General features: G+C 41.8%; 2 protein-coding genes across 4 annotated transcripts; both read left to right on the top strand.

Annotated features, from left to right (window-relative positions):
- Positions 1 to 39,047: 39,047 nt before the first annotated feature.
- LOC135989167 (1-aminocyclopropane-1-carboxylate synthase-like protein 1) lies at positions 39,048 to 54,603 on the top strand. Of its 2 annotated transcripts, none has more exons than XM_065635801.1 (15): positions 39,048 to 40,123; positions 41,270 to 41,883; positions 43,384 to 43,443; positions 46,123 to 46,193; positions 46,741 to 46,810; positions 47,676 to 47,742; positions 48,202 to 48,299; positions 48,881 to 48,958; positions 49,966 to 50,066; positions 50,756 to 50,845; positions 51,863 to 51,908; positions 52,058 to 52,199; positions 52,755 to 52,897; positions 53,281 to 53,434; positions 53,655 to 54,603. In XM_065635801.1, exons 1-15 carry the CDS (start codon positions 39,487 to 39,489, stop codon positions 53,951 to 53,953), a joined length of 2,670 nt encoding a protein of 889 aa, XP_065491873.1. In that variant the 5' UTR covers positions 39,048 to 39,486; the 3' UTR covers positions 53,954 to 54,603. The 2 variants fall into 2 exon arrangements, with proteins under 2 accessions (XP_065491873.1, XP_065491874.1); XM_065635802.1 differs by lacking the exon at positions 53,655 to 54,603 and adding an exon at positions 53,096 to 53,165 and having other exon boundaries at positions 53,281 to 53,361.
- Positions 54,604 to 62,745: 8,142 nt separating this feature from the next.
- Positions 62,746 to 141,880, top strand: EXT2 (exostosin glycosyltransferase 2). 2 transcript variants are annotated; one of them, XM_065636490.1, is made up of 14 exons: positions 62,746 to 62,843; positions 64,708 to 65,267; positions 65,434 to 65,523; positions 70,778 to 70,894; positions 74,730 to 74,925; positions 78,269 to 78,408; positions 79,226 to 79,319; positions 99,428 to 99,559; positions 111,092 to 111,281; positions 124,523 to 124,689; positions 133,115 to 133,258; positions 133,788 to 133,916; positions 135,102 to 135,184; positions 141,421 to 141,880. In XM_065636490.1, exons 2-14 carry the CDS (start codon positions 64,732 to 64,734, stop codon positions 141,557 to 141,559), a joined length of 2,157 nt encoding a protein of 718 aa, XP_065492562.1. In that variant the 5' UTR covers positions 62,746 to 62,843; positions 64,708 to 64,731; the 3' UTR covers positions 141,560 to 141,880. The 2 variants fall into 2 exon arrangements, with proteins under 2 accessions (XP_065492562.1, XP_065492563.1); XM_065636491.1 differs by lacking the exon at positions 62,746 to 62,843 and adding an exon at positions 63,237 to 63,322.
- Positions 141,881 to 144,179: the final 2,299 nt, after the last annotated feature.

Genomic DNA, 144,179 nt, shown 5'->3' with positions numbered 1-144,179 from the left:
AGGTGTGTCAGGCAAGACAGAAAGAGCTGACAGAAGGATGGAGGGCATCATGAAAGACCTTGGGGTCTGATACAGATTGACTTAGGAGAAATTCAGGAAAATCTTGCTATATTCATGGTGTCTTGCTGTCCTCTAGCATTTGTCACAGTGATTTTGAAGACCACTTGATCTGGTCTTGATCTGTTGATATCTCTTGTATTCAAAACCAGGCATCTGAAATGCAGATCAGAAGACGTTCATGAGCAAGTACTATTCAGAAGACCTCTTGAGCATGTGATACCTGACACAGTTTTGGATCCAGGATCCTGGCCAAACATCAGCATAATAATGATAAATTCTTTGCTGTGCTGAGGGAGATGGTTGCACATCACCAAGAATACAATGGTACCCATTCATTTTTCTCTCCTTCCTGCTACCTGAGGCCCAATTATATATTTTCTGATGCAAAATCACGTGTTTTGCCTGTCACATTAAACATTTCAGGGTGATATGGGAAATGACATAAAACCGCTGAGTTCTGTTTTCTTCATGATTTAGTAGGGTAAAGCCTGGTAGTAACAGAACTGGTCAGATATGTTAACGTGTAGATGGAAACAAGCCTTTAGGGAATATTAGCCGGTCTTATTTTCCCTATTTAATTTCACTGGCTCTGTGAGAGGAAAGGAGACTCAGCTGGAGGCAATCAGGTAGCACATGTTTCTAATTATTACAAGTTTGAAGGCTGACTAGACCATCCTTGTGGCTCTTGCTGAGCTCTGTCAGCATGCTGTCAGGGTCTTGTGACCTGTGCATTTGCTGCCTGAAAAATGCCAAGAAATGTGACTTACCGGTTGTATGATATCCACTCAACGCCAGTAAGGCAATTACACTTTTCAGTAAAATACAGCTCCTTTGACTCATTTGCACAAGGATACCAGCAAAAACTAAACAGCAGCCCTTACCTACCAGCACCTGTTAAGTCTGTTTCACTCTGTTTCCACAGGCGTTTGGCTGTTGAGTTGGGAAGTTTTTAAACTTTGCTGTGGGAAGAGTATAGGATGATTTGCTCTGTTGCAGGGAGCTGGGATGCTCGCTGCCTCTAGACTAATTCATTCATCATGAAGGTGGAAGAGTTTTAGTCTGCTGAATGTCACCACGCTTGTTTTCCCTGCTTGGGCTTCCTCCATTATTTCTAGATGGATCTTTAATGGAAAAATCTGATCTGCCCCCTGTAAATGCACCCATTTTTGTGATGATGCTGCAGTCCCAGGTGGGAAACCCCAGCAGCATCTTCCCTTGTACGCCATCATGGCAGCACACCCGGGACACCGCAGGGCCCAGGCTGCCGAGAGCAAGCGGGGTCGGTACCTGCAGTCCCATGGAGGGGGCAGCTGCCCCTGGCTCGCTGCCCCACTGCCTCGGCTGTTCGCGCCTTGGTGCCTTGCCTGTTGTGCCAGCTGGAGCCTTGGGGAAGCCGCTGCTGATTTACTAGTTTAATAAATATCCTTGGTGTGAATGGAGCTCAAAGTGTCTCCATCTCAGGTAAGGCTGGTGCCAAGACTGCAGAGAGCAGTCCAGATGGTGGCAGGAGGAGCTGGAAAAGCCATTTAATGGTCCTAGCAAAGGTTTGAATCACAGAGACGCCCTTCTACCCATGCGATCCTGTGTTCACTGCCCGAAGTGCCAACTGCCTTGTCACAGCCATTCCTCCTCACTACAGAGATGAATTTACTCTGATGCAGGTTTTGCCATGGAGGCCATTTGATATGTGTGTTATGTAGTAGAGTTTGGGCACCCTCATGACGACTAAAAGCACCTCAGTACTTTTGACTGGAGAATAAACCCACCTTGTCATCTTGGCTCAGCTGTATTCTTTCACCTGTCTTTTCAGGGATAGATTTTGCTCCTCACTTTGTGATGGAGGCATTTATGACATTGAATTTATGTACTGTATTTAACATTTGGAGTTAAAGGTGCTTTGCATCTCTGCACATCTAAAAATGACAGCTGACGAATTAAAACCAAGTACTTGTGGGAGAACTCTTCATAGGCCCAACGAGCAGAGGATGAACTTTGCCGGAGTTCACACTTGACAACATCATTTTCTGATGAAGGACACTGACTTTGTTGTTATGTTGAAGAAATGCTGAGAGCGGACTGTGAGAAGGAAGGAGGAAGCAAGCAGGGGCTTAAGAAATAAAGGGAGAGAAAACCAGAAATGCGGCTTGTAAACAGGAGACTGATGCCGAATGTCAATTAATTACATGCACAGGGTTGCAGAAACAAAGGGTTAGTCTTACCTAAGCAACCAGAGGAGTGATGTCTGTGTATCTGGGAGCTGTGTTGTGTGGTTTCTTTTGTTTGTTTTTGTTTGTTTGTAGGTTTTTGTTTGTTTGGTTGGTTTGGTTTTTTGGTTCGTTTTTGGTTTTTTGCAAATGCACTTAAGATTTGGTTTTGTCTTTGGACACTTGCACAAAACCAGAGACAGAACTTCTCTTAAAAAACTTACATTACAGTCTGGCAAGCAAAGATTCCTCATCATCATTTCCCGCAATTCCCTTGGTGGAAGTCAGTTCCCAAGGCAGAGGCAGTACACGGTGTGCGCACGTACTGCGGGTGATAGTACAGAAATGAGTAAGCAAAGGATTGCCTCTTGCCCTGAGCCCAGAGCACTTGAACATGCTGTCCTGGCAGCAGGCACAGCTCAGAGGTGGGGGGCAAACTTTGCTCTTGCCCCACAGGCCAGAGCTGCTTTTAGCATCTTCTTTCCCACCCTCTCTCCTCCGCCCTCTTGTACAGGGCACTTGGACAGAACACTGTTTTGGATGAGCTTCAAGAGACCTTTTAAGGCTGTGGGGTTTTTTTCTTTATTATAGCTGCAATTTGCTGGTAAAACTTGTCTGAATTATGCGGGCTTTTTACAGTGAAACAGGTTCAAGAACCTCTGTTTTTAGTCCAGCTCTAAACAAGTGCAAGAATTACTCTCTGCTCCTCCTGCAGCCCTCTGTGGCCCCCTCCCTCACCAGGGTTGTCAGCTTTCCATGCCAGGTAGCTGTTTGGTGGCAGGAACAGTCAGAAAAATGAGACTATTTAGTCTCAAAAAACCCCATAACCTGCTTTTCCAGAATCATAAAAAGCTAATCAATCCTCTTGATTTTTCACAACAAGATGATGTGCCATTAACTAGCAAGTCCAGGCTGCTGTTGGAACAGGATGTCTGAAAAGCATGCAGGCTTTTAGAAGTTTGTTTACCAGGAGAGAGCATGAGGTAAATGTAACCAGGAAATACACGAGTATTGAGGGGGGTGTATGTGTGTATGTCTGTACTGTTTACATAGCGATGTATTTGTGCACAATACGTTACAGATATTTAAAATGCACATTCCTTGATGTGAAGAACTGTACTTGAGAAATCACTTGCAATCATAACAAGGACTCTAGTTGACCTGTGGATATGTTAACTGCAGTAGAGTTTCTTACTCCTGTATCTGTTTATATAAAGCATGTATGTACTCTCCCTCTGTTTTATACACAAACTCACGTGGTGTCCATCCCAGGAAGCTTATGATCTAAGCTTAGCACTAAATGATGGCACGGGTACAGCACACAGGAGCCTGCCCTCATGAGAGATGGTGATTACCACAAACCTACTGTGCTAATCCCTACCCTCATGGCCTGTCCTCATTTGACCCCAGGTTCAGCAGGGATCAGACGACACTGCAGCACCCCTAAGAGCTGGCTGCCACAGGAAGAGTCCCACGAAACAAGAATGTCGGGCTACACTTCAAAAAGGAGAAGGTTACCTCCATAGCATGCACACATGTGCCCCATCCCAACCTCAACCCACCTGTGACCTCCTCCTTCTCAAGGGCTGAAGTAAACAAAGGCCCTGCTGTAACTAATTGGCCAGTGCAGCTTAGAGAGAGAATTTTGCATGCTCTTCAAAAGCCATGAAAGCAACTCCGGCCTCTGGGTCCCCTTTTTGACCCAGGAGTGGTCCTTGGACATGCAGGAAATGTGCAGCCATTTTGCAAAGCCAATTTAGTACTTGCTTCACTTTCTGCTGCTGGCTTCATGGCTGGAGCTCCCTGGGCTGCTGCTCCTCTGGGCAAACCCCCATGGCAGACGATGCTGGCTTGAGAAGCTATAAGTCCTGGGCAGGGGGTGATTTGCTTTGGCTGGCTGGACTGTGTCCAGGGCTTCTGTGTGTCACTGTCACTTGATGTAACTCAAACCCTCGTGGTTCAAAAACATTTGAAGCACAAGTGGAGAGGCTCTGCAAGCGACTATAGCAGGGCCTGTGCATAGCCGGTCTTGGGGAGTGCTCCCTCCTTTTGCTGAGAAAGGGAGGTTTTAGCACACAGAGGAAGGTGCATGTGGAGGCTGGCTGCACGTGGAGGTAGGTGATGTGTTTCCTGAGAGCCTATGGCACTCACCTGTTTTCCCTTACGTGCAAGTTGTGAAAAACTACACAAGGCTGAGTAGGTAAAACCTGTAACTGGCAGAACAGCTTTGCTTTCTGTCCCTGAGAGCCCAGCACAGGCCCTGTTCTGCCTTCTGCAAGGGGACCAGTGAAAGGCTTGCCTCCTGTTGCTGTCCCAAGCCAGATCTCTTTTTGTGCCTCACTCTGCTCTTGGGTTCACAAGCAGCTCCAAGGCTGTGAAAGGAAACGACAGCCTTTTCTTTCAGCTCCCCCAGCCCAACCATGTCCTGTGCCCCCCCAGAGGGATGCACACAGCGACTGGGAAAGAACCAGCAACAGGCATCGGCAGGGTGCAGCTCACCTGCCCCGGGCCAGCTTGACATGACTCAGCCTCCTGGGTTAGAAGTCCCAGGGGTGAGTCCAGTGTGGACGGCTGTCTCTCTGCTTCCTGCAGAGCAGTACGAAGGCGTCTGTTGCTGCTTTTCTGCTCAAAATCTATTCGTCTGCAGGCTGCAATGAGAACCAGCTGGTGGTTGTTTGGGATTTATTTTAGAAAATAACCATCTTCTGCAAAGCATTATTCTGTTTTGAGTTCCTATTTCCTTTCCCATCTGTCTGAGCAACTAAGTTTGTAAATCTCCCACTGTCCGTGTGTCCTCACTCACAGCATGGCTCCTCTGCTCTGGGTCCCAGTGTGGCTCCAGTGGGCGGGCGGGAGAGTATGTTTCTCCCCAGACTGTGTTCAGGAGGGCTTGTACAAACTGTTTGTTAGTTGGGTGTGTTTTCATCTGCTTATGGTTTCCATTCTCCTGAGATTCCTAGATCTGAGTGAACCCAGAAATCTCAAAGCAAAACACCTCTGAAATGCCATCTGGTTTCACATCAAAACAGCACGCTTCCCAGCCATTTCTCTGCCAGCCCGCTTGACTCTTCCTTGCAGGCTGCAACTGTGAGTTATCACTGGCACCAGCACAAAGTGGCTGTTTTGGTGGTATTCTGCACCCACGAAGCCTCTGCAAAGATGAAGAAAAACAAGGCAGAAGGCCAGCTCTCAAAAACCAGGCAGAGCATACCCAAAGACATTTAGCAATCTCTAGACTGTAGTTTTTACACCTTTCTTTGCTCTCTGTGTTTGATTTTATGAGATTACAAAATCTTACCATATTTGTTTAAAAGGAGAGGCCAGATGGTGCTCTCAGTTGCACCAAAATTAATCTAGATTTACTTACTTTTGGATTTATGTTCAAGTTTTGCAGACAAGGAATACTACTTTGTGTCCTCTTTTTTGTTTTCTACGAATGTTCCTTCTCTTTCCTTCAGTTGTTGGCAGTTACATGAAGGATTGTCTCACTGTATTTTTCATATTTATTAAAGAAATTGCAGCTTTTTAAAAAAAGACTTCACTTCCTTTTGTAACCTCTAATAGTAATTAAAATATCTTCTGTAACAAAGCACAATTTGGTCTGTCTTTCAGTGCTTTCAGACATCTTTACCATTCTTCCAAGTCACTTTTCATCTTTTTAAGACTAGAGGGAACTTTAGATTATCTGTTCTGACAATGAATCTTGCCTAATAATTTCTGCTTCAACATTTCTTGAGATACAGTGTATCTATGAAAACAGGCTGTTTAGCCTTCTGTTCAAGACCTCAAATTGTGGAAGCTCTACCCCTAGATAAATTTACTCTGGGTAAATTTTTCTAATGGTTAATGGATTTTGTTAAACAGTGCTCCCTACAGCTCATCTGAATTTGCTTGGCTTCTGTTTCCGGCCACCACATCAAATTATATTGCTGTTTTTTTCCTCTCTGCCTGATTAAAGAGCCCTAATACTAATCATTTCTTCTTGTGCTGGTAATTATAGACAGTGCTCTAGTCATCGTTTGACCTTTTGTTGGATAAACTTGGATTGACCTTCTTAAGTTTCTTGCCAGAAGTATGTTTTCCAGATGCTGTATCTTTCTTGAAGCTCTTTCTTGACCTCATGACAATGTCTGTGTTGTTTTTAAACTGTGAACACTGACATACAACCACACATTTCTCTTTTGATGTAGTGTAGTAGTTTCTGCTGTTGTTTCAATGGCACTGTGTACTGAGGTAATGCCACCTCTCTGCTATTACATGATACTCTCCTGCTTGTATGTCCAAGAATCACATTTGTCCTAGTGACAGTATCATGTTAAGGGATTGTGCTTAACTGACTACATCCCATGACCCTTGGGTAGAGTCAGATTTGTAATGATTTTATGGAGATGCTACTTTGCAAGCAACCGTCTTCCACTGTACACATGTAACCATCACCATCCTTTTCTACTGTAGGAATGATCCCAATATGGATGTATTAACCACCATATTGTACAAGTCAATTTTGTCGTGCTGGGCAGTCTTCTAAATGGGCTTGTACAGCTGAGCATGCTCCTTGTCTTTCTAAGCCCACCAGTCTTGTCTCAATGCTGCCTGCTTTCTATGAGCAATACTAATTTGCAGATTGCTGTTGTTATTTGAGAATGCAGAGTCAGGCTGTAAAATGCCTCCTGATGTATACATGCTGATACAGTTATCTACATTAAATAAACTAGTCATCTTGCCAAATATGGGATCAAGTATGTCTTAATAAGGCCTCTTCCCATAAAAAGATATGCACATTTCCCAAAATGGGGAACTTCGGTCTCTGCAGACACTAAAAACTGAACCAGACAAGTCTCTGAGCAACCTGACCACCTAATCACACCTGTTTTGGGCAGGAGCTTGGATGAGATGACTGCCAAAGGTCCATTCCAACCCCAATTTTTCTGTAATTATGTAATTATGTGACTAATTAGGTTACTATTTTTAATAATTGTCACTCTTCTCTACAGTCACCTTTCTGTGTTTCACCCTGCTCCAATTACAGGTTAACTGGAGTAGGCCCTGTAGATTTAAGTATCTTTTATACCAACATCTGCTTCGAAAAAAATTATGGATAAAATAGAGAGCACTTCAGGTCAAATACAAAAGAAGTGTGCTTGCAAAAGATGTCTTTCTCCACAGGCTGATGACATTACAGAGGGTGTCTGCTGTGAGATGTGTTTCTTGGGGGACATGCCTGGCGCTGGGGTGCCTGCAGAGATTTGCTGGGGACCTGTCTTGTGTGCTCTGGGCAAACAGAGGCAACCAGAGCCTGTGGCTGGGCTCCTGCTGTCCCTGGAGCAGGACTACTGGGCTGGCAGTCCCCAGGAGAGGTCACTCCTGTCTGCCAGAACTTGCCCATGGGGAGCTGCTTCCTCTCAGAGTGGGTCCTTTCCTTCACCTCTCGGATGTGTGGCAGGGTGATGGGAAGAGAGGTCATCTCTTGAAGGTGGAGGAAGATGCTGCTCCTTTTCTCCCAAGTCTGCCTTTTCCATCCTGGATGCATCCAGCAATACTAGGAATGTTAGGCATGTGACTGGCCTGTGATTTCAATAAGACCTATTTGATCATGTTTATTTTAATAATGAAATATTTCCAGGTCTTCCTGCTTTTGATTTCTTCACCCGGATCGCAGTTCCCTTCCTAAATACTGTAAATAGCCATTCCCAAGCTTCCGTTTTATTCAAATGCTTAATGATAACTTGTGATCAAACACAGTTGTAGAATCTAACTTAGGTTGGAAATGATCTCTGAAGATCACCTGGTCCTTCCATCCACTCAAAGCAGGACCAACTTCAAAGCCACATTGGGTTGCTTGGGGCCATATCTGGTTGATTACTGAATATTTCCATGAATGGCAATTTCACAGCCTCTCCAGGTGCCTGTTGCACTGCTTGACCACCCTCATCGGGATTTGGGTTTTGGCTTAACGGAAATTTCCTTTCTTTGTCCTGTGTTGATGCACTTAATCCTGTTGTTATACCCTTTATTGAGATCCTCTATTCTATTCCTGTCCAAGACTTCTCTTCCATTTCCCAGATCAGTCTTGCTGCCCTTCATGAAGTGCCTAAATTAAAATGTGCCAAGTGTGTACCCACTGGACTTGAGGGAGCCTGGGGGCACTGCATCTTTGCAAGCGTGCTTTATGTTGAGAAATGTGCTCTGGTGCTAGAGAAGAGAAGTGCGGCAGAGGCATGAGGCAGCCGGGACCCCTGGCATCTCCCAGAGGGACCTCTAGGGTGGCCCAGGGACCACTTGCCCAGGGCTGTGTCTGTGTAGCCCTTAGCCCACCTCCGTGATACAGCTGCCACTGCTGCCTGAGCCAGGCATTGTGCTCTGGCTGCCTTCTGTGCTTGGTTCAGTTGTTTTGCATCTGCAAGGTTGAGTGGGTGGTTTGTAGTTTCTGTACACTCTGTTCTTTTGGTAGGTTTAGTTTAGCCTGTGTGTTAAAATGCAGGTTGTGCTTTGCAAAAGGGATGTTACCGTCATTGAATGTCATCATCCATCTGAATATCTAGTTTAGCTTTTACACTAGAAAAATCTGATGAGATACAAGCTGACATCTTCTTTTCTTCATCTAGTTAGAGGAAGTCACGATGTTTTTTCAGGGAAATCTTTATTCAAAGATCTGAAAGTATATAAACAAGTAGACACTTCCTCTGCTTTCCTTTGTCAGGCTGTCAAAATTTTCCCAGGCCGCCCTGGTTTGTGGTTTTCACTTGTTATTCCTTCTTTCAGATGACAACAGAAAAATGAGTTGACAGGCATGGTGTCTGAGGCAGGAGTTGCTCTGGAGAGAGAAACGCTTGTCTTTAAAGAGAACTTCGCTGTGGTTTTGGCAAAACTGGATCAGTGACCCTGCCACAGAGCGATGGTGACTTACTGGCAAGAGTATTCATATTGCTAAAAGACACAAAATGCCTGAAATAGCTGCTCTCTGGGACTGTCCTTTATGGCTGGGAAGGTGTGCATGGCTTTTATCCAAGGGATATAGGCTACACTCAAACCTGTAAACATGAGCACGTGCTGACTTATTTATAAAGTCAGTCTCCTGCCAACAGTACAAATAGCATATAGCTTTCCAGACACCTAAGTATAGGTCTATACCTTTATTCTGCTCTCACTTAGCTTTTATTTCAGCACTATAAAGTGTCAAGTCAGTAGAAGGGCAGGCTCAAGCCCAAGGTTGCTCATCAGTTTGTTATATTTGGACCCAGTCAGCAGCTTGAAGGCTGGGTGCAGGGAGATGATTAGGAGACCTGAGGTCTGTATGGTCTTCAACTTTTAGGATCAGGCCTTAGCAAATCACAGCAGCTAATGAGAGGGAAGAAGGAGGGTGTGCCTGGGACTTGCGTGGTTGTATTGTGTTGGAGCTTAAAACAGCGAAGGGTGGGGAGCAGTGGCTGGTGGTGGTTGTACTGGTGTGTAACATGTCTACGCTGGCTGGAGTGGGCGCTGGAGACAGCAGTCAGTGGGGAAAGGGACTTTTCTGGGTTCATGAGAGAGGAGCAGGGAGAGCCTCAGCCACGAGATGGAAAGCGCTTGACTCAGGTGTAACTGGTCCCTACATTTCAAAACTCCATGTGGTGAGTTGGGAGAGGTACAAGCTGTGGAAAGAGAGGAGGAGAGTGGGGAGTATCAGAACACGAGGGCAGTGAAAAGGGGGTGGGAAAGCAGGATGGGAAAAGCTGGAGCGGTGTGGCCTCCCTGCAAAGGGAGAGGTCAGGTTGGTGAAAGATTACTCATGTCACTTGTTGAAAATTGTGGCAACATCCAAGTTCTTCTAAATATTCGTTGTTCATTCAGACACAAGGGGACATGGAAGGAAGCTCAGGTCTGAGAGTTATGACTTGTCTACTTATGTTGTCTCTTCTACTTTCCTTCCTTCATCTGTCAGCATCACACTATGGCTGAACAAAGCTGGAGTTTTCCAAACTGCTGCACCCAGTCCTGTGCAGAGCAGAGAGCAGGGGAAGAGCTGTGCTACTGGCAGCCACTTTGCCTGCAGCTTCCCCTCCTTGCTCCCATGAAAGAACCCAGCATTGCCATGAGGTACATGAGAACACAGGCACACTGGAGCAGCCAGGCGTCCTCTGATCCAGGCAGCGGCTGATCAGTTATGCGCATGAGAAACTGGTGACTGAGAACGGGTGGGAGAGTTGAGAGGATGGATATCAGGAGTGGAAAGAGAGAGCTGTGTGGCTTTAGTTGCTTCAGGTAGCCAGTGAAGTGCTCAGCAAAGTGCTATTGACACTGCTTTGCCAACATCTACGATAGATGCCAGTGTTGCCTGGGGATCACAGGCATGGCCATTCCTCTGACCTTCAGCATCTTTTATGGGACTATGTATGGGAGGGAATAAAAGTCAAAGGCGCATATGTTCTCCTGTGGTGGGCGTGAAGCTACAGAGAAATGTTCTGTAGCCTCATAAGTTTACCTGGCAGCTACCTGACAGCATTTGGTCCCCATAGAGGCAGGTGTTGGGTTGAAACTCCAAAGGCAGAGTAATGCTCTATTAAGCAGCTGTAGTGATGGTCCTGGATATGCCATGCCCTGCTGAGCCCAGGCTGCATGGAGTGGAGAGTCCAGTGTGTCTAATGTCCCAGTCTAACATCCCTCTGAAGTCTGTACAGAGAGCCCAGTTGTTGAACCCTGGGTGTAGCGGCAGCTGTCTGGTAGCGGGCCCTTTAAAAGGGGTACCCCAGCTCCCTTGGGCCCACCAGCAATCAGCACTGCATTCCAGTATTGCCCAGGTGAATCTTTTACGGACTTTATTCTTTCCATGCATGAAGAGACGCCTTCCTGGTGTCGACTCACAGCTGGTTGCAGTTTGCAGCGTGCCATCAGCCTGTTGTAGTTGTGACACTGCTCATGTATTTCCTTCTGTCACCCACTGCCTTTTCAAGGGGAAGCTGTGATAATGACAGGACTTCTCGTTCTTTGTCACAGAAATTTGGTATAATTGCTCCATTTCAGCAGGTTTAAGAAGTGCAACAAGGGAACAGGCTGAATTCTTTCTTAAGACATCAGTCATCTGAAGCATTTGGTAGATGGCACATCAGGGCTGGGAAATGACTCAACTGTATTTGTTAAAAGCAATCTTTGGGCTCTGGGAATAAAATTAGAGGGAGAGAGCTGAAGGAGGGTGTGGGAGGGGAAAGGAGACTGGAGCAGCAGAGACACTGTGTTCTGTGCTGCTGTCATAGCATGAGAGTTTCCTCTCACCAGAGCTGTATCTGAATCATCCCTTCAGTCAAGGAGCTATTCAGCAGCCAGCCTCCCCACAGTATAAAGGCCAAGGTGTCCCAGAGGGGAGAGGTGGCTGGTGGGTGCCCCTGGGCTCCACAGAGCCATGCTGCCGTGGTCAGCAGCACAAGGCTGCCAGGCTGCAGCTTCTCCGTGTGTGGCGGCAAATAGTGTCATTTCTGCAAGGGTGCTGGGGAGAGCCCAGACCTCTGTCCTAGACCTCTGGGATCCCTTAAAGAAGTGTGGTGAGGTGAGCACTCTGATATCTGCTAGGTCCCATATATCTCTTGCTTTCAGCTTAGTGTTGATCTCAGCAGAACCACCCAACTTCCCACCACTGCCAGAGCCCAAGATGGGTTGTTATTATAGGAAAGCCTCTTTGAGAGGTGTGAGGATTGCAATGAACTTGCATGGTCTGATTAAACTAGCTCCCTGTTCTCAACTGACATGGTGTAGAGGAACCAGAGTGGCCTTCGGGTGAGACTTCTGCCCAAGGCCAGGAACATCTCCCTGCTGGTGTGCTGGTGAGCTGCCTGGACTGACCGCAGCCTTGCTCTCCTGTCACAACACTGGGAACATCCAGCTTGACATAATACTAGCCAGGAGCCATTTCTCCTCCTGGTTGGGCTCGCAAAAACCTTGTTGAGTTGGTCTTGCCTGCTTGTGAGTCTTTGCAGGTCTTGTGTGACAAAGTGCTGATGGCAAAACAAGCTGCTTCTCAGTGGGCGTAGCAGGGACTGGCTTTGTTTGTTTTTCCTGCTGCCAAGGCCTTGCTTATCTAACCTCCATTTCAGTCCTGTTCCGTGTGGAGATATTCTTATTTATGCAGCTGGGGCAGAGGCCCTTTTTGTTTTAACTCTTCTATGATTGAAGTTGTGAAAGAAAATCTCTCCTAGTGGCTGTCTTCCTTCTGCTGGATGAAATGTGGTGCCTGATAAAAGGACTGCACAGACAAGCATGGGTCAGTAAAGTCTGCTATTCCCTGGTCGCTAATGAGCCATGGTAATATCTTCAGTGCATTTACACATCTACTTAAAGGCATCTAGTACAGCTATAATCCAGGCCTTCTTGATCCAAGAGTCACCTCGATGATGATAACACCCAGAGGCTTCAAGCCTGATACAAGCCAACAGCAAGAAACAATCCCTGCTCCGAAGAGCACTCAGAGGTATTAGTGCCACCATGTCTGGGAGACTCTTTCAAGAGTCCTCAAATGTGATCTTGGAGTGGGTCTAGAGGCCATCTCCTGGGATGTCACCTGCTTGGGCACATTTTTTAGGCTACTCTGCAATCAGGCTGGGGCTGTGTGTGAGGGGACAGGTCACCAAGCAGGCTGTGCTCACAGCTGCTCTGATACCGTGTGTGAAGATGTAACTGTGCACCTAGGAGGCCCTATCACTTTGTCCTGCTGTTTCTGCCTTTACTTTTGGTACCAGCACCCCTGATTGATTACCAGCAATGACTATTGTGACAGTGGGGGTCTTCAAGCACTGATGTGACCTCTTTGATCATAGGAACCAAGGTGACTGGTTTTTCTGTTGGGTCATTTGCAGAGCAACTTATTCCTCTTAGGATGCCTACTGTAGTGTGAGAGCTCAATGGCCCTGATACTGTGGCTGTACCAAGTACTGTGCATTCCTTGACAGTACTGTAAAAGGATACAGAAATAAGATTTCTTAAATATTGCTTCCTTTTATAGTCTCTCAATGCACTACTTTGTGTTTTTGTTTAAATACCTCAGGCTCTGGGTGTGTTTTGTTCAGCACAATCTGTTTGACACAAAGGCAAGTCAGTCATTAGGGGTTAGTTGGAATGTATTTTTCTTTCTTAGCTGTTCTGTGCTTTTATGGACTATCCAGATACCTGTTTCCAAAACAAAATTGATTTCTGCTCCTCTCCTCTGAAAAACATCTACCTATGCTATGTTACGACCCCTCAGTAGTTAATGAAGTATTGTAGATCTGGCCAATGCTGTCTATTTAGTGTGGCCCAGTGTGTTTACAAGTACCATGACAAATTGGTTAAGGGAGCACGTGTGCATGAGTTGCTGCAGCTGATGCAACTGGTGACAGAATTAGACTGTCCATCTGCATGCTCAAAGGATCTGCATTGATAAGGTCCCAATGACAGCTCTCATGAATCCTGTATGAGGAGAAATTGTAATTTTGCGGGTATGCAGAACTGGATAGAGCTTGTTAAGAATGTTTCAGCAATGATGATGCAGTTAAAAATGTGTATGTGCTGAAGCAGAAATGTTTCATGGAAACATATGTGCTTTGACAAACTTTAGTTGTCCGTCTTCAGTTGGATAACTCGCCTGCTGTATCATATGTTTGATTGTGGCACTGCACAGAAACACAGCTTCCAAGGTTTGCCCTGTAGTCACAGTCCTGGCATCGTCTGGTTGGCCAAGATGAGATTTCTCTTGTCCAGTAGAAGCTGGAAACTTGGCTATCGAGTGAAACTGAGTGATTCTTCAGTTTAATTGTTGCTTGCTCCCAAATAAATTTGCTGTCCCTATTCAGTGTTGAGCAGCAGTGATATTGGAGAAGAAAAAACAACTATGGTAATTTTATTCAACAGTTACTGAAGTCCTGGGTTACATCTACTATTTTGGAAACATCATGTATAAGTGATTCTGAAATTAAATTTTACAGGATTTCTGTTTGGTAGGAAGCTTGCAAATCTTTTATGTCTATTTGAAATTACATTTCAAGCTATTGAAAATTTCTACAGAAGAGGAATCCTATTATTCAGCTACTCTGAGATCGGACTTCTACATAATTGTTACTGAGATTTTGAGTAGATGTGGCTGGAGACATTGTGACAACCACTGTACTCCTGGATAGTAGTTACTTTTATTGCTGTGTAAAATACAGTGTATGCTGAGGCTTACTTGCACATAGGCTCTAGAGACTCATTCAGTGGAGACTAAGCACAGAATGTATTTGGCCCTTTCTAAAACTCTCGCAAGAAAGAAAATTGTTTTACAGGCTCTGGCTAGATGTTGCTGTGTTCTGTCCTCTACAGAATGAGTTTGAAGCTCAACAGCAACAACAAAAGTTAATATTTTCTACATTCAGGAGATGTTACTTTCTTGAGAGTTTGGTCACAGGTATATTTAGCGCTTAAAGGAAACCCACCCCAGAGAACCCAAACCTCTAGGGGAGTTTGACTATTGCCTAAAGACATCCTATGGCCCAATTCTATGCAGTTTTATCCTGTTACAGACTGAAATCAAAGCTGAAATATTATGACTTTAAAGCAATGGCATGCCTACTGTCTTCATTTCCAAGTGGCTTCACAGGATATTCACATTATAGTAGCTGTGGGATGCTTAGTTTCTGTGCCATGTTTTTGCTGCCCATAAGAAAATAGAGACCGAGATCTTAACGACATGAATTCCAAGAACTGCAGTCTTCCAAGATAAATGCAAAACTCATCCACATCCATCAATGTTTACCTTCTAGATCAAATCTTGGGTCAAGCTGAGAGGAAGGTGTTAAGGATTAAAGTCCTGACCTAGGGATAGGCCAGCTGAGTTTGACTTAGCTGCTCTGCTATCAGTTTTACGTGCGAATTTGGGCAAACAGTTTATATCACCTATTCTTGGCTCCTTTTTCAAAGCAGGGGTGGTAATACCTTTCTGTCTCATGGGGGTGGGAATACAGTACAGCTTGTAAGGCATTCGGTCATTACTGGTTTGGAAGTACAACAAATCCACTGGTTCTCCTGACTACACAGATGGCAAAGGCAACACAGTGAGTCGGTTTTGTCTGAAGCTGTGATTGAAATGATGGACTAGTCAGTCTAGTCTCAGAACAACATGTTCTGATGCCAGATCCCTGCTTTGGCCATCCTGTTGCTGTCTCTGCTATACTTGGCTTTGCATCTGGAGTGCAGAGGATTTCCACCTAAGGGGGTAGCTGGAGGTAGAAACCTCTAGTTTCTCTCCTTTACCAGCTGCAATTTGTTCTGGACTGGTTTCAGATTAGCTCAGACATTAGACTCTCTAATTCCTTCCAAAAAGTTTTGTTTTTGCTTTCATATACTGACAACATGCTGATGCTTGTCACTTGACTTGGCTGCATAGCACTTCCCATGACCCCAGTAAAATATTTTGGAAAGAATATTAAAACAAGCATAAACTGGCCCTGAAAGAGAGCATGTTCAGTAAGCATGTGTTGCAAGTACTTACGTCAAGGAAGCTAGAAATCTGTGCAGAACTTTTCTTTCCCAAAAAAAACCTTGTCATGAGGTAATTTTCTGAGGTGCTGACTGCTGACACAAAAGGACCTTGATGCTGCTTATGCAAGATCTGGTTGGACATTCTGCTAGTATTTACAGCACCCTCATTGATCCCACGTATCAGTGGAACAGAGGAATCTTTGCTCCCGTCTCTGGGAGCATTACACATCTGCCTGGTACTGCACAACTTCAGGTTCTGCCACACAGTTGATTTACCAGGTTCAAAGGTTACTGGCAAGGTTGCATGTGGTCAACAAGATGTGTGTCCATCTTGGTCACTGAGCAAAGGAAAGAATAATTAATGCAAAGCTATGAGGGAAAGATAAACCAGAAATATGTGCACGTTCCTGTTTTCTCCATCTTAGCAATTTTTTTTTTTTTTAAAGATTGCAGTACCCAATTGCTCAAAATGGATTACTAGTTTAGGTAAAAACAAGCACATAGTTTCAGCTATCTATGGCTGAAATGTAGACTGACCTATTTTTTTATGTTTCTGTAACAAGATGTTTCATATTGTTCAGGCTGGGATCCTAAGCAGAACTGGCTAGCAATTACTGTCAGGGTTTCCAGTCCACTCACTAGGCCAGCAGAGCCTTTGGTGTGAGAGACCCATGTCCAAGCCTCCTTCTGCAAAGACTGATGCTCAGGCAGCTCAGCCACCAGGCTCTTGTGCTATGCTGTCTCCATCAAGTGCTGTGATAGAAATGGTGGGTTGGTTTCAAAAGAGAAGCCTGAGAGACACATGTTCCAAATTTGACTCTTTGCTGACTGGGACAGTCTTATGGGAAGGGTAATGGGGGCAGAAGAAGTACAGGTTCTGGCTCACATATATAAGATTTGAACTTGGGATTCCCTCAGACACGATAAACAACCAATACTGGGGCTACTCTGCCCTGTGTAAGAGGGCCCTCTGGACATCTCCGGTGAAGCTGCCCTACTTCATTTCTAGTAAGTCCTGAGGTCAGAGTAAGTGTGGTTCCCCAGCCAGCTGCCTAATGCAGCCCATGCAGTACCACTTTGCTTCTGCAGCCCTGGGAACAGTTCCCACTCCCTTGGGAATCCTGCCATTTCATCTGATTCCTTCGGTTTTTCTAGCAAATGCCCCCCAAGGGAAATTATTACTTTTCCACCTAATAAAACATTTTACTTAATTTGAAGCCAAATGTTTCCAATTTGCCATATATTTGAAAATACGTCAGTCTCTGGGGGATCCACAATGCCGCTTTCCTTTTTTTTTTTTTTTCCTCCTGTTCCAGAACAAAATTAATTAATTACTGCCTCAGTCCACCTCCTCTCATGCTGAAGGCAAGGTGGAGGAAGTATGGCAGCACTATTTCCCCGTCTCGGTGCAGAGAGCTGTGCAAAATGCGCTCAGGCTGAGGGCACCACCGTGTCTGGGGGCCTGTTAGAGAGGGGCACCCACTAAAACCCTGAGGGCTGCCTGTTTGCTTCCCACCGAAAAAGAGTCACCCTGCAAAATGAGAGGTGAGCGGTTCACAGGTTCAGGGTTGTCCCCAGGCAAAGAGGTGAATTTCACAACACCATCTGTCCTTTGGGCACCTTCCTCTCTACCCACTGACAGCCGAACTCTTCAGATCACGCTCCCTGATGCTGCTGAGGTGCTGCTCCTTGAGAGGTATCTGTCTTGCTTGAACGATATGGATGGTCACAGTTCCTACTGTCATGACAGTGACGTTCCTTTAGGCACCAAAGAAAGTGTCCAAGGAAGGACATGGTGAGGCTGTGGCCTCAGTTACTTTCCTCCGCCTGCAGCCACTGCCTCTGGCTCTCTTGTTTCCCAGCAACTCTGCCTGCAGGCATGATGCCAGTGTGTTATGGGGATACCTTCACCTCCGCCTCCAGTGTCAAATCTCTGCTTTTACTCATTGGTCTTTTCCCTCCTCATCTGGTCCATGATAATGCCTCTACCCTCCTCATGAAGGTGAGATGGAGGGAAGGAGGAACAAGCTGTCTTCTAGAAATGCACAAACATAAAGCTGCAGCCACAATTGCCATTTCCAAGGGCATAAAAGCCGTAATTTCTTTGCCAGTGCACAGTCCCCCTCCAGAGACAAAGCCTCTGCAAAGCCCTGCTGGCAACCGCCCCAGCCAGAGACATCTGCACGGCACATCCCTACGGGGGGGTAGAGCGGAGGGGATGGTATGTCTCTACTCTGCAATTAAGGCTCTCATTTTCTCATTTTTATCCTCTTCTTGTGGAAGCTGGCAAAGCGCTTAGCTTCTTCCCATCTCCCACCCCCTCTGCAGGGCTTTACAGAGCTTGGGCACTCCCTCCCCTCTGCAGAGCAGCCGCCACTGTGTCCCCCTGTCCCCAGCTGCTCCAGCAGGGCTGGGTGACCTGCCACCCCGCCTGCTTGCAGGTGAGTGATGTTTTCCTTGCTTTCCCAACCGCTGCTGGGAGGCACTGTTCAGCACAGGACCCTGCTGCTGGGAAAGCCATGCGTGCGACCCTGCTCTGAGGCATAATGCGAAGGCTTCAGTATGTTTGTTTGCTTTGTGGTTTTGGAAGGGCTGCTTTTCCCCACTGAGCAGCTCAGCTGTTGTACACAGGCACACGTTGCTTTTGGGATGTTACTGATCTGGTGTGATTGAATGATTTCACAGAGAATGAAATCTGGACAGACCCTGGGAAGAAGTCAGATCTGCTGCACTTTGCCGTCCCATTACACCAATGTGCATTGCAGATTTTCTCTCTTCTCGTCTCAGAGATAGTGTTGTACATCCTTCATCCTTCTTCCTTCCTAGTGCATTCACGTGCAAAGATCATCTCCAAGCAGAGCTGTACTTCTCAGTGTCCTAAACAAGGAGTCACCAGCAGAATGAGTCACTAGTGCAATTTTCCATAGTTTAATCTAAACTTTTAGAGCCTGATTTCATTATTGTTCCTTACATTGAGTGGTTTCTTCCTGCATGCTGAAATCAGCAGTATTACTTGTGTCACTTGGGTGGAAGATTTTTTTTAAAAACACAGGTTGTTTTAGGTCAGGATTCAATTAGGGGAGTGAAGTACAGGAAGAAGTGCTGGACAGGTAAACAGAGCTGGTGATGGAAGATGCCTTCACGCAACCTTTCCCCTTTCGTGTGTAATTTTATGCTACTTAAGCACTTTTAAGAACTTCTGCAAGCTCCAGGCTGGAGCAGACGGGCTGGTGTGGAGTGGAGAGGTGGGATTCAGTGGGCAGCTGAGAAATGCCATGTCTCTCATGGAAACATGTAGTATTTCAGAGAGCAGTGAGTTGGATGCAGTGCTGTTCTTTATATTTTCTTTCCTAATAAATTCTTGCTCAAGAAATGGAATAACTTCCCCAGACCATCAGAGATGAGTACTCCAGGTCTTTGAACCCAAGTCCTTACCTCACATGCCCCAAAACAGAACTTTCATACTTCCCAGAATCACAGATCATTCCTTTTCTCTCCTTTCCTTTCTTCTGCTAAAACAAACCCAGTCCTTCTGCGGGATTTCTTAGTATCTTGAACAGTCTAACTCAAAAAATATTCTTATACTGAAGCTTTCAGAATTACTGTATTATATGATTTTTCTTTAGTCACGTCTTTTTCTTTCTAGTTAAGTCATTTTTACATGTGTATTTTTGCCATATTTGCAGACTTACTAGCATATCTGTTTTGTCTCTTGGCCAAATGGCAGAGACAGCTCAGTTCTGACAGTCTAACTTAGTCCTCTCCCATTTGTTTTTATTCTCTGAATTCCCACTTTGACAATGTCTTACTGGTAACAAGCTACCCATAACTGAATGAGGGTATCCCAGAGGACATCATCCACAGATCTTAACCAGAAGGATTGTCCCTTCTCTCCTTTAAGACACGATATATTTTCTTAGATTCTGTCAAAAAATCTTTTGCAGAACAGCATTTCTACCCCGACTGCTGCAGATTTGGCTTTTTCAGAATTTGCTGAGGAAGGTTTTGACCCGACCAGATCTAGGGCAAGAGACCCCAGGGACAGCAAATCAGGTCCTGGACCCCTGCTGCACTTGCACCAGAGTACTGGCAAGTCAGGTTGGCTACTGTGCTCCCCAGTGAGCTCTGTACTACTTCCTTTCCTTCCTTTATCCCTTTTTCTCTGTTCTTTTTCTCATGGCAAAAGTGGTTCAGCCCCTTTTTCTTGAGTCAGTAACTTTTTTTTCTTTTACTTCAATTCAATCTTCCCACACTGCAGAGATTTCCCTCCCCGCCCCCCCACCATGCTGGCTGTGATACCATTCTATAGAGAGACCTTTCTTTTCCTGTAACCCCTGAAGGTGTGGGTGAAAACTGTGGCATATATTGGAATATTTTTCTAAAGCATATAATAATAAAAAACTGATAAATTATTACCAGAGGCTTCAATGTTCTAGTTTTCAAAGCAATTAGATAATAGTGTAGGTCAAGAATATGCCTGTCCCACTTTTTTGTTTTCTACTTTCCTTACATCCTATTTCTGTAGCTTTTAATCCTCATAACAGATACTCCATTGGGAGTAAGGATGAATCCCTTGAAACTAGTGTACTTGGAAGACCTGAAGTAGATTTTCCCTCTGCAAGCACTAGCTTTACCAAACTGCAAAATCTGTGTGAATATTCTCTCTGGCAGCCTATGTGACCCATAGGACTTCTCAGAGTCTTATCTGCAGTAGAAACTGGGGAGTCTAAAGCCTGCATTTCAGATTGAATGAGTCCTGGTCGTTAAGTTGAGGCACAGGGGCGATACATAAGAATTGCCCTTGCACATTATCCCAGCTACTTAAAAACACAGATTGGTATTTTCTCTGAGGCATCTCACATCTAGGTGAAATCCAGAGTGAAGGGAAGGAGAGCAGAAGTCAGCCAGGGGAGAGACTGGGTCATCAAGAATAGATAAAAAAAGGGAAAACTCCCACCTGGATCAGCACAGAGCAAACGAGGGATGACGAGGGGGATGAGCTCCTCTTCCCAGGTCTGTGGGCAGAGCAGTGGTGCCTGCGGCTTGGGCAGGTCCCCTGGGGACAGCAGCTGTCACTGCTTCCTCTTAGGCTTTCTGTGGACTCACAACTGGAAAAGTCTACAGGCTATTCAGGCTCAATCTGTTCTCTGTTTATGCTGTGATACACTCCACCATACACGCAATGCACCCATTGAAACAGAGAGTCTCCGCAGAGCAGATATATGCTGTGCTACATGGGACAGGCAAAAAGCTGCCACCTCCTGCCAAGACCTTTGCTGCCTCAGAGCATCCCTGAAAATGCAAAAAGCTCAGGCCAGGGGGTTGTTGTTGTTGTGGGTTTGAAAAAATGTTTGTTCTTCAGTGTCTTGTGTCTTCAGGGATATCACACAAAGCTGTACATGGTGCAGCACCCTCTACAATATTTACTAGGCTATAGAAAGCTCAAGGGGTTATACAGAGCAAATGTTCCAGGCCAGGCAGGTCCCTGAGATGAGGCTGAGCTTGCTGAGTTCAAACTCTGATCCGAGGCTTCAGTTGGCTTCGTTATCACTCTGACACAGTTGTATCTAGAAGGGGGCTTTGGGCAGATCCTCCTTGCTTGTTCTTACAGAAATCAAGACTTTCAGGTGCCTGTCTGACCTGTGACCTGAAATTCCAGGTCAGAGCCTGCCTAACGACCCAGACCACCCATGGAACTGGGAGTGAAATTCCTAATACCTCTGGCTGTCTGAGTTGCCTGGATATTTATCAAGTTCTCCCACACAAAATCCTCTGAGAAACATATAAAAAAACGCTCCGGATCTCTCTGCTTTGCATGTTTTTTCCTGTCAAAACAGTCAGACTTGATCAAAGCATAACACAGTTTGACAAAACATTTGTCAACTTGAGCAGGCCTGGCCTTCGCTGCTGCTTGTAATGAACTCCGAAAGCAGTGGTGCCTCGGCTGGTTCCAGGCTGGGTTTTGCTCAGCTGCTGGGTTCAGAACAGCCTAGGCCACTTGGGTTTAATTGCTACAGATGCCATACTCTGTGCAGTGGGACACAAAGTGGAAATCAGGCTTTCGCTCCCTCATACTCTGAGCAGACAAACATGAGAGGAGTCCAGTGTCTCCAAAGGGCAGAGGGTTTGGATGGGAGTCTCAGGGAATTTGCAGGGGGAATTCTGGTGCAGCTGGGTTTGCACAGGGGCCAAGCGCATTCCTGGTACAACACTGTTGACGTCAGTGCACCGTGCCTCGTTCAGCCTTGGATCCTCATTAGTTTTTTCTCCTAAGATCATATCGCCTGGCATCTGGTTTGTGCTTTTGTTACTGCAGCTGCTTATTGGTCTGACTGCTTCAATAATCCCCCCCCAGTCCCTGGAAAACCCACCCGCAAGCCCGTCTCTAGAGCTGTGTGATTGCTCTGTTAAATACACGCTTCCCAGATTGGCTCCTTCTCCCCAGACTAATTCATCTGAATAATTATCCCCTTCATTGGTGCTAGTTTGTCATGAATGCAGAAATTTGGTCATTACAATTTGTTCTATTCTTGAAAATTCCATAGTCGTTGAATAACGATGAATAGAAAAAGTCTTAATTCAAATTCAGCAGTGAATAGTAGCAGCCCTTCTGATGGACCCGGCATGTGAGGCTGTCTCTCCCAAAAATGTGAGAATGCAGCAGCAGAAAATTTGGCTACTTTGGGGAAGCTGGGGGCAAGCCTGCCCCATTGTCCCCTGCTGCAGCAGGTACCACTCGCAGACACTTTCCTGAGAAAAAAATTGATGAATCCTTGGGAGATTTTCTAGTGGGAAGGATGACGGAAAACCACTGGGATCTAAAAAGGAAAAAAAACATTTCTCTTAGTAGAAGTGGTTTAGAAAATGAAATGTCTGCTAAGGTGTACTACACCTTCTCAGTGCAGTGTCAGTCCAGCAGGACTCAAAGGCAGGAACTGCCACACTGGCTTAGACCAAGACCTCATCACTGCCCCCATCCTCTTGCTTCAGAGGACAGCATGTTATTAAAATGGACACTGGGTAGCACCATGTTAATAAACACGTTTAACTATGGAGATTACTTCTGCTGCTTGCATAAGTCTCCACTGGATTTTTTGCATTCCCACAAGCACTTTGTCTCAAGTGAGTTCTCAAGACAAGGGCCGTGTCTTTCAAATTCCTGTGGAACCATCTGTGCAACTGTGCTCTGCACATCGTTACTCAAAATACTTTGCTTCAGCTCTGTTTCACTAGTGAGTGGCAAGTTCTGTGGGTGAATGGGACAGTTTTACACTTAGAGCTGCTTTAACTGGGTGCTCTCTGGGTCTTACATTTTAAAGTGAGGTCATTAGGTATGCCTAAATGATCTCTTCCACAGTTATGCATGTCTGCCCTCTCATATCCCTGCTTACCTGCTTTCTTTCTCTTCTAAAAACCCCCACTTATTTGGATCCCTCTATGTTTTTATATGGAAATTTTTCCAGTCTTCCTAGTGTCTCCTTTGTCGTTTTCTATTTTGAATTGGCTCTTTTGAAAAAGAAAACTGAACACAGTTATTTCAGAGGATGGACTACTATAATTCCTGTAATTCTATTATATTTTCAGTATTATCTTTTTGATCTTTTCAGCATGCCTTGAGATTGATTGGTTTTGACTACTGCTGAAACTTGAGCAATATTTTTACTGAATAATTTGTAAGTGGTTTAATTTTGGTTTTAAGTCACCAGTAAAGGCAGTTTGCCTATTCTCCCATTGCTTGGTCCTTTCTGCAAGTTAGGACCTTCTGAGACTCTTACAGTTGCCTTTCTTGATGTCAGGGGTAAATAATGCCAACTCTAGTTCAGATACTTCCATGCCAAAAATAATTGCTTATGCCAGATTTCCATCTGCTGCCTTTTTGATGAAATGGGTGTTTTGAATTTATCTAGATTAGCATTCTTTTCCCAATACCACTTAATTATGGGGAAACTGAAAAAAAAATAAATCAGCACCTATTTATGCATCTCTGAGAGCCACCCCTACAGCAACTCATAGACATTCCTGCTTTCTAGAAGGAATATGGCTACAGTGAGGTTTTGGTTTCATGGAAAGTTAAAGGTAGAATTCCCTAAAAGAACACAACACATTGACTCCAAGTCCGTGAAAGCATTGTTATCTTAAGACGCCTCTGGAATAAGAGCAGATCCTTTTTCTTCTGCCATCTCCTTGACTCTTTCTTGAGGCCATAGTGATCAAGTTCTCACGTGCTGCTCTTTCATAGCAGATCTTAATCATGTTCTTAGAGGGCAGTTCTGCTCCACCAGAAACCACCACCACCGCTGATGTCTCATTGACCATGTCAGAAAGAAAAGTGAAATTTGAAAGGGAGATGGGGTTAACTCCCTCTGATCTGTAGATGAAAGGTTGCTTCCTCTTCCACTTGACATAAACACACAGGATTAAGAGAGATCATCTTGCTATTAAAGCAAAGCTATTAGCTTTGGGGCTTCTCTTGGTAGGTCTCTGTTAGGTTTCTTCTCCAATAGTGTGTGAGATGCAAAGTGACTTTTGCTAAAAATATTTACCGTGGTTAGCTGTAGACAGGATCTGTGAATCTGGAGTCAGCCAATGGTGGGAAAAAAAGACCAGTGGTCATGCAGAAATGAAAAGAATTCCTATGAATGGAACATTTCCCATAAAAGGCCGCACAGTGTTACCTGCTTATTCCCATTGGTTTCCCTGGCAGGTTTGAGGCTGTGCTGGAACGTACAGCATTTTCACATTTTTTTCTGTGTACCGTTTTCTCCTGTTCCTCTGCCCCTTCCCTCCAACTTTAATATTTGTATTTGAGTTAAAGCTGGCAACAGTGGGAGGGAAATTTGGGTTCCTCCCTGCTCTTTCCCTCTGATCTTTCATCACTTATTTATGTCTGTAAATGTTTTGTTTTATTTGATGTACATTTGCCAGAGAAATGCTGGGCCCAGCTCCAGGCAGTCTCACTTTCCCTCTTCCATCTTGAGACATTCCAGATCTGAACAGCATGAGCTTTCACAGCTAAATATTTAGGAGACAGCAATGAAGCTGTGTCACCAAAAAGCTCTGGATATCCCTCAGAATAAAATGAGATTATTCAGGATGTTCAGAAAAAGGTGTATCGCACCTTTTTTTATGAAGTCTTGGAGCAGACTGGGAAAGGCCTATACTTAAAACATCAACCATCGTGATGAACACAGTGTCTCACTTGAGCGTCCTATCAGAAGTAAGGTACCACCATGCTCAACTCATCTTGAAATGGTTTGGGAGAGGGAAGACAAACACTGCACACCTGCTTCCAGCCTCTGCCCAAGACACAAGCTCAGCAACATCAAGCATTCCTGCCATTTGTTTCTGGGTTACAAACACGTATCAAAATAGGGCTAGTAGCTATACAGACATTCAACATCTTTGCACCAGCCTAGGCCCAACATTTTACTCATTAGTTTATCGGTCTTATAGGAAACATCTGAGGCCTGGTCATACGTGAATAAATATTCCCAGTGGATGAGCGGATGAGAGGGAGGGAAAGGGAGAGAGGGAGAGCTAAGGCAACAGCTTAACTGAATGCAAATGGAAAAGTGTACCAGGTCTGCATTGCCAAAGTCTGGAATTTTATGTGAACCATGCAATTGCTTTTTCTTTTCTTAATGCCCCAACTCCATGGAAATCAGTGTTTATTCATTCATATCTAAATAATGCATTCTTAGCTCTTGCGTTTGTAGAGTGAAGCTAGAAGTAGAGTGAGTCTAAACTCGCTAACATCCTGAAAAAAACACCCACTTTATTATTATTATTTCTCAAAAACTGGAGCTTTACGGCAAGTCTCCTGGAAAAGGGGAAGTCACAATGATTGGTTTTTGAGTGTTTGCTAACTCAGAATATTGATAATACAATCTTTGGTGCAAAACAGATGCCGGTTTTAATTTCTGGTTTTATTAATTGGAAGGAGGGATATACAGACCTCAAGGAATTACATATTTTCATGTATGTTAATATACACATTTTTCCTTAAATGAGCAGCTAATGGAGAAAAATCTATGAAAGCTGTAAATAAAACTTCTTTTCTTCCTCCCTTATTGCAAATTGTTCTGTAAATAACTACAATTTGTTTTGGACCAGAGGCCAGGCCTTGACCACTTAATCAATGGATCACCTGTGCTTTTTCCTCAGCATCACTTGGGAGCATCTGGCGGGTTCTCCACGTGGGACAGGCACGTGGCTTGTACCTGAGTTTCGAAGGGAGACAGCAACGATCTCTCGCTTCCAGTGGTTTGGAGCACAAGAGAGAGCCTGGTGAGACAGCACAGTTCAGAGGTGACTCCTACTTTGGCACAGGAGGTCTTCCACACCAGCACCTTCCGCTCCTGGAGACATGTAAGTGACAGATGCTGCTGCCTCCTGGGTACCAAACAACTGCTACCATTTAGCAAAGCCCCTGCCTCAAAGGTTGGTAATGCAAATGAGATTTGGGATGGTTTAGAACTAGCTACTACTGTTAAAGCAGATTAATACTAACTTCCACATATTCTGCTGCTTTCTGAAAGAAGTATCCTTTGGTCTGCAAAGAGGTTCGTTGTATGCTAACAGGGAGACCTGGTCTGGGAATCTGTGCTGTCTCTCTGAACATAACTGTATTCTGATTTCTCTCTTTCTGTATGTTTGAGTTTGGTGAAATTTAAGGAGTTTCATAGAGACAGAGTGAATGGAATCCTATCCGTCAGACTTGAAGCAGCCTGGGCACAGGCAGAAAGCACTTCCACATATGCTGCCCCTGCTTGCCAAAATATTTCTTGCTTTCAATTGGAAAGAGGCAGGTTTCCTTGTGGGGCAAAGAGCCTGTTTCAGTCATGACCACTGAGCAGGCAACAGTCTTAATGTTTTTGGTTTTGTTCTTTTGTTGTTGTTGTTCCTGTGAGGCATTAATAATTTCTAAATAACCGGCTTGAAATTTAACTAATTTCCTTCATAAAAGTTACTGTAATTTTGGTCACTTCTGAACCAAAGTGGTTTCAGACAAACTGAAAAATGGGAAAGCAGAGGGAAGAAGATGGTGATAACACACACATTTCAAAGGGAAACTTTATGTGTGTCATCCTTGATAATTACCCTATCCAGTTGCAATGGCTCTAAAACTGCAGAGGAGAAGTGATGAAGGGACATGGAATAAATCTGGCCAGTAAGACAACTTTTTAAAAGTAGACTCAAATTTTGGTTAAATTAAAGCACAGTCTCTTAAGGGTGGGGAAGATACTCCTAGAGTGTACAGTCAGGAAATAACAGGAGAGACTGAAAGTCTGAGAAATTGGGAATGGGATGTGAAGGCTTTTTTTTGTAAGTCTTTGATAGTACTGTGGGTGAGATCATGTTTCCTCTCTCCCACCTGTCCTTGATTTACAAAGGATGGAGGCTGCCACTACAGTCTTGGTTCTAGACACCTGACTCAAGTTCAAGCCAAAAAGCTCACATCTTTAATACTGGCAATCCCCATTTCCTTTCCTGTGTCAGCTAGGCTGGTGATGAGCCTGGACACGTTCCAGTAGTCTGGATGGGAGGTTTGGGTGGAACTGGCCTCTGCTCAGTTTCTGCTGCTCAACTCCCATGGCACAAAAGCAGCTCCCTTTCTGAAGTCTTGCCAGATGCATTGAAGATTAAAATAGAGACTGAAAAAATTTCTTTCATCTCTTATAGTTACCCACCAGTTTCAAGCTGTGCAACGATGGCAGGGCGGCATGGGGAAAGTTCCCTTGGTCAACTGAGCATGACATGCTCCTTCTAGGATGTATTCAGCGCATGAGTACCCTAACTCAGTTCACTGGCACTACACTTACCAACTACTTTTAAAAGTTATTTACAAAACAAGTAGATTTTATTGCTCCCACCATGTATCATATTTGGAAAATGATGTCAGCATGTCAGCAGCAGAGATTGGCTTTCAGCAGGCTTGACAGTCCCTGCAAAGGGTGACCAGCCTCAACTTGCCAGAGAATTATTAGCATTGGAAAGAGGGGTCTCAAGTATTCCCTTGGGTTCTGGGATGGGAGTTTGCTGTGACAGGTTAGGAGGAGATCTCTGCAGAAACCCTCTAGTCTTTGCAAATCTGAAAGCAGGGGGTGGCAAAATTCCTTAGCGTTGGCGTTCTGCAGGGCACTGGCATCTGGTTGTTATTGACATCTGGACCAGTGAGTAGCTGAACAGCTTGTCACTTGAAGATCTAGAAATATTTTCATAAATGTCTTTAGAACCTTTTGTGAAGTTCCCTAGAATGAATCACTGTTTAACAACAGCTCAGTAAATATCATCGTTAAAATGACTGAACAGAATACAGTTTGAACTGAGATTGAGTTCTCAAAGAAAAGATTTGCCAAAACCTGCAAAATAAACTCTGTTCTTAATGCAGTAAAATCCCCTGTCAGCCTCTGAGGAATTAGATTTTCAGAAATTTCTAGCAATAGCTGTAATTTCTGAATATTCTCTTCCACCCCAAAAGGCTCACGCCTGATGACCAGTGGACATGCTGCTCTTTAGATACTGGAAGGAGGGCACATGACCCCAGGCAGGGGTGCAAGGACATGGCCTCTGATCAGGAAAACCTTGCAAGGGGGGGTGTGATTCTCACACGTGCTTTTCTGGGAGCTCCTTGATGCAATCCAAGTCTAATGAACACACCTGACAAAGTGTACAAACACAAAATAGAGCACTTCCTCAACCTTTTTACCAGAGTTATAACTGCAGCTGTGCCCAGGATCGTAAGGCAAAATCTGATTGGCTGTCCCCCAGCCCATTTCTATTTCTGCTCTCTAAATCCACAGGTAAGAGCAAAATATTAGTGTCTTACTCCAATTGTGTTTTGCTTCAGTGGTAAGGTATGGAGAAATATTTTTGTTTGCTTTAGACCATGGATGTATTCCATTTCTCGATTATCCTAGTTCTGGATAAACAATGCTGCTGTCATTGTGGGACACTGAACTCTGAAGATAGCCAGCATCTCTTGTTGATACTTCTCTGCACATGTTCTTTTTGACCTGTGACAAGTCACCAAATTGCTCTGTGCCTTTCTTTCCTAGATGTAAACTGGGAGCAAGCTGTAGGACTGTGTGGTAAGGTTACAGTCATAAACATGCATGAGACATTTGTCTGTTCTACAACAGAAAATAAGATTGGGATGAGCAAAAGCTACACTTTCAAGAGTAATTTTTTTCTCTCTGCCAACTTTGTTGGAACTGGACCAGTGTACGGGGATGACCGTTAGTCAACTCACCATTATTTGGCTGGTAGGTGAGAATATGCTGGATATTGGGGTGGAGAAGCTGCATGTTGGACCAAACCAGCCAGAGACTGGCAGATCTAATTAGCTTTGTGGCAGACTCCTGGATGGATCTGCACCACTGTGATGCACGGTAATGCAGGGAGTGAGAAGAAGCCGTGGGGTCTGGCAGAGATCACGAAGTCAGATCCGGCATTGCACAGACGTGATTGTTGTGCTTTGGGGACTGGGTGAGCTCAGGAGCAGTGTCAGAGGGAACAGACCTCTGATAGATTGGAGCCGGCTTTTTGTAGTACCTCTCGGCACACAGCGCAATCCTCAGACTGCTCAGGCACTGCTTAGATACGTGTCTTCATGTTCATTTGATGAAGTCCAGCATTGAGGGAACTGGTTGAGACAGCTGCAGAAGTGTTAGGAATTATTTCTGATACATCTTGGGAAACGGATGAGATCCCAAAATGTAGGAAAAGGGTGCACATAATGATGGCTTTTGAAGAAAGGAGAGAAAGAGATGAAAAGAACTCATTAGTAGTCACTCCAGTTCAAATTCCTGGAAAAAGTGGAACAAATGAGCTGTGCATAAGTATATAGAAGATAAAAAGGTGATAAGTCACAGGCACGCAGGCCTGTCAAGAATAAATCCTATCAGAGCAGCCTGCCCTCTTTTTTCTGACAAAGTGACCAACCAGAGAAGAAAAAGCAGATGTCTTATATTCCGAGTTGGGTAAGGTTTTTGCATGCTCCTTCACTTGATACTCATAAGGCAGCTATGGGTATACACCCTAGGTGAAACTCATGGAATATGGGTGCACAGCCCCATGGAAAAGCCTATTCACTGAACAGCCCTTGGAGCTTGGCACCAGATGGGAAGGGAGCAATGAGGGGACTGCAGGGTCTCTCCCCAGTCAGTCTTGTCATTAATGGCTTTGTAGGTGCAACAGAGATAATGCTTATGAAATGTGATGGCAGTGTCGTGCTAGGGGGCATGAAAGCACACAGTTGAACAGGGTCGGAATTCAAAGGGGTTTTTAGGCGCTGGATGACCAAATGGAAAATTATTTTATACAGACAGGAACAAAAGAGGAATGAATAATCCACTGCACAAATGCAAGGTAGGCGACGGTTTGCAGGACAGCAGTTAGGGAAGGTTTTAGAGGTTATAAGAAATCACAAAACAAATGTTTCAAATGTTTTGCTACTGTTGAGAGACCAACATTATACTAGGAGAAAAAGTCATGAGAATAGTCTCTGAAAGAGTCTCCTTCGTATACTTAGCACTGATGGGGTTTTGGCTCAATTGTTATGCCTAATTGTGGGTACCACATTTCCCAAAATTTTAAGAGAGTTGACAGAAGAAAAAACCAATCAGAAGTCTACAGAAGATATTCTCGACATTTTTTTTGAGTTTGTTGAAAAGAGGAGGCTGTATGCTAACCTCTCAGCTTGCTGCGAAAGAAGAGTTTTTTGTGTCAGGGTTAGATAGGACAAGAATTCTTTCTTACAACTTATATTGTAGCAGGGGAGATAAGGTTTAGGCAGTAGAAATCCCTTCTTATGTCAAATGTAGTGAAGCACTGAATAGATTGCTTAGGGAGGCTGGGAGTCTTTTATGGGAGACTTCAAAAACTTTGCATTTTCCAGGGGTTACGTTGCAGCAGTGCTGCCACAGGTAGAGATGGAAATAACAAAAGAGAACAACACCGGACCCAGATAGTATAGCTGTGAAAACCAGACAAAACTTTGGGCAAATAAGTTTCTCTTCCTGTCTCCAGCTATTGGTAATCTTGCTGTGGAACAGATCAAACAATGTCCCTGCCAGTCTGGGCCAGACAAGCGGCAGGGGCAGGAGAAATTGCCCAATAAGAAGAAAATAATTGCTTGACAGCCCTTTTAGAAACACAGGTAGCAGCAGCACCTGCACAATTTTGATGACTCTTTCTGCCTTATTTTATTCTCCAAATACTAATGATAGGGTGCAAAACTGTCAGGACAAGAGGATCCTCTCTCTAGCTTCAATTTAAGTGTCTGGGGGCCACCGGCTTTAAAGCAATTTCAGCTTCTGGTTCTGAGTCCATGTGGGAAATTGGAAGGATTTCTAGGCTTGGGAGAACTGACTTCCACCTCGACCACTTCCATGTTTCTTTCCCTGACCAATTTTTTTCACACATACAGTGCTCTGAAGAGAAGATACTCTCAGCAGCATTGACAAATATCTACTTAAAGGTATCAGATCCTTGTGCCATTCTAACCTCTGGTTATGTCTGCTTTCCAGACTACAATCAATTGAATGGGGTTGTTTGAATTCAAATGTTAGCACAAAATTTCTGCTAGCCTTACTTAAAAATTTATTTCAGGCATCTCAAAAACCTCCCTGTCATTCACTCCCTTGCACAGCCAGACAGTGATGATTTCCCCAGCCTGCTCAGGAAATTTGTATTAAAATAGTACTTAATAATTGGAATTTCTTTTCTGGGCCACATCAAGTTCAGATAAACATAGCTTAGCTGGATAAGGCACCAACGAGTTGTACAGGTCAGGCAGCTGGTGTTACGCAGTTCGGCAGGACTGATGTTGTCCCACAGAGTCTCAGGCTGTTTCCTGAGCATGCTGGTAGTTACACAAGGGCAATCAATGTTCCTAGGAGCAGTTACTGACTTTTTAAGGGCAACATCACTGAAGCTCTAGCAGAAGATGGGGAGAATGAAGGAAGGAGAACAGAAAGGTCTCCAGCTGTCCTGAACTGACTGAAAAGGAAAAAAAAAAAATAGCGGGGGCTGTTTATTAGCAGTTACTAAGAAAGGATAGATAGCACTGACAATATGTGAGGGGAATATTCCCTTTTGAGGATTATACTTGGTTCAGGAAAGCAGCAGCGGAGCACAGCTGAGCTGGATGGGTGCTTTGATGCTGCCTTTGCAGGTCTCTGTTCAAGGCAAGCAGTGACATGAATTTTGTGGCCTCAGACACAAGGCTACCAGTAAATGTTAGCATCGTTTGTTATTCTCAGGCCTGGCAGAGCAGAAAAGAAGGTCAGGATGAGGACGACGTTCTGCTGTCAGTGCAGCGAGGCTGGAGCAGAATAGCTGCGGGGCTCCAGCGTGTCAGGACTGAGTTGTGCTGGCAGAGCCCCGTGAAAACCAAGGACACCCATAGCAGTGGGTGCTGCAGGCCAGCATGACAGGTCTGTGGGAGTCTTCTTTACGTACATGGTTTCCAACTGTATAGAAGTACTTAAATTCTCCTGTAATTGTGAAAAACTATGCTGACGCACGCCCTCCCTCCCAACCCCTCTCCCAGTTAGAAGAGACTCTCTGAATGAACAAGTGTTTCTCGGGGCATGTTTGAAGTATCTTGCTTGGGTTTTAGTGATGCTAGAGGAAAGAAGATCTCATTTTCGGCTGATGTAGTTATTTCAGGCAAAAGCAGGGTAAACCGCTTACTATTATAAATGGAAATACAGAAGAATTCTCACCCGTGCTTTTATCTAGAAATTTAATCTCGACTGTTTTCTGTGTCAGACCGAATATGGAGGTCTCTGTGTCTATCTTTAGCATCAGATAAGGGCCAGTTAGCTGCTCTTTTCCTCGCCTTTGGCTTTTCTCTTGTAAGGCAAATGGTGACAGATGCTGAATATGCCTTACATAAAACTGCAGAGACAAAAACTTGTAGCAACTGAAGGGCACAGTATGGCCAGCCACAGAAAGGGAAATGGGCCGATATCCAGTTTTATGGTGTCATTACTTGGGGCATTTTTATCTTTAGTGTTAACCTTGGTTAACCTTGGTGTTAGCATGTCCTGATTTTGTAGAGCAATATAGCAACACATACATCCCTGCAGGTTTTTACTGTGTTCCCGAGCATATAAGATACTGTTTTAATGTCTCTTTCAGGATAAAGAATAATACCATCAAAATGCATAACATTCGGTAATAAAAACTGCAACTTTACCTTATCAAGCTGAGATTTTTGTGATCTGCAGATGTGAGTTCAGAGGCCACAAAAGGGCCAGAGGAGTTCTTGGATCAGTGTCTCTGGGTTCTGAAATGACCCATGTTGTTTTCTGGCAGCAGAGAAGGAGAAAACATTTGCATGTCTCTTTGCGAAGAACTTGCAGTACTGACCAGAAACAGCCCCAGAAGAAGCAATGGCCAAAAAAGAAAGAAACCAGACCCAAAAAAGTATAATTGGCTCATATAAACAGCATGTCAAGGGGGAAACAATTCTGAGTGCTCGTTTTCCAGCTAGAGCCAGTACCTTCTCTTTGCATCTACTCTGTTTAACATGGCTTTTCCCCGCAGCCCTCTTCCAGTATCAGTGACCATGAAGAAGCTGCAAGCAGAGGTCCCTTTGCCAGCTGCCACACTGTGTCCTTCATGGTGAGGCCTCCCAGGGTTTCTTTCTCTAGGGCAATTAAGAATCTCTGTGCTTTGGAGAGCAGAAAGGGAAGGCTTCAACCAGCCCTGCAAGGAAATTGAGTGTACATGTGAATCTGCAAGTGACGAGTGCCTTTACTTGCCATGGCCATCAGGTGCCTGGTAAGCCTTAGCAGAAGGATGCACAGAACATGAACAACCGTGAGAACTTTCTCAACATATAGTATGACAAGTGTCAGTGTCATGTGAAAAATTAAATTTATCTGCCCTAATGGATGTATTTGGTTTGATTTCTTGCCCAGAGCATCAACCACTGTTACTTCAGGATGAAGAAGAAATCATAAACCCCATCACCCCCTAGTTAACTGTAGGGTGTTCATCAGTTTAGCAGAAGTGCAATCCACTCCTGCTCTGAAATCTGTCGCCATCCGTAGCATAGACACTTCTTCAGTCACAACTTATAGAAGTTGTATTATGACAGCAGAATCTACAGGAATGTAGGTATCTCTGAAGAAGAGAATTGGTCCCTCTTCATTTTAGTCTGTCCAGACCTGAAATTGCAGAAGTAGGCTTGGTCACAGGAATCTGAATCCATTCCCTGTCTTGAATCCCTCCAACATATAAATTTAGACACTCAGATTAACTTTCTCTGTTTTTAATCACAGGATTAGCTGGTACTTAAAGCACACCCCCAACCCCATCACTGTTTCCTGCTCCAGAGAATACCAGTAACCAGCTGCATGGGAGGAGTAAGCTGGCCTGGCTCTTATCAAAGCAATTTGCACGGAAAGTAGGAAAAACACAATTTCTCAGTTGTTTGTGTGGACGTTACACTGACTGCGAGGGTGCAAAACACTCAGCATCCAATAGCTCCCTCTGTCTGCAATGGGACAGGTCCTGTGAGTCTGCCCAGAGTTTCACAGAAAACGTGATGGGCTTTTAAATCAGTTACAAAATTGACACACGCACACACTACCTCGAAAAAAGAAAGGCAGTCTCAGAAAATCTATGTGCTTGACAACCAAATTCTTCTGCAGTTTTCCTTGTCCAGCTCTGCTTTACAAAAGATTTTTGAAGACTGTCCTACTGCCCTCTGGGGGCTTCTCTGTAAAGTACGTTAAATAACCCTTTGGGCATGTGTTGGGAGCATGAGTCCCTCAGAAACTTTAGCTTATTTTCTCTCATCTTCATGTGCTGAAGCTGCTTATTAAAATGATATCTTAATTTAACAAGGCAAACTGTACCCCCACGCTGGCTGCCAGTGCAGTAACAAGCCTAAGAGAAGGCACCTGTTATGGTTGTTGGAGCTTGCTTCCTCTGAAAGCCAGTGAAATATAAACTCGCCTCTAAAGAAAGAGACAGAGATGGAAAAAATAGTAATGAGTTAGGCAGGAAGACCCTGGTACATAGGAGGTTTGGTGCTTTATTTCAGTGATCATTTTGTGGTTTTCAGGGGCTGGGCTGAGGGTTTTTGCAGGAGAATTGAGTGGATAATCAATATTACTAGTAAGATCTATACATCAAAAACTCTTTGCAAAGCAGAAAGGATGTTTTCCAGCACTTCTCTACAATGGTCAGTTTTTAAACAGTGTAAAAACTGCTGCTTGATGGCTTCAGCTGCTCGGTGCCCCTTGGTAACGTGGGGAATGAGATGCAGAACAGACAGGGCCCAGGGGTGGTCTTCTGCACCACCTCTGGCAGGGCACTGGCTCAGATCCAGAGAAACTAAGAGAATTGAGAGCATTTCAATTTGTCGTGGTTTGTCCAGTAACATGGCAAAATCTGATACTCATTTATACTATCTACCAAACTAGGGAGATGTAAGAATGTTTTTGTCTCAATGGTCTATTTGGACTTTAATTTCTAAGCTGCAATTATTGCAAAGAATTTTCACCAGAGTCATCTCTTAGGAACTAGACCCGAGTCTGCTCAACTCATCTGTCTCCAAGTCAGTATGAAAACAGGCATCAGGTGGTTTCAGCCACAGTGCTGCTGGCCTTCATGTAAAGCTCTGCCGGCAGCCACTACATATCCCAGGGAAGTAACTTCCCTCTGATCTGGCATTGCAAAAGCCAAACCAGCATCCTGTTCCATGTCAGACACTGTGGAAAAGAGTTGTGTTTTACTGAACTGCAGCAGAAACGTCCTTTTATAACAAACTGTGGAGAGCCATGTACTGAACTTCTGGAAAACAGGCCTGCCAGGCAACTAACTCTCCTGTTAAACCTCTTGCTGATGCATTGCTGGCCTGCCAAGGGCCCCCTGCTTGCATGTGCTCCTTCCCACCTGTGGGCTTCCACAAAGACCCGCAGAAGGTTGCAGAGTTAGCGTGGCCTGTGCCAGCTGGAGCAAGGCAGCCAGGGCAGGAGCACCCTCTGCCAGGACCTGCCTCCCCTCTGGTGCCGGCTGCCTGCCCGGGCAGGGGGCCTGCCAGAAACACCTCCACCCCACCTCCTCTGCTCACACAGGGTCCAGACAGGCGTGAGCCGAAAGGCCAGAGATGTTTTGCTTTGCAAAACTTCAGCTCAGGGTGTGTCAGCAGCGGGAACTGCTAAATGGCCTCTCTGCTGGGAGGGGATGCGAACGGCTCTTTGGGAGAGGGGTAGAGAGCAGAATGACTGTGGAGATGCTAACGCAAACTGCCGCATGAAGGCCTCTCTTATTGTAAGGATTTTTCTAATTATTAAAAGAAGCTGCTATAGTTACAACAAAAGAATTTATTGTTACCATCCGACATTTAACTGAGTTGCAAGGCCTCCATTTGCTTTCGTGAAAGTTTTCCCAACCAAAACCACCGTGATGGTTATCATATTTCCAAGCTGAAGGCCTTCTGTTCAACACACCACAGCTTGTAAATGTGCTGTAAATAAACAGAAATTTTGGCTTTCAGGTCTTTCATTTTAGTGCTGTCTGTGACCATGCCATTGGGCTAGATTCCAAATTTAATGAAAATTTATTTTGAATACCACTGCTTATGGGCACTGGCAGGAGAGCACAGTCCCCTGCTCCAATGCCCTGCAATGTGTAGGGCAAACACTGTTGCCTAAGATTTAGCTGATCATCAACTAGCTGCATCATTGACTTGGAGACCTATAATCAACGAAATGTAACAAAATAGTGAAGCTTAAAGCCATTTTTAGAGGGAGCATTTTCAGGATCGCATGTCACATCTGGTTAGAAAGGCAGTTGTGGTACGCAGTTTGTTCAGGGAAGGAATGCCCTGTAGCTGCGGCACTTGGCTGTTGTCTGCTGAGACAAAACTGAGGCATGAAATTCTCTGACAATAAGGAAGGTACTCTATGACAGCATTCCTGAGCTTGCAGCATGAAAAGGAGAGAGGGATTTTTGTCAAATGGATGTTAAAAGAATTAGTCTGTCTTAGATACCTCAAGCTAGGTGGCACCTACACTTTTATCACCAAAATAGGTGTACAAAACAGTTCAGAAAATAGCGTCTGTCATTTTAGTTTTGCAGTTCTCAGTGGCTTGCACTGTGTACATTTCAAAACCATCACTTCCCGTGCTTTGGAAACACAGCCCCTGTTAGTCCTCTTCTCTATCTGAATTGGAAAATCAGCTCAAACAACTGGCAGCTCAATTATCTCAGCAATATAAGACCCTGTGGTATGTTTGTTCTTGATGCCATACATGCCCAATTTATATGATTGCAAGGGAAGCTCTTAATTTAATTTAAAATATCAAGTTTCCACTTCATACGGCATAAAAAGGTGGAAACAACTGAACCATGAACAATAGTTCAAGATTTATTATTACTGTTTTATATCACGAATCTAGGTTCCATCCTTTTTAATGCTTACATTTTGAAATGCTGGCTCTGTCTGAAGCCAGGGCATATGTTGAGTGACTTTTGAGGGTGTTCTACTGCTGCCTGGCTAAGTTATGGCCCTCGGGTATAACAGGCTCTTAGGCTTCTTTGAAAAGCTTTTAAAAAAGACTAATCCATGCTGCCTTTAACCTATTTATATTTGCTACTATACTTCTGTCATCAGTGTCTTTATTCATTGTTGCCTTGGTCTTTGTGTACTCCAGTACTGAGTCAATGTAAATGTCCTTATATAATTAAGTCTGCATTCATAGAACATAGAGTGCCGTTCCCATAAAAAACTCTAGGAAAGTAAAAGCACATCTTTCTTATGGGGGTTTGGAAGTACAAGCTCTAGTTAAGCAGACCACTGAAAAAAATCCAAAATACTATGTGACCATAAGTTGTTAGGAAAGGTAGCATCATTTTTAAAGCTGTCTTGTCTCTTCCCTGCCTCCTCCCCCCACCCCAACGGCATTCAAAGTATTTCACAAAATATAATAAGGCCAATATTTTTATTTCCATTCCACAGACTGAGAAATGGTATCATAGAGGCTGTGAATGACTTATTAACAACCAGAGGCAAGTTTGTAAGAGTTGGATAAAAACCACACAGTGCTGTGATGAAGCTATCTTTTGATCTAAAGGGAAAATCCCCAATCTAGTATGTGCTTCACAACCTGCATGCTTGTCATGAGAACTGTGATACAGGATAGGGACACACTGTGTTTTGCTCTGATTTTCTCATCCATTACTGTTTCATGTTTATACTTGCTGTCTTAGGGCTCAGTCTTTATCCTGCCAGGCTCAGGTCCAGACTAAAATTTCCAAAACGATGGGCCATGCTGCAAAACGCTCTGTCCTGCAGCAGGGCTTGAGGCCATCTTCATGGCTGATGTGGCAGGACAGCTCTGTCAAGACTCAAGTTCTGCAATTACAGATCTCTCTAGGGAATTTGACCTGGTGAAATTGAGTGAAAGTAAGAAGACCCGCATTCGCTCCCTGCAGTCCTCCACCCCTTTCAGGGGTGTTGCTGTGGATGGGGGGGTACTTGGAAGGATTCGAACCACGCAGCTAACCAATGGGGGTGGTAAATAGAGGAGTGAACTGATGTTAATGTCTGGTCCTTCCATACCTGGTGCTTGCTAAGCTCTCTGGCTGTGGGAGGCAAGACAGCCAGCCTGGGTGCAAAAGTCCTTCGCTGGTGTCCAGGGACTGCAGGCAGCGACCTGTCCCCGTGCCTGTCCCCAAGCCCCGCCCGAGTGACCCAGGGGCTGCTGGGGACAGCCGCCACCACCGGCTGGTGCTTCATACCTCTCATGCCACGCAGCTCTACCCAAGCTGGGCCCACGCCCGCACAGACCCCCCCCCCCATCACAAACCAGCCGCCACAGACCCCCAACCGCTCCGCCAGTGAACCGGGCGCGGGGAAGCAGCTCTGCGGGGGCAGCGGGAGCGGGGTCGGCCTCTTCGCCGGCGGGGAGGTGCCCTGCCCCGCCAGCGCCGCTCCCGAGGGCTCCCGCCTCGCCCTGGGCGGCAGCCCGAGGGATGACTGCGGGCGAGGCGGTGCCGAGCCGTGCCTGGCAGCGCTGGGCGGGCACGGGCGGGCGGTGAGGGGCAGCGGGGCGCCTCCCCCGGGCGGCGCGGCTGTGGCACGGCTCAGCTCGGCGCGGCACGGGCCGGCACGGTGCTGCCTGCCGCCGCGCCGGGGGCGGGCGGAGGGGCGGGGCGGGGACCCCGCGGCGCTGCGCGGAGCCCGGCGCGGTCCCGGGAGCGCAGCCAGTGCCCGGCACGGACTAAAGTTATCCCGGAATAAGGCTGCACGCATGTGCGTCACCCCGGATGTGAACATGGGGCCCGGCTCCCCGCTAGCTCGCTCCGCCCGGCTCTAGCGGATGGGCTAAGCCGAGCCGTGCCGGGGCGAGCCGTGCCGGGCCGGCGGCCGTGCAGCCCGCTAGGGGCGGGGACGAGCAGGGCCGCCCGGGCGCCCTCGAGGGCCAAGGTGCGACAGCCCCGTCCCGGCGGGGGGCCTGGCCCCCCGGGCGGGGGTGGGCCGGGGACCGGGGCAGGGGCAGGTGCGCCGGCCGGGCGGGGCCGGGCCGGGCCGAGCGGCGGACGGAACTGCCGGCGCAGCCCGCCCCGGGCGTCCCCGCGGTGCCGCCGCCGCCTCCCCCTTCCCGGCGCCCCCGGGCCCCCTCGGCGCCCCTTCCCGCCGCTGGCCCGGCGGGGCTGGGCAGTGCGGGGGCTGAGCCCCCGGCCCGCCGGTGCCCCCCGCCTCGGCCCGCCGCCCCGCGGCCGGGGCCCGGGAGCGATGGATTTTCGGGGCAAGAAGTATGAGCGCGGCAGTAACTGGTCGGACCCCGAGGTGGTGGAGCTGCTGCAGCTCTGGGCCGACGAGTCGGTGCAGATGGAGCTGGAGAGCTGCTTGCGCAACCAACACGTCTTCAACCGCATCGCCGAGGTGCTGCGGGAGAAGGGCATCCACCGGACGGGCGACCAGTGCCGGGAGAAGATCAAGAAGATGAAGCTGGAGTACCGGCGGATCAAGGACAACAGCAAGGCCCCGCGGGGCGGGCGGACGTGGAAGTTCTACGAGGTCATGGACCGGGTGCTGACCAGCCGGCCAGCCCTGGCCTACAGCTCCCTGAGTGGCAGCATGATGGCTCAGCAGGTGCTGCAGGGCACCATGGTGGAGAGCTACCACCACCAGTTCCCTTCCTCGACCCTGCCCTTTGGACACTCGCAGCACCCTGAACTGATGGAAATCAAATGTGAGGAGGTGAACTCTGATGAACACTGCTTGACCCCAGAGCCCCCACCATCCATGTCTTACCAGCAGGGTTCCCCTGAAGAGCATGAGATGGAGAGAGCCTTTTTGGAGAGGGCCCAGAACGACTCTCCCATCTCCAGGGTGGAGATTCCCATTGAAACCAGTGTTTCACCTTCAGGTAGGGATAGCCTTTTACATTCCAGCATAAGGTTTCTGCCTGGTTTCCCAGAAAGAGAGATTATTTCTGGTGCAGAGATAGACACCTGTTTTTTCGCACTGATGTTTGGATCCTTATTTTTCAATGTCCCAAAAAGCTTTAAAGGAGAAGGCTGGTATCTGCAGGCGTAGTTTTTTGACCATTCCCAAAACATATCTTGCTGCAGATAAATAAAATCTAAAATTACTGCACTAGGCTAAATATTGTGTATGAAGTCCAAAGGGATCCTGAATTATGGCATGTCTGCCATAAGCCAGCCTAGGTATTTGTGCTACATTTCTGCAAATAATGCTGACAGTGCTTTCCTTATTGGAAAAAAAAAATGCATGCTTTTTGGTATTATTATAATGTCAACAGAGCTGTCTGAGGTCCTCATGCTGAATTGTATCAGGAGACCTTCTTCTGCCATGGCTACACTATAAACCTGCAGGTGAAACTTTCATTTCGTTCTTTTAAAATATTTTCAGGACCTAATCTTCTAGGACACTCAGCAATGAAGACTATTTGGGAATAATCATTGCCTGTTTTTCTAAGCATTCATTAGGACTTGGAAAGAAGATGGTTTTGAAAGCCACTGGCGGAAACAGCTTATTGGTTTACAGGAGATGAGACTCCTGCACTGAAAGTGCAGTTGGTGGTTGCTTGGCTGCCATGAAGGGTACAGTCTGGAAATCCTGGGGATTTCAGACTAGTCTAGTACAGGTTGATGGAAGATAATGGCATGATGGGGAAGAAACAAGACAATAGCCAGTGTGAGGTTAATGTCCGAGATCCGGAAGAAATGCTATGTCCTCTTCGCTGTGGTGGTCTCCTTGCCAGTCCAGTGGAGGGAATTGACGATCATTCAGGTTAATTCAGAGGCCGAGTACAGAGCTAGGGGTGGGGCTGGCAGTGTAATGAGGAGCCCAACATGTGAAGTTAAAAACAAGCTTCAGACAAACTTGCAAACTTCAACATGTACCTGACAGGTTTTACTTTGGTTTTCCTGTAAAACCTTACAGTAGATGGGTGTTTTCTAGGAAAGGCAGGAGAAGGCAGCAAAGCAAGTCCACGCCGTGTTACTGGCTTCATGTTTAATTTTTCTTCCTTGCTTCTGCGTATTCACAGGTTTCAGTGAGCCCAACATGGCAAACTCATCACGGATCCAGAACATTGTTCCCCGGCCTGGCTTCTCTGCCTTGCATCGGCTGAGAAAAAAACGGAAAGGCCAGCGCGTGAAGGACCCGCTCGATGATCTCTTGCTGAAGACCCTGACATCTCAGCGGGCCATGGAAGAGCGCTTTTTGCAGATGGAAGAACGCCGATTTCAGCGAGATTTGGATGTGGAGGAGCGTCGGATGCAGCTGGAGCAGCGCCGGTTTGAACTGGAGCGGGAGCATGAGTTCCGCATGTTCAATGTCTTTGCTCAGATGCTCAGCATCCTGAAGCAGAGCCATAGCGGCTCCTCCTCCTCCGCTGCGATTCCTCGAGGCTTGGACTTCAGCCAGGCACTGTCTGAAATGACTGGAATGGGAGAAGGAGGGGGCGACCTACAAGAAATGAGGGCTCGGCTGCTTCCGGAGAGGAGGGTTGACATGCACGGCCTCTGTAACCCCAGCAACTTCCACAGAAGCCCCTACCTCTCTGCTCGCGGCAACATTGCCAACATTTTTCGTGGCTCCACTGAGGAAGGGTACAAAGCTTATCATGCTGACAAGTATGATGAAGACAAGAACCCCAATGTGAGTGAGAGCCTCAAAGTGTTTTTCCTGGTTTTGTTACTAGGAAAAAACTTTCATAGAGATTTGCTGACAGATCTGCTAAAGGTATGGGGGTTTTTTGACCTCACTAGTACATGGTGGGTCAAGTTGTTTGAGGAAGAGAAATAAAAAGTAGCTTTGCAGGTCATCGATATATCAAAGATGAATGCCGCATTCAGCTCAGGTTTTCATGCTCTGATTTCCATATCAGGCACCAGTAGCAGTAGTAGACCTTGAAAGATGTAAGAAATCTGCAGGAACAGAGGTCCTGTTCCTCCTTTCACCGCATCACCTCTGTTGCCCACTGAAGACCATCTCTGATTATGATCTCATTATTGCAAGTAATGGGTGCAGGAGAACAACTAAGAAGTAGACTATTTTGGGGTTTTTTTTTGTTTTGTTTAGATTACTTTTAACTAATGTTCAGCACTTTTTCTGCCTGTTTATGCTGGGGCTGTTCAGTTATAAGTAGCTCATCAGACCCCTCTTGTGGCACAAAGGCTGAGTGTTAATACTTCATGGCATTTTATTATGGAGTAACAAGTATAGCAAATATAAATAATGATTTATATGTGGATTACTTTTAAATACATCCCACATTCAGATACTGAACTACTTGGAATTTTAAAAATGTTTTATTATTAGCCCTGACTCTAGTCACACTGTGTTGGGAGGTGAAAACTAGGTTTAAGATAGAAAAACATAGTGAAGTTTTTGAGACAAGGAGCATTACAAGAACCAAACTGCCTCTTCTACCAAATGTTGTCTATGTAGTTTTTTCACAGAAATAACCTAAAATTGGACTTGTGCTTTAGTGACATCATAAACGTACAGTTGCTTAGATTTCCTTTCTCATTAAAAAAAAAATATTTTTCCAACCTCTTCCAATAATGAAAATGTGCTAGTAGATTTGAACTCTTCAAGATCTAATGGAGTGCTAAATAAGCAGGGCCAAATCCTAAACCTGGAACTGTAGGCTCATCTTGCCAGAGGGGAAAATTTAATGTTTTAACCACTTTTCATGACTACATGTTTATGTGGTTTCTGAGCAAATCAGTGAAGTGAAATGGTAATGACTGATAAATGCTTTTACATAAAGAAATGTGTCCAAAACCTTGTTTAAAACTTCTGCAGAAGAGTAAGCCTCGGTTTTATCGGAATTGTTTTAGGGTTTCTTTTGTAGTTAGATATATACCAGTGAGTGAATTCAAGATTAAGTAAACGTATTCTGTAAAGACGTATAAACTGTTGGTACATATTCATTTACAGACAGTTTCTTGACTAAGAAGCTGAGGGCCTGGGATATATGTGTAAACACACACACATAGATACATCTTGAGTTATATACGGTGAAGTTTATGTGAGCTGTGTTTTAACTTTTCCTGGGTAAGCTTTTGGGAGGCAGCTTAGTGAGGTGATAGCTAAGGTGATGTATGCATGTGGGTTTTGTGTCTATAAACAATAAATTATTTCTTTTTCTAGGGTATAATAAACTTTGGCACCAGTGAGAATAAACTGTGCTTTGACCTAATGTCCAAGCGGGTAAGTCCTATTCCAAAAAGAAATACTGAATTTCCTGCATAGTTCCTCCTCGGTGCTTGCATTTCCCTGCAGTTATTGCTGTTGCTCAGTTTTCTCTGGTAAAGTTTTTCAGTGTGAATTTTTTTATTTGTTGGAAGTTGCTTTTTGATCTGGTTATTTGTACATTTATTGATGTTATTTTTCCAGGAGGATAGGAGCAAGGGTGTTTTTCTGTTCCTTTTCACGATGCGTTTCCCTTTGAGGGCGTACTTGGCTCAGAAAACTAAATTAAAATAAGATGCATTTTATTTTCTCCTGCTGACAGTAGTTAGTTCAATACAGATGTTTTGAAATCAGTTTTGAACTTTACTTGATTTCAAGGATTTTCACATCCGTCCATTATAAAGTCACGCGGTTGGGACACCCAGTTCCAAACTCACCCGCAATGTGAGGGTGGCAGCAGTGAACGGCGGCAACTCTTGACATCTCTCGAAACCAGACTGGGTCAGCTGCCACCTGCTCACTTGATTCAGTTGCACCGAGGTGTGAAACCTGTGGCACAACTCAAAAAGTAGAAAAAGTCAAAAAACCACAACAGAACAGTGCTGTAGAGGAATGTTTCGTGGTTTCCATTAAACCCAGCGCCCAGGTGCAGCCTGTGAGGCAGGCAGGCGGGTGTTTCTCCCACCTGGAGATGTCTGTGGGGAGGGAAGGTGGCTCAGGGTTGGACAGTCGGCCTTTGCGGTTTGAAGTTTGTGGTTGCTCCCATTCCACCAATTCCCACCCTCAAAATGTTCCTTGTTTTATTTCTGCCTGCCACTCCACTGCCTCGGGGGGATGCTACCCCACCACTCCGCCTTCCAGCTAAAAGAACAGGTAAGGCAGGGCTACTGCCTGCATGAAAAAGGCGCCTTCTAGGCCGTGTAGGTGGTACCTTCCTTCCTTCACTGTCCTTTCCCCTTAGAACTAACACCAGGCCCGCAGTAAGTAGTGCAGAGGGAGATGGTAGTCAGCTGCAGCTTAATTAGCCTTATTATGAAAATGAGATAAGACTTCCTCGGCTATAGTGAGAGGAGCCATCATGCTTGTGGCATCACGTTGAACAAAGATATTGTTGCCACCTTCTCGGTCATCACAGCCTGGAGTTACAGTGTGGACTCACTGAATGCAGCACCAGCTGGGATTGTAGGGAGATAATTTGTTGCTATTTGGGACAACAAATACTGTTTCCACTGGATAAAGTAATATATCAAATTTCTGTCTTCAACTGTTGACGCTTAAATTACAGAATATTTTGTGGTGTGAGATCTCAGATAGTCTTCGTTTCAGTTGATCCATCTGGTTTCCTTAGCCCTTAATGCATTACCTTTAAGGGTTTTCCTCTTTTTTATTGTATAGTCATTTTTGGCCGAGTCTGCTGATACGTTTTATGTTGCATTCTCTAGAAAAGTTTAGGAGACAGATCTAAGGAGGCACAGTTCTGTGCTACATAGGCTTCAAGAACATCTACAGCTGAATAAAGAAACTTTCGTTTTATAATATCAGGTTGTAATTCTGCATGGGATAAGGACAGTATCTTTAAACTCCAGAGCTTGGCACCAGTTATTAAAACGCCAATACAGAACGTTTGGGTTTTGTTATTATGTGAGAAACTCACGCTGCATGTTGAATTTTCCTCCTCCCTTGCACTATCACCTACTTGTCGTATCCTCCCACCCTCACCTTTTTTAATATTAACTCAAAGATTTGGTTGCCATTAAATAGTTGGAAGGTACATTGTGCATAATATTTGTTTATTCCGTTTCTGTTTATGTTAAATGTCCTCTTTTCTCTGCTGATATCACAGCTGTGCTTTCCCGTGCAACTTCATAGAACTGGATTATGTGAAACACTGATATTTACAACCTTGAAAATTTTGAGATAAAAGCAGTGTGCATACTTTATCTAAATATAAACATTAAAAAGGGCTCCACAGTTCAGGTGAATCTGACTTTGAGATCAGAATGAACTCCCAATAAGGAACAAAATGCGTGCCCTGGGGAAGAATTATCAAGAAGATAATTTCATTTTTCTCCTGTCTTTTGAAAGCTCCCATTATGCTTTAATACTTATCAAAACTTATCAGAGTTATAGATCTGAATGAGCTGCAGTAACCTGGAACTGATATGTAAACGAAAGCTGGAATTCATTTAAAAAGTTAGTATACTGAAAGTTTATTAAAGAAAATACGTGTCTGACTGCGATTCAAAATCCTTTCTATCTCTTTCTGACAGTCTAGACCTGAGCTTTCACAATTGGGACTTCCCGGCTGAAAGCTGTTGCCGCCAGACCTGAGGCAAAACTCTCTTTGGGACTCTTTGGGTTGCTTCATTTGCTGAGAAAGTCTTCTGCAGGCATCTTGGTTATAGGCATCGTGTATATTGCCTGTAGATCTCCATGCGGTGAAGTTTTGTCTTCAATAACTTAGCAGAAGCCTATACTTCACATAACCCGAAGTTATCACTGATCAGTTTGCTGATCTTTGCTTCTCCAAGCTGCATTCATTTAGATGGTCAGTGGCTTTCTCAATCCAGTTTTACAACTGTTGAAGTTGCATGTGTGTGTGTCTATGCAGGTGTGTGCCTGTACATGGATCCAGTCTACCTCCATGCTTCCAATGTGAGTGATTGTGCTTTTAATGGTTCTTCTTGTTGCTCACAGCTGACGCAGGCTGATATGAATCTGATGGAACCTCCACTGCTTCAGTACCCTGACTGGAAGGGACATATGTTGTAAGTCTTCTCTTTTCTGTAACGCTTCTCTTTTTGACTACTTGCCTGATGAGCAGAATGGATGAATACAAACCGCTTCTGCTACACTCACTAGTTAAAACATTTATAGGTCATTTAATCATATTTTTCTTTGCAGAACTGTAAATCAGCTGCCCTAGCAGTTCATCCAGTTAGAAATCCTGCTGTGTGAGAGAAGATGCAAATTTTCTAAAGCAAACACAGTTTAAAAAGCACTCTATACTTTACCAAATTAGATAACTCCAAACAGTTCTCCAAGCATAGTGAACACTTGGGGACTTTAATCCTTCTCTTCTGTGCCTTGATTAAAGCTCATCAGAAATGTGTGTACCATTGTAGACATTATCTGTGACACCTTTGCTGTGTGTAAAAGTCATGTCTTTGGCATGGGCCTGAGCTATCCTGTTTTCTAGCTATTTTCACTAGACTTTACTGTGTCCTGGCTTTATTTTCCTGAGATGTGCACCTGGGGAAGCCCAGCCTCTTGGAGAATAAGCTGAATCAATATTTGCTTTTGTGTCTTTCTCAGTTTACGGGAGGAGGTGGCTCGATTTTTGACCTATTACTGCAAGGCCCCTGCACCCCTTAAGGCAGAAAATGTGAGTAACCCACTTTCCATTGGTGTCTATTCTAATGTATTGCAATTTCTTGTCAAACAGTTTCATCTTTTTTTTTCTTTTTTAACAAATGATTTCTTAAGATATTATTGTGCAAATGGGATTGATTCATAGCTGTTTCAGTAGCTCTTGATGTACATTTCAGCCAAAATACTTCGGGTCTACTGTATATTTGCCTCACTTTTTGTGCCAACTCCTCGTGCCAGTGCTTTCAGTGGGGCTTTACGTTTTCATCTCTTTATTTGGCTCTGGGACCTACTGTGCCTATATCCCTCAGCCTTGACAAAGAGTGCCCATTGTTTCAGTCGAGTTTGATTTCATCCCATTCTGCTATTACATCTCAGGACAAAAAGCTGTAATTGAGGCCAGAGTAGTTTTAGCCTGTAAAAACAGACCTTTTCAAACTTTGCGGCAGTGTTGTAAGGCAGGCATTGGGACCCGAATCTCTGCAGGGCTTGTTGACATGGGAGAGATGCAGTCTGGGATGCACTAATTACAGATGCACTAAGTCAGCAGGAGGCTGGAGCTGCTGTTACCACAAAGAGACAACATATATTAGCTGATGAAAAGTAGTTTGCTTTTCTAGCAGTTCAGGACTGCTCCCCAATATTTTTCTAAAGTGCTTATTAAAATCAAGAACAGCACCCAGACAAAGTGTCTCTGAAGCAAAGAACAGGATTTAAGTTATTTCTGGCAGAAATGGCATTTCAGCAGTAAAATTCTGTGAACATCCATGCTAGAGAATTGGGGAGAAAATATATTTCAGTTATATGGTCAGAAATTATTATTTTATAGCATTGTGTTTCTATGGACAGATTTATCACTAGCCTCTCTCTTTTTTCTGTAGGTCATTGTTTTAAATGGTTGTGGCTCTTTATTTTCTGCGTTAGCTACAGTTCTTTGTGATCCAGGGGGTAAGTGGATGGTTGGAAGATACTTTTAATGTTTATTTTTGCTGGGAAATTGTGTGTTACTCTGTTTAAATATTATTTGACAGAAGTGAGGTAGCGGAATTGGCATTGGCCTACTGCAAAGTTCTTGTTTCATGCAAGACTGTGCTGTGAAATTCATCACTGACATTGTCTGCAGATGTCACGCACTCACACTTGGTGTCTTGCCCTGTTTGCCTTCACTGTTTTCATGGGGCCCTGTTTTAGTTTCCTAGGTTAAATGTGGGCTATACTGATGTTACTTGGGTTCTTGCAGAAGATTAAAGAATTAATGTAAAAATAAGGTGTAGGAAAAGGCAGTAACATTATGGTGTTCCCAAAGGGCGCAGCTGTAAAAAAAGGTTTCATGTTTAGCTGAAGTACATTAGAAGAGAGAGAAGGACTGTGACCTGTCGATAACCACGTTTGTCTTCCCGTTTCCAGAAGCTGTTCTGATTGCTACTCCCTTTTATGGTGGTATCATCCAGAGTGTCTTCCTCTATGGTAATGTCAAGCTGGTGTATGCCTATTTAGACAGTAAGGTAAGATATGAGGGAAGGGAATGCCAACCTCTGTAGTTAAAATATAATTGATACTGGAAAGTGCCAAGCTTTGGGAACCTCCAAAAGCCATCCTCAGAACAGGCATAGGCTGCAGCCCATGGACATCTTCCCTGTTTATCATTGGGAAACTGGACACACAATTTGCAAGAAAGTTGTTCAAGACCATAAATCTGGATTCCAGTCTTGTCGTTTTCTTGTATTTTAGTCTCAATAACTGCTCCTGAGAGGAAAAAAATGGCTATTTTGAACCTTGGAGACAGCAGCATGTACTGTCCTACTAAAGATGGTTCCAGAGGTGGAAGAGCAGATGGGGAGCTCGCATTGGTTTATTTATTCAAGGATAACCAGAGAATTCTGTGTGTGCGGCCAGCCTGTGATGAACATTGCTTCAACTTTATTTATTTATTTATTCTCTCTGTAGTATAAAATGGAAGGAGATGGATGTTAGGTCGTTCTTGTTGGGTTTTTATTTTCTTTTGAGGAACATTCCTCAGGGGATCGGCTCAAGGCAGATTCTATTGAAATAACTTAGCCTTTTTTATCTTTGTGATGTCTTTCAGATAACTGGAACAAGCACTCGGCCTTTTCAGCTTACAGTGGAAAAACTGGAAAAGGCCTTGCAGGATGCCAGAGCAGAGGTGAGTGTAGCTGAGCTTCATATTACCAGTTAAGTCTACAATATGTTTGAAACGGCAGGTCCCAGAAATTGCCCAAAGATCAGGACATTTTCAAAACCTAGCACCTGGCTTTCTGGTTGTCCTTGTAGACCACCTGAGATTAGTGTGCCTGCAAACTCAGGGACAATCTTAGGGGAAGACCCTTGGTGTTGCGTCCATCCAATTTTGGTCACAGCAGAAAGGATAAACTGGGAAACAGTGTACAAAGCACTGGAACTCATTCATATCACACAAAAAAAAGCACTTGGGCTTGCATTGAAAGGCAGGGACTACTCAGGGTCTCTCCTTCAGGAAGGCTAGCTGAGTTACCTGAAAAGTGACTGCTCTACACAGTAGTGCAGATGAATCCACTAAGACCACCAAGAGTTTTTGCAGGAGTGAGAGAGCTGCAAATCTAGAGGACAAATGCAGATGAGCATTGCCTTTCCGAAGAGTTAGTGTGTAAGTTTGACATTTTCCTAAGCCCTATGTATGTTTAGCTGCATCTTTAGATCATTACTGGCTCTGACTTCTCCAGCCGAGTGTACTCTCAATGAGAACAGTTTGCATCCATGTCACCTAAATTCCTGTCTTTCTTGACTCATTCATGGGCAATCTTCAGTAATTTGTTACTTCCCGATTACTGATACAGCTCAGAGAAAACTCTCTTCCATGCTGAGAATGTGTGAGAGCATCTTTCTCATTAATTGGTTGACTAGATGGCAGTGGTTGTGGCAGACTCCCTCTTTGCAAAATTGTAGATTCATTCTATAATATTTTCCTTAGTTTACTTTGCAAATTATATAATTGTTTAAAAAAATCTTAATTTGTGGTTAAAAGTTTTCCCATACAAATCTAATCTTTGACGTGAAAAGTGAAGGTGGAAGCTTAAGGGGAATCTTGTGTCACACTCACCGCTGAAGTAGAGTGGCTGATAATTTATCCCATGATGGGTACTCTCTTAATACTGCATTATTTATGTTCTGCAGGGTGTCACTGTAAGGGCCCTAATTCTTCTGAATCCCCAAAATCCCCTTGGGGACATCTACTCCTTGTCAGAGCTACGGGATTACCTGGAATTTGCCAAAAGGTATGTCAGTTTGGAAGGCTGAGGCATCCTGAGTCGGATACAGCTTTCAGAATCTGGTGGATTGCTTGCTGTCCCTGAATTTATCTGTGAATATCTGCTAATTCAGGCAGTCTGTTCTTCACACACAGTGGTGGGCTTAAGAGAGGAGAGGGAAATGGTGGGGACGAGGGAGTGTGGACCGTGCAGTCATCTGGAGTGGCAAAGCAGCTTGCATCAAGGAATGCAAGCTTTATTTGTTGGTAGTCCTAGCAAACACCATTGTGCTGTGCTTCTTTGGTAGGAAACTGAGTTCCTTTCCTTGCAATTTCTCTGTACGTGCAGAGAAAAAGAAATAGATGAATATGGGCTTCCAGCTTCATCATGGATCGTGCATGCTCTCTGAAATTTGTCAATTCTGAGCGAATGATGGTACAACTTATTCTAGATGGGTAGTACATGCAGGAGTTAACTTTCACTAGTGCATTGAGAATGACTGATTTTTTTATATTATTGTATGGTTGCAACGTGTGACAGGTGGATATATATCAATGTACGCATAATAGACCTTATGAGTTGTGAAAGAAATGCTTCTGTTGTGCAAAACTTGGTGTCCCTCTTTGTATAATGCAAGTCTTCGCAGTCCAGAATTTATCTCTGCTTCTAAACCAGAAGCAGCCTTCTTTTGTAATCTCCATTTTGTCCTTTTGCAGACATGAATTGCATGTGATAGTAGATGAGATCTACATGCTGTCAGTTTTTGATGAATCAGCCACGTTTCACAGTGTCCTAGGCATGGACAGGTAAAATCAGCTCCTACTTCCCTGGCCATCTTCCAGTGACAGTTCATCATGATGCCTTGCTGAGAACTTGTGACTGGAAGTTAAGTCATGAGCTAGCAAATTCTGAATCTGCCTTAGGCTGATTTTTTTTTTTTTTTTTTGTAATTTCTGAATGGCAAATGCATTTTGTCAAGTGCAATCTAGCAAGTAGAAAATGGTAGTTGTGGTACACTTTTCAGTGTGTGCTTCGGTATTTGCTTGTGACAGATACCAGAACTGGAAACAGATGTTTCATTTGTTCAGAGTGAGGCTTTTCTTCCTGCCTAAACATTGTTACCTTGTTCCCACGTTTCTGTTGATGCCTGTAAATACTTTCTGTTGCTGTTTACTTTTTTTTTGGTACAATAGTCATGGACTACAGCACTATTGCAGACTGGAAAATGGTTTTTATTAGGTATAAATGTAATGAGATGAAAAATCATGCAAATCTCACCTTTAAAAAATATGGCGTGGTCATTTTTTTTAAATTTTTTTTTTTTATTTCTAAATTTCTTGTTTTTACCAGCGGTACTATCTTTCTTTTTGTCCTATCTTGCAAGAAAATAAAATACACTTGGTTAAGTGTAACTCAGTGTTGCTGGGCTTGGATGTACAACATTGTGAGAGAAGAATTTTATCTCCTGCAAAATATTGGGGTTTGAAAGAAATAAAATTGTTTTAAATTCTTGGCAAATACATTGGCACAGGCCTGATTTCTAGCATTGTATGTACAAGCTTCATAAGTGCAGGAAATCTGCACATGAAATATAGCACTTGCCGGTGTCTGTATATCTGAAATATTTAAAAATCGTGTCTAAAACTACTTCCTAGCTTCTAAAGTTAGGTTGGATTTGAATTTTCCCTGCTTGACTGATGTTCCGTGCTGCACTGTCTGTCGTTGTGTAATGCTGCCTCTCTGTTTCTGCAATGCTGCACTGGTGATCCAAAAGCTTCAGCACCTATGACACTAACTGCCCATCTGCATCCTTCTACATACAGATTGCCTGATCCACAGCGGACTCATGTGATGTGGGGAATAACCAAGGTGAGCGCTGGTTGCCCTTGTGCCGCAGCTTCCTGGCTGGTATGGCTGGCCTGGTGTCCTCAGGTTCCTCATGCTGGAAAGAACGAGGCAGCAGTAACAGGATCCTGGTCTTCCTGTGCAATAAGGTCATCTCTTTGTGTCTCCTGCAGGATTTTGCTGTCTCTGGGATTCGTTTTGGTACTTTATATACAGAGAACCAAGATGTTGCTAATGCAGTGGCTTCTTTGTGTTATTTCCACGGGGTTTGTGGACCTGTCCAGCACAAAGTTGCACAGCTGCTTAGAGACAGAGGTGAGTCAGTAGCTTAATGTATGATCCTCTGCTGTTCTCAGTATTTTGGTATCTGGGGGACCTCCTCTTCTTACTTTCCTGAATGTTTGTACAGCTTAATTGACAGTCTTCCATAATCCTGAAGCTGCCCATGTAACATGTGGCTGATAATTCTACAAAAAAGGAACATTTCTGCAGAGCTCCTGATCAGCAGAATTAGAGGAACAGCTTTAAAGAAGTGTGATAGCTATTTGTATAGAAATAGACAGTGTTGCGTAGAACCAGCTGGATTTCTAGCTTTGCCCTGCATGGAGTGCTACTAGTCCACAACAACTGGGAGCTATGAATGTAGCGAAGCTTCCTCAGAAAGGTAAAAAAGATATTATTCTGCATAGACGTGAAACTGCTAAATAGTTCTTGCCCCCCTTTTTGCTTTTTGAGGAAAGAGAAAACAAAAATAGGAGGTGAAGGGTGAAATGGAAAAAGGCATTGTGAGTGTTTTGGAATCTTGAACAGATCTGAATTCTTTGTCAATTTGTGATTTGTTTTTTTTCTTTATCTTCTCCTTCTGGTCAGATTGGATCAACCAGGTGTACCTGAGGGCAAACCACGCCCGCCTAAAAGCTGCCCATACGTATGTGACAGATGAGCTGAAGACACTTGGGGTTCCTTTTCTCAACCGCAATGCAGGCTTCTTTGTCTGGATTGATTTCCGAAAGGTTGGTAGTCTTAGGGAGGGCGGCTTCTCCTGGGATGAGGGCAGGCACATGGTGCAACTGCATCTAGAGGAGAGTTTCATATTGTGATAAGCGTCTTGTTAAAGCCCAGTCTGTTTTCTGATAAGGAGAGGGAAGGGCTGCCTGGTATTTCTGTCCATTCTTTGCCTTTCGTCTGTCTGTGCATTTCCCTCCTTGCAGGAATCTTACTGCTCTCAAGCCACTTTCCTCCCCATTTCTTCCTTTATATCACAACTGCTGTACTTCAGAGGTAAAAGGTGTCTCCCCTGGCCTTTGCAGACCTCATGGGAATCACAAGTTCATGAGGATCTCAGTGAGTTAGCCTATGTGTTACTAACCTCTGACCCTTCTGCTGACTCTCCTAGTACCTTAGGACAGGCACATTTGAGGAGGAGATGCTGCTCTGGAGGCGTTTTCTGGATAACAAGGTCCTCCTGTCTTGTGGTAAAGCCTTTGAGTGCAGTGAACCTGGATGGTTCCGCATCATCTTTGCTGACAAGACCCACCGGCTACAGTTAGGTGAGTAATGTTTTCTTCTCTTTTTCCTCCCACCAGAATTTCTGCAGCACTGTTTCCTCCTCTCCTTAATTCTTAAACTTATCCCGTTATTATTATCCTTGTTTTCTCTGTTTTTCCTCCCTTTCCTTCCATGCCCCAATATTTTCTGGATCTGACAGATTTGGAGACACTTGTGGCTTAAACTAATCCACTGGCATTTCTCCTCTTTATACTACTGTAGGTATGCAACGGATCCGCAAGGTTTTGGAAGAGCGGGAGCGGGAGATACTGGCTGAGGAGAAGGAGCAGCCTTGTCAGTCAGATCAGGATGGCAAGGCAGACAGCACAGATGAAGTCATTTTTGTGTCCCGCCACCAGGAACCTACCTGTGCTGGTAGCTCCAACCTTGGTGACCTCATTGGCCTTCTGCAGCAACAAATGCGTTCATCCGACTGGCTACAGAAAAATACAGCCGAGCAGTTTGCACAGGAAAAGCCAGAGATCTACGATGTGTTCAGCAAACTGGTGGGGAAGCAGTAGGGTTCAGTGTGCCCTCAGGGGGTTTCCTGAACAGTGACTGACCCTGGGCCCCTAACAGCTCAGCAGTGACTTCCAGCAAATAATATATTTTCTGTATAGCAAGAAAATAACTTTGTAAAACCCCTCTTCTCCCCCTGGTTTGAGATCTCTAATTTGTATTATATAGGTGCATTCCTTGGACTGGGGTGAGGGTAGGGAATGGTGGGGGTCATGTTTGCCTGCTGCCCCCTGTCCTGCGGCATCACTGTATTTTGTATTTCATTTCTAATGAATATGCTCTTAACTCTCTTATAAGGTCCCATGGTGTCATTTTTATGCTTCATATTTCACTCCTTCCAGGGAGAAACTTGAGGTCGTTAAAATGTGTAAAGTCTCCCTTTTCCTGAATGATGATCAGATGTAACCACCTCTTTCAGGGCCAGAAGATGATGACAGCTTTCGCAAAGAGATGTTTGTAGGAGATAGAACCCGGTGTCAGCCCTAACTTAGCCTCAGCTACGGGTGAATAAGCATGTGTATGGGTTCACCTGCATACGTGAGGCTCTTAGGACTGTGGTCATCTAGTCTGAGTTCTGTGAAGCTTTTCATTTTGAGTCGATTTCCAAGTCTAACCTCAGATCAGACAGTATCCAACACCCTCAGTTGGTGAAATGCCCATTTTGTTTCTATCCTTTTTTTGTATTCCTATAAATAAAGAGCATCTGTTTGCCTCTTGGCACAGTGTCCTCAAAAGAACTAAGAACGGAGAGGCGATTGAAAGTAGATGTTCTTTCTGCAGCCTTCCTGTTCCTGGAAGTCCATCCCTTCTGGTTAGCAGTGAGGTGTACTAGCAGGACAATGCAGAGAATGCTGCTTCTACCACCGTGCTAGTTCTAGCTACTTCAAGCCTACTTTAAGGCTTCTAAGGTAACACCTTCCACTGTTATCAGGGTAATTAAGGTATTTTTTTGGCTATATTTGTCAATATGCAGGGTAGTTTTTTGACTAAACAGTATTCTTCAGTTTCCTCCCTCTCTTTTCCATTTTAAAACACACTGTTTCTTGTATGATGAAGTATTTAAGTTGGAAAGCTTCTTTCACAGTTACAAAGCTCTTTAATTTCTGGTACTGTAAAATTTTAGGTATATCCTAAAGGAATTTAAGCAGGTTTTTTCTGCATGTATATTAATCCAGAGTTCAAGGAAATTGCCCATGAAAGCTGATTGGAAGTCTGCCTTTCTCCTCCTGTGATTTGTTTTAATAGTAACCAAGTTTCATCCTGATGACATTATGGAATCTGTTTATATAATGAGTTAAGAGAGGTGAAATATAAAATTTAGGCTAAATTATTTGCTGTTCAAGCAGTTGGAATTTGCTGATCACAAGTGAAGAACTGTTTCTACTCTTCTGATCAACCCTCCAATATGAAATTGGAAAGGCAGGAAAAAAATCCTTGGTCCCATGAAATACATGCATCTTGCTTAGATTTCTTCTCTGTAGATCATTTAGGAGAAGTGTAGTATTGAGAGTCAACAGGAAATTCAGATTGTTTTTTGGTTCAATCTTCAAGTAAAACAGCTCTCATTGTACAGTTACTTCGTGAGGTGGGATGTCAGTGACTGGAGACTCACAATGGTACTGTTGTGACTCTGTTGGTTTTGTTCTTGGGCATTGTAGATTTGGGCAGACGGATGTACCCTAATAAGTGACAAAAGCATATGTCAGTATCATAAAGCAAATTACCAAGGCATACGTAGCAAATAATTAATGCGAGTGCACTTGGGTGAGGTGACAGTGGAGAATTGCCTGGACGGTGAGGAGGAGAGTCTGACCAGTGGCCGAGGAGAAGATGGTGCTGCAATCAGTCCCTCTCTGACCCCAGCGATGAGGCAACGCTGGGGAGATGATTGGTAAGATCAGTATAATGGGTAGTTACAAGCATCATATTTGCTTATGAGTTGGCACTTGTCCATGTACAGTATTTTTAAGTGCATTCTTTGATTATTATAATTTATTTTCCATTTGCTATTGGGTGTCCACAAAGAAAACTATAGCACAAGACAGGGCTCCTTAATGGCATGGGAGGTGAGATGTACAGCCAAAACACAAACGGATTTGCTGGCTTGCCCTTGCTTATTTACATATCCCAAGCAGAGTCTCAGCAACAAAAATTTAGGGAGAAAGCTCCTTGAAATGAAGAGCCGGGTAACACTGTGCAGGCATTGAAGTGTTTTTTCAGGGGATTCCTATAACAAACCATTAATTACTCATTTTCTTTTGGTGTTCTGGTCACTCCTGTAGTTGGAGTATGTTAATATACAATAATAACAATTAGTATAATATGTTTTTCACCCACGTATGTTTACTGCTCGGAAAGCGGGTCTATTGTACTGTCTCTGTGAAAGCAGCTACTAATGCACACCTCTCTGTAGGAAAGAGGGTGAAATACACTTTCAGAATCATCACAGCTAATATAACATGGCCCACAGACACTTCCATCTGAGCTTGCTGTGACTCAAAATAGCAGGACAAACACACACTTTGTTGCGTGGAATATTTTCCATGTTTTTTTTCAGGTTTAACACCCATCTGAGGAGCTCTCCTCTGAGGAATGTTAGCTTGGTCACAGAAACCCAAAATATAACTGGAAATGAGGCTAGAGAGAAATGTGATGTTAGGAGTCTGCTGTTGGAATAAGCAACATTTGTTTTGACTGCGCAAACCCCATAAATTTTAAAAATGGCCTTTACTGGTTGAGAAGAATTGGTAAACATTAAGAAAGTCCTGTGTGTATCTATAAAGAAGTTAGATTGACTCATTTGCTGTAAGAACACCCTGACAGAAAAAACACAGGCTCTGCGTGTACAAATTGTTCCTTCTGCTGCCTCCCTGTTAGATGTTTTCTCTGCTCACTGTTTCTCATCATTATTATTAATGGTCTTTTAATGTTTATTTGTATTTCTGTATGGCAAATCTCTACAGAAAACCAAAACAAAACAGGTAGAGTAATGATTAAGGACTCTGTTCTCTCGCCCCCCTGCCCGTCCGCCCCTATTTATTCCTTTTACCAGTTTGTCAAGTGATAGACAAACAGGGCAGTACCTGAAATGATGAAGCCAGTCAGATCTATACATTTAAAAATTGATGCACTTTGTCTAAAACAAGAAATGCCGTCAAAGATGAGTATAACACTGTCCCTTCATTGCTTGTGCTTATTGTAATTAAACAAGATGATAAAATCCACCTTGCATACAATTTGTGTGTTCAGGTTATCATTCATTTGAACAGAGAGGATCCTAGATAATTTCATGGTCATTGCCGTGTTCCGGTCTCTCTTTTTTTTTTCCTCCTTCTCTCTCGACTCCAGAGAAATGTTCAGCGTTTTCAGGTTAGAAGTGGGAATTTCCTGCACATCACAGCTCTCAGTCATAGAAACTTCCCCAACATACATTTTAGGTCTACCATTACTGTGTCCATGCTTGTGGGAGGTGAGAATCTGTGAATCTCCGAATTATCAACCTGTGTTACGCCACAGTTAAGCAAACAGCATAGGTGGGGCCCATTCTAGATAAATATTTAGGAAGGATCATGCACGCTTAAGGAGTTAATCTGTAAAGATGAGTTTTCCCTTAGAGAAATTTAATATATCCCAAGCAAAATATCTGTAAGGGAAAATATTCACTGAAAATTTAGTAGTTCTCTACCTTAACTGAAGAAGGGCAGCTGCTCAAATGTACTGTATGACAGATTTTTCTCTAGATAAATGCTAATATCTTGGTTGTTCTCTTTCTCTATTAGAATGCATCCGACAGAGCATACAGCTGGGCTGACTGCTGTGTGCTCCCCCCGCCCCCCTACCTCCCAGTTTCTTAAAACCTGCCTTGGGGTCAAATTATCATTTATATTGGCAATTTCTCTGCAGTCCTCCTCCAGTTACTTGGTTACAGAATCCCTCTGTTGCTCTTGTGCTGCTGGCAGAATGGTGATTTCATTTCATCAGAGACGTGGTGGCACACAAGAGCTAGATAAAAAAACCTTCTCATGGAGGAAGGTACATGAATCATCCCCTGAAAATTTCTGGATCTGAGGTATCAGATGTGCAAAAGGGTAAAGCTGCTTTTGCACTTTTAATTTCATATGCAGCTATTTTTGTAACATTGGCTGACCTAACAGGGGGCTGTTTTGGTTCTTTCTGAAGCAACTCAGACTATACCATGAAGAATGGGGCAAGATAACCTGCAAGGATACACATACAAAAATACATGTATTCCATCTGAGAAAAGCAGAGTGGCAAGATACACTCGTTCTTCATTCCAATTAATGCTTTATTTATTACAGACTTACATAAAACACTGGCAACTGTCCAATGACAAGATCTTAGATTATGTGCAGCTGACAAATGTACTAAAGAGTCTAAGATAGTTATAAATACTTTACTCTTTGTCCTCAGTTTGCCAGGATTGGTTATTTTTAGCAAATAGTCAGTCGACCTTATCAAAATGAAGAATCAAAAATAGTCTGGAAAAACACTGCAAGGAAAGGCTATTTTTAGCTCTCTGTCTATTCCCTGCTGCTGTCCAGCAAGATCTGATGGCACAGCTCATGCACGAGCGCTCAGTTATTCTAGGCAAACGCTTGTCGTGACCTGTTCTTTCTCTGAATACCTCACTGCAGAAAGCGTTCAATTGATTAAAGATTAATGCATCTGCAAACTGTGACAGCTGAAAGCTTTAGAGAGGGGAGAATGTGCATCGACAGAGCGTTTTTATCTGCATGTCTCTGCCACGTTATAGTTTCTTTGAAGGGAACACTTGCCTACCTGAATCTCCTCATGTCTCACATCCTTCAGTGGGAGCTGCAGCAGCAGACCTCCAAAGTATATTTACATTTCTTTTTCCTTTCAATTCAGGAAGGCAATAGGGAAAGTAGAGTTACATCAGGCAGATCACCGTATTGACCAGCGCCCCCAAGTAGCAAACCAGCAGCACTGGAGGTGTACAATGGACTGGCTCAAGAGATCAAACCTTGCAATTGGCTGCTAGATAAAGTTTATTGATCAGAGTAATTATAAACTCAGCTGATACAAATGAGGGTATCATTTGGTTATAAGACATAAATCAAAAAAGTGAACCAAGGCAATGATCTGGATGTTACAATATCCTGCTTTCTCTTATACTAGAAACTCTTTCATCTAGTCCAGTGCCTTATATATTGGTAGTAGCCACTAACAATTTTTTCAGAAGAAAACAATGAGCTATGATATTTTAGTTATGCTATGCCATAGCTTGAAAATACAGTGGAAAAGATGTCCCTGAGCCATTAGTTTCTCCCTTCATATTTGCCTTTTAAAATTTTCTCCTTTTATTATAAAGGCATTTTCAGAATATGCTGCTTCCAGCACTGACTGCATAAAGTGTAGCATAATTTCACATGCAGCTGCTTTACATGTGTGGAGACACAGTAGGAAAAGGCTCTCTGAGTGTTTCTCTCTCTTCTGTATACTGATCATCCCAGCAGAAAATACATGATGCTGTATGCGACAGCAGGCAAATGTATGATGTGATGGTAAAGCTCTTAAAAAGAAATTCCCATATGACCCCAAATGAGTCATCTAAGGCTGGATGTAAAAGGGCAAAGCAAAGAGAGGTAAAATATCTGATTTCTCTTGTGCCTTTATAGAAACTGATAGCCTGTTATCCAGTTGCTGATGAATATTTTTACAAGCTATAAATGGCAACCAGGAGTCTAAAAATAGATGCTGCACTGCAGACTTGTCTGGCTTAGCTACATCACTAGAATATAAACAGGCTCCCTGATGTAGTTTCAGGGAAATCTCTATAAAAACAGGCTACATCCTCCATTTTTCTTGCTATTTTGAAATAAAATAGCTGATGCTGCTTGCACTTGTTTAATTCTAGCTTTTAATAAAATTGCACTGCTCTCCAAATTTTCCTATAGGGATGAAACCACCATGAAGCCTCTGTGAATGCTGCAGCTGCAATTGATGTGATGCGCTTTCGTCTCCCCGCAGAGCAGGGAGGCAGAGGAAGCGCCTGCGGGCACTGCCTGGGCTGGCACAGGCTGCGCTCGGTGGCCCCCGGCCCCACGTGGACCTGCCAGTGTCCCCGTCACGCGGGGCGGCTGCAGACCCCCCTCCCCAGCCCGGTCACATCCAGGCACGGCCCGGGCTGATGAGCCCAATGGCTCCAGAGATCTGGCGCTCGTCCCAGCAGCCCCAGCATGTGAACAGTGCCCCTTCTGATTCACAAAATGGGTCATGGTCCATTCATCCTCCAGAAGAAGAGTTCCTGCCTCTGATTTATGAATGGGGCCACTCACAGCATTTTCTAGTTGATGGGTTAAGACCAGAAATATCATGTGCTCTAACAAACCCTAGTAACTTGCCCTAGGGAGGAAGAAAAAGCTAGTACCAGTGCTCAGAAAGGATGCTTTAAGATCTATGAGTCCTTTCTGTTGTTGACTTTGAATGTCATAGACAGGATGAAGAAGGTAGCAGTGAGTCTGAGGAGCATCTTGCATCACCTGCTATGCAACATGTGCGAGAAGAGGTTGGGAGAGAGAAAGCACTGCAGTGACAGCATTTCTTCTTGCTTGTGGGAGTTCTGAGCTGTCTCTGTGTGTGCATGTGGACGGCATTGCAGGCAGCAGGTTTCCCAAGGGCAGGTGAAGTGAAAGCGAGTCACTGCAGACAGCCGGGACTGCTTAAGGACACTATACTCTGTGTGTAAGACAGTGGGAGAGAGAGAGACTCGTTTTGGAGGTTTAGAGCAGTGACCGGTACAAACCCCTCACCCTTTCACAAACACACATTATACGATATACAAATACATAAAAATGGATACAAGAAAAACAGAAGAGGCGGATAATACGTTTCAGGCCAGCAAAAGCTGACACTGTGAGACACATGTGGTAAGAGTCTTTTAACAACCAAGGATTACAGGATAGGACCAGAGCTGGCCTGTCTTGTACCCCAGGCAGCAGCAGAGAGCAGGCAGCAGACTGGGGATGCTTCTGGCCCAGAAATCATGCAACTGAAGGGGCTGCAGCAGGAGAAGTTAACATGGCAGGATGTCACCGAGCTCTAGTAGCTCAATGGCTGTTGCAACATTCCCTGGAGACCTGTGGTTTTAAAAACAAAGGACTTGCTCCTCAAACAGCCCATATCTGTCCTCAGACTAGCAAGAGAGGAGAGCCAGTAAACAGGTGAGAACTGTTTACAGGTGGGAGATGTAAAGTCAGCCTTGTTCCCACCTCAGTGGCACTGCTGGTATCAGCCCAGAGGGCAGGGAGAGGTGGAGGACATGGGCGCTATGTGCAGGAACACGACACTGCTACTGCTGAAACATCTCTGCTGCGCGGTTGCCATGTGTGTGGTTCAGCTGTAGCCTCTTACTTTTTTTTTTTTTTTGCGAATGGTCAGTTTGCCTACAGACCAAGTCACCCCCAGTTCTTGAGAATGAAGCCAGTTGTCTGTGATTCCTGCATAGCTGGAGTTCTGTGCCATATGTTTGTCCTGCTCTGCCTTCTGTCAGAAGAGAGGTTGGTTCAAGTAACTCTTGAGAAGGATTTGGGGAAGGTGTGGGGTTTTTTACCTCACTGAAGTAGTGGGATCCAGCAGGTTGGGAGGTGACACGAGCCAAAAGGGTCTGTGAGAAAGCCCAAAATAGTTTTGGAGAAGATACACAGAACTGAAAGAAAGGGACCCAAGAATGCAAACACATGGAAAAACAGGGCAGTGTTGGCTCATCAGTACAAATGTTGTACTCCCAGATAAACACTGATGTTGTCCCAGTACCCTTCTGACTGAAGAAATGTCTTGTCAGCAGAGAGAGGCCTTTCCAAACCCTGCAGCCAGGCTTCAGTCACTGAGGGGGGCTAAACGCCGTGCAGCGTTGAAAGCAAAGTCACCAACAGTCAAGAAAACTCCCCAAAACATAAATCAGGCTTGGGCGGGGAGCTGGGCCGAGGAGGCTGTGCAGCGTGCGGGGCTGTACACGGGTGCTGAGGCTGCAATGCAAGTTTGGGGAGGAGGAGAGGGCACGGCCTTCATGGAATCATAGAACATCCTGAGTTGGAAGGGACCCACAAGGATCATGGAGTCCAACTCCTGTCCCTGCACAGGACAACCCCACAGTCCACACCATGTGTCTGAGGGCGTTGTCCGGTCTCTGCTTGAACACTGCCAGGCTTGGGGCCGTGACACCTCCCTGGGGAGCCTGTTCCAGGGCTCCACCACCCTCTGGGTGAAGAACCTTTTCCTAATATCCAACCTAAACCTCCCCTGGCACATCTTCCTGCCATTCCCTCGGGTTCTGTCGTTGGTCACTGAAGAGAAGAGTTCGGTGCCTGCCCCTGCTCCTGCCCTTGTGAGGAAGCTGCAGACCGCGATGGGGTCTCCCTTCAGTCTCCTCCAGGTTGAACAAACCAAGTGACTTTAGCCGCTCCCCATACGGCTTCCCCTCCAAACCCTTCGCCAACTTCGTAGCCCTCTTCTGGCACTCTCCAGTAGCTTTATATCTTTTTTTATCCTGTGGCGCCCAGAACTGCACAGAGTTTGCGGTTTGAAAATGCTGTTTTTCTTCCTCCAGAAGGGCTGAAGCCGCAGGTGAACCCAAACGGGTGTCCCGCCCCGCCCCGCCCGTCCCGGGCCGCCCCCTCCCCTTGCAGACGCGCCCTCCCGCCGCAGGGGGGCGCCCTCCGCGGTGTCGGGGCCGGACGGCGCCGCTCTCCGGCCCGGGGGTGGGGGCTGCCTGGGGCCGCGCGTGCGCACGCCGTGCCTCGGGCCGGGCGGGGCGGCGGCGGCGGCGGCGGCGGCGGGGCAGCCCCGCTCGGTGGGGCCGCCTGCGAGCTGGCGGCGCGGGCGGTGGGGCCCGAGCGACTGCGGGCGGAGGTGAGTCTGGGCGGCAGGTGCCGTGCGGGGAGGCCGGGCCGGGCTGCGGCGGGCGTTGCCGGCGGCCCCGGCCGTGCCGCCGCTCCGGCGGGCCGTGTCTCCTGCGGTCCCGGGCGCTGCGGGTGGCACGGCGAGCAGGAGGCGGGGCAGGCGGGGCGGGGGCCCGGCCGCTGCCGGTTGTGTCGCGGGCAGTGCGGAGCCGGGGCAGCCCGGGCCTCCCGCGGCGGGCGGCTGGTTCGGCCGCCGTTACCTCGCGGAGGGTTTTTGCCACCTGTTATCTGCCGCTGTGTTTGTTCCTCTTTCTTGTCATCCCCAAGTGCTAGCAGGCCTCCCCTTGTGCCTGCAGGTTGCCCAGGAGGGTTGTGTGCAGTGTGGAAGGCGTGAAGCGGTTCCGTGGATGGAGGGTTACGTCTCGTTGAGGTTCCCCCCCAGGCTCAGGTCTAGACAGCTGTGCCGAGTGACTCAAGTGCTTGCAGCAAGTGCGTGATCTTTGTCATAATGCAAGTGGCTCTGGCGCTCTGTCGGGAAGAGGAAATAACGTGGTTAACCGTCAGAAACGTATGGAAAGTTTTTATTTATGAAACGGATAGTAGCGTAGCATTCTGGCATCTGCCCTGATAACAGCATCACAGCTGAACTGTCTCGTACCGTAGGTTTTAAAAGCTGTCTCCAGAATCAATGAGAGCGACTGATAAAAGTGGAATATTTATTGGTGTCTGAGATTATTTTTGTGCTGCTGTGTGTAAGTACAGTCACTTCACGCGTTAGCCACTCCATCCTAACAGTCTTTTGTCAGTGGCTGCCATATAAACATAACCCAATTTGTTATGAAGACCATTTAATGCCTCATTGATACTTCTTTTATTCATATTTGTTGTCTGCTGTACAGTTGACTGTCAAAGCAAGAAAACATCCCGTTTGTCCAAAGGGAAAACACATAATTATACCATCCACATTCTTCTTCAGGAAAAACCTGCTTACTAGATTTAAAAAGCTCCCAGTATGGAGAGTTCGGGTTGGATTAGTTGCAAACCTAAGCAGGTTTTTGCATGCAACAAGTAACTGATTCTTCAGTCTGTAGTTAATATAAATTCTGTGTGTAAAACCTTTTAAGAAGCATCAGAGATGATGGCAGTTGTGTGATTCTGTGATACTTCATATTACGCTGTGTTTTTCACTACAAGTGTTATTCAGACTACAGTGAACTATTATTTAAATACTTTTCTTAATGTATCTGCAGTGGCAGCTCATAGAATGCTTTTTTGCCCCAAAAGACACATTGACAAAGATGACGAATTAATTCCTTTTTCTGGTCAGCAGCGGTTTAGCATCGTTCTAGTTGGATATGGTGGGGCTTCTGTAAAATTCTGCTTGAAAGCACCTTTACATTAGAAGTGGTATAATCCTAAATTCTCTGTGATGCCTCATGATAAGCCCATTGCGGGGTGGCCAGATTGTTTCTCTTTACTTGTAGATGAGCATTTTATTTTTTTATTAGTATTCACTATTAATACACCTAAATGTAGATGGAGTGGCACCTACGAGAACTCACTACGTCTGTAGTGTTTGAGATTTCTTCCTCCCTCGTTGCCCAAGCCGTGTCCTTTTGTCACTTGTTGTTAACTGGCCAACATAATTCCATTACAGCCAGGCCCATCAGATCAGGCTCATATTGTCCTTGCTAAGTGGCAGTTCCAGTTGGCATCTTATGTTCCAGCGGGACATGTGAGCATCTGAAGAAATTTTGCTGTAATCTGCCAAGGCAAAAATCCTTGAAAAGGTTAACTGGATGTTTCTCTGCCTTGTGATAACCATGTATCTCTTCCAGAGTTGATCCTAAAACCTCTCTATTTCTGTTTTTTAGAGACAAGAGATAATTGATTCCATTATGTGTGCGTCAGCCAAATATAACACACGGGGTCCAGCCCTCATCCCAAGGATGAAAACCAAGCATCGCATCTACTACATCACTCTCTTTTCCATAGTTCTGCTTGGCCTAATTGCCACAGGGATGTTCCAGTTCTGGCCTCACTCCATTGAGTCGTCCAGTGACTGGACCATTGAAAAACGCAGTGTCCATGATGTGCCTGTGGTCAAGCTTCCTGCTGATAGCCCCATTCCTGAGCGGGGAGACCTCAGCTGCAGGATGCATACCTGCTTCGATGTCTATCGATGTGGCTTCAATCCCAAAAACAAAATCAAGGTATATATCTACTCACTGAAAAATTACGTGGATGAATACGGGACATCAGTGAGCAACACCATTTCCAGGGAGTACAATGAGCTGCTAACTGCCATCTCTGACAGTGAATTCTACACTGACGATGTCAACCGGGCCTGCCTTTTTGTGCCATCCATAGATGTCCTCAATCAGAACACGCTCCGTATCAAGGAGACAGCTCAGGCTTTGGCACAGTTATCCAGGTACTTGTTGAAACTTCAGTGTGTGAATTTAAAGAACAAAAAGTGGAAAAAACGAAGGTTAATGCTGGAGGGGAAGATGCAGCGCATCAATTGACTTTGACGGAATTTACCATCTGTGTCTAGAGAACACCTTTCTAATTGTTGTCTGTTTCTTCTTTTGTCTTAGGTGGGATCGAGGCACAAATCACTTGCTCTTCAATATGCTGCCTGGAGGGCCACCAGATTATAATACTGCCCTAGATGTTCCTAGAGATAGGTATGTGTTTTGCGGTGTTTGAGCGCACAGGTCTGGTTTTAAATGCCATTGAAGAAGCAACAAGCTCAGAAGTGTAGGTGATAGCAAAGGATGTGCTCCTTAACCTTTACAAAGCTGGAATACAACTTCATTGCTTCTCAAAAAAGGGAAGTGGAGAAGTCCCTGTCTTGTATAGGACAATTGTTTGCTCCTGAAATCTGACGGTTTAGCCCCGTCCTTAATTTTATACGGGATGTGGCTGGCAGAGTTTGCTCTTAACTGTTGGGTTTGCTGTAAGGATGGAGAATCTTGAGGTTAGATTTGTATCTTGTGTGTTACCGAACCCGAACGCTTCACAGAATATCTCATTGGATGCAAATTAGAAGTTCAAAGATCGATCGTAGATGCAACGTTTTGATCGATGCTTCAAGGGCATCTTAATGCAGCTGCTATGCTTAACAAAACAATAGTGAATTTCAATAGTTTTTGTTATCTTAACAATTACACTGTATTAGTAATTGGACAACTGCTCTTAGTTACTCTCTGGCAAGTGTGTTTTGAAATTATTTGCCAGAAACTTAAAAGGTGTGAATCCTGAGCTTAATTTTCACTTGCAGAGTAGTTTACTTTTGGAAGAGGAAAGGAGGTTATAAGGCAAAGGAAATTGTCATAAGAGTAAGACAAACTTATTTAGCTTAGATACTGTTACTGAATATGCTTCTACTAGATTAGCCTGTATGTGCTTAGTTTAGCTGAGTAACGAGTGTAACCAGTCCCTCTCTTGAAGATCAAGGTTAACTTCTGCCAAATGTCAACAAAATCTTGCCTGAGGTATGGGATCTTTGCTAAAATGATTTTGCATGGAGTATATCTTGGTTTCTTTGCACCAAAGACAATTTAAAACATTCTTCAATGCCAGAACAGAACATGCTTTTTCTGGACATGTTCAAAGGGTAAGTTTACCGACTGTAATTACATCACTGACCGTGGAGTAAGCCTTTAGCTTTTTACTTAGAATCATAGAATAGTTTGGGTTGGAAGGGACCTTCAAAGGTCATCTAGTCCAATCCCCTACAATGAGCAGGAACATCTTTAACTAGATCAGGTTGCTCAGAGCCCCATCCAGCCTGGCCTTGAATGTTTCCAGGGACGGGGCATCTACCGCCTCTCTGGGCAACCTGTGCTGGTGTTTTACTACCCTCATTGTAAAAAATTTCTTCCTCATGTCTGGTCTGAATACTTCATCTCTATATGAAATATCTTATAGGCACGTGGGTTAGCCGAAAGAGGGCAGTCAAGCATCATGCTTGTGTAACTAAACCTGTTAATGTGTTAGTAAATACTTGTATTTGGTATCTTAAGATTTATGCTTCTTAAGGAGAATTTTCACTCGACAATGCTGTTTAATGGAACGGACTCCTCTGGGGCTGTGTGTTTGTGGATGCGTGTGTCTATCAAAGAAGCAGATTTATTAATTGAATGCAGTAGATTTCTTACACTGCACAACTTGTAATTTTTTTTGGTCAAATGTTTATTGATATTTGGCCGTTTGCGTCTTGGCTTAGTATGCAGGAAATACAGTATTTCGGTAGGCGTTTGTTCTAAGTGTTTGTCATGCTAACATGGAAAGCCGAGTAATTTGAATTAAAAATCAAATTTTTTTTGGCAAACAGCTGCTGCTGCTGTAGCTTGCCAAACTGACTCACCCTGCAGCTGTACAATCACCAGCTGTAAGACAGAAGAGAGGCAATAACAGTGCTTGGAACGGAGAAAAGGTAGAAACTTCTTTTTGTAGGCAGCAACAGTTAGACTGTACTCAGTGTAGTACAGAACTTGTACTACAGGTCACAGGCGTGAACACAATGAATCTGTGAAAAACAGTGTGGACCTAGTCCTGGAAGGGCCTGAGTTGTGCAGTATGAGCTTACAGGATGATTTTGGAGTCCTCTGGAGATCTTAGTTCTTGTCTAACAGAATAAGTGAGCTGGGTGTGTTTTCTCAATATGAGAATGTCCGCACATGTTACAAATGGGTGAAGGACAGCTGTAGCATCATGCAGCGAGAGGCCGCAGGCCAAGAAAAAGATGTGCTGGCAGAGTTCAACTGCTTTTGAATAACTGGTCCAAACTGTACCAGTACCCCACCAGAAGGACTGGATTTGTGGGACCGCGCGGATCGTTGCTGAACTACACAGGTAATATTTGTGAAGTTTGCACAGGGAATGTGGCCTACTTTCTCTATTTGGTACATATCAGAGATCATATATAGCTGAATGATAGTGGACCATGAGCTTTGGTAGAGTCATGTTCTGTTGATTTGCTGTAGCACATTAATCCAGGTAGAATAAGACTTTATGCTCAAGGAGGAGTTAATTTATAAGGTATTTTTACATCTGGAAAAATCTTTAGCAAAGTTACCTCACTAAAGGGTTGTTTGTTCATGAAATCTTTAAATTCAGTTTTCAAAGACAGTATAAAAGCATTTTATTCCATAATTTCAGAGGTGGAAGTCTGCCTTGTGGACATGGAGGCTATGTTGCTGGTATTAGCTGCCAAAACATATGTAATGTCCTGACATAAAACTTGAAAAAAAGCCCTTCATTACTTGTTAATTTAGTGCTATTGAATTTGGTACAATAATGAGGATGAAAAGATTTCTTTTGCAAAGCTGCTCTGTAGCTCTAGAATGAAATGTATGAACTACGTTACTTTTTCGTTCTGCTTCAGTTGGTGAATTGGGTTTCAGTGACTTGTGAAGTTTGGCAGAAAGCTGCTGCTGATGACAGCTGGGCAGAAACATTTGGAGTGCAGACCAGTTGGGGCACTACCTGGAGAGAAAGAAGGATCAATATCTGTAGAAAAAAAATAAATGCGTGAAAAAAGTGGTGAAAAGTTGCTCAGGAACAGGCTCATTCCTCACTGATCAGTGCAATTTAAAGATTATTTGTCTTGAGTACATTAGGAGTTAATATCTCTACTCTGTTACTGCCCCTAACAATGAAAACATGAGTGGAGTTATTTAACTGGTGTTGGTTCCCTGTGGGTTTATTTAGGTAGAAGTCTGCATGGCACACACCTGCTTTCTCAAGGCTGATGAGGTGCTGTCATGTTTTCACCGGATCCAATTAAAACAATCTGGTTGTAGTTTCCCAATTAGGGGGGGGATAAAAAAAGAGGAGGGGGATATGAAGTGCAAGAACAGCAACACCCAAGCCAGTTTTTTCTCCCTGCTTGTGACTGAGTTAATATGGGTAAGACATGGAATATGCAGCTTCAAGAGTGAGACCGAGTCATAGCATTGTACATGTCACCGAAGGGGAGGTATTGGAAAGGAATCCAAAAATCATCACTTGATTGGGAACATAAATTCTCACTCAGCACATACTTGATTTATCATCCTGTTCTTGAGTTGATTTCTGCTCCTACCATAGTTTGTGTTCTGAGTGAAGAGTTATAAAGGGCAAGTTGTTTTGATTCTGTAATTGTCATCAAGGTGAAACACGTCTGTAATCCAGATCCTCTAATCTGGAGCCTGAGATTTTCGAAGAGCTGCTTAAATGACACGACTGCTTGCTTGACTACTTGGGTGAAGTCAGATGTATGGCAGAGTGGGGTTGTGGTGTTTGAACACTGAACAACTGTGCTGCAGGTCAGAGCAGGAAGCAAAGTACCCATGGGACATCTGATGGGGGTTAGAACAGGCAGAACATACATGTGTTTATCTGGGGTGTCATATTCTGATGGGAAAAAATGATAGGTCTTGCATGATAGGTATAACAATGAACTGTTGTGTAACAGCTGTGGAAAAGCTGCTTCTGCAAACACTCTGCTATGGATTTCATTCAGTGATATCTGAAAACAAGCGTATCAGCTAATGGATTGTCAATGCCTCTTCCAGTCTCGCCTTGACTTTTTGCTCTGATGTGTCTGTTCTGATTACTAATGAGACATGTATCTGCTCTGATCTGAACTGTGACAGTATGCAAGCTTGGGTTAATAAGGCTTTTGGCTATAATCATAGCTGCTGCAGTGGGTACGCCTCCTCAAGATCATTTCTGTAGGGCATAGTGTAGTGGTGTATTTGTGTTCTGCTTCTTTCCACAGAGAAGGAGAGAAACTGGAATTGGAGAAATATTTTTCTCCAAATTGCTTTGTATGGTACCTTAAGCAGACCCAGCATCCCTGGGGCAATTTAAAGTATAGCACGGCCTGCTGTTTGGTGACAAAGGTCTGAAAGTTTGATCAGCTGTTCGAGAAGTCTCACTAAAGCAGCTGAATCTGAGCTGCTTTTGGAAATAAGGATTATGTGTTCATGGTGCCACTTGGTCACTGGAGATGAAATTGCAACTAAAAAGCTGGTGTCCTCTACTAGTGTATTTCAAAGAAGCCTGATTTGGGATAGGAGATAGTAACAAGCCTGTTTTTTTTCTGGCATTGTGAATGATGAATTGCTTTCTTCTGTACACATCGTTCTTTTCTGTTTCTTAAAGCTCTTGTGTGTCGCAAAAGGTTGTCCCATCTAGAAAAAGCCGCAGACAACCAGGGTCATCCTGTTGGGATCCTAATTTATTTTTCTCAATTCCCATGCTCTCTAGCACATACTGTCCGAAGCAGCCTCTACTGTTGGAATTTCGTATCAGAACATATGGAGTTCTAGTTGTCATGTGTTTTGTTTATAGCATTTCTTGTATAATATAAAAATGAAATAAATTTTCACTGGTTTGTATGATCACTTTGAAAATACAGTTGCAAATGACTTCATTTTATTTTCCAGCCTGAGAAGTCGAGAGTCACTGTAAGCTGCCAAGATACTGTGTTATTCTACTTGGACTTGTATCTGAAATATAGCTTGTCTCTTAACACTTTGAGAGCTATGCTATACCCTATTGTTGTTCAGGCATCAAGGAATATGTTAACTAATATAAATACTTAAGAATGTATTTATTTGAAATTGACTTAGGACATCTAAGCTTGCAAAAAAGCGGAATTATCATAATGACTGCAGTAGATTAAGTTTCCCTATATTAATGCAAAAATTCTTCAGTGATCATACGCAACTGTAAGCACTCTGACTAGATCCAATCTGTCAGTAAGGCCAGTTCATGAAAAGTAAAGTGAACCGAAAAACTGCGTGAGAAATGTCACCGACAAAAGTTGAGGGAAAAACCTCAGTGCATGCGTCTTCTTGATGTTCTGGTAATGACAATCATTAAATCGCACTCCGAATCTGAATGATGTATGTACTCTGTTTAAAATTGCTTTCTGATATTTTTCAGAGCTCTGCTGGCTGGTGGAGGCTTCTCCACATGGACTTACCGGCAAGGCTATGACGTCAGTATTCCTGTTTACAGCCCGTTGTCGGGGGAAGTGGATCTGCCAGAAAGAGGACCAGGGTAATACAGTTCCCATGAATTGGGCAAAGTATATTCAATATTGTGTTTGATATGGATGCTGATGAAATATGAATATAGCTGCTAGCTTGATGGTGGTCTTGGGCAATTTTGTAACAGTTGCCGTGGTCATGCCTGGCTTGTGCTATTAAAATATATGAATATTCCGATGCTAACAGCCTTGGCTTGTCTGCCAATGTGTGTTTTAGCTATGAACTGAGGACTTTTTTGGGACTGATTCTGTTTTTCCTGCTCCAGAAACCAAGGTGTGAAATATGACAGCATGACAATGTTTCTAGTAGAGTTAGATTCAGTATTTCCAGTAAGCTGACAAGATATTTCGGATATAAATAAAACTAGGTGTTAATATGTGTGGTTTCTCTAAAGTGTGAGTAAGGCAGGGCAGTAATTCAAAGCAATATAGATTCCCTAATAAAAGATTGCTTTGGACAATTTATTTTAGGATACTTAAAAGCAAAGTAATAGCAAAAGATCACTATTGCAATGATAAAAGAAGCATGCTGTGCCTCCATTGTGACTTTAAAGACACAGAAGGGATCATGGGGATCAACACAAGTGCCTCAGATGGTATCAGCCAGTGCAAACTTTGAATGAGTAACAGGAGAACAGGAGCAAGGATGTGATCTTTACCTCCGTATGTCTTACGGCTACATTCTGTGTAAATCAGTTTAGATATTTTTGTGGTTCTGAAGTCCTTTCAGAATGACATCGATAGTTTGGAACAATAGAAGCCTGTACATACAGCTCTGAAGGGAAGAAGTTCTTGCAGAGTGAATCTTCAGGAGATTAGTGTGGTTAGCTCATGAAAAAGAAGAATGAGAGCTGATTTGATTATGAGAATAGTTATATCCAGAGCTTAGAATACTGACTTTATTTTTTCTTTTTTAAAGTAATGGAGTAAGACATAAACACGAGCAACCCCTGCACCCTTGTAGTTGGAAGTAAAGCAAGACAAGTGGGGAAAAAAGCACCAATTTTAACAAGGAATGTAATTAGCCATTAAAATGAGCTACACTGGAAAGTGCTGGTTTCTCTAATCCATTTGTATCTTCAGAACATGCGTCAGTAGAAGTCTGGAAGACATGATTTAATTGATTATGGAAGACTGCTCTTTTAATATTTCGTGAGCCTCTTAATTACATAGCTGAAAATGTTTCACTGGACAAAGTCTTACCTCTGTGATGGTTTAAAAAATGGGCAGATTGAGGCAATGGGGGTAAATGACTTGTCTGCGTATTGTGAAGATAAGTTTAGAAGCGCAGAAGCTTTAGGTCCTCTTTTCTGACAGCATCCTGTAGAGAATATGAATTGTGAAAGTTGAAAACTGTGATTGAAAGGGTGCTGCCACTATTGGACACAAAAAGGTATTGTACTTTGCCTTCAGTTGTCTTCTCCTCTGGTAAGAGCAATGCTCTTGCTGTTGCTCTGGGCTGCTTCAAGTCAGACATTGCAGTTAATTACAGGAGAAACTCGTGCGGCAGCGATTTGCTTTGCTCGCACCCCTGATGTTCCTGCTTGTGATGCCCCTGGACCAGGCCAGCGTAGGGGCACCTGTTTGCATTGCAATTGATTCTTCATAGAGCTCAGGTACTATTGCAGTCTGACACAGAGTGAAAGCTGCTTTGTGTTTCTGTCTGGAAAGCATGGACATGCTGATAGGCTTCGGCATGCACAGAACCCATTGTAAAGAGAAATGCAGTCAAATTGTTCATGTCCCTCTAGTCACCTAAATGCTCTGTCTGGTTTTAGGTTGAGTAAGAGAAACGGTTATGCAGGAGCTGATGCATGAGGCTGTGTTCTGTGAATGTGTTGGAGCTTCCATGTTCTTAAAGTTTGTTGGTTGGTTGGTTTTGGGTTTATTTGGTTTTTGTTTATTTGGTGGTTTTGCCTGTGGTTTTTTTTTGTTTTCTTGTGTGTTTTTTTTTTTTTTCTCCTGTGTGTGAGGAGCAGACTGCAGGCCCTGGACTACCATCTAGTGGCCAGTTAGTCTTGCTCATGGAAATGCATTCCCAGGTTTGATGGCTTTATGCAGGAGGAGTGTGACAAGGGATCGATTCTCAGAATTCAGACTTGCTAGGGATAAATTATTACATTCCACTACACTAGTGTGCTGTTTCCTGGGAGCTGGGACCTGCTTTCTTTGATAGCTAGATTTTAAGTGTCATAGGATGATGACAGTTTCAAGGCAAAATTTGGTTTTAAACACACATACAAACCTGCATAATTTTTAGCTGGTTATAGACACTTATTATCTCTCATCTGCAGCAGTATTTCCTTTTTTTTTAAGGCAAATCCTTTTTTCATTCTTTTTTATTATATATTTTATTACAGAGCTGAACTGAAGGGTTTCGATTTACTCTCCTTTTTAGCTGGATAGTTTAAAATATTTTAAATCTATCTCTGCTAGAAAAAAATATAGAGCTGCTGGTAGCAAGTTGGTAGCGGCTGGAGGCTTGGGGAAAAAAAGAAAGTTTAAAAAAAATTCTGTGCAAGTCTGATCTGTTAATTGGAGCAACTAAAGTGACCAGCGTGAAAAAGAGCAGAAGAGGTGAGAAAAGCCACAGGAGAGGTCTGACTTTTTGAAGTGTATGTTTGTATGTTGTGTTTTCAGAGCTGTAAATTGAAGATAGCATCATGTGGGGTAGAACTGCAATCTCAAGTGCAGGCTTTGTGTTTCCTGTGTTCCTTTGGCAGCGTGAGGGCAGGCACTCGCTGTGTGTTCCTTTCAATGGGAAACAGTCTGACTTAGCTGACCCATTTGGAAAAGAAAGTAAAGTAGATGAGTATAAAAATTACATGACATACTGTTTTCCAAAATTAACATAACTTTTTGAAGCTGCGAGCACCTGATTTGGGACAGTATTCTTGTGTGTTTTACCCGCAGTGGTAATTAGTGTCTTGAAACGCTTCAGTATTCATAGAATCATAGAATCATTTGAGTTGGAAGAGACCTTCAAAGGTCATCTAGTCCAGCCCCCCTGCAATGAGCAGGGACATCTTCAACTAGATCAGGTTGCTCAGAGCCCCGTCCAGCCTGGCCTGGAATGTCTCCAGGGATGGGGCATCTACCACCTCTCTGGGCAACCTGTGCTGGTGTTTTACCACCCTCATTGTAAAAAAATTCTTCTTCATGTCCAGTCTGAATTAATATCTAGTATTAAGGCATGCTGTAAATATTCATGGATTTTTGGAACATGGTGGGAGTTAAGAGTGAACAGGAAAATGGGCTTTCAACTTTGTCCTGAAAATGCTGCTTTATGTTGTCCAAAAGGGACAGAATTGAACCAGAGATAGTGGGGTGAGCTTGTCCTGTTGTTGCTGTCACCATATCAAGACTAAAGAAGTGCAGGGTAACTGAGTTGTCAGTTCAGTGTCTTTTTTCAATTAAAATTGGTGAGAAAATACATGGGAGGAGAAACCAGCAGCAGCATTCAGTGTCCTATCTACTTTGTTATAGTACACAAACACCAAAGAAAAGGACAAACAATCCTGGCATCAGCAGCAAGTTGTTTTAATATGTAGCTAAATAATGTTTATTTCAGTCTTTAACAGAGGTTATAATGCAAGTGCCTATTCTAATGTAATAAGCATTCTTTCCAAGTACAAATTTATTTGAAATCGTAAATAATGCTGGGCCACTTACTATCCAAGATTTAATTACATTGCATCATTGCCTTTTCCAGCTCTGTCTGAAAATACGGTCTTGGCAGTGTGTCCACATTTAGTTAGTCTTGCTCTGCTTTTCCGGGATGGAAGGAAATGTGTTCTAGACCATCTTGGAATTAAACTCACAGGTAACCTTGCTGTGGGATTTCAGTCCTCGCAGGTATTTCATTCTATCATCTCAAATGGCTCTGCACCCAGAGTACCGGTCTGAATTGGAAGCTCTTCAAGCTGAGAATGGGGAATCAGTGTTGATCCTAGACAAATGTACAAATCTGTCAGATGGGGTCCCTGCTGTTCGCAAGCGCTGTCACAAGAATCAAGTCTTTGATTATCCTCAAGTGCTTCAGGTAAGGCTGTCTCTCCTGCAAACTTCTCTTCCCCTTGGTGATTGCCTTAGCAGAAGAGCTGCTCCTCTTCAGCCCTGGTAGGGTACTTCCTTGTGTTTAGTTAAGGTGCTGGCTATCTTTTGAAATGGTGTAATTCATAGCTTGGATGCTATATCCTAACTTTGTTCTTATTTTTAAGAGGGCCAAGAACTATGTACCGAAACTGATATGCAGACTACACTGCAATTTGAAAACACTGCTTATACATAGATCAGCTTCATGAGATTGGTCATCGTAGTCTTCTAGCTATACATGAAAATGTCATGTAAACTTAAAAAATGATACTAAGATACTACCGAATCCAGCCACAATGGGAGGAGAAACTTTTGGAGGCCAGACAAAATTGCTTACTTTAAAATTCAGGAAGAACGTTGGAATCTACACCCTCCAGAATAACTGGAAAAATGACCTTCAGCAGGCATGAATTTGGAATTGATTTCTTACAGTCCAAGCCTTGCTAGATGGGGATTGGAACAGAAGATGGCTTTGTCAATTGGAGGGAATGTTAAAATGAACTTCAAAGACTCTATGCCTGGACTTATTTGGGGGCAAAAAAGAGTGCTACATTTAAGGAGAGTTGGTCAGATTATATTTTTTTATATGCAGCTTAGTAGTTAAACCCTACAAAATTCTCTGTATAGATATGACAGACTGAGCTAGAAGACTTGTCAGCATACAGCTATGAAAACATCTAGGTGAAATGTCTTTCATGGCCTTGGCCCAACTTCCAGAGGCCTTTTGAGGTGTGAGTGAAGATAAAACTAGATAGCGTTCTCAGACCCCTGTGTCTCTTGGCAATTCACTGACAGAGAGGTGCTTTGGCATGCACTATGGTGAAGGGAGTTACGCCATAGGCCACTGTGCTCTGTCTGTGGCCACCAGCACATAATCCGTCTTTGAACTTCGCCAAATGATGATAAAATAACAAACAAGCTGAGGAAAGGCCAAGTTTCCACCCCTTCTGTTATGTTTTGTAGGAAATATGTTTAAAATTCCTTGTGGAGGAGGGGGAGAGGGAGGAAAGGGTCACTCCGAGTCCTAAACTTCCAGCCAAAAGAAAAGAAATATTTATTTGCTTTATTTCTTTAAATACAGACTAGATTGCTCAAGGATAGCAAGTCAGGGAATCTATATCTATATCTTGCTATATATGATTTTATAACTCAGAAGAGAGCTGGCACATGCCGAGATTGTTAAAATACTTTCCTTTGCAGAGCCCCGCATCTCCCTTTGGAATGTCTGGCTGATAACAGTGGTGATGCGAGGAGATGTATTTATAGTAACCTTTGTCTAGACAGGAAAAATGGTTATCTGGGCAGATGAGCATGTGTGTCCACATCTGGGCTTCTGGTTTTTTTCTCTCCCAGGCTAGAGACTAGAGTCTCTTCCACCTGCTGCTGTGTGATCTAGTGAGTCAATGGTTAAAATGTGTGTTCATTCTCTCTGCTCCTTCCATTCCCTGCACCCTCTTTTCCTTCTCTTCCTGACAGAGTGGGGGAAGGGGGACTGTGATCCCAGTTCAGACTTTCCAGCGCTGCCTTTGCAGACTTCCTACTAGCCAGGCTCTGGGCTTCTGGGTTGTTAAATCTTCCTGTTCTCAGTCTTCTCTTGGAGCCTTTTAGTGCTCTATGGGTATGAACACAGCTCTCATGATTGCATTAGGAAACAAGTGAAGAGCCAGGAAACCCTCTTGTATTTCCTAGTTCCATTTTGATGTTTTGCTGCCTGCTGAGCCTCCTGGCTCCTTTTCCTCAGGCCACAGAACACAAGTGGGAAAGATGTTTTCTTATCTGTAGGAGCCCCTGCACCAACTTTAGAATTTCTTTCTTAGACCTAGGGATAATAGTGACTTGGGCTTCTTCCTTGTTTGTGTAGCTGAACTCTACAAGCATTTATTTTGCAATCTTGAATCTGTAGCAAGGTTCCTCAGTGGCAATGAGAACTGAAGTCCCTATTTACAGGATGAGTGCAGCATAGTCAAGAAGTCTTCTCTGCTGCAGTTTAAGCTCATGACTATTTGTCTCGTTTGTTGTGGACATGAGTAAGCGGATTATATTCTTCCTTTTTGCATCAACTTTTTATATCTTTGGAGCTCCCTTTAGCAAACTTCCTCCTGCCCTCACCCCTTCAGAATAAGTAGTATCAATATAGTCGGTCTTTCCTTGTAGATCATACTTTCAAGGTAAGTAATCATCCTTTCTTTTACCCCTGGAAGTGCATTGCCCAAGACTGATGACACTACTCTGAGGTCTTTTGTTACTGAGAAGAGTGAGCAATTCCTTCAGCTCTCTTATATTGTACTTTTTTTTGCATTCTAATACAACCTGTGGGTGGAGTGGTTTGTTTTTTCAACAACACAACATTGCTGACACATGAATATCCTTTCTTTTTCCTGTCCTTTTGTAGGGAATGTCCTCTTCTGCAAAGTGCAAAACCTAGCCAGTTACGTCATGCTTTATATTTGTGCAGTTGGTTATTTTTTTCAGTGTTGAACGCTATACGTATCGATAATTTTTTAGTCAATTTGTGCATATGTCAAACTAATTGTGTTATCCGTTGTGCTTGCTAATCCTACAAAATCCTAGGTATTTGATCTAATAAGAATGGTCTTAATTCTGCTACTTGGTTAACTGAGGGACCTGTTGGATACTGTTGTACCTCGCAAAGGATATTGGTCCATCACTGTTTTACCTGTGAGCCACAGCTAACTGCTTTATAGTTAGAGTTCCATAACTATAATTTATTTAACTACAAAGCTTATAACAGCTTTATCTAGCCCATGCTTTCTTAATTTGCCTATGAAAATGCTGTCAAAGATGATGTCAGATGCCTTTTTAAGTTGAGATACGAAATCTGTTACTTGCTATCCTAGAGTTGGATTGCCCTATAATGGAAGAAAATCAGGTTGGCTGTATAGAGTTTGTACTCAGGGAGTTCATATTGATTGTTGCTCCTCTTGTTAGGCCAAACTTTCAAAATGTTTAACTTATTTTTACCCTTGAATTTTTTCAGTTAGAGAAATCGGCCGTTAAAATAAAGCATAGAATAGCCCCTTTAGCTGATTTCTCATCTCTCCACTTGTGTTTTTGAGCATCTGAAAGATAAAGTTGCATAATTACTTTGACTTAGCTAATAATTCAGAATACGTTGGTTGCACAGAGCAAGCCAATTTTCCTTTTGACTGTATTTTTTATGAGGGGGCGAGCAGGAAACCATAACGCGTACATGCACACACACACTTATAATACAAATCTAACATTTTCTTATTTTCCTCATCTGTATGTTGGATACCATCTGTTGACAGGAGTCTACGTTCTGTGTCGTTCTACGTGGAGCCCGCCTGGGACAGGCTGTGCTCAGCGATGTTCTTCAAGCTGGATGTGTCCCAGTCATCATTGCTGACTCCTACATTTTACCTTTCTCTGAGGTTCTGGACTGGAAGAGGTCTGTATCTTCACTATTGTACATCAAACTACTGCATAAGAGACTTCATTGCATTCAGTGATTTGAATAAAATCTGGTGATGTGTCAAGGGGGTTACAGGGAATAGAATATAGAGTAAGATACATGCAGTGTTTGCCCTTAATATATTACACATCTAAAATCGGAGAGGAAAACAAGTGAGGCAGAGATGACAGCGCATTTGGTTATCCTGTAGCCAATTATATTTCTTCTAAAACAGACTTGCTTTATATTGAATTCAGTGGGGGCTGGTCTGCATTCAGGCTGTTTTAAGAAAAGTATATGCTAAAAATTGCATCATGTAAATGCTAAATTCTCTATATTGTATCATGATTTCTAAGTTCAACTGAGACTGAAAGGTAAATTATTTATAACTGAGTACACCATTACTTGATCTTAGGTTAATACGTACAAAAATTACTATTTTGTATGCATAGCACTGTATATGCTATTGCTGTTCTGTCACTCCAAACATTCAGCTAGCAGCAAGTCATTGGCAATCCAGAGATGAGAATTCAGGATTTCTGGGGCTCCTTGTCTTCCATATTTATTAAATTGTCTGTACAGATCAGTTTAGACTTCCGTGGCATTATCTGTGGGCAGACTGACTGGTGTTTTGAAGGAACTAATACAGAATAATTAATTACACTGAGAGAAGACTGTTTCTTTCTGCTAATATCTTTTGAACGTGTCTTATTGGAATAAGACAAAATTCTGAGTTTGAAAAGCTGTTGACATCTTTTATTGCAGAACTTCTTTCTTCTCATCTTATAATTTGTTTTCTGATTTTTGTGTATAGAGCCTCTGTTGTGATCCCTGAAGAAAAGATGCCTGAAATGTACAGTATTCTGCAAAGTGTCCCTCAGCGACAGATTGAAGAGATGCAAAGACAGGTAAAATAATGTACTGTATTTAAATTCTTTTCCTTTATTTATGGTTGGAGTGTAGGTTCATACACCTGCCTTACTATGAAATCAGTTGTAATGCAGAAGCATCCATTGTACTCTCATGTTGATATTTTGGTAACTCAACCCTCTTCTTTCTTTATGCTAAACATACTGATTCACCCTTACTTTTCAATGTTGTGTCTCTGCCCATCACTGGTGCAGCTAAATGTGTTGAACAGCAGCTGTTGGTCAGTACTACAGTGCTCATCAAGTCAGGAAGTTAAGAATATTGTGTATGATTGCAATTGCAGGAGAACACTTCAGTTGGCACATTTCAGTTACTCTGAGTGGATTTTCTCCCACCTGCTATGTTAGTGTACATGCTATTGGGAAATATATTACAGGATCTTTAGCATCCACAGTCAGCAGCAGCTCTCCTGAAATGTGAAACTGAGTTTTTGACTATCTGCTTTTTCATGTAAAGATCATATGGTATTTGCGATGAGTGGAGACTGACAGTTTCTACCAATGTAGTCAAACTCCACTTTCATTAATTTCACTTTTTCTTGTGTCACCTCTGCTTTCTTAACATATCCTGGGATGGAAGCTCTCCCTCAAGGCAGGTGTGCTGCCTACTATCATATATTATCATGTTTCTGATGAAATCACTGTGTATTTTTCTTTCTTTTTATTCTACATGGTATTTAAGTTGTATGAAAGAAGTTCAGTAGTCTGTCTTTATCTCAAGAGCAGCTTTGGTTTGTAGATAAATTGTAATAACTCAAAATGGGAGAGAAGCATTACGCGCAAAATGTTTTAAATATTTTAACTAAGTTGACAATTCCTGTGAAAGGGAAATTTTACTTATTTGGTGACTGGAAGAGCTGATATCATGAACTGTCCAGACTCGTGAATGAAGTCTATGTGAGCTGGGTGTATCGTCAAAAGTAAATGTCTTCTAGTTCACTCCAGTTGATGCCGATTCCTGTTTATTAGCTTTGCTGTTATGGACACTGTCATCATCAGTTGCTTTAGTTCTAGAGCTCACACGTGAAGTGCAAGCTCAGCAGATAAGGATTGTTAGCCGTGCGAGGATTTTCACAAAGTACGAAGAGTTTTGTTATTGGGTTAGGAGACAGGATTCAACCATGTTGTTGTTTTGGTGGCTGAAATATATAGGTGACGTTTTTGGGCTGGAGAAGAAGAAAGATGTTAACATAGATTGTAAACTTGTATCTAGGATTTTTCATTCTTGTCACCTTATTGTACCTGACCAAATATTGCTATAAGGTAGGGAGATACTGTTATTGTTTTTCCTGATGAGGAACTGAGGCATAGAGGAAGTCAGAGCTATGTATGTAGGGAAAAAGTAAATTATCTGATCTCAGGTGACTTTTCAAGACACGTGGGATTTCTGTCGTTGAATTTCTGCAAAAATCGTCAAGACATTTTTCTGAAATTCCCTTATACAACGTTAGTGACAAAGTCATGTTTTGTGTAGTCTTTATAAAAAATAACCCAAGGCATGGTTTTTCAGGGTGTAGCCTACAACACTCTAATTATTTCTACCTAGACAGTGCTAAAAGCTGCACAGTGTATATTAATGCTGGGTATGTGTGTAGAAAATACTCTCAAATTTACTGGTAAATCTTTTCATGCCTGAGTTGGGTTGCCAGGCTCACTTCATTCTCTATACAGAGAGTCTGCAAATATCACAGCAACCATCAGGGGTCTCCTTTCTCTTTAAGTCCCTTAACACAAATGATCTACTATATTTTGGTGAGGCCCACTGGCAGCATCAAGTTGCCACCAGGGATGACAAGTGAAAAAGTATCATTGTTGTTATAGCTCCTAGAAACATGATTTTGATTTCTTTTATTTTATTTTTTCTCTGATATGAATGTAGAAATGTTAACGCTAGGAAGTTTTGCCTAATAAAGCTTTAAAGCTGACATTAATAATCTGTTAAAGTGTGTATTGATTTTCTTGTTCGTTTCACTAATATAATGAAATAATAATTTCAGGACAGCGTTCTTCTTCTACAGAGAATGCATTTGACAAAAAACTGCAAACAGAAACAGACAAAGAAAACCTCAAACATTCACAGTGAAACAAACCAACAAAAACCCCCTTTGATTCAGATGATCTATAAATTACCTATATTATCTATAACTCCATAATATTAAGTTAAAATAGAAGAGTATTTTAATACCCAAAATGTAATTCTAGTCTGTGTCTGCAGTGAATTTTTGTGGCACATAAAATTCTGCAAGGGGAGACAATATGTTTTTGATAAAGACTTGTGAAACACGCTTTGCCAGTACCTGCTGATTAATGTACTTTTTCAGTAAATTAAGAAACCAGTTGGCATTTTCTGATATGAGTGTGGTTGAGATCATCTTTTTAGCCAAACAGAACAGGTCCTTGCTCTAAATTTCTCCTAGTTTTTAGTAAGATGAAACATGCATTCATCATACCTATCAGACTTTCTGGGTCTGATAACCTTTGTGGGGTTGGAGCCTTGCTGTCCCACTACTGTGGTTTCAATGGTTGTCTTGATTATGACATAATTCTTATCCTTAGTTGGAAAACCTCATAATTAAAACAAATTTTATTGTAAATGTTAGCTTGCCAGTTTTCTTTGTTGATTAGGTACTCTTCTTGTATAGTATTTTATTGCAGCTGATTCTCTGGAGATCAGGCGTCAAGGTTAATGTGTGTGTGTATAAATATATACACACACATATATGTATATATAATTTTTTTCCAAGTTGAAACAGATTATCTGCATTTAATGAATAAACTTCTCTATGCTTAATTTTTGCTTTGTTTCTGGAAGTACTTCTAGCTATACATCTGCTGGAGAAGAGAGGAAGGGTCTTAAAGAGAAGTTGTTACATTTAAAATACAAAAGAGCCTGTATTTGAAAATACAGTTTGTATATTTGAAACTATAGTTTGTACACTGATCATGAGCGTCGCACAATACTGTCATGAAGAGGATGAAATACAAGTGCTTTAGCTTTGGAGTTATCATCTGCTTGGATCTACAGCTGGTATGACCTGGGCTGTGATTTCCTATAATGCAACTTTGTTTTGCTCAATTGTTTTGTCAGACAGTACTTGTTATAAACCAGGAAAGAGGTTTATTGGTTTGAGCAGAGCTGGAATGTGGGAAATCAAAATTAATTTCTACTGTCCTGCATTATGCCTGATTGTGCTGAGATCTCTGGAGATTAGCCATATTGACTTATGCTTTTATTGTTCAAACTTGCAGAACACTTTGCCCTCAACAATTCCTGGTTCAGGTTCCTGTCTTTTGTCACAAAAAGGAATAGTTTCTGTGCTCATAGCCTAGTTGTGAAAAATTGTTACATATTTCCAATACTACATGTACAGCCTATGTCCATGAGAACTGTAGACTAGCATATGATAACTCTTATAAAAACTCTAACATATTGACCATCACAAAGAGCCTCTGCTAGTTGAGCTGCTAAAATTAATAGCAGTCCAGATGAAACTTATGCATCTCTGGGATTGCTGTCTTGTCTGTTTTCTACAGTAATGTTGTCATTCTCGTTTTCTTTGAAGCTTCCTTGAACCATCCCCCTCTCACAAATAGTTCCATATGGTGTCTGAAACCCTGGCCGAAGTGCCCCAAGGCGAGTCGATAAGCAGCTTAGCTGTACAGCTAGTGATCGAGCAGACTTGATGCTACACCCTTATTCTTTCATTTTCTCTGCACCACAAAGCAGCACCCAGGCAACAGCAAAGTTGTAGAAGTGGAGGGGCAAGAAATAGCAGTAAATGTAGTAGACCTCTGATAGAGAGTGAAATTTGAGATTTCCTCTTGCTCCTGAAGACAAATAAAATAGGGAAAGAAAGAAAGAAAGAAAGAAAGAGAAAGAAAGACGCAGCTTTGCTGGTATCTGCGTATCCCATGCCTTGTATAGTTTCCTTCCCAACAGAGTTTTTCAAGTGCTTTCCTTTGAAAGCCTGTTAATCTCTAGAAACATATCACCACTGTAGCTCATACATAAATGTCTTTAACTTGTATGAAAGTTTTTCACAACTGATATCTGAGCCTCTGTGCCTTTTTTTCCCTTCTTTTTGTGAGATGAATCTGTCTATCTCAATATACATACATTTTGTAAATGGTTTTCCTCACTAAATATCAACAACTTGGAAGTCTTAACACAGGCTTGTAAAGGCATAGGGTCAGAATATGAAAGTACTCTGCTATGGGAATAGAAAAGTTATTCCTCTGTTTATTTAGGCATTCTTTCTCACTGAATGGATTTTAGGTAAGGAGTTTATTTTCAAAATAAGGTTTCGTGTGCCTGTTCCATTTTGACTTCATAACACTCCTCACCTCCCAAAAATAAAAATTTGGATTGATATCTAGTCTGGAAGACTGAATGACTTTGTGAGCTCTGATAGTACAAGAATGAAGAGCTAGTGTTCTTGAGCGCAGGAATTCTTTTCATCCTAGTTTCCTAGGGAAACAAGGGTATGATCAGATTAAACATTCATGCTGTTTTCTCTTCTGGTTTCTGCTATTGTCCAGTTTTGACCCAACTTACAGAGAGACGGATATCTTGGAGATAAGAAATTCCATAAAATTAAGTAGCTGTGTAGAAGATGAGCACCCCAGGAGCGCATGGTTTTTAAGGAAAAAGTTGCAGCTTCACCTAACATTAGTAGAAAAACCCCTTGCAGCTACGCCTTATGAATGATTCTGCTTTGGGAAAGGTTTTGTTTGGAACTGGCACATCTTAAGCCAAAGAAATTCAGGTGTAGCATGACCAAATGGTAAAGTGACAAACAAAATTCACTTAAAGAAAGGGGATATGTGAAAGGAAAACCAGCCTTCTCATAGGCAGTGATGGCTTGTCAGCTAGGTATGGTCATTGGAAAAGAGTTCTTAGAGCCGTAATAAATAGTTATGTGGAAAAAGAAGTTTCATGGTCAGTCATGGTCAAAAAAAGTAAAATAAAGAATTTTTAGAAAAGTAGTGGAGAACAAATGGAAAATACTATGCCACTGCCCAAATCGGTTTTATGTCTGCACCCTGAATACAATTCATAGTTACAGTGCTCCCATATTAAAAAGGATATAATAGACGAGGGTGATCAAAGATTTCAAGAGAAGAGTGATGAAACATGAATGCTCTTCATCTTGAAGGTGAGTGATTTGGGATAAAATGAGGAGCAAGAATATGATACATAACTATAAAATAAGAAGGTCATGAAGAACATAGAGGGACGTGACTGTACATTGTTTGATACAGTTTGATTTGGTGTTCCCTCGGAATTGTATTATTGGGAATCTGGTCTAAAAAATAAAAAAAGAGATGATCTTTTCCCAGAACTAGTAGATAGTCTGTGGGACTCACTGCTTCAGCATTTGGTATGAGTGAGGAGTTTTTATTGCTGTAAAGGGTAAATGAAGAAATACAGAGAAGGAAAATCTGTCAGAGTTGGATGCAAAGGTATCCCTCTGGCTTAGGAAGTTCCCGAGTTGCAGACTGCAGAAGGCGGGAGAGGACTTTGGGGCAGTGATGCAACTTAAGGACTCAGGTTTGATATTATAATGCCTTGATATTATAACGCCTTGGGGATTAACCCTGTCAGATCATCAGTGTTGTTTTAAATGCATCTTAGCTTCACTGGTTGCCAAACACTTCAGTGGGAGAATGTTGACCCTGATGTCCATTCATGCAAAGGAGGAAACTTAACAACTCACTTTCCTGAAGCCCCACAAGATACTCTTGTCAAATAGTGGCCACACAGCAGTCTTGATTTAGATAATCACGATCTCTTGTCGTTTCAACCCATGTGGACAATTAAAAGCTGCAAAGGGAGTTAAATTAAGTTTAAAAAAATGTGGATAGAAAACATGTAGTTTGCGATGTTTTGTTCCCACAGTTGGAATACCTGGACAAGCTATTGTGTTTTTTCTAGTGCACGTCCCATGTGCCTCGGCCCTGACCTGACAAAGAGTTCGGACTCTGGGTCAAACAGAGCTGAGGACACACGTATAAATCAATGACTTGTTTTAGTGCCACGTTAAAACAACATGAGTGGCTGGCTTTTCTGACCCCTCCTCTCTTTCATTTAATGTGCTTCTTTGGCTCTTCTTTAAAGAGGGCTCTGTAGAGTAATTTCAGCTCTTATCAGCTTGCTGACAGCTATATGAGCCTTTCTGCTGGCTCCAGGCAATCGCTGCCGGCGTGTGAAACATCCCATTCTTGCAGCGAAATGGTCCTGGATAGAGTTAAAGCGAATGGGTGGTGGACTTTTCCTGTGGGTGGTGCAGCTCACATGAAAGGGATGGGATTTAGTTCTTGTTAGCCAATTTAACAGAACTTCATTTCAATATCTGGGCACTGGGAGCTCTTTGAGCATAGTTAGATTTTTACAAGTGCTTTTAATGAGAATATTCAACTTCCAGCTGCAGTTCTTTCCCTGACAGGGAACAGCTTCTGTCTCGGGGTTCTTTAGACTCATCATTATCAAATTTAAATGAACTTTCATCTGTCTGCCATTTGTAGCATTTTAAGGAGTGTGATGGGAGAGGCTAACCCTGCTTTAATCCTCCCAGAGTGCTTCAGTGGGGCTCTGGGTCCTCCATAAATGTCAGGCCTGGACAATTTGCTATCTTATCAGATGCACTGAAGTTAGTTCCAGCCCTCTCGCCCCTCCCCCAGAGGAAAGATTTGTTGCTGCAAACAGCGAAGGAAAGAGAAAACTTTTTCCTGACTTATTGCCAGCATCGCCAGGGGAGTTGCAGAATCCTTGGCATTTATATATGAGACTTTCATTGCTCTCCCCTCTTCATTTGTTGCAGAGAGTATCCTTATCCTATATTTTTTTCTTTCCTATTGTCTGTTGTGCCCTGTTGCTTTCCAGAATCAAGAAAACTGGTTTTGTGCCTCATGTATTATAGAGTGGTCTTCGTGTCATTTCTGAGAGCTCAGAAGTTAGACAGCAGTCAGCAACTCGATTAATAATTTTTATAGGACGCAGTTGTGCTGCCTTTGTATCTAGATTTGCAGCCTCTAAACAACAAAGATAAACTTCAAGTCTAAGAGGGAAATTATGCTATTTTAAGACACAATTATTTTTGGTTCTTAAGATTAGATTTTAAGAGTCTGTATGTTTTTTGCAAAGTGGGCTTTTGGTGCTTATCCTTTGCTGATTGCTATACGCAGCTTGGATATACTACAGATAGATCCCGATGATCCAAAAATTGGAAAGGCATGTACTTCTTTTAGAAAGAATGTTTGAAAATATTTTGTCATGCATGTGGAGCAGTTAGCTGCAGATAAGTGGATGATTAAGCGTCTCTCCTGGTGTTTCACTCATTCTTTGTTACTCTGTGCTCTCCCTCTGCTGCTGCTTAGTCTGTACCACATCACGTTTCTGTATAAAATTCACTTTTTCCACTTACCCCTTCATTATTGAAAGTGTTACAACTTTAGCATTTACAAATATAGTATAAATACTCTGCACTGCTCTAGTAATTGGCATGTGAGTATATTAAATATTAGTAGTAAATACACCTTGGTCTTGTATTCATTTTACTGATGCATGGATAGAGATATAATTAATTTGTACAAGGTAAATAATAATATTAGTAATGGAATTTAGAACTACTGGATCCTGTTTTAATGACTAAATCAAATGTATCTTACAACAGAGTAGGAAAGTTTGGCTTTTAAGTTGCAAAGGTTTTACATGTTCTATAGAAAGAGTCTGCTGCCAGATAATCTTTAGGTGGCTTTTCCTTTAATCTTTGTCTGTAAATTGTGCAGAAATATCTAACAGTTTCTTGGATGCCTGTCTATAGGAAAATTATGTATGTTTGTTACAAATGGAAAAGTGGGCTGTGCTAGGAATATACTATAATGCCCTTTGGCTTGCAAATGGTATAACTTGCATCTGGGGGTTGGCTCCTTCCTTTCCCCTCTGCTCCTCTCTTTTTTTTTTTTTTTTCCCATTAGCTGACAATTTTGAATGCTCTTTAGAAATGAAAACGACACCTGGCATATTAGTTGTCTTTGAATACATATTCTATGCTGGTGACTTAAACCTGTACAGATGTTCTGGAGAGGAGGATTGTAGAGGGCATGCGTATCGCAGAATACTAATAATGGAGTAGGGAATCATGGATAGAAGTTGTTAGGTTATGGCTAAGCTTAAGAAATACAGTTTCCTGCAACTGGACCTAGCCAGTAATGGAATTCTGGTCCCAGGGTGTCCACAGAATACTTCATCTCGGTTCCCTCACACAACACACTCTACCATTAAATGCTTCCCAACACTGTAGCAAACGACAGCAAAAAATGTCAGTGGTGCCTGTTGAGGCACTGGGTGGAACTCTCCTGATCCTGAGTTTGGTGGTTGGGTTAAGCCTCAGTGTGAATGCAACAGCCATTTTCCAGCTGTCTGAAATGCTGCAGTCAGCTGGCAGCACCAAGGCCGGGCTCTGTGCTCTGCCTCTTGCCACTCTTTTGTTTCTGATCTGTTTCCACCTGTGTTTAGTTGCCAGTTCTTCAGGGAATCGCCCAAGATGTGAGTTCCCTCTGTTGCAGAGGCCATGTTATCTATGCATCGAGGGGAGAGGGAAAACAAACAACTCCTTCTTTATGTTTTTAATTGCTTAGATGAAGCAAAAGTTTAATACAGAATAAATATGCAAATGCTGATCAGTGGTGTACTTTCCATCTTTTTTGGGGGGGTAGCAAGGACTTCTGTAATAAGCTTTAATGTTTATCTTTGAGATTACTTCTCTTATTTACAAAATTTGCCTTCATACAGTAAAGAATATTGCTCTTCAGCATGCTATTTCAGTTGTTTGGCAAGATAAAATAAATAACCCTTGTTGATGTCTATTATTTTGTCCATGTAAAATTATTTTCAACCGTATTCCTTTGCAGTGTGACCGCCACATAGTATTATCGCAACCAGCAATTATCAATTAACTTCTATACTTCATCAGACAGCCATACAGCCATGCACAGTTTGAGTCATGAAGGATGAGGTATTTTTACATAGCTTGAGCTTACATCACTTATTCTTAAGGTAGGGAGGAAAAAAGCAGCGCCATGTCCTAAATGAAGTTTTCCCAATAGATATAAAAAAAACTCCAAACACCTCAAACAATAAAACACCACTGCCAGTTGTTCAGCTTTTATCCTCATAGAAGTCAGTAAGATATATCTCTGTTCAAGTAATGCTGACAGTAACGTCTGTGGTTAAAGTTGTCCAATGTTGAGTACTCTGTGTATGGGAGTATGTATATGTTTATGCTTATATAAAATAGAACTATATAGTTTACAGGAAATGGAGTAAAACATCTCTTCATCAAAAGGGCAAGTTCTTCCTTGTATAGAGCTTAGACTCTGAAGCTGAGGTATGTGCCGATTTTTGACTGCTGTAATATGGTGGTAACCCTACCTAGATTTTTTTTTTTTGCTTGCTTCAAAAAGCTGTCCTTTCATGTGTGTGATTGGCACTACGCTTGCTTTATGTTTAACTTCTCTAATCAAGGGAATTTAAGCTTCTGTTCTCCCAGCATTAGTACAGCAGTCATGGGAAATCTCAAACAAGACAGATCTTGTTGCAGCAGTTGACACAAATAAAAGCAGTTGTGCTTTTATTTATTTATTTTTGATGCTGGATGCTGATTAAAAGTTTCCAAGTGTCCTTTAGCCATGTTACAAAGCCAACCAGCAGAGAGCAGGGCAGCTGCTGAGGAATGGACATGCCAGTGGACATAGGACAAGATCACAGTGGGAAGCATCAGTGTGTGTAACTCAGAAAGCTGGGAAAGGTGTAAACAGATCCCCGGTTTATCTGTAGAGTGGGCTCTCCAAACACTGCTTTATTGGCCAGTGGCTCCTGCTTTACTAACCTCTAACCTCTGCAAAACTCAGAGGTGCTGCCCACCAGCCAGCCTTGTCTTTGAACCCCCCTTGGCTCCTGCCACCTCAAAGGCTTGCAGTCAGATTCCTCTGTTTTGCTTGGGACCTCGCCTCTCAGCAGGATGCCTGCAGCAGGGAAAACCGATCTACCCTGAGAACATAGATGTATTTGAAGGCAATACCCCTGGGACTAGAAACCTATTGCTTTCAGTTTCAGGACCTGTCCATCATTTGTCAAGAAATGTGGCTAAAACGTCCCCCCACCTGCCAGCTTGTGGTCATATAGTAGCCGAATGTTCCCTGCAATTACATACATGTATTTGTTTTCTATGATTTTCTAGACTGCTGTTGAATCAATGATAGCATAAGTCTAGCTCACTGTAGGTCTGTTTTCATGTTGTTAACAGGGAGCGTGTAAAGGAGAAACATCGTAGAAAAGATGATATAGATCCAAGTAATTTTGGTGGCACCTCAGGTTAGATGTGCCTGCCCCTTCACAACAACAGCCTGGTGTAACTGGATTAATTTGGAAGCCATGCAAACTCCTGGGAACCAGAGGGAAGAGAGTGGGCTATTTTTTGTGTCTTTACATCGTTATCAGTGATGATTATGTCGATACAACTATCTGGAAGCCACAGTAGGATCTGTATTACTCTTACAGCTGTGTTATTTCTGTGGTGTCAACATGTCATTTGCCTCTAAGTAGGAAGACAGAACTGAAAGCTCTTTCGAAGCAAAGGAAATTCAGTAAATGGTAGCCATTTTTACATTACATGTTCTTAAATCCCTAAGTGCTTTATGAAACTTTGCTTTTTTTTTTTTTTCCTCATTCTGCTGCTTTCTTTGCTGGCCCTGTCTTAGTGCTTTGTGATAGTTTTCCCAGCCACAGCTGAGAATGGGGCAGGTCGTCGCTGCTTGTAGTGCTGCTATCTGCTGCTTGGCTCCGTTTCTGAAGTGTATTTTGGCAGTGAATTTGTAGGGTGACAGGGCAGAAAGTCAAGTTTCCTGGCTGGTGCAATGTTGCCTTCTGCAACAGAGTTGTGAAGTTGACACACTCATTAATCAAAGAAGCAAGTCTGAGGTGCAGAAGTATACGGAGGAAGGGGAGAACACCAGTGCTAAGTGGTATTTTTATCTATTCAAGTCTTGTGTTATTGCTATTTTTAAAACTAAGTTACTATCAGTAGGACGAGGAATAGTGGAAGTCTGTATTTTAGGGGTCAAGATAATGCAGGATTTCGAAACCATATAAAATGTTACCATTTCATGAGAGAGAATGAGAACTCGTCTGTTGAAAACCGCTTCTTCATATATTTGAGCCATATTTTAAGCAGAACAAGGCTCTTGTTCATAACAGAAGATGAAAACCTTAAAAAAACCCCCACAAAACCAACCAACCAAAAAACAACCAAACCCCAAAACCAAAAAAGCATCCCCAAACCAACCAACCAAACAAAATCAAACCCCCATAAATTATCTGAAAGTATGGAAGCAAGACTCAAAATGTTAACTTTGACAGATATACTTCAAAGAAACTTTGTCATATATGCATGATATGTGTTGTTGTACATATGGATTGCTATAATTGATACAAGTGGTTTTTTTTCAAAGTGCCAAAGAGGAGAATCTGAGGAAAACTGCAGTGCAAGAGGCTTAAGATTAATATCTGAGCTTGCACTAACATTTTCTTTTACCTTTAGCTCTTATGAGTCAGCATTTGTCAAGTGGTTTACTGCAATAAAACTGAGCGCCAGTAAAAGTGAGTTACTCCCAAGTGGCATTTTGAACTCTGACCTCTGTCCCCTTATGAATCGGCAGCTTCAAAAAGAAAAAGAAGTTTGCATAGTGGAAAGATTTAGTTGTCACTCTCTGTTGTAGCTGAAGTAGGCAAATGTGCTTGTTTCATGGCTGAAATTACTATGGTGGAAAATACTGAGGCAGGTGATTAAATCTACCTACTGCTTTACTTCTGAAGGGATTTTTTTTTTGAGGCTGAATTATAATAAAAATTGGCACCACCAAATGTCTGTCTAGAATCTCTTTCTTAAAATATAGCACTGGAATGATACAAAATATTGTTTTACTTGCTCATCCTGCAGAAGCATCTTGTAATTAAGGAATATTCCTCTATAGGCCACTCATATAAATTGTATAAGTCAAATAGATTAATAGAATATTTTCAAGGTTTTACTTGAGTGTCATGCATATGTCAGAAACAGAAGTTGAAAAATGGAATGAAAACTTAGAAACAATATTAAAAGAACAGCTGTATGTACCCCACATTGTGTTCTACTGCTTTTTCCCTTGTAGGGAAGCTTCTGGTTTGAGGTTTGGGAAAACCCAATGTTGAATTATGGATTAGTCTTTATATGAGGTGATCAGATGCCCACAAAAGTGCGGTTCCTTGCTACTCCAATTTTTAGCCTTAAAAGTGGCATGCTAATGTTATAAGCACTCTTAATACAATTCCTCCACTACTGCTTTGCTTGGCTACGTCCTTGTTGACAGACGGACAGAACACAACCAGCTTAGGATGAATTTGAAATGTGCTTTTAATCTGATCTTCTATAAAACATGAAAATAATTCCGAAAACTTTTCAGTTTTAGGCAAGTTAGCATGATTATACCAATATTCAATTGATTTAATGGATTAACTCCTAATACATAGTAGTCTGTGTATGGGGACAAGAATCTAATTTTTACTTTGATTGTGATTTCTAAAGGGGTTTTCTCCAGTTTGGGGTAGTTGTACTGGCACCTCAAAAGTAAGCCAACTTTTCAGAGCATGGCTCTCATTTTTCTGTAGCCTAAAACACCTGAATCATTTTTTAAAAATGTAGCCTACATTCTTGTTTGTTCTTATTTCAAATCTTTGTGCCTCTCTGGGAAAATGAGAGGGCCCTCAGATTATTTTTGAAGACAGGGCTTCCAGGGACAGAAGGATCATGGCCCACAGCTGGCCACTTACTGTGTCCTCTCATGCTCCCTTAATAAGAGGGGAACAGATTGTTCAGGAGGTATTTTAAGGTACCAGAGCTCTAAATTTCTTTCTGAATAACTGTATTTTTTTTATCCGCTGATTACAGAGAGAAGATTGGGCCAGCCAGCCTTAGGTGTGTTGGACTTGATTGTGTGATATTGCTAAGGGTCCTATACCAAATAAACACTTTTTTTAAAAAAAACCCTAAATTCTTATCGCTTTCTAGAAACAATAAATCATTGTCTGATTCTTAATAGTATAAAGTCTTCTGAAGGTTTCTTGTAAGCCTGTGTAAAGAAACAAAGATGGCACTGGTTTTAGCTGAGCCACCTGGTATCATCCTTGCTGAAGAACTGCGTACTAGAAGGGATATGTGTGATCAGCAAGGAAGTTGTTGGAACAGGGAACCAGCTGTAGAAATGGTAAGGTGGTTCAGAAAGAAGGAGCAGTTTACAATTCATAGGCAGAAAAATGTGGGAATTTGGGGTTAGAGGGGCCTCAGTCTGAACCCAAAATTTGTCCTGGGAAACTTTTTATGAAATGCTTGTTTCTCCAGAAGAAGAACTTAGGCTCTCTTGAGTCCCGTTTTACCTTGGGGCAGGGAGGGAGTCGGGGGCTTGAGAGTTCAAGCTTGCTATCTGATTATTATATATCATCAGCTATCCTTTTCTGCATCTTTAGTATGGGGCAAATAAATAATAATTCAGTTTACCTTGAACCTCAGTAGCCTATCTAATCCTACTGCACAATGGAAAGAGGTTATGGGGGGCGGGGGGGGTGTTGCCTGTGACCAATCATAGTAGCTTGCTTGATGGCCAATAACTTGTTAGGTCTCAGTGACTTAAAAAACATTTGGTTATATTACTGTATTGTGTATTTTAAGAGCCTGAAGGTCTTAGTGGACAAACGTCAATGCCCAGAGCTATTACATACTGAAGGTACACATTTTAGCAAAGTGTTGCCACAGTCAGTTACTTTGGTAGCATTGATTAGCTATTAGTTTTTTTAGTTTAAGGTTTCTTTTTACAAATAATGTGAGGATAAAGTTAATTTTTTTCCTGTTCTTCTAAAATGGTTAAGCCTCACAGCATCTCTGTGACTTGAATATTACACATACTGCTGCGAGGCTGAAGTAGGAGCAAGAAATCAAATGCAGCAGCTAGGCCCCACTCTTTTCTTCAGCAAAATTCCCTAACCCAGCTGGTCAGGGAGTAAAAATCAGGAACACCAAGAGCCATTGAGGAGGGAAAGCATTTAAGTAGAGTCACCCCAGCCAGTGTGAAAATAGTTATATTTCAAGGCCTTGTAAACCTTTTCAAGGCATTTTGGAAACACTGAACTCCTGCAGTGGGGCAAAATCTGACAGCATCATGGCGCCTGACCTAAAAGCTGAGAGAAGTGGTGGTGTATGGGCAGTTAACTTTTACTGCTCTTTTGCGAATCTTGTTGGTTTTTTCCCTTTTTGCTAACTTTACCAACTCTTACCAAATCATGGGCTTTCAAAAGACGTGAGGCTGGGAAGTTGCTGTCATGGACTGTTTTCCCCTTGATCTAACGGTTACAGAAAGTATTCCTTTCCTTGCCTCATGCCCAGTGTTTTTCTTTTCACAAACTAATCAAAAGATTTACGTTGATCTGTCTTGCACTCTACACTGGAGCACCATTAGTGGCATTAACACTAGAACTTATAAACATTATATGAATGGACTTTGTAACCTGATGCTATGCTGGCTTGTAAAGAGTTTATAAAGAGATGCTAGGCCCCCAAGTGTATTTATTTCTAAGGAAAATAACACCTTACCTAAATAAATGTTACTTTCTGTGAATAGGCTACCCTGTTGCTGGTGTGCCGCTGCCTGTTGTCTCCTATGAAAATAACTACAAATGCTTCCATTACAAGCTCTTGCCTGTACCAGTATGTGCTGAATATTGTCAGTTTAGTTTCACCTGAACAAAATCTTGGAACTGTAAACAAGTGGAATCGAACTTTTGGGTTGGATGCTTGCTTACTTGGTTGAAGGAATGCAAATTTCCCAATCCATCTACAGTTTTAGGGAAGAAAACTACACAGTTTCTGAACTTTTCCTTTGGTCTTACAGATGTTGCTAGTGTTCCTCAAAGTGTGCATGTGTATTTGTAGAGATAAATTAATACTTCTACATTATATTAAGCAATTTTAGCCTTTATAGAAAGTGGTAGGTTTTCACGGCTGATCTAATGAGGATGCAGCAGTTGAAACTGGGGTTTGGAGTAAGGAAGAGAAAGAACTTAGAGCTACCTACTGGTATGCCCATGTTGGTGACCTGGGTCTGCAGAGCTCACCTCTTGGAGGGAGAGTTTGTTCTCTGATTCCATCAGTCTTTGGCTTTTGTGGTGAGGCTGTCTTGGCTTTGTAAAATTTTCTGCAGAAACTGAATTCAGGCAAATTAGTTTCATGGGGAATCTGTTGTACTTTAAGAGATTCCAGCCACTTCCAACCCATTAGGCAACTCAAGAATATGTATTTCTCATTCTCAGTCAAGTCATTCAGTACTCTACATTTGACTCTTCCACACCTTGGGAAAATTTATCTATAAATTTAGAAGGGGAAGAGAAGCTGTATTTCTTAAATACTTGCTTGCAGTTCCTGGTAAGCTATACACCCAGATCCCATAGGTTAACATATGTTCATCTGTGTTGTTTTGGCAGTCGTACAAAGTACACGTTTGATCTTTGTTTACAATTTAGAGTGCCTGCAACCTAAGCAATATTTAGATGTATACAAAGTTAGCATTCTCTACAAGTCTGTGGTTCACATAATGTGTTTCCTTAGAAAGTTCTGAAACCTCATCAAATAGACTAGTAGAGTAGTAGGAGTTAGTTTCAGTTCAAGTTGAACAGAATGGTAGCTTGATCATATCTTAGTTGTAGGCTGGATAATCAATGCTATGTGAAAGACAAGATCTGTAATTATGGATCATTTCTTTCAAGATCCTGAAAGGCTTTCAAGTAGCTTTAGTTAGTATGTTACAGTTGCAATAGTTTACAAACATTACCCAGTGTATTAAAGCTACTCTTAAGTATATAACCATTAGTCTTCTGAATTCATGGATATGGAGAAGAGAAGTGGACAGCCTAGAAAAAACTATGTAAGAATACTAAGAAAGTTGGCAGAGGAGTCAGGAACTGATCTCTCTCTCTCTTTTTTCCTTCCCTCTTTCCTTTCCCTCTTTCCTTTCCCTCTTTCCTTTCCCTCTTTCCTTTCCCTCTTTCCTTTCCCTCTTTCCTTTCCCTCTTTCCTTTCCCTCTTTCCTTTCCCTCTTTCCTTTCCCTCTTTCCTTTCCCTCTTTCCTTTCCCTCTTTCCTTTCCCTCTTTCCTTTCCCTCTTTCCTTTCCCTCTTTCCTTTCCCTCTTTCCTTTCCCTCTTTCCTTTCCCTCTTTCCTTTCCCTCTTTCCTTTCCCTCTTTCCTTTCCCTCTTTCCTTTCCCTCTTTCCTTTCCCTCTTTCCTTTCCCTCTTTCCTTTCCCTCTTTCCTTTCCCTCTTTCCTTTCCCTCTTTCCTTTCCCTCTTTCCTTTCCCTCTTTCCTTTCCCTCTTTCCTTTCCCTCTTTCCTTTCCCTCTTTCTTTCCTTTATTGTTGTTGTTTCTCCTGTATCCCAAACGTGTTCACAGGATTCTTATCCCTCCTAGGTATTTGTTACATTCCAACATAAGCTTTTCAACCACACCAACTAGAGCAGAAAATACATTTCAAATGGAATCGACATACATCTTCCTAATAGAAAACTTTCCCAAAATATTTAGTAACTTAGCATGCTGAGCAGCAGACACTAGCAAGCCATGTTAATCAGTTCTGCTTTATAAAAGCAAACAAGGTGGGGAGGAAGTAATGAGACCCTGAAACATCTGTTCGGAGACTTTGAATCCCCTTAGAAGGTTTTGAGTTCTGCCTTAAAGAAACACAACTCCAAAAAATTACAACCAACTGTGGGAACATTTTCTAGCTCTTTACAAAAAATTAATTACATAAATATTAGTCTATAAAAAGTAAATTCCCTCTGCCCTCTTCTCCAGTTTTGCTTCTGGTATAAAGGGGTAATCTTGCCTGACATTGCAAACATTCTTTCAGCAAAGAGAAGCTAGATCAGATCCATTCTAGTTTTGCCAAAGGAGGAAAAATAGCTTTGATTGTTATGAAGCTAGATAATCATAGATATTACCATATTAATAAACAATCATAAAGTTAGAACAGTAGAATGCTGTCATTTAATAACAATGAAATCTACATTTCTTTGTTTATTTCACTCAACTAATAGCTACTTAATTGCTTTATAAAGTTATATGGTAAAATACTTTCTCCTTCCTACTTAGTGCCACTTACAGCAGTGGTTCTGTTGTGGTTTACCCCTGGCTGGCAGCTGATCACCACACAGCGCTGGCTCCTGATCACCACACAGCGCTGGCTCGATTCCCCCCTGCATCCCCGGTGGGGCAGGGGAGAGAACCGCAAGAGTGAGGTGAGAAGGCTCATGGGTTGAGATAAGAACAGTTTAATAATTTAACTAAAAAATAATAATGATAAAAGAACATACGAAACAAGCGATGTGCAGTGCAATTGCCAGCCTTCTACCGACCGGTGCCCAGCTGGTTCCCAAGCAGTAGCCCCCTGCACAGCTTTTCCCTAGTTTACATACCCAGTGTGATGATGTATGGTGTGGAATATCCCTTTGGGCAGCTGTCCCTTCCCAGCGCCTGGTGCGCCTCCCAGAGCATGGGAAGCTGAAGAGTCCTTGACTTAGCATAAGCACTACTTAGCAAGGACTAAAACAGCCCTGTGTTATCAACATTATTCTCATACTAAACCAAAACCACAGCACTATACCAGCTACTGGGAAGAAAATTAACTCTATCCCAGCTGAAACCAGCACAGGTTCTAAGCTGTTATGCAATGTGAAAATGAAATTTGAAATCTGTGTTCTTATTCTTGTTTATTTAGGATACTTTAATAGAGAGGTTCACTGTTGTGCTCAATTTTAGTTCTTAATCTACTTATGGTTTTCTTTTTAAATCAGTTGCTGCTGAGTTCTGGGGCAGAGGAAAAGGCATACTTAAGTCTTTTCTTAGCACATGTTGTTTGCTTTATTTAATGTATTCGTGGAATTTTTAGAAGGCAGACATTATTTATGCTTACCTGTTCATATAATTCTTCTGCTTTTACAGTTGGATGTAAAATTGTTTTTGTTCTATGTTCTTTTCTTGGTAATCAGGTCTGTTATCCAGCTGTGAAGTCATACCAGGGAGAGAAATAAGGAGAGAGAAGTGATTCTGTTCTACAGTGAAATTGCTTTACGCTCTCTCTGGATAACAGGCTCCAAAGAAGTGTAGCTTTTGGACATACTCATCAGTGTTCCTTAAAATTTTGAAATACTTCAAAGTAGTAAGGCTTATAGTTGTTACTGTTTTCACACAATAAAAGTAGTGCTCCAGAGAGCACTTGTCTCTTTCCTAGTTTGCTTTTTTAATTGTAACATGGATTTTTTTTATCCTAAAGATTTACAGAACTATTCTGATAAACCCATTTTACAAACTAAACGCAGAGTAGTGTTTTAGGGCCAGTGTTTCAGCAACAGTTCTTTAGTTCTGAATCCCATAGGTTACACTCAGAGTAAAGTATGAGGTGGCATATGCATGAATATGTGCATGTTTGCTTGTGAATGTGCATTTTCCCTACTTGTAATCTTTCCTGTACACTGTTATTTAGCCTAGGAGTGCTGCAGCATGGAGTGTACACGTAGGAATCACTCTCTGTCGTCTGTTTAAAAAGTAATGACCTGCAGAGTGAGGCACACTGGCAACTTGTTAACAACAGCTGAACGAGAGGTATTTTTGGTTCGTCTTAAAGTCTGTACCTCCAAAAGCTTGGTATTCTTCACTAATTTAATATTCTATATTATATTATTTAATATTCTAATACCCTGTGATTAAGACCAGCCTGTCTGTAGAGCCTTTTTACTGTTAAGGAATCATAGCAAGAGTAAAATAGCACTTGCCCAAATTTGTAGGTTGTCTTCAGTTGTATTCCAGCTCTGAAAGCTTCTTAAGCTTCCAATTATTGAAAAAATGTCTTTTATTTTAATTGTGCCACAACTTAGATGCAAACGCCTATTCTCATAGTTGATACTGAACCATAGGGACACCTCAGATTCCATTATCTTCTGAGCACTTCAAGGTGCTGGAGTTTCCTGGAGAAAAATTAAGTTGGAAAAATTCTTATCTCTTGAGCCAAAACACTCAAACTACATTTATTGAGAAAGCATGTTTCCTTCTGGGTTGGATGGGGCCCTACAGGATCATTTGATAGTTCTAGGCATTTTAAAAGTATGTTTAGGTCTCTAACAGAGAATCAGGTAAGTCAATGTTTTCATTTCCAAAACCCTACTTTTCTTCCAGCATTTCTGTCTTATGTAGAAACTGGGACGAGATTAAAACTTGCCATACAGGACCTTAACTTAAAAGTGACTCATCTGTGGAAATCAATGCATCTGTGTATAAGAGCATCTCAAGCTTAATTTCGGCAGTTTTACACTGCCTGCCTTGTAAATTAGCCTAGATTAACGGTTGTAACAAATTGGCATATGCATGTACTTTTATGTAAAAATCTTAATATTTACTTGTATAAATAGTATTTGTTTTTTGGAAGACTTGGGAAGCTCATAGTTTGGTAGGGTTCATGAGTACTGAAATTCTCTAGCTGATCAGCTGTCTCTAATATTGATGTTAAAAAGTGATTTTTAAGTTCCACCTTTTAGGCTGCATGCTGTTATTTGGCTATTTAGCTGCACTGTGGTTTCCTCTGCCTTGGAAAAACTGAGCATAACAGAAATTTTTTCTGTTCTATGGTCAAACTGCTTTTGACATTTTTCAAGAGGAAAACTTACGATAAAAGCGTGAAAGTAACTGTTTCCTTCAAATATTCTGTTCAATCTCTTGCAAAGTAATGCTGCTGCTGCTTTTTATTGGCCATATTGGCCAGGTTTTTTTTGGAGGGGTGGGGTTGAGTTTGAAGCCTTCAGACTCTATGGAAATATCCTAGCTACAATAAACGTGCCTCCTAATTTAATTTCCACCTGACTTGTAGGCTGCATGGGGCAGCTTGTGCATGGCAAGCCAAAATTGATTATTAAGCACTGGATCTGTGCAGTATGAAAGTGAACTTATTCTCTTTACAGGCAAGGTGGTTCTGGGAAGCGTATTTTCGATCAATGAAAGCAATTGCTCTTGCTACTCTTCAGATTATCAATGATAGAATTTACCCATATGCTGCCATTTCTTATGAAGAATGGAATGATCCCCCAGCTGTGGTAAGGAAATTCATTTGATTTACTCATAAAACAAATTGTGGGTTTGGTTTTTTTCTCATATAAAAGGTATGTGCAGTGAAACTTGGTAATAATTCTGTGTACGTGTGTGTGTTGTGTTGGTAACTTGCACAGATGAAGCTAATACATTTTATGCAAACTGGCAAAATAACTAGCAGTTCATTTTATGTCCTGGCAGTGAAATACGAACTTTTAACTTTTGCTGTAGCACGCACTAAATTGCTTGCTTGTTTATATATTTATTTATTTTTATGCAAGCATACACACACACTTCTTTATGTGTGTTGACTTCAGTGTGAGTTTAGTGCTCTTAAAAATGAATAACTGTAGTGGAAATAGTGAAAATACTGAAGATCTTAAACAATCTGCAAGGCTCTTTCATGTAATTCTGATGAAATAGATAATTATTCCTATGCCTACATTTTTCTCCATGTTATTTCGACATGATTTCTCTTACACAGAAGCTGATGGTCAAAGTTTTGCTGTGGTATTTTTTTTATTTTAAAAAAAGAAAAAGGTTTCACCAGTTGAACCCACCTCTGTTAAGAAGAAACACTGGAGTGTTAATTAACCTTCTGCACCAGGCAGCTGGTTCTGATTTTTTTACTATATGAAAGACTGTGGATGATTTTCACTCATAATCAAGTAATTTTCTCTGTGTCAAAACATAAAAAATAGTTTTGTTTTACTAGTAAAATCAACCTTGTTAACTGCCTCACTTCGTGATGGTTTAGAGAGAGTTTCTCTGAAAGTCAGGCATTCTTTTGGGGCAAAAGAATGTGAACATTTGCTGACAAAGAGTTAGAAGCTCATTGCTGGGTTTCGGGAGAGGATTTTTCCATCACCTGCCCAAAGACATTAGTAATCTACTGTTGTCATTGCCTAGAGAGGAAACATGGCACATGTCAGTATTTAAGGAAGAAATTAAGCTGCACAAGAAGTAAGTATGTACTCCACGAGAAGGGGAACAGAACATCTTAACACTTTCAGATTATGCTAGCAAAACAAGCACCTTGAAACACCTATTAAAATGAAGAAAATGGCTTTAGGATTGCTTGGACTTTAAAGGGGACACAAAAACATATTCTCCTGGGTTCCCTCCTATACTGGAAACTCATCAATTTCTGGGGAAGCTAATCTTACTGTGAGCAACAAGCAGCACCCCACTCCCTCCCCTCTATTTTTAATATATACTTGGAAAAAAAATTATAGCAGTCATTCAACCTAGAGGTCCTTAAGCAGAAGGTTTATGACCACAGACACAGCAACATACAGAACAGAGCTCTGGAACTGTGGAGGAACACGTAACAGCGGTACCGTGCTGGGGCAGTGCAAGGAGTAGGCAGGAATATTATCTCAATGTGCCATTGCAAGGAGAAGTGAGAAGGCTGACTGCAGCCAGACGGGCTGGAATTTGTCCAGGACGTTGGAGTTAACACCTCGTATCCTGCCTCTCTCATGCCATGAACGGTCAGTTCCTTGGTGGTTTTATGTCTCAGTTGAAAGAATTTGATGTTTATCCTAGTCTATGAAAATTGCTTAATATGTGCATGAATTCATTTCTTGCTTCAATATGAAACAGAAATATCATTAAAAGTTCCTTTATGGGCTGTGTAAGCTCCATATTAGCCAGCAATGCAGAGTGCTTGTGACCCTTCTCAGAGGGTCAGTTAAAGAAAATAGAACTCAGATTGGGAATTGTTCAAGAGCAGTTAAATTTGTAGAACAGCAGTACACAACCCTGCACTATCTTTAACTGGGGATTTTCATAGCTACTCTGAGCATGTAAGAAAATTTCCTTCCATGAGGCTTTTTTTTTTTTTTTAAGCCAGCTAATACTGTTTGGTTTCGATCCTTGTTCTTTCATTTGAAGCAAATAACTGGAGCCTTCTCCAATTTATCTTTGAGATTTCTTTTTTTTTTTTTTCTTTGAATATATTTTATCTCTTTGAGGTGAGAGCATATTACAGTTGTGGTCTACAGAGGAACATATTTTTCAGGACTCAGCTAATTTCTAGCTTCAGACAATTTAGAAGGTGATCATATGTACAGTATTTGCTAGGAAATTTAATAAGTCAATAAATTTAATAATAGTTATTTTACTGTTGTTGTTTTATTAAATAATTTTACTAGCTGAAATTTCATAGTTAGTGTCAGCTAGTCAGGGGAATAATGATGCACTTGAGCCTGAGTATGTTTCTCATCTAAGCTTATGCCTAATGTCCACTCATAGCAGTGTAATGATTTCTAGTAAGCCTGGATGAAACATCCAGGAAAAGTTGGAAAGTAGGTATATATGTACATTTGAGGTAGCAAAGATGGCAACTGTATCCTTTAACTCTGATAAGAAGACAAAATAAGTAAAGATGACTTGAATGTGTTCCTCATTTACAAGAAAATCACCATATTCTTCTCTAAATAAAGTCCTCCAAGACTGAAGCATTTGAAGCAAATTATTTCAGGTTGGCCTCAGGGCCAGGATATTGGTAACTGTTAAAATGAAGCACCTGTGAGTTAGCATTAGTACCACAGTGAAATGTGTGAGTAACTGGCTGTCATAAATTCTTTGTTCGTGGCCAGAGCCGTACCTCCAGAACTTGCCATGTGTGTTCTGCCTTCAAACTCACCTGGCTCAGCATCTGCCTCTGCTCGTTGTTCCTTGTGATGTTGTGGTCAGTTGAATTAAATGCAGTGATCCTCTATATGCCCTCATTCCCCTTACTCACTTTAGGTAGGACTGAGGAACTGCAAAAAGAGGATGTAGAAGCTGCAGGCAGGTGACCAGAAGGTGCAGAGGTGCAATCACCGTTTTAAGGCAAGGGACTTACTGCAGTTACCCAGTGATTTCTTTAATCAGTACAAGGCTGTAAATAGAACTCAGACCCCTGTGTTCTGAATAGTAAGGTTTTGAAAATGAGAGCATTGGTTTGCCTATTGAACATCTATACAGAAAAGCCAGCTTTAATGGTTTTATGAGCTTACTTGCTAGGACAAATACACCTTCCTAACAGGTAAAGAGAGCTTGCTGTCTGTGCAGGGACATCATGCAGAGGAGAATCCTTAGCTAGAGAAGATCCTTGGCCATGGTTGCTTACCTGCCTGTTTCCTTGGTTTAAAGTTTCTTTTTCTTTGTGTGCTTACAGGGGTTAATTTTGCTTAGTGTGTCACTAGGATCCTGGGAAGTAGTAGAAAAATAGAGCTTGATAAAACGTCCTGGTTGTTAATTGTTTTGCTGCCCAGTTGTTACAACTGTGCGAGCTGTAAAATAAAGCAATAAAAACATTATTTCTACTTTGACAATTAGGGTAGCTCATAACTCTCTCAGGCATGCATTTTGCTCTGCATTTGGTTGAGTTATTGCAGCCTCATGAGTTTGCTTCCAGTTTTAAGATTCATCATCTAATTCCAGTCTATTTCCTATGATTTTTGTAGTACTGCCTTTTATTATTTTGATTATAGTACAGTAGAATCAAATGTGTTTTGAGTTAGCAAACATTTAACAGATTACAGCCTGTAAGTGTGGTAGATAAAAGAGATTTTTAGGACCCTCATATATATGATTAAGTAAGTTTGTGAGAGCAGCACCTATGAAGAGAAAGCTACATCTTTCACAAAAGGCTGCCTCAAGTTTGATGTCACTTGCAAAGTAGGGACTTAGGGCTATTTTCTGAAGATTTTCTCTTTGCTTTATTTTGAACTGTCATACTTCAGTGCAGGAATTAAGACATATCTGCAAACATATTAATGATTGTTCTCTTTTGAGCAATATTACGTTGATGTTTGTGTCTGAGGGCATGGCTATTATCTTGGACAGTCAGCATGCAAGTGATATTCATGCATTTAAAAGCAGCGAGGCATGCTCATGGCCAGATCTGCATATAGATAAGCTTTATGCCTGTTCCCCAGATATTCCTCAAGTCTCAACACAAAGAAACACCTTGTGTTGAGTCTGTAGTTTCCCAAACATTTGAAACCACTAAAAGCAGGTGCTCTTGCTAAAAGAAGCAGTTCTGCATTCTTCTGCAGTTGGATGACGATTTCTGTCTCTGTGTGCTGCCTTCTTTTTGAATTTTCTAATTCACTTGTGGTGATTTAACTGAAATAATTTTCCTCATGTAAAACTTACCCAGCAAAAGAAAAAAAAAGAAGGGGGTTGGAGGGAAGAAAGGGAGCAAGGGAGGGACTGGGTGGCTGGAAAGCTGCTTTTTTTGGCATTAGTTTGGCTTATATTGGCTGAAAATATTAGTGAGAATGTTGCCTGAGTATCTTCACCACAGTGTGGATACAGCAGCAGTGCAGAAGGGTGTTTTTGCAGCAGGAGGGAGTATAAGGTACACAGAAGATAAATGCATGTGCAGTTAACTCCATACTTAGTACATTACATTGAGGAAGCGATCCAAAAATTTAATGTGTTTGTATGGGTTGACTGAAAACTCTTGGCCTTTTCTAAAGAAAAAAAAATACATTATAGAATGGATTCTCTTCCTACTCGTCCATTATCCTGTTGAGGAACTGGGAGAATAGGAGGATTTAACATGCTAATATGTTATGGTATAGTACTTTCAATAAAAATGCACTGCAAGATATTTCTTTCTTTTAATGAAGAGGGGCAAATGGTATTTTTGGTGCCTGAAAGTTATTCCTGGACCTCTTGAGTCCTTTATGTCTCAGACAGTCTTTTGCTGCAAGCATGAGAGTTTAATGCCTTTTGTATTTCTTGGCCCAGCCATTACCCATTAGGCAGAGACAATCAGTTACGTTCAAGTAAGCCAGAAAATGACCACTTTTACAGTGTGCATTCCCATGGTTACCAGTTTGGGCTGGATTCAAACTAATGACCTGGGTTTGAGGGTATCTTCAATTAAATACTTTTGTTATGCTCTAATAGACATAAATTACTTTCTCACTTGTGCTTTTTTGTTTTTTAAATTCTCCTCTTACTCTGCCTTATACCTTGCTAACATGTACATGGGTTTCTGAAAAATGAATAAGACGGGGTTTTTCCAGATTTCTGTAGTTGCTTTGGTTGAAATTCTTTCAAGCCGGTTTATATGTAGAGCTATAAAACATTAGAGGTTTTTTTTTTTTTTGTCAGGGGCTGCTTTTGAGCTTTGACCTTGAATGATACAGACCATAGTTTAATAATCACTTGAGAATATCACTATGCCGAACAATAAACATACCAGATTTCATTTCTCCCAGTGAGGCAGAAAACAGCACTGTCATTTGGTTTAAACTAAAATAGCCAAATTGAGTGTAAAAGTGCCATTCATTTAGTGAAGCCTAAGTAGGATGTTCAGTTATAGAATACTTCATGGGCTTCTGCCAATTAGCAGGCAGTTGACACTTGTTAAACAATTAAACTATTTCTAAACTCTTTGACTAGTATTTTACAACCTTCAGTCTCCAGATAATGCCACTGCTGTAACTGTACTTCCATCCTAGTACCATTCCTCATCTTCAAAGCATTAAACAAGTATTAGCATACCCTTTTTTATTTACCTGTAAATGCAAACAGGTTAGCACTTTTTTGGGCAATGCACAGCTGGTATTTTTTTCCATCGAACAGTATAAGTTTCTGTTCCTGCTGTGTTTACAGCCACCTTGTGTGATGGTTTGAATCAGCCGGGTGAAATTTTGCTTTATTTACTGTGTTGGAAGATATATATTCTTTCTTATCCTAAATAAATTTCAGTTTATGGATATGCTTTTGCAGTGTTGATATTACGGACAAGTCGAGTATACCACATGTATTCAGCTATAAATATTGGTATTAGTGTGTGTGTGCGTGCGTGTGTGCATGTAACATGATTTAACAGTTGGTTATTTAACTTACTTGCCCAGAGATAAGGATTCTTCTCGTACACAGTGGTAGCTAACTTCACAGTTATATGCTATGTGGCTACTATCTAGTTGTGTAGGTTTATTTCCATTGTAAATGATATCCTTTGAGGCATGAACAGCAAATTTTTGGCTTTGGTTGACAGAATCCGAAACTGGATTTCATGTATTTCACTTGAATGACATTTTAGTTCTTAAGACTACATCTAACCATTTAATACTGTTTGGTTTTATTTTCTCTATGAGCTGTTTGCTTTGTCTTTAGCTTGGAAGTAGATAAACATACAAGTGAGCGACACGTTTTTAATCTTAGCAAAGCTGGTTTTGAGATGCACCAAAAGAAACTGTACAGCTTTGCTGGACAAAGGCGAGGGTTTCATTGTTATTTTTCTTACCTTGTTTGTTGCACTGTCTGGTGCCTCCTATGCCTTCATAACTGTGCAGCTTTATTTTATGTAATGGGCATCATTAACTTGGAAAAAAAAAAAAAAGAAAAAAATAGGGCTTTTTTCCTTCGGATTTCACAAGTCATCTTTTCAGCGCTGCCTGTCTTTTCTGGCTTTGGGAGCATGAAAGGTATTTTAAGCTCCATTTTCCCAATTCAGATTATGTCATACCCAGGGTGTTTTGGGTCAGGAGCTGTTATGTTGACTTACAGCAGAGGAAGGAAAAAAAAGAAGAAAAAAAAAAACCACACACACAGAATAAAACATGAATCTTTTTCCTGGTTCTCTTTCCAATTATTTGAGTGTTCTTATTAAGGTTTGTTTTTTTTTTTAAATAAATTTTTTAAAATTTTTTTAAATAATTTTTTTAAAAATAAATTACTATTATTCTTACAAAAGAATGGCAATAAAATTGATGGAAGGATTTAAAAAGTGTAAATATTATGGCACCTGTAAATATGAACTCAGTTCTTGGTAAGTCTCCTCACTGCAAATTAATTTCTTTGACACATTACTGAAATTAAGGAGTTGAAGAGATGAGCCTGAAGCTGAGTTTTTTTGTCGAAGAATGTGTTCACCTAGTAGATTCTGCCGGAAGGGCTCAGACAGCTGATTAGATTTAAGTGGCTAAACAAAAAAAAAGGTGCTGAATAACTTAGTGTTATAGTTACACGATGTATTTTGGCAATCAAAATTCATGATTCATGGCAGTATCAGATTTCATCACTCAAGAAGGAATAGGTAGAAACTCCTGTTTGTCCTGTGGCTAAAATGTTTTTGAGGAGGGCTTATAATCTTCATCAAAACATGGAATGCTGGCCACTGCAGCTTGGCTCGTGGTTCTGCAGAATGTGAGTGCTCTGGCTGGTGCTGGAGAAGCAGAGAGGGTTAATTCCTTTGCTTTTGCCCTATGACCACTTGAGGATGGGAAGCATGATGAAATGCTTTCTCAAAGTATTCAATAGAAACTTATCATGAATAATTGGAGGAAAATAGAATAAATCAAGGCTTTTTTTGGTCTGGTAATTCATAATTGAAACCACATTGAGGTTAGGTTGATATTCAGAACAACCCGGCTGAAAAAGCCTTACCCACAGAGGCAAGGGATATACATCCCTGCTTTGCTTGGATGTGTAGAAGAACTGCTTAGCTACTGTTTAAGTTCAACACACTGTCGTTCTTACCTCTGTGCTTTTAAAAGTCAGTGGGTTGTTGTTGTTCAAACTGTGTATTTTCACTAATATGGTGATTACAAAAGGCATTGAGTCTAGTTGTTGAAAATAAAATAGACAGGGAGGAAAGCCCACAGTCTTCTTCATGGGAGCAGGGAAATTTTATTCTTATAAAGTGCTGCTGCTGAGTTTTCCCACTGAATGAAAGCTGGGAATTTTTTTACTTTCTTCTATGATATGGGACATCTTACGCAGCCTTGTTTTCCTAGAGACCATTCTGGGATGCAGTTTGTAGTGTGTCTGCTGTGCCTTTCTTCAAGTCTCTTTCAGTGGTACTCAGTGGACAACCAAATAAGAAGTTTTGGAGTAAGACCCTGTCTTAATTATGTTTGGTATTTTTCCAGGACCTTCGAGGCTCTGTAGCATTTATAATGATTGGCCAGTTCTCAGTTCAATTGTGTTTGTTGATGCCGTGAAGCTCCCATCTATCTCACTTCTGTATCCTGTGAAGAGTGGTCTGTTTAAAACTTCTCTGCTAACTTGTACCTGAAAACTCCACATTGAGCCCTATCTTAAGTATCCCACATAATGAGAATTGAACTCCCTTGATACATTATCCTTAACATATTAACTTTTTCTAAAATAGAATCAAGCTGGTTTTAATAACCAGGAGGAGAGCAATATTTGATATATGTGCCTTACAAAGTGCCTTATTTCTAAGGCATTATTACACATGCACCACTGTGGAAAGCATGCACAGGACAACTGCAGCAGTCTGAATCCTTTCCTGCATACGTGCCTATTCCTGAGTTCTCTTCTCTCCCCAGCTTCAGGCTATCCCTGAGTTCTCGCTGCCATTCAGGTCCCACTACTTTTCATGTGGGCTGCAAAGAGCTGTCAAACAACTGAGACTGCGAGACTTAAGTGACATGAGATTACTCTTAGGAAACTGGCATTTGAACTTGATAGTTTTTGCCCATAAAAATGATTCACAGCAAACAACCTATTAATCTTAGATTAATTATCCTGCCTTCTCTAATGGTATTAGCTGGAGGGCAAGAGCAAAGGGTTCTCTTATCCGCAGCTAAAGTGTCACCACTTTGTCAAAGAAAGCTAATGGATGATCAGTCCACTGTTGCTGTTTGCTCTTCTTTCTGAGAGTGAAAGTTCCTGTGAATTTCCATTAAGAATGTTAATAAAGATGGAACTGGAGCAAATGTTCCTTCATCACTTGGTTTCTTGAGTAGTGACTGGGAGAACCCATCCTTATGTCATTATCCATTTCATGCTTTGCTGCCATAATGGAGATTTAATTAGGTTGCTGTTGAATTAATTGGCTGTATGGTTTGCTTTTCCCAAGCAGAAATCTGGAAGACTTTAGCAAATTATGGAGGCTTGAATTTGCCCGATTTCCTGCAGAAAGTGGGGTCAATAGGTCTCAGACTGTAGACACACTCTTCAGGCAGGCAGCAGGGGGTTGGCTCTTAATGGCACTTGAGAGATGCTTAATTGCCTTTTTCAAATGTTTTTCTCAAATGAGAGGCTTGGTTCTCCCATCCATTAGTGAGTGTCTACAGGCTTTTCCCTCCCTCCATCATCCTTTAGTAGATGCATGAGCAAAAACACCCCAAAAGGTGTCTTGTTTTTCCCAAGTTATAACCAGCAAGGGAGAATTTCTGTGCCTTTATGAAAGTAGTAAAAGTTGGAATTTAAGTCATGTAGCTAAAACAGTTGTAGATGGTAGAAAAAGAATAATCCTTTTGTGAGGATGTTATGACAAGTAATTTGTTAGGAAATGCTGTGGCCAGAGAGAAAAGCTTGCTAGATAAACTTCAAGTGGGAGCCATTCATTTAGGTGGCAATTCTCACCTGTAAGTATTAAATACAGCGTTACCCATAGGTTACTCTAACAGTTATTTTTTTCTTTTTGGGCAGAAACATAAGATTTTCTTGGCACTCTACTGAGTATGATGTTAAACCTCTGCTTCAAGTATTAACGTAAAGAGATTTCTGAAAGTTGTTTTAAGAAGCTGCTCGACATTACAAGGGTCATTTGGGTAATAACAGTCTTGGGGTGGGGGTTGTGTGGAAACGAGTCTGTAAACTTTAATGAGATGGATTATGCTCTAGTAACATTTAGATTGTGATTTGCTGTAGGAATTATTGAAGCTGGAGCAAAATCAGAGGGCTGTCTCAGTCTAGTACTGGTCGTCTTGTAAAATTAGCAGAAGTATGTATAAAAGCTTTAATTTTAGAAAATATGGTAATCTGAAAGCAGATTTATCTCTGCACATGTCAGTTGCTGAAGTAATAGATATATTTTTTCTGAATGTGTAGTCCTCTGCTATAACAGATAGCCATATCCCTTCCATGAACTTAAGTTCCATATTATGCTGTTACTATTTCTACATTATCCTATTACTCCTGTTGGATAAAAACTAGAACTTCATGCTTTCCATTAGGAACCTCACAAACAGTTTAAGTTGTACTGGACTTGATTAAGTACGTGTAGCTGAAGACTAGTCCATCTTTCCAACTATTTCAGGAAGTCTACTGAAGAGTATTACTCCTACTGACAGATCCCTACCTGGAACACACCCTTGGACTATCCTGGATAAAACAGTGTGCCAATGCTGTGCTTAACTTTAAGTGTCCCTTTTTCACCTCACATATTTATCCCATTTTCAGTGTTGATGTGTTCATAGAAGGAAATCATGTATCTTTTTCTTTTCCTTTACCAAAATGGTCAAAATGTTATGCTTTCTTTTAGTAAATAGGCTCTCTATTCGCCTCATCCTAGAAGTTATTCTAATAAGAGGTGTCTAACCACTAAACATGAGGAGGGTGATTGTTTGGTGTATAAAGTAACCCAAAGACTAAATCAGGAAAAGGAAAATTGCAAATATGAGCTGATAACTTTGAGTCTGTAAAACTCCTCCTGATACAAGCAGGCTCATGGTATGAGTTTAGCTGGAGATTCTCACAATATTTCTATAAACAGCTGGCAGTTACTAACCTCTTCAGAGTGTTCATGGTTTTTACAGGCTAGGATTCAAGGCTTTCCTGCAAAACAGCATCACTCTGTTTTTGCTTTTCCAACTCCTCTTTTCACCTCATCCCAAAAGGTCTTGTTTTTCCCTTTGCTTCTCTGTCCGACCCTGCTCGGACATCACCTGGAATGGAAAAGTTGAGACTGAAATGCTGGTGCTTTCATTCCTGTCGAGTGGTCCCATTTCTGCTTTCTCCCCTGCGTTGTTGGTTCCAAAGGAAGTTGGCACATTCAGTGAGAATTTAGTTGTCTGTCTTGCCTTTTGCCAGCTCAGCTGGCTTCCTTATTCTGGCAGTGTATCGAAGTAGGACCTTTAAAGTCTCAAAAAGGATGCCCTAGTTAAAACTCACAAGGAGTAGATAACTCTCTGAAGTTCATCTTTGCATCCAATGCCTCTTTTTTTTTTTTTTTTTTTTGTGCAATAGGTGTTATTTCCACCATAGAACCAACACAGTTTTGTGGAACCTAGTACATTATTCCTTTTAGTGCCCGCTTTTACCTTTTTTTGCTTGGGTACACATTTTATGCCAGGTTTATGTTTTTGCTGCTTTGGTTTTGTTGTTGTTAACTCTTTTTCACTTCTGAAGTTTTACTACTGGTTAAGTTTCTCTGTATTTGTTGAGTCCTGACTATAAATATAAATGTCTTGAAACAGTGGTTAGTAAATTGAGAATTGAGTCATGCTAGCTGGGTTCAAAATTCACCATGGTTTTCCTTCTCTACAAATCTCTCTGACTTTTTCACTTTTTTTTTAACCTAAAACCCCTCTTGTTTGCAATGTTACAGTGAGGCAAAAATGATTTAAGAAAGAGACTGGAATAAAGTTTTTGAGAAATTGCTGGAGTCCACTTTTGCCAGTATTGGAGAGTCAGCCTGCTCGATTCGAGCAAATTCCAAATCTGACGTCTAGGTCCTGGCTAAGTGCTCACTGCTGTAATAATTACTCCCTACTTTGAGAATTCACTTTAGTTGAATTGTTTTCCTTTTTTCCTGTTTTCTTTCACAGAAATGGAGCAGTGTGAGCAACCCACTCTTCCTGCCACTGATCCCACCTCAGTCCCAAGGTTTCACAGCCATAGTTCTGACCTATGACCGGGTGGAGAGCCTTTTCCGAGTCATCACAGAGGTGTCTAAAGTGCCGAGTCTGTCCAAACTGTTAGTTGTCTGGAACAACCAGAATAAGAATCCACCAGAAGGTAAGACCTCGTGGTAGGTGTGGTGGAGGAAGGTGAAACTGAGGATAGCATGCCTACTTGTACCTGTTACAGAATGACCTCTCTTCTACTTCATTAATATGTCTTTGAAAACTATTTCATGGTTACTTCAAAATAATAAATTTCAGAGGGGCTTTTTTGTGGTGTTTTGTTTGTTTGTTTGGCTAGGTTTTTTTGGGGGGTTGGGGGGTGTTTTTTGGTGGCAATGTTTTTGAAAGTGAAATGAGAAAAGCCAAAGTAGATTAAAAGAAAAAAGCAAAGCATACCAGATGTTTTGCTGCTAAATTCTGAATCAAAGGTAACAGATACAATAGTTACAGCAGGATTTCTGTACTTTATTTTGGGGAGTGGTAAAGAGAGACCCATCTCTTTGATTCATCAGTGCTTGGTTTTATTTCTCTGTAGACACTCTCCTGTTGCAGTGAACACTGCTTCTACTAGACTGTTTTCTAGGACAAATGTGGTTCAAAGCAGCAAAGTAGTTTGAAGCTGTTTGAGCTATAAAACAAGTGAATATTTTGACAGATTAAATGAAAAATTGGGACATTTTGAGTGTCTGAAAAGAAGTTCCCATGCCACCAGACTATCTTGTGAAAATACTAGCCCAGTAAAACAAGAAGCAAGTGCCTGTATTTAAATGTTTGTTTCCAACACATATGATACTATGTTGTTGTTCGTAGTCTTTATGAATGAGTCTGGTGAAGTCTGCATGATATTTTAAACTTTTTGAATTCATGGTTATTGTAGTGTGAGGGCGTATTCACAGACCTTTCCTCAAATGATTTAAATATGTAGATTTTTGTAAGAAGATTAGTTTTCAAAAGTGTATTAATGACTCCAGTGTGAACTCAGTGCTGTAAATCTCCGAATTAATGTGTTAAATTTTCAGTAGCTGAGGCGTGCTTTGCTGGCATGGGTGCCTGCTGGCCTGGCCTGCTGCCGTACTGTATCCCCTCGTGCCAGGGCCTCGGCCTCAGGCTGCCCGGTCCTCACACCTTGCTGCTCAAGATCCTAATCCCGTCTTTTTTCAAACCCAAGATCCTAATCCCGTCTTTTTTCAAACCCAAGATCCTCATCCCATCTTTCTCTGTCTCCTTCCCCAGAACAGCCCTGCACGCACCGTGGCTGCTCTTCTCGCACCAGCTCCCTTTTCTCCCAGCCTCAGCTGTCTGCCTACTGCAGGCTTGGCCTGCAGTAATCCTCTCCAGTGCCAGGCAGCCGCTCGAGCGCTGCTCATTTTATTTCCATGCTTATTGCTTCCTAGGATGAGCTTCTTCCAAGTTCCAAACTCTAATACTAAAATTATGAGCATAGTTCTGGGCAACTAAAGCCTCCTCTTCATATTCTTGATTAAATATTGTAGAGGCAGTAGCCATAAATGAGTTTGTTTCCTGTATGCTGTACATACGAATCTGTCATTCTCATCTGAAAATATGGTGATTTTGTGGAAGAAAATGCCTTCTAGAAATATGTGTTCAAAAAATTGCTATATTGGGTAGTACAGAACCTTGCGGATTCTTTTGTAGTGAATGAAACATGTCATTAAGACTCTTTGCTTTGCAATTCTCTCTTCAGAGGCCTCAGCTGCTGCCCTTTTCTACTCTTCGAAGTTAGCTATTCTTTACAGTGGCAAGATACAATGTAAAAATTAATCTCTGACCACTTGTCTCAATTAACCATCTTCTAACAGCTTCTCGGAGCCAAGCTACTGCTACCATTCACTTGGCTCATTTGCCATTTTGGCAACTTGCTCCAGCTTAAAGCAGAGTAGTTTTATTGTTTGCTTTAAAAAGTATTCCGTAATACTGCTGTGCTATACACCTTTAGTGGGTTTATTAAATGTTTTGCAGTCCTTTAGAGTAAGAAGTGTTGCATATAAATTGATGATAACTGAAATTTTTGCTTAGTGTTCTATTTAGTTATGTGAGCACTGAATTCAAGTCGATTAAACCCAAATGGTTTGTTTCCACGTTTCCCTTGAGTGGGTCTGAGATACAGGAGAGTCAAAGCAAATAAATCATTAGAATGATGTTTTTTGTTAAATCGTTCTATTAATCTTGCGTTTAAAATTCTTGAAAAATGAAGTGTGTTTAATTTTTTTCTGCCTCGATTGCCACTAAGTCATAAACTGAGGTCTTTTAAAAAACAAAAACAATAACAAAACCAAAAAATTTTACTTGAAGAGCATAAAATTGTGGATTTGAGAGCACAGTTGAAAGCACAGGCAGTTTTAGCTTAAGCATTGCATTGAAGCAAATAACTATTCGTTTCTAGTGTCCCTTGTCCCTTTATTACTGCCATAACCATTGTAATCTCTTGGCCTATGGCTAGAGAGAGGTCAGTTTGATTAAATTAACTTGTTTTATTCCAGACCCATGCAGGGCATTCCACTTGGCTCTTCAGCCACTCTCTCGTTCAGTCTGTCTATTAGTGATCCTAATCCTTGGACTTCAAAGCTTCTGCTGTTTATAGCCTGTTAAAGCCAGGAAGTTTCTGATGGATTAGAGCAAGGAATGAGTTTGAAGTTTGTAATGTGCACCACTGTCACTGATAAAGTCTGGTTTATTACCCTACAGTAGTATCTGTACTTTTATGGCTATTCGCTTTTAATTGGTTATAGTGAAGCTGAGGTGCTTAACCTCCTAGAGCATCAAGTGCTGGATTTCCCGGCCCTGTCCATGTGAGGGACACTTTTCGGTACAGAAGCAAATCTTGGCTTTTGTTGTTGCAACCCTTTGTGTGTTCGTTTTGTTTTGCATGTGTAAGTGGGAGGCTGGATGAAGGACATCCAGGTTGTCTTCCTTAGTGATTATGTGTGGTAAATGGAGACCTTGATTTAGGTCTCCTGAGATGTAGCTGCTGTAGTGCCACACAAATATGACATGTGGCTGCTCCTTTCTTTCCTCTGCCAACGCCAGAAAAACATTATAATTGAAAATGATGTTGTCATTGAAGCAATATGTACTGGAAATAGAGGGAATCTCTCCCTAGAAATGGAAAGTTTTGAAGTACATGCAAACTCTCAAATTAATCTTGTTTTTTCTGGGTTGGTTGGTTGGTTTTTTTGTGGGTTTGGTTGGGGTTTTTTGCGGGGTGGGGGGGGTGTTGGGTTTTGGTTTGTTTTTTTTTTTTGTTTAATGAATGCTTACGTACTTGTGATAATGCCTTTGTGTAATGAACACAGCAAACTCAGGACTTATGAGGGAAACAGAATAAAAATGGAATATTCTATTCTAAATATTTTACAAAATTTGAGGTGCTGCACCCCTCAGCAAATGTAACATTCCATAAGATAATACTCCTTTTTTGCTTGTCCTCAGCATTTAGTAAAGTTTGAGTGAAAAGATATATTCGTGAACGTGACCTGAAAATGACCTAATGGTCTGCGCTGCAGAATGGTGACAGATGTGGAGGGTGCGCAAGGTGCATGGACAATAAACTCCTTGCCAATCTAGACCTGTCAAGGCAGATGCAGCCCTGATACAACCAACAATTTTTTGGCACATTTCCTGATAATAAATAAACAGCTAAGAGGGCAACTGATTAAATGAACACCTGACTGGAAAATTTTCAGCTAAATGATGTACAAAAATATAAAGTTGTTGAAAAAGTAGCTACGTGTATGTGGGCTAGAGATCAGTAGCAATTTAAGGAGTATTTTTCCATTTGTCTCGTGAGTTTGCAAGGACCACTATTGTAACTTAAAATGTTGCTTGTGCAAGTCTGAGCTCATCACTCTGCATTTCCTTTAGTCAGTGAAAAGAAACAAGCACCTCAATCTAGCCTCATTAGGTATTTCTTTTAGGGTGAACTAAATCATCTCCCCAGAAATACCCTTTTTTCCTCCACTGAGTATGCAGGAAACACAAGGTGACTAGTACCAGTTTAAATAACTGATATTTAGTCACCTGTCTGCTCTGAGTTCCTATTTGTTTTGCCACACTGGTACCTGAACACAGTAGAGGACACACAGGCTATCTCACAAGGTTCTTGAGAAAGAAACAAAAATTAATGAGAACTAAAAAAAACAATGTTTCAATTATTTTTCTTGGGCAGATAATTCTTATAGCTAGGGCACTGACGAAACAACTTTTGCTTGCTGAATGGGAGCAACTCAATTCTTAGTGTGCTACAGTTTCCATGTCTGTAAGATCAGTACAACAATATTGTGTTTGATAAAATGCTTTGAGACCTATAGTTTAAAACTGCTATGTAAGTAGCATTATTCGTGGCATTATTAATAGGTAGATGCTGAGATTTCTAATTAAAAAGTTAATGTCTACTTTGAAATCAAAGTAAAATATAAATACATTAAAATATAAATAATAAAGAAAACTGCTTTTTATAGATTTACTTTAATCTGAGTACCTTCAAAACATTTACAATGTATGTGTCTTGGCTATATAACCAGTAGATTAACAAGTTATTCCCATTTTACAACTTTAGAAACTGGGGTACACAGAGGTGAAGTCTTCACCGTCACTCAGTAATTCAGCTTCAAGGCAAGGAATTGATTCAAGAAGGTCCTGTGCTTTGGCCTTTATTTTGCTTGATTCATCACACTGCCTGCCCATACTTTCTGTTTGAGAGATGCCTAGATGTAGGTATATGTACAGGGGTGGAAGTTTTACTGTGTATTTTGAGGACATAGCTGAATCTGTGCGCCAAAGTAGGAACATTGTGCTTTGGGTGAGACTGGAAACCAAGGGTTTGATCTTTTGGGTTTGAACTCAAAATATGAGCAGCGTCCTAGGAAAAAAAAATACAACTACAAGTCTGTGAGCAACACAAATGTCTTGTGCAAACGTTTTGAAGCTTTCAGAGTGCTTATGATGGTAAAAATGTTGGCTCTCATATGTGAAATAGCAGAGAGAAAATATCACATATGATGATGATTTTAATCTGGAACCTTAAAGCTTTATAGAATCATCTTGCTGATCTCAAGTGCTCTCTGGATTTAGGGGATGTGATCTCTGCTCTGTGTCTTTGGCTGAGTTTTGCGCGTAGTCACAGCCGTACAGGGTATGCAAGGAGCCTGTCAACCCAGCAGTAATATCAACAGGCCCATGACTGCATGTATAATATTAATAAAGAGATTAGAAGCTTTGAAACATTGTAGGGGAAAAAAAAATTTCTCACTCATTCTGCATCCATTGAAATAAACATTGTGGTCCAAGTGTCGACTGCTGGGAATATTTGTGTAGACAGGATGTTTTTTCGTTTTCTCCATCAGCCAAGTACTCTTGCCCTATCATTTGTAGTTGTATAAATTGCTGGTTCTGAAATTCAGGAAAATAGTCTGCGATAGAAATTTCCACTGACATTTTATCATGTTTGTTTCAGTCAATTGAAGAAACCATTTTGTCTACCACATAAATGGCATAAAGATTTGTAAATGCATTACTGTCAGTAAATACGCAACAAGCTAAAAGTGGTGTGTGATAGCTTGATTCCTTTTCAGATTCAGTTTTATAAAAATGAAAAGTGTATTTTAAAGAAGATGTACTTTCTCTGTAGTTGTATTGGTAGTGGTTCCTTGGAGCTATGTTGCTGATAAACTCAGGATAAGATACAGACTCTAACGCTTATGGGTATTACTGCAATAATCATCTTTATTTTAATTTGATGCTATTAATGGACAACGTTGCTATAAAACATTGGGAATAAGGAACCTGAGTATCCTATGGATTACTGTATCTTAAGAAAGTATTAACTTAAAAAAAATATTCAGTGGCAGGTTTTTTTTTTTTACATATTGTGCCTTTAGTGGCACTGGTAGGAATGTTTTTTTTTGAATTTCTCTTTAGGTTTTGAATTAATTTGGTGTCTTGATGATGGACTTAATGTCATTTTCCTTGATTAGCTAGAGGACTAATTAATGATGGTTTTAGTCTTACATGAATCATCTTGCGAACATTTTGCAATCTTTTTTTCCTAAGGAAGTCTAGAAATTTATCTAAACAAAACTGGGCTCTAAATAATGTCATAGAAACCAATATTCTATTTTGTCACGTATAAGAAGAGTTCTGTGCATTACTGTAGACCAATAAACATTGTAATATAAGCAGAAAGCACCTGTTTCGAACAGATAGTTATAAGTTGGAGCAGTTGAAATGCCTGGACAGACATTTTCAGTCAGCCATTATTAAAGGAATTCTGGTAATAGATGTAACAGGTTTGATGATGTTGTGTCTGACAATTTCTGAAGCTTCAGATTCCAGCTAAGTTCTGCCATTCAGTCTTTGAGACTGAAAAAGTACTTGTTAGGCTTCCATCATCCATGTTCAATTAATTAAATTCGCACAGACCACTACAGACCAATCAGAATGAGCAGCAAATAAATGATTTTATAAAAGATCAGATATGAGAGTTGAGTGTGGTGTACGCGATTCTGTTCAACCGCAGGTACATACAGAGGAGCATGTTTAGAGATTTCTGCCAGTTTTTTATTGATCTTAATCTACCTTTCACAACTTCTAGAAAGGTTTTTCCTTTTTACAGTTCCAAGTATGCTCCATAGAAGTCTGAGCTTATTATGAATTAATACTCTGGTGCCAGGTGATCAGCAGTCATGAGATATTCCTAGCTGTTGGTACTGAGGAAGTAAAACAGGAGAAGCATGTTTGTATGAGAGTCTTTGTATGAACCGTCGAAATGCCATTATTTTAGCCAATAAGTGGATTTTTTTTTTAATTTGTCATATTGCTCATAAAACTGGCAAGCATTCAGTTCTTGCCATCAAGAGTGTACACTGTATTTCCAGCTCCTGCTCATAATCTTCACCTTCTGCTTCCAATTGCAAATGCAACAAACCATCTGCATTCAAGTATCACTTGCTATTTTTGATCTTACTACTACTTAGAATGGGTGTCCCAAGAATATTGGTTAGCTCTGTACAGCAGCTGTATTGATTCCCACCTTCCCTAGGTTGAAATGTTGAAACTGGAAATGAATGATTAATAATTAGAGCAAGTAATTTCCCATGTAAATACACTTCTGTGTGCTGACTAGATAGATAATAATGTATCTGCTGCTAAAGGACCCCTTCAGATGCTATTAACTTCCCAGTTTCTCAGAAGCAAGGATACAGAGAATGGTGCTACTTAACAACATGATGGTGTGGTTTCTCTTTGAAAAGAGATAATACACTCCATAGAAATATTACTCTCTAGTATTTTTAGTGAGAACTCTTTTATGTATGATTCAACAGTTCATTTAGAGCTGAGAAGTAGGACTGGATTTCCGACTAAGAATTCTTTCTCATATATAAGCATTTTGCAAGCTTATGTTACTTACCTTTTTGTTACAAACATCTGATGGCAAGCCTAGGGAGGTGTGGAAAGTGAAAGGCTTTTTTGGTGTGAGAGAGTATTCCTTTGGATTATAATGAAGTCGCCTCTTTCTCATGGTTGTCTTCCCTTCTCTCCCTAATGTCTTTCATGTAATCCGCTGGGAACTGTAGCTGAGAAATGCATATTTAGAAGATATGGTTTCTTGCTGCTCTTCTGTACATGAGTGTTTTAAATGGGAATGTAATTACAGCACTTTAATCCAGCAGTTTGTGGAAGTCATCTTGAAATCATGCTTGAAAAATCCGCTGTGAGACGTGCACTTGCAGGAATAATGGTGGGATTGTGGCCTGGCCAGAAATACAGCTATCTATGTGGTTGGTGGGGATTGTAAGCCCATTGAAGTGAGAGCTGCATTTGGAAAAGTTGGGAAACTGCTGATTCTGTGTCTAGAAGACCATGTGCTGTTTCCTGTGGGCAGCTCCTGCAATCAGTGGATCAGTACTCCTGAACAGCACAAAGTGCCAAGAATGCCCTGAATCTTGTTGCCAAAGAGCAAATGTTTCACTCACACACTCTTCTCTTGCAATTATTTCAGTACGACGTGCAATAGGAGGTGCATGTCATTCTCTTCAGACTCTTCAGACCTCTGTCTTCTGCTGAATCACACAAAGTCCTCACTGGTTTTAAAAGATGTAAGAATAATTCCCAGTCCAGACGCACATTTTTACTTTTGTATGCTTAAAAGTTCTCCTTCTGTCTTTTAAGTCTTCATCTGCCTTCTTGTCTTGGGCTCATTTTATCTTTGTCATACTCTGTTAAATGATGCAGTGCCCTCCTACTGTAAGATTAAAGGATGTGATTTTTACCTTGGTTGTAATAGAGTCTGCTAAACTGAGAATTTCCCCCATGTAAGTTTTGGTAGTGCTGAGGTTTCTCATAGCTTTCCAAGCAGTATCTGAAAATTCAAACTGTGGTATTACAGACGTGGCAGACCCTGTCTCTGACTTCTCTTTAAGCCACATTCATCCTATGTGTAAAAAAGAAAAGTAAAAATACTCTTGTGGTCTTTTAAAATAAATATAGACTGGTTTAGCCTTCCTGATGAATTCTAAAACCTTGACTTCTGAAGTAGCTGTTGTCTTTTTTTATTGACTACATATTTCTTTTGAAGTTCCAGCAGCAGGGCTAATTTTGAATACTTGGATCTCTGAGTGGAGCCTCGCTTTTCTGAATTATTATTTTTCAATCCTAGTGACTTTTCAGTTCCAACTTTTGTTTCAGTGTATTCCTGTACTGAAATAAGGTATTTGTTGCAATTTGGTTGTCTTTTTTTTTTAATGTGTAGCAGACATGAAAGAAAATAAAGCCCAAATAAATAAGTACTCGACATGTATAAAATGTAAAATTTGTTGATCCTGATAAATACAAATTTACAAATGCATACATATCTATGGCAATTCTGATTGCTACTGAAATACTTGTGACAATAGAGTCTTTTGGGGATCTAGCAGGATGCTTAAAATTACTTGATACCAACACTGGGATTATAATTGGACAATTATAGGCAGTTAGCCTAGGGTCTTTAAGTAGCTTGCAAACGTTAAACAGTCTACAGTCTTTATGAAGCCATGATATGTGTCTTTGTGAGATACCTGTAACTATCTTATAAATAGGGATACTTGCATGTGATATGGTAAACCAGTAAGAAAGCAGTGAGTGGACCTGAGAGTACTAATTTGCAATAAACAGTTCCAGTCGTTCAGTGTTACTGCCTTCTGGGGTTAGGAGGACTAGTAAGATGAAAATTTTGGAATTCCAGTAGCGTCCTACTGGAATAATCGTTTCAGATTATGGCTCAAGCAGGGGGTTTCAAAGACCTTACAATGCTGAGAATAAAATGAGCTCATTGCACTGTAGTTGGAATGTGTGGCTCTTAAACATTTTTGTTGTGGCCCCAAGGCACTTGCTGTATCTCCCCAGCTGCTGGCTGACTGAGACTTCCATTGCAGCCCATCAGTAGCACAGTTGAATCCTTCCAACTGACTGCTAATCAATATCACAAGCCACTCAAGTGTGCATCGGTGTTTGGGGTGATGCCTCTTGCCTTCTACTGGAAGGAAAAGAGGTGAGCAAAACTGGACGAGAACCTACGTACATGTCAAATACAGGCCATGGTCTAGAAGACCACCCAGGTAAAGCTAGATTTTACAGTTACTTTTCAGTCTCACATAAAAAGTTTTGGGATAGGAAACTGAATACAAATTTTGCCAGTAAATATCATTCTGTATTTCTTCTCCTTTCTTTTGGCCACCCATGCATGCCAATCCATCTTTCTAAGATACAGCTCAAAGGAAAACTGACTGTTGAAGACTTACTGTGGTTTGGAAATACTGCTTTGTTTTCCCAGTGAAGCAGTGTTTGGACTCGGGTGTCTTTAAGCAATGTGCAACTCTGTGTTTTATTTGATGGTGTTGTGTGAGCTGTTAAATCTGAGAGGCCCAGTGGCAATGAGGACATGGACACTCCGTCCTGGGAGCAAGTTTTACTTGTATGTGTTCATAGGTTCACAGAGTTTGAGGCAGAAGGATAGTAAGAGCATGTGGATTGACCTGTAAGTCATGAGTCACCACATCATCTTTCTTTTCAATCCAGTGACTTCTATCTAACTTGAGCACATCTTCTATAATAATACCTAGTCTTTTTCAAAGACAAGATGTACAGAATCAGCTGCCGTCCTTGTTAACTTCCTCCAGAGGTTAACCACTGTTACTATTTAAAACATCTGCCTTATTTATATTTTGAATTTGCCTAGCTTCAGATTCCAGTCATTGTTTTTTGTTGTGTCTTTCTCTAGCTGATTGAAGATATGTGGCATTTTACTTCCTGTGTAGATACTTGTACATGTTGATCAAATCCACTTTTTGTTCCTTCTTTTAATAAGCTAAGCAGATTGATCTCCAAGTTCCACCATAAGGCATTTTCTCCTGCTGTCAAATAACTTAAATGGTTCTTTCCTTCACCATTTCCAGTGTTTTAACATGCTTTAAAAAATACAAACACCAGAATCAAACAGTATTTTAGCATCTATCTAACTATGTCTGCATACAGGGAAAATTTCCCTCCACTCCCCCACCCCATTTCTTACTGCTTACCCATCTACATACACAAGAATTAGATTAATTCATTTTGCCCCAGCAGCATGATGAGAACTAAGGCCTACTCTGACCCCTTCATCCTTTTCAGCAGCTGCTTTTAGGGAAGAAATTGTCTTGTTCCTAGTATTTAACTGTGTGTTGTGTAGCGTCAGTCTGTTTTTTGTTCAGATGCACCTAGTTTTACTAAGCATTCCAGAGTGCTCTGTAGTACCTTATTGTCCTCACTATTTTTCATGTCTCCAGACTGTGTCACTTGCAAATTGCACTGGCAACTTACTTGTATTTCAGATCACTGATGAAAATTTCACTGGCTTCAGTCCCAGTGTCAGTTCTCATAGACTCTACTTGCCACAGTATCACAGAATGGCTGAGCTTGGAAGGGACCTCTGGAGATCATCCTGTCCAAGCCCCCTGCACAAGCAGGGTCACCTGGAGCAGGTTGCACAGGACCATCTTCAGATGGCCTTTGATTATCTCCAAGCATGGAGACTCCACAACCTCCCTGGGCAGCCTGTATCAGTGCTCAGTCCCCCTCATAGAGAAAAAGTGTTCCCTGATGTTCTGAGGGAACATCCCGTGTTTCAGTTTGTGCCTGTTGCCTGTGGTCCTGTCACTGGGCACCAGTGAAAAGAACCTGGCTCTGTCTTCTTTCATCTTCCCTTCAGGTATTTGTACATACTGATGAGACCCTCTCCGAGCTTTCTCTTCTCCAGGCTAGACAGTCCCAACTCTTTCAGCCTTTCCTCATGGTGTTGTCCCAAAACCAGGGTTCTGTCACCTAGTGCACAATTAAGCCAAATTTTAGTATACAGAGATGCAATATTGTTTATTACAGAATTGCACAAGTCTGGATGCTGGAATAAAGCCAGCATGCCAGAAAGAAAAGTAACAGCCATTATATACAAAGTCTTATCACTACATTCACACTGTAAAGAGCCAATTGGTGACACATTTGCATACTGGTTACCTAATCATTTTAGCATACAATGAGCAACATTCAGCTAAGGGACACTTTATCCAACAGTCTTGAGATGTATGTTAAAGCAAGACTCAACTGATTGTGCAGGCTTCAAAATGTCTAAAGCTTCAAGGTCAGTAGGCTCTGTAGTTTCTGATTAGGTGTTTTGCAAGTCACTCTCGTCTTTGTTAGAAGAGCAGACTGACTTAAAACTGAAAGGATTTATGTATCTTTAGGTTAGCAACTGCCAACAGGATTCATTCTTCTAAGAGGTAATGACAACAGTAGGAGAGATGCTCCAGTCCCTTCATCATCTTCATGGCTCTTTGCTGGACTGTCTCCAGCATGTCCATGTCTCTGTTGTACTGTGGAGCCCAGAATTAGACAAAGTACTTCAGGTGTGGCCTCACCAGTGCTGAGTAGAGGGGAAGGATCACCTCCCTCAAGGTGGATCCATACATATGTTTTCATTTGACATGGAGAACAACTTATAAATTCTCTGAGCAGTCACTTTGTAGTTGATTTAATTTATTTTTGCTTATTTGTCTTACCGTATACCATTGCCATCCCCTCCATTTCACCAGTGTAAGAAAGCTCAAGTGTTCATCTATCTACTGTTCACAGGGTACTTAGACTCATCTTACGATGTTCTCTTTCCCCTCAAATTTTCATTAAAATGTATGTTTATCGTGAAAGCTGGGAGAAACCAGCAGATCGCATTTGTACCTGTTTAGCAATTTGTTAAGCTATTTATTAAACTACTTTTTGATCAATTGGTGATTTTGGGATGCACTGTACTGTAATGATGGCTACTTTTAAGCTTTGTGCTAGAAAATATATATGGTAGAATATGTGCATTTAGAATAAATGTTTAATATTCATTCCTTAGTTGCGTTTCTTTTACCTTAGTCCTCTGTAGTTATGCCTGCCATTATACTTTTGTAAGAATAGAATAGGATTTTCAAAATTTTTGAATAAATGCAAAAGTCTGCTGGAACTAGTAATGTGACACTTGAGGTGCTACATTTTAAACACATTGTAAGGAATGGTAACCTAATTTCATTGTAGGGTGAATTGGATTGGGTTTTGTATCTTCAGTTTTTTTCATTGCTATTTAAAGAATCATTTGACTTGTGAATTTTCATTAGTATGTACTCCAGAGCTCTATTCTACTTGTAAGGATGATGTAGGGCACAAGTAGAATTCTTTTGCATTTATGTATCTTAATTTATCACCATCACTTAAGACTTCAAAGATGAAAGAAATGACTCGTACACAGAATCTACTTCTTAACTGTCAGTAGTGATTAACATTGTAAGTGTATCTAAATTTGTAATTGATATAATAAAATTTATTTTTCTCAGCACTTGATGGAAGTATAATAACTTCCTGTTCCAAATCCTTTATGGCCTTAGACTTGCTGTCAGTGATTGTATACTGCTGCTTCAAATTCTTTTAAATAGCTGTAGTTGAGTCAAGTATCTTTTCTTGCTGTGTGTCCTAAACCGATACATAATATTGATGACTCTTGTCATGTGATTATTGCAGACTGCTGTTTTGGGCAAGCTGTCCCCCATACAGCTGTCTGTGAAGCTCTCTGTAGAGAGCAACAGAGGGAAATGTAGCTGGAATTCTGTCTATTACCTTCATATTCTTACGTGTTTCTCTAACTAAAAGCCGTGTATAAATTTGCCATTAAGAAGCTTTTGTTTAAGATGTGAAGAAGAAAAGAGTAAAGAGAAGCAAAAACAGATGTGCAGACTTGTTCAGAAGTAAAGTATAATATTGAATTCCATTTCTTTTAATTTTTCTCACTAGATTCCCTCTGGCCAAAGATTCGTGTTCCCCTGAAAGTTGTTAGAACTGCAGAAAACAAACTTAGTAATCGCTTCTTCCCCTATGATGAGATTGAAACAGAAGCAGTGTTGGCTATTGATGATGATATCATTATGCTAACCTCAGATGAACTTCAGTTTGGCTATGAGGTAAGAGGATTTTTTTTTTCCTGTCTCTTAGGCTGTTCACTTCAACATTGCATGTGTTTATAAAGTGGAAGAATCACTGCACAGTCTGCTGATTCATATTGTTGCATCTCTCTTTACTGTAACAGTTCAATGCTGACTGAAATATTTTTACAGATAGTCATTACTTCATAGAAAAAACTATCAACGAACAGAAAATTTCCAGTAACTGGCACAGTAATGCCAAGAGACTCCAGAAAATGTTGTGTAATTGGTGTAATAGAGGCAGTCTGGAGACTGTCAAATGTGTTCTTAACAGTTTCAAACAGTTTTCAGACAAATCAGAAGTGCTATCCAAGTTAATGTGTCTTGATGGACAAGACAAGTTTCAGAGATTAAGTGTTGGGAACAGAGGAGGCCTCTTGAGGACATACCACAGTAAGGTGGAGTGCAATGAAAAGAGGAACCAAAGAATGTCAGGGAGGGGACGCATGTGTCATATGCTTGAAATGGCAAAGCTTCAACAGCTGCCATTGCAATGAGCGACACAAAGAAAGTTCGTCCAAGTTAGTTACCCATGGCAGGGTGAAGATGCGAAAGTCTTCATATGCATTCGAGTTGTTTGTTTAAAAGTGCACTTAAAGCAACGTTGTTGTCTTCCTTCCAAAACTTCAGTTTGAATGAGTTAATTTTTGTCTTCCATTTGTATTTGAGTGCATGACACAGTCCATAATCTGACATTACCGTTATATGTGTGCATTTAAGACAAGCATGCTATATTTCCAAATAAATCAGAAACACTGGGAAATGTAATATCATATTTTAAGAAAGGTCTGAATCATTTATTTGCACTCGTGCATCCAATATCAAGTGCAAAACAACACTGGGCTTGATACATGAGAGTTAGAACACAAAACTATTACCTAAATTGAGTGAAAAAATTAAAACCACATTTGTAGAGGGTAGAAAGCAAATGTGATAGTTGTTTCATTTTTAACAGTATTAAGTGTAGTTGTTAACAAAAGAAGATATTTTTTAAGAGATGTTGGAAGTATTTCTTTAATGGGAATACATATGTGGTAAAATACAGCTGTTTCTCCCTCACAAGGGAAAGAGACTGTTAGTGAGTAACGAGCTTTTGGACTCAAGAAATGACTTGCGGTAATGTAGGTATGCTGATGTAATAACAAAGATGTTAAGTACTGGAGACAGAGGTTTAATCTATCATGTGTGTCTCCAGAAAGGAAATATTCCCTTGCCAGGTTAAGAATAATTGGTTAGTACATGAAGTGTGAAAGATGGAATGAAGAGAAGACAACTGAAGGAAGGGGATTTTTTGGCCACATATACTCTGTTGTCTGTGCTGAATGTTTTAAGCCAGGGGTGTCAAACACATTTTCACTGGGGGCCACATCAGCCTTGCGCTTGTCTTCAAAGGGCCGATTGTAATTTTAGGCCTGTGTCCTGCATTACATTCAGCCTAAAATGACATTCAGCCCTTTGAAGGCAAGCGAGAGGCTGATGTGGCCCCCAATGAAAATGAGTTTGACACCCCTGTTTTAAGCACTGCACCAGCAGAGCAATCAAGTGTTGGCAGTTCTGCAAGCTGGCTTACTTTTCTCTGTGTTGGTCCTTATAACTACTGGTTTTGCAGGTGAACTGATGGGATAAAAGAGAGCAAATCCATAATGTGCATGCTGTGTAAATTCTGGCTCCATTTGCAGTTTGATCACAGAATCACAGAATGTTCGGGATTGGAAGGGACCTCAAAAGATCATCCAGTCCAATCCCCCTGCCGGAGCAGGAACACCTAGATGAGGTTACACAGGAAGGCGTCCAGGTGGGTTTTGAATGTCTCCAGAGGAGACTCCACAACCTCCCTGGGCAGCCTGTTCCAGTGCTCTGTTACCCTCACTGTGAAGAAGTTTCTTCTCATATTTAAGTGGAACCTCCTGTGTGCCCATTTGTACCCATTGTCCCTTGTCCTATCATTGGTTGTCACCAAGAAGAGCCTGGCTCCACCCTCGTGACACTCACTCTTCACATATTTATAAACATTGATGAGGTCACCCCTCAGCCTCCTCTTCTCCAAGCTAAAGAGACCCAGCTCCCTCAGCCTTTCCTCATAAGGGAGATGCTCCACTCCCTTTATCATCTTTGTTGCCCTGCGCTGGACTCTCTCCAGCAGTTCCCTGTCCTTCTTGAACTGAGGGGCCCAGAACTGGACACAATATTCCAGATGAGGTCTCACCAGGGCAGAGTAGAGGGGAAGGAGAACCTCTCTCGACCTACTAACCACCCCCCTTCTAATACACCCCAGGATGCCATTGGCCTTCTTGGCCACAAGGGCACAGTGCTGGCTCATGGTCATCCTGCTGTCCACCAGGACCCCCAGGTCCCTTTCCCCTACACTGCTCTCTAACAGGTCGTTCCCCAACTTATACTGGAACCTGGGGTTGTTCCTGCCCAGATGCAAGACTCTACACTTGCCCTTGTTCTATTTCATTAAATTTTTGCCTGCCTAACTCTCCAGCCTGTCCAGGTCTAGCTGGATGGCAGCACAGTCCTCTGGTGTGTCAGCCACTGCTCCCAGCTTGGTGGCATCAGCAGCTTGCTGACAGTGCACTCTATTCCCTCATCCAAGACATTGATGAATATATTGAACAGTATTGGTCCCAGAACTGACCCTTGAGGCACTCCACTAGATACAGGCCTCCAACCAGACTCTGCCCCATTGACCACGACTCTCTGGCTTCTTTCCTTCAGCCAGTTCACAGTCCACCTCACTACCCGATTGTCCAGTCCACACTTCCTCAGTTTAGCTGTGAGGAAGCTGTGGGAGACTGTGTCAAATGCTTTACTGAAGTCAAAGTAGACCACATCCACTGCTTTGCCATCATCTATCCACCTGGTCATTTTCGTCGAACTGTCTCAAAGTCAATAAAAATAAGTTTTATAAAAACCTAAGTTTCGTATGTAAATAGTTCCAAATGAATCTCTGCTACTGGCAAAGCAGGCTTGGGGAGCTTCAAAGCAGAGATTCAAAGTGCAGCTGAGTCTCAGCCATGTCAGACAGAAGTTGTGAGAAATAAAACGGTGGTGCTTATGTGTCTGAAGTGTTAATTTAAACATCCTCAGTGGAGGATATCTGTAACTCCACATCTATTGTGTCTGGTCACTTAGGCAGGAAAGGGTAAGAGAGGCACAGAAAAGTTGATGTGCGTTCCCCTGTAGTCAGTGTGATTAGGTGGCAGTTGGGACTTAAACTCCTCATCCCCAGGTCTGGCTGTTGGACTGTGCTGGCTAATTTATTGGCCTTCTGCGAACCATATGCATTGATTGCAGGAACTGAGGAACAGTCCTTATATTCAGTGTGTGAATGTAACTGTTTGGACACAAGATTGTTTAGTCTGGCAGGCTAAAAAATATGGCTTTTGCAGTTTCTTGCATTTTATTATAAATCCTATTCCATTTTGATTCTGGGAATTCAGCTTACTATACAGCCACATCGATGGAAAATTAAAATGCCTTATTGAGCAGATAGTTGAGACAAACCTGTCCTTAGTTTGAATCCTTGTATTTTGAGATTGCTTTTTTTTTCCCCCTGTAAAATAAATGAATAGAAATGTCTTTGAATACATGAACACAGCGGATTATTTTATAAATACACAGTTTTCCTCGTATAGAAGGTGGGTGATGTAGTTCCTACTCTCTGGCACAGAAATCATGGGCTGAAGATTGATCTTTCCTGTCCCTGAGTGTCTGTGACTTGCTTGACAGGCCTGAGCTGGCTCCCAGATGTTTAAATTGTCCTCAGCCTGTGATAATTTATTTATCTGTTTATGTGTGTTACCAGAAAAGTATCTCTCAAGCTCTTGACTCATTTGCTAGGGAATCCAGAGGGAACAGTAGCAGCATATAAAGTTACCAGAAAGTTTTCTTTTAAAAGTATGTCTGCTTGTGCTTTGGTTATAAAAAGGGCTGGAAACGTGACATTTGGTGATTTTCTTTTCTCCTCCTGACATCCTTGAGACTTTACATTTAAACACGTGGCAAAACCCCCTCTGTCATAGACTTGTCTGAATGTATAGAGCAAGCCTAAAAAAAACAGAAAACTTTGATCTCTGTACACTTTCAGCCATAAAAAATTATAGTAACACTCAAAGTGTCAGACAGTTTTTACTTGTTAAAAGTGAACTATTATGGAACGGTGATTTATGACATTGCGTAAATCTATTGGAGCAAGCAGAAAAATAGTCCCTGTGTGCTGCTCTGTTAAAGTAGCAGAAGAATACTCATTACATTCTGACTTTGCAAAAAGTATTTCTGTTAAGTTGCGTGATGAAATCACAAGTATAAGTTGGGGCACTGAAAAAAAAGCATTAGGACTAAACAGCTTTTCTGCCACTTACTTGTCTTTGTTATTCACAGAGGGACGAGAGAGACCCAAGAAAAAGAGTGAATATTTAGATTATCATAATCTTAAAAACTTAAAGCAGAACTGTTGGCTGCTCATGAAGTGTTTGGTGTTTGAATGCGAGGCTGAAAGCACACGCTGCAGTGTTCCCACCTCTGCATCTCAGCTGGACTCGGGGCAGATGGCTTTGCACTGCTGTCACCCTGAAAAGTGGGGATAACACTTTCCAACTACAAAGTTAATGAAGATTTCTTTTTATGTTCTTAGGCAGCCCTTTGTCCCTATGAAGACAAAGTATTTTTATTACAGCAATAATAGAACTAATATAAATTAGAATTATTGCTATGAGTCCATGTTTTTGTTCATAGAAAATACTGTTTGGTGAATTGCTAAGTTTGTGTTTTTTCTGTTGGAAGCTCTTTGCCTTCTCCTAGTAGATAATCTTATTCTGTCTCAGAGCTGTTTTTCAGTGCTTCGTGTCTCTGACATTCTTTAAAAAAAATCAACTCTCTGATGAATTGCATATTTCATTAGGCTAAAATCATAATAAATCTTCTTTAAAAGAATTCTTCTTTAGAAGAATCTTCTTTAAAAGAATTCTTCCATACCCATTTTGACTGTTAAAAGTGTATTTTTCAGCATTCCTGTGTTGGAAGAATAGTATAACTCTGCTTACCAAAAGACATTTCCGTGGGTACCTCCTTGTCACATTCAAAGCTCTTCTTCAGATTTAAGATATTTTGCAAATTGTGTGCATGTGAAGCATCACTTGTCTTTTAATGGGCTTTGTGTTTACATTTTGCTTTGTTTTTTACTACTAGCACAAGCCATCCCTTTGAGGACTAGGGGAGAATTAAGAGTGGATGGGGCTTTAGGAGGCAAGAAGGAATACTCATTGGTTGGGTTTACTTTTGTTCATAAGGGTTAGATAGTTGTAGCGTTGCCATGGTGGCTTTGGAAACGCTGATTATTTTTCTGTTTACTAAATTTAAAAAAAAAAAAAGTTTTAATTAGCTAATTTCTGAAGTTGCCTGTGACTTAATATAGTCTAATAAGCGTAATACATACGTGTTGGAGTATATTCTGGAAAAGCAAGAGCTGCTCTGTCCTCTGTCTCCCTGGGGAAGGAGCGGTGGCAGCTGTCCTGGTGGCACTGCGGAGCAGCATGGAGCAGCTGAGCCTGGGGAGGCAGAGAGAACTGGAGAGGGGAGACAGGAGGGTGTTCCAGCCATGCTGGTTGTGTCACTTGGGGAACCTGACTTGGAAACAAAATTACTATTATTTTCTCTTGGTGTCTTTTACAAGATTTTTAGTAAAAACTACCGAGTCAGAACTTCTATTTGACGTTTCATCTGGGAGATGCTTCGTCCAAAAACATGTTTTTCAGGGTTGTCTAGCAGAGTCATTGGAAAAGTGTCTGCAAAGAAGCATACCTCCTCTTCACTTGGCAATATGGTTTTCTTTGGATGTGTCCCTTACCAGTATTAAATCAGGCTATCCTTCTTTAGTCTGAGAAAGCTAATAAGATCACTGGCTAAAATGGAATGTATTCCTAACAGACTAACAAATTATAGGCAATCATCAAACAAGAAAATGGACGGTAGTATGAAATAGAGAGTAGTATAAGAATCATTACCCCTATTTTTATTCTGAAAGCTTCCTTATAAACAGTAGCTGTAGATATTAATTTTGGCACAAAACATATGTATGGATTTGGGCAATGAGCTGGATGCAGCTATTTGGAGCCTTTCCAGGAGTTACCATTGAGTGAGCTAGTGATGAACACTATGAAAAACCTAAGCTTTTCCACTGACTTTGATAGAATTATTTTTAAAAGGAATCTTTGTTTAAAGCAACCAAGTTATTTTTTAGATGCATCAAACTGACAGTTTTCAGGGACCAGAGTCAAGGTAGGGCTGAGATTTCCAGTGATACAAAGAAATCTGTATGAGTAACATGCGTTATAGTTGGCTTTTATTTTATGTTGTTTGGGCTCTTGAGGATGACACCAAGGGCAAAAACTAGAAGGGATATGAATCTATGGTTCTGTGTTGCAAAGTCACTGAAGTCCCTTGGGAAGCAGTAGCTGAGTTTAATCTTTCAGCTGCCTTTAATACACATGCCATTCCCTCCACAAGAATTTTTAGCCTGGTACAGTGCAGATCTGTAGTGTTCTGTCAAATCCTTTGCTGAGCCTCAGTAGCTTATATGGTGTTGCCCTCCAACAGCTGGGACATGAGCATTTTAACAGTTACGTTAAAAAAAAAAAAAAAATCATTGATTTGGGGACTTGGAAAGTGAGGAATAAAATTTTGGAAGAGGGAGCAGCCATAGCTTTTTTTTTTTTTTCTTTATTAATGGTTTTTTATATCATGTCAAAGTAGGTATCTCAAGACCTCACTGGCTTGCCTGCCAAAAATCTGTATTTTTTTTTTAATTATCTGATGGCACCAACTTGTAGCAATGTCCTATGAATTATCTTCCTTGAGTTCCAAATCACGTCTGCTTTCAAGAGCCCTCTGTTAGAGCATTGTCCTAACTAAGTACTATCCAAGTACTTATGCCCTAGAACTGTCTAGAAAGATTGATTTCTGGATAAAGTACAAGTTGGAGAGTCAGAAGATCTGGTTCCCATTCTTGTTTCCTGTATGATTTTTGGCAGGTTTCCTCATCTGTACATTTTAAATAATAACTGCTCTCATCATGGGATTCTGAAGCTATATTAACTGACAGCAATAAAACGTGTAGAGATGTACAGACGAAAAGGTATATAGTGATGCAGAATCACAGAAATGTTGATACAGAAGCTGTAACTTAAAGCTGGTTGTCAAAGTAAATAGGATAAAACAAAATACTTGCATAGAGTCCTTATAGTCCAGGCTTTGCAACTGAAACATACTGACACGTAAAAAGTGCCCAAAGTGAACTGCTGGCGAGATGAGGTTTGCAGGCTGTTGGAATTCCAGATAACACTTTCTTTACTGCAAATTAAACTGTAGAGTTTCCTTGCCTTTTGCACAGAGAAAAGAGGTTTGCCAGTGAAGATGCCATTGGGGATTTATGAGATATTTAGTAGTTGTTGTTGATCTTGCATACACAGTGAAATTTGGGTGTGTGTTTATTTATACACTACCAACTTGCTGTTTGTCAGTCAAGATTCTTCCAACAAACCTGGCAACTATTTGGATTAAAGGACAAATTTTGAGTAATTTGTCTGCAAATAATGCAGATAAATACTAACTTCAATATCGATCAGCAAAAAGACAAACTGTATTTAGCAAGCAGATAGTGTTCAGACTCTTCTAAATAATTATAATCCTTTCTCCCTTTTTCCCTAATGCAAAAAATGACCATTTTTTAATGTGGCCAGCAGTGTGGAGAACTGAGGTTGCGTTAATGATGCCCTTCTCCTTGTTCCTGTCTACTGTGTTTGATCGTGTAGTCAGCTACAAAGTAATGTATGGAGTGACAGGGATGGTATCTTGATTGTATCCAGCTGTCTGGAACAAGTCAAGGGCAAAGAGGCCTTCCATGCAGCAGCAGATCCATCCAAGCACCCACTAAAGAATACCAGAAATATTAAAATACAAGCCTGTTTTAAGACTGTTCCTGTGAAAGGAAGCAGGTTGGTTAGATCCAAAGCCAGCTGTGAAAGTAGTTAGGTTGTAGCCATTATCTACTGAAGCTAACATCAAAAGTTCCATTTTAATCATGCTTGGTTTTAGTTAGTGTTAAAATGTTTTTGGAAAGCTGGTTGTATTTCTCTACGACAAGGAAGTCAGTGTTGCTTTAGTGGCCTTTTGCCCTGGGCCATGGCTTCCTTGAGCTGTAGGGACCTTCCGAAGCAAACTTGGGCTTTTTCGGACTTCTTCCAGGCAACTTCCTGTTCCAAGAACTGGAACTTAGAAGAATTGAAGTGGTCTTGCGCCACTGTAGCTCTGCCCTCCAACAGCAGACGTGTTGCATCTGCACATTGGTGTTTGCTTGCTGTGCAGGCCAGCTTAGCAGTGCTTCACGTCTTTTCCTCTTTAGGTTTGGCGTGAGTTCCCTGACAGGTTGGTTGGATATCCAGGCCGCCTGCACCTTTGGGACCATGAGATGAACAAATGGAAATATGAGTCAGAGTGGACCAATGAAGTCTCAATGGTGCTCACTGGGGCAGCGTTCTATCACAAGGTAATACACAACTTCTGGTATACTAATGTACAACGTGAACCTTTTTTGAAGAGCTGTGTGTGTTTCTGAGAGTGTTTTGTGGTGCCATGGTTATATGTTCCACAGCAATCAGAGAACCAATTGCAAACTTTCTCTAAGCCTCTTTCAGTTGCTGTGAAAACAACTGATTTGTCTCTGCCTGTAAATTAAAACTGCTGCCTTCATGAACTTATAGGAGAACTCTTGCCATTTTGCATGACCTTTAACTGCATAGCAAATTTTGTAGTGAATGTAGCTTTGTAGCTAGCAGTTCAAGAAAAGAAAACTGATTGTGAAGAAATATTTGTGCTGGTCGAGAAAGGAGTAATTATGCTATTAAGCACACAAAAATGATTTTCTATCTGCTCAAGTAGTCCTTGGCTGAAGGCACTATCACAATTTGCCTGTAATCCATCCTTAGGTGCCTGCTCTTCAGTGATTGAACTATTCAGTGTCTTAGAGTTACTGCATCTGTGTTTAAAATGTTCTTCTCTTTCTATCTATCTTGCAGTATTTCAACTATCTTTACACCTACAAAATGCCTGGAGACATCAAGAATTGGGTGGATGCTCATATGAATTGTGAAGATATTGCCATGAATTTTCTAGTGGCAAACGTCACTGGCAAATCAGTCATTAAGGTGGGACTTTTCTGCACCTTAACTTTACAAAGTTTAAAAACATGATGCACATACTCATATAAATGTATAATATTAGTGGGCTTCAATATATTACTTAATATTCCTTTTTCTCTCATTTACCCCTGATATAATGTCTTGTTCTCCTTCCACAGTAGAAAAGCCATTTTACTAAAACTTTTGTGCTAACTGGGAACAGAGAATTGGTTTTTTACCCGTTGTTTCCAGTGGTTATTTTAGCCATGTAGATGAGATATGAAAAAGATAATTTAAATGATTGTGTGTATATATATGTGTGTGTATATATGCACGCCCACATACATATATTTAAACTATTTGAGATTACTAGAGGAAAGAAATTGTCAACTGTCCACAGCTCGCTCCGTCATGGCCTGGCAACAGCTGATTTATAGGAATGTTAATTGCAAGAATGTTAATTGCAAGATCAGCTTTAAATGAACTTTTTATCCCTGAATTAATTTCCTGACATGTTTCGACACGTTTTCAGGTCTGGACATTCACTCTGTACATTCATTTCAAAGTGTGTCAACTTGGAATGAGATTTAGAGGCCACCAGGCATTACTTCAATTAGCAGGGTCCATTTTCCCATCTGTCCATCATCATTTACTGGGGCTGGTGGCTGTATTTCCTAGAAAAGTCTTTAGAAGATAAAGTGTGTGTTTTTGCTGAAAAAGTTTTTGAGCTGTATGAGGGCACAGCAGAGTAATTTGGCACCTCTGTGCAATTCGGAGAGTCTTGCAGTTTGCCAGTCAGCTATTAACTGGAGTGAGCAAAAGAGCGTCTGTTGGATTAATGTTACGGTGAAGTATGGGAAGCTATATTTCATCGCTGTTATGGCTGCAAGAACAAATGGTGTTTATACAGGGACCTTGGCAGTGAGAAAACAGTCATTAAACAGGAATTAAGGAGCTTGTCATCACCACTTCTTTTCAGTTACAGAAGGAAAAACCCCTCCAAGCTGTTTTTATTGGGCCCTTGTGAATTTTGCAAGTCAGCCGGGCCAGATGGAGCTGAATGGAGTGGCTTTTTTTTTTTTTTTTTTTTTTTTTTTACCCCCCCTTTTTGAGACAGCTCAGCTTACACTGCAGGCATGTTCAGAGATATTGCGCTGCTCTCTGTGCAAGGAGATTAATGTCCCTTCTGTTGATAATTGATGATATACGCAGGTGACCCCACGAAAGAAGTTCAAATGTCCAGAATGCACAGCAATTGATGGGTTATCACTGGACCAAACACACATGGTAGAAAGGTGAGTGGCCACCTTTTATTCCTTTGATTGCCTTGTTCTGATCCCTAGAATCTTATCCTGTGCCTCATTAAATTAGGATCAAAAATGCTCACTGATTGTATTTCTGTAAACTACTAATTTTGAAAGAATGTTGCATGGATTTGATCAGCATAAGTCATCCCTACAGTGAATGATGTGATACTGAAAAGTGGACTACTACAAGAAAGGGCTTAAGAAGGGCACAATTTTTAGAATCTTTGCTGTAAGGCATAAGGGACACATATGACATTCAGGTTGTTGGCAGTGCTTTCAGTAATACCACATTTCTCTTTTACTGTGGAACATGAACTGTAATGAGTATGAGATTTATTTTTTTAACCAGACAGTTGCTAGCTTACCAAAAAGTAACAAGGACATAAATTATTAATAATGTATTTGAATTGGTGTTTGTACATTATTTTTCCTCCAAAGATTGTGAACCACATTGCTTCCACTAGTGAAGGGCATTTTCCTGCACAATTGCATGTCACATTTTTAACAATGGCAGCATTATTATATTTTTTTGTGATAATTTAATTTTGAAATGAAGTATGTATTTGGAATGTTTAGAGTGAAATATTGAAAGCTGGTAAGTATAAGAGTTGCATTTCCTGCTTAGAGTAAAATGGCTTCCCAACCTTGATCAAGACACTGCCTTGGCTTCTGAATGTGTAAAATGAGGGAAAGTTTCTTCACTTCTACAAAGCTGTTCAACACCCGAAGGGGCTACCTGACAGTAGATGTGAAAACTAGTTATTAAGTGGAATTAACCTGAGATCTAGGACTGACAAAGGCATTTCACCTTGGGCTTCTTGGGCTGCTGCATCTCTCCTTCAAACTTTGGGAAAAATAGTTTGCAGCCATGGAATTGGTGGGGTAGGTAAGCAGGAGTAGCCGTAGTGCTGGAGGACACCAACAGAAGGGATGACAAAGTAAAAAATAATCTGACCTGCGTTTAAAATAGGCCATTTCAGATTTGGACTGAGGCATGTAACATGGTCATCTTACCAGTTACCATGGTTATCATCTTAACAGTGAGCTTTTTTCTGGCCTTCTCTGCAGTACTCAGCAAATTTAGAATGTTGTGTCCATTTACTGGCCTTTAGCAATGTAAGTGGTATTTATGTATTGTAGTATGTGCAGTGAACTAATGCAAAACTGGTTATTAGGTTGGGGTCTCATTTGAAAAAAGAATGCATACATGTGTCTATCTGATGTGTAAACACACCTTACACAACACACACAAACACATACATAGTTTGTCTAATTGATTATCAACCAAGCATCATGCCAGGCATTGAAGAGCATAACTGCCCAGGTTAGTGACAAGGTATTTAGACTGGATATATACTAAGGCTGGATTAAAAAAGGGAGTATGCAAGTCAGAAGTAAAATGTAACCCGTAAGCTGGTAAAAATTACTCTGCAGAAAACTTCTGAAGGAAACAGCTGAAAGCGTTGTAGATCTTAAATGTTAGCTGAAGGGGAAGCAGAAGAGGTTGTCGCTTGTCCAGCAGTTCTGCATTGGCTTACAGGATGGACTAACCGAAGCCAGTTGAGCTTTCATGTGATCATAGTAGTAGCTTTACAACAGCACATAGGAATTTTGGTCATGAAGTAGGTTCTCATTAAGGTATACACTATAAAAACAGAAGATGAAAAAGTGCATTTTTCTCCGAAGTGCATTATGATGCAGGGTAAAGGTCATGTTTCCATGTCTATCGCAATTCTTGTATCCTCAGAATTAAGTATCATTGACAGTTTATTGAGAACATGTTTAAATTGTTGCTTTGCTTCTCCGTAGTTTCCAGCAGAGGAGATAACTGGGTTGTGGGAAAAGTTAGATTGACTGCAAATCCACATACTTTTATTTGCCCAGCCAAAGGAGTACATGCAGGGATAGAGTCTGGGGCCAGAAGAAAATCTGGAGGGATATACAGTTTGGGTATATTCAGACTTCATTTTGAAGATCGTTAATATACTGAAACTGCATGCTACACCTAATGCCTTCTTGCCCTGTATTGTTATTATCTACCTTCAATATAAGGGAGTTATTTGAAAATCTGGAAGGATTTCTTTTTTTGAATCTTCTAGCTATTCATTTTAAGTGGATAATAAAATGAGAGCAACTCCTAGAGAAATTTTCCTACCTTAGCAATAAGGCTCTTACGTCTCATATACATATATATATATAGAGAGAGAGAGAGAGGGAGATACTAGCTGTTTTCAGGGTCAGGAGAGAACCTGAATGGAAAAAAGTTAATGCATCAGGGAATCCTTGTCATATTACAAAAGAGTAACTTTATACAGGTAACTTTACAGTGTTGGGTACTGAGAATGATACCTGGGACATCAGGCAAAAAGCCATTATCAGCTTCACTTGCAACTTCCAAAGTGCCTGGCTCCTTGCTTTTAGCATTCAGAAATAGCGACCAGGTAGTCTGAGCTAATTAGTTGCCCAGATATTCAGGGATCAACCTACTGTTTGAGAAACAAAGAGTTTATCAGGCTTGTCATGGGCATGCACAACGTTTAGTGTTAGGTTTCTGGTTCAGAAATAGCAGAGAGATGCTCAGCAACTGCCTGGTGATTGTTTTGCGACTGTAAGAGATTTGATAGGTCAGTTGTGGAGATCTGTCCAGGAGAGACATGCAACTAAACAGTTCTGTTGGGCCTTTGGACACTCAGCAAAGACAAAGGAAAGATGGTCCAGTTGAACTTTCTCTCTTATGAAGAGATTTTTTTTTGACCAATATTGAAGGATATTAACAGTGAATCATGGGAAAGCCAACACTGCTATTCTTCCTGCTGTGTAATTTCTCTGAGATCAATAAAAGACTTCAGTCCCCAGGGTTATCAAGCTCCATCATTAAAATATATTCACTAAAGAAAGCTTTGAACCTAGAAACCCCTTCTTGCCCTAGGTTAGCCTTTACCTCAGGTCACAAGAAGCCGTAGGAAGATCTCACAATCCCTGTATTTATAGGTGCCGTTTAAGTAGCAACAAGTTTTCTGCCTTTAGCCTCTTTGCATCTGGCTCTCAAAAACGGAGAACTCTGTGAAATGCAGCCTAGAGGGCAACTGCCTGTACAGTAAATACAACAAAGGGCTGAAGTGCTTCTGCAGTGACATTAGCAGCAGTGTCTTATTTAGGACCTGGAAGCAGTTGTTAGAGTCAAAATGGGAAGCCATCCCCTTGAGATGCAAACAGACCAGGTAACAGCCAAAGGCTGCAGGTGCAGAGCTACCCTGCCAAAAAATATTTGGGTTATAAGGGAGAGGAGACTGATTAAGAGAGACCTTAACAGACACAAAGTTCACCCAGTCTGCCAGGGGCAACAGGGCTCTCAATTTCTGAGTTCACAGAACCTTAATTCCTTGTTGAGCACAACTGCATGTTGTCAGCAGAGCAAGGAAAAAACGCAAAAGAATAATTCTTGGAAGCAAACATGTTTTTTAATATGAATTTGCAAAACTATTGATGCAGCCAAGAAAAACACCTTCTCTCCATATTAAGGTGAGACGTAGCATTCTCTTGGCTACCTAGCTTTGAATGTTTAATGTTCTCGTTGTCCTTTCTAGTTTATATTGTCCAAAAGTGGCAACGGCTTTGGAATGCAAGCTATTTAGTTCCATGCAGGAGATGAAATTTTTGGAAAGAAGTGGCTTTTTTGAACACATTCTGTGGCTTGTGTATGACATTTTTCATCAAAAAAAACCCTGTTTCTGATGTTTAATATTTCCTGAGGACTAACTTTTCTGATTCAGCCAGAGTGATTAGAACATACCTATTTTTCATTTTAAAAATTTCTTTAACAATTAAGTGGTTTATTTGTGGTTAAAGATATTGTGCTGGTATGCTTGAATGGTCTTGCCACCAGAGTAAGTTTGGCTGTAGAAGGATTCTACCTTGATGTTTTCTTGTAAGACCTCATCTGTGATTTAGGAGTATAACCTCTGGAGGGAAGAGGTCAATTTTGTCTCCACTATCCGCTTAGTTTTGTCATTTGCCCTGAGGGTGCTGCTTCGTTCTGGTTGTGACAACAGTTGATGCGATGTGGGCAGCAGGCTGAGATAACTAATTCATTTCACACCGGCCACCAAGCAGCTGTTACATTACAATGTCTTTCAGTCATGACTGGCAGAGGCAGGATTTGAACCAGTAGCCTAGAAGTATTCTTGTATTCGAGAAAGCAGTGAGGGCCAGCAGCTGTGCAAACTTCTCACACACACATCTCCCCATGCATCTACCTCTTCGCCTGTGAAGTTTGTGCTTTTCCTGCTACGAGATTTCTCCAATACACGCAACTTGCATTACAGTTATACACATTTCTCTGAAGTAACAGATGATTTGGAAGTCTGATGTTATCCTGAAAATCAGATGTCTTTAATGTATCTCATGTTTGGCATCTCAACGAGGCAACAGAAACTGCTTAGCAATCCTGAAGAAAACACTCGGTTCCTGTTCTCTGTGTTGCTGTAACCTTTCTGTGCCCAGGGCCCAAAGCTCACCCTCCCAATGGTTCCCCGTGTTATTGCAGAGGTTGAACAGCTACTTGGGTCTCTCTGCTTCAGTCCTGACTGGTGGCTCCTTTGCTTGTTCAAATCTGTGCTGCTCTGGAGCAAATTGTGCTTGTGTCAGGTCTGGAGGTTGCTTCCCACTGTACATGGTTTCCTCTTACACTCTGAATTCCTCTTCGTTTGTTTCCTAGTCCAGAGATTTGAATCTGGAGGTAGGGAGAAGTACAAGGGGGTGAGAAGGTAGCAGAAAGTAAAATATCTGAATATTTTATTCAAGTATCACCCATATGAAGTAGTTTTCTGTCACTTTACTCAGGCCAGAAAATAGCTTGAAATATGACCATTATAGCTTGAAACAGCTGTGTAGAGATGTAGCACTTTAACAACCTGGGCTTTGTGTTTTCCTGTCATTTACTTTTGTTAAGGAGGGAGCCATGGAATGGCTCACAGGCTGAGGAATTAATTTTGAAAACCAGTCTTGCTGTCCCATCTACTTCAAAAGAGTGTTTGGGGCAGTGTTGAGCGGTCTCCATCACAAAGCTGTCACACTCAGTTGGTGTGATTGACCGGGTCTGTTGAGGAAAATTATCCTGGAGCCGCAGTGACCCCCTCCCGCTCCGAAGGGGTTGGGAGAGGGTGCGGTGGCTGAAGAGCGAGACCTGCTCCGGGACCGCCTGCAGCACGTCAGCCCCTGGAGCCGAGTCCAAGTGCTCATTTCTTTTGTGTTTTCCCTTTTAAATGGCAGAAGAAACGTGACCTGTTTTCTTGTAGCTGTCTCTGTTATTTTATGTGTTGGACAGTGCTGTCACGATTCTTGGTGTCTGAAGTTCTCACAAGCTGTTTTATAAAGTCCGCAGTTAAGGTTAGCTGAGTGCTGGCTGAGGTGGCTGTTTCCCCTGCCTTGCTTCCACAGGTACTGTGCCTTTCAGTGAAAGAGTTAAAGGGCTGATGTAAGGTTAAACATCTGTTTGCTTGTTTTCTGAAGCACATGGCAGTCCCCTTCTGCAGCATTACTGACACCTGAGATTGTTAAAACTGAAAGAGTCATCAGTGGTCCGATCTTCGTTATGCTAATGTGATGCCTTACTGCTCAATATCTCTTTATTTAGACAAGGAAAATAAACTAGTTGGTTTCATTTTATAGGTTTTTTTCAACCGCACTTTTAAGTTACAGTACAATCAGTGCTGCCTATACACTGAGACATGTTTATTCTTGTGGGAAAAGACAGAGCTTCTGAAGAAGCCTGAAAAAAACCAGATTTTTTTTTCTTTTTTAGAGCTCCATTTTCACAAAGGCTTGTTTTTTGCGAAACCTTTGTTATGAGCCAAACTGACCCAACAGTGGCCCTTTAAGAGACATGTTGGCAGTTAATCTGTTCTGGTTTACAGCATGTACATTGCTTTAAGAATGACTGGAATTCTAGGGGGAGGGAGGAGGGAAGCTTTGACCTCCATGTGCACATGTGCTGCTGCCAGCATCCCCTTGCTCATCTCTGTGATTAAATGGATAAATCAAAGAACACCAACTTCTTTTCAGTTCCCTCTGCAGTGAGGCTCTCTTTTTATTTATTAGTAGCCAGCACAGCTGAACAACTTCCAAGCGCGAGAGGGAAGGTTTCTACCAGTTATGTTGGTATGGGAGCTGGTAGCCAGCCCAGTTGTTGGCATTCTTAATTACACTGCTTTCCCTTTCACCAGATCTGAATGCATCAATAAGTTTGCCTCTGTCTTTGGGACCATGCCTCTGAAAGTGGTGGAGCACCGTGCTGACCCTGTCCTGTACAAAGATGACTTTCCTGAGAAACTGAAGAGCTTTCCCAATATCGGCAGCTTGTAAAGGCAGCTGTGCAACAAACCGGAGTGACGAAAATGACGGCTGAAAAGGTGCTATGAGGAATATAAGGCCTGAAGAAAAAGATCACTAGAGAGTGGGTTACATCTGAGGGAGATGGGAATTAATGTTGTATTCTGCTATCTTATCTTCCCTTTGCATTGCACAAAGATGAAATGGAAAGCTGAATAGCTGCTTCTCTGTTGCTCACAGAGGTTTGAATCTATTCATGGGTCTTCCTAGAAATGTCAAACACACACTTTTCTCCAATGGAGGCCATGCACCTGGAAGAATAAAAGAGAATCTCACTCTCTGTGTTCTGACTGACATGACCGACCTATCGAACATGCTGCAGTTCTCTGGTTTGTAAGCATCCATCCATTCAAAGCAACTGTCTGCAATGTATAGCTGTTCTCTTTTGGGAGGGGCTTACTGCCTGTGCGCTTGGTGGACCTCTGTCTTTTGAGCTTCATTGTTGGCCTAGACAACTGTGTAAGTTTTTTTTTTTTCTACCTAGCGAGACAAATGTTTATTTTTTTATATCATCAGCAGCAAAAATCTGCATGTTGTCACATGGTTTAAAGGGCAAAGCGTTTTGTTTTACTTAAATTATTTTGATGTGAATTGAGATACACAGCAGCTTGGCGGATGGTCTCCAAAGCAGAGACGTGCAGGACAGAACTCCAGTTGCCGCACGTCTTCCTGTATAAATCTCAGGTTTTCTGCTATGTCTGTGCAAGAGACTGTGACTCAGTGTCAGAATTAGTTGTACCTTTCAGTCTGTCTTTATTTTTGCTTTTCATTATCAAAACAGAGCAGTCAAGTTATGGTTTTATATTGTAGCCATACATTGAAACAACAGCCATGAAGAGAGGTTTTCACATCTGAATCCTCTTCAGCAAACAACTACTTGTTTTAGTACTTATTGTACAACACTTCAGTTCACAAAAATTCCCAGTTAACAGCTTCAGTGCACAGGGATGTGTGTCTGTGCAAGACACTGTTAGCACACACTTAACAAACTCCTATAAATTACCAGTATTGGAAAAGCTGCTGGATCTTTGCTTGAAATTTAACTAAGGAACCCATTACCATAGGCTGCCACTGAAACATCCAGCTTAGGAAGGCTTTTGGAGAAGTTTTACATTTCTCACAAACATCAGAATTGTTTCCAGTACGGAAATTAATCCAAATTAGAAAATTAAATGCAGCAAAATTAGAAATAAAATGGCCTGGACTACTTCCTCTACTACCAATGTTAAAGATGATCCCTAGTTAAGCTGAGAGGGGAATCTCTGTTCCAGCTCCACTGAGGAAGTGTTTGTTACCACATGGGGTAATTGACTGATATTGCTGTGGGTGATTTGACTGTGTTTTGGAACCTCCATCGCTGCCCGTTACAGAGACGTCCTACTCGATGGGCTGTTTTTCTCTTACTCTGTGAGCAACCTTATTTCTCAGATTTTGCCAAACCCCAAACAATAGGGCAAGTGTTAGGCATCACGGTTCACCCCCTCTCTTAAGCTGGATAGGCAGCAATGACAGGAACCAAACGAAAATCAGGCTGGAAACAGGAAACATCTGCTCCTTTTTGTCTCACCCCCACTAAGACTTATCTTATTGCCCAACACAGTGGATGTGCTGTGAATGAAAATCATATTGGAACAATAGCTCTGAGGGGATGCTTCACTTCATAACTCCCCTGGGATGTGCCTGTAAAATGGATCGTCCGATTCTCTGGGAATGTTTAATTACTAGTAAATGTTTTTCGCTGCAGTCTTTGTTTCATTCCTCAGTTGCAGCGGGAGGGGGTGTTGGGGAGCTGGGAGGATAGCTGTTGCAGTGACAACAACTGCTGGCTGCACAGTGGGTGTCACAAGATAGAGGAAGGTTTGTCACTCGCTGCTTCTCCATTGCAGCCTCTCGGGTTCATTCACATGAACTTTCTTTCTGAATCTTCCTGTTGATTTATGTCCTGGTGCTTAAGCATCAGGAAATACCAGCATATTTCCCTTGAAAAGCTTGCTTTAAAAGGATAGCTATGACAGTGTAGTAGTCACTTCAGTTTCGGTTGTTCTTTTGGGGCTGATCTCTGCTCGGCAGGCCTTTGCAGTATAATTCAGTTTGTAACATCTTCCTTGCACAGAGTTGTGAAGCTGCTGTGATTTCGTGGTTCTTTCTCAGTAAGCCAGGATTTTTGCACAGTGTGTTGAAAGACATGGAGGATTTCAAATAGTGGGTGGAATATTTTTAGGTGACGACAGCTTAGCCATCCCTCCTAAACTGATCTATAGTTTCAGGTCCATAAAAGGCAACAGGTCCTTGTGCCTGCATCCCAGACTATCGGAGTGGATTCCTTATCTACCAAATGTCCAGTGACCCGTATCAGTTGTGTTTTGTCCTTTTGTGTTTTACAGTTGCTTATATAGAGCCATCTCATTTAGATGGTAATTTGTCTCTGGTTTGTGCCATGGAAAAAATTGGGCAATTGACTGTAAAAGAAAAAAAAAAGTAAAATCTCCAGCTTACCCTCTACATTTATAATTATGATGTTCTTGATGCAAAATCAGTAAAGGTAAGATGTACCTGTACGTCTGATTTGGCATGCGTTTGTTGTCAATCTTTA

The sequence above is a fragment of the Caloenas nicobarica genome, chromosome 5, assembly GCF_036013445.1.
Source record: "Caloenas nicobarica isolate bCalNic1 chromosome 5, bCalNic1.hap1, whole genome shotgun sequence".
Taxonomy (NCBI): domain Eukaryota; kingdom Metazoa; phylum Chordata; class Aves; order Columbiformes; family Columbidae; genus Caloenas; species Caloenas nicobarica.
The sequence above is the reverse complement of the archived record's forward strand: the minus strand, read 5'-3'. Positions and strand labels throughout refer to the sequence as shown.

Excerpts from the sequence above, each read along its gene's own strand:
- LOC135989167 (XM_065635801.1), top strand. The coding sequence starts at position 39,487 with ATGGATTTTCGGGGCAAGAAGTATGAGCGCGGCAGTAACTGGTCGGAC. Across the intron at positions 43,444-46,122 it reads TTGACCTAATGTCCAAGCGG|CTGACGCAGGCTGATATGAA; the intron begins GTAAGTCCTATT and ends TGTTGCTCACAG. Across the intron at positions 52,898-53,280 it reads TCTGGATTGATTTCCGAAAG|TACCTTAGGACAGGCACATT; the intron begins GTTGGTAGTCTT and ends TGACTCTCCTAG.
- EXT2 (XM_065636490.1), top strand. The coding sequence starts at position 64,732 with ATGTGTGCGTCAGCCAAATATAACACACGGGGTCCAGCCCTCATCCCA. Across the intron at positions 99,560-111,091 it reads GGAATGATCCCCCAGCTGTG|AAATGGAGCAGTGTGAGCAA; the intron begins GTAAGGAAATTC and ends TTTCTTTCACAG. Across the intron at positions 133,259-133,787 it reads GGGCAGCGTTCTATCACAAG|TATTTCAACTATCTTTACAC; the intron begins GTAATACACAAC and ends TCTATCTTGCAG.